At 40.2% G+C, this 134606-nt stretch overlaps 9 protein-coding genes and 1 long non-coding RNA gene across 20 annotated transcripts; 6 read left to right on the top strand and 4 right to left on the bottom strand.

Moving 5' to 3' along the window:
• The first annotated feature begins 7950 nt into the window (after positions 1–7950).
• Positions 7951–16153, top strand: LOC146704407 (muscarinic acetylcholine receptor M2-like). Its single transcript, XM_085461547.1, has 4 exons — positions 7951–8008; positions 12431–12653; positions 12870–13733; positions 15170–16153. The coding sequence occupies exons 2-4, from the start codon at positions 12462–12464 to the stop codon at positions 15491–15493; spliced, it is 1380 nt and encodes a 459-aa protein (XP_085317673.1). The 5' UTR covers positions 7951–8008; positions 12431–12461; the 3' UTR covers positions 15494–16153.
• A 4398-nt stretch (positions 16154–20551) lies between these two features.
• On the top strand, positions 20552–35580 carry LOC146704406 (S-adenosylhomocysteine hydrolase-like protein 1). The gene is made up of 17 exons (XM_085461543.1): positions 20552–20630; positions 27168–27264; positions 27638–27775; positions 27943–28043; positions 28273–28375; positions 28466–28560; positions 30036–30142; positions 30229–30345; positions 30555–30618; positions 30706–30794; positions 30919–30989; positions 31110–31204; positions 31287–31385; positions 31814–31882; positions 31997–32075; positions 32801–32921; positions 33009–35580. Exons 1-17 carry the CDS (start codon positions 20556–20558, stop codon positions 33013–33015), a joined length of 1527 nt encoding a protein of 508 aa, XP_085317669.1. The 5' UTR covers positions 20552–20555; the 3' UTR covers positions 33016–35580.
• An 18738-nt stretch (positions 35581–54318) lies between these two features.
• On the bottom strand, positions 54319–63374 carry LOC146704405 (ubiquitin-conjugating enzyme E2 H-like). The gene is made up of 7 exons (XM_085461535.1): positions 63054–63374; positions 59614–59690; positions 59438–59512; positions 59297–59336; positions 59056–59108; positions 57067–57195; positions 54319–56836 (listed from the first exon to the last, which is right to left on the bottom strand). The coding sequence occupies exons 1-7, from the start codon at positions 63104–63106 to the stop codon at positions 56712–56714; spliced, it is 552 nt and encodes a 183-aa protein (XP_085317661.1). The 5' UTR covers positions 63107–63374; the 3' UTR covers positions 54319–56711.
• A 4128-nt stretch (positions 63375–67502) lies between these two features.
• LOC146704404 (uncharacterized) lies at positions 67503–68392 on the top strand. 2 transcript variants are annotated; one of them, XR_014921657.1, is made up of 3 exons: positions 67503–67868; positions 67955–68072; positions 68204–68392. It is a non-coding gene; the product is annotated as an uncharacterized LOC146704404 (long non-coding RNA). The 2 variants fall into 2 exon arrangements; XR_014921656.1 differs by having other exon boundaries at positions 67503–68072.
• A 2751-nt stretch (positions 68393–71143) lies between these two features.
• LOC146704403 (kelch domain-containing protein 10-like) lies at positions 71144–77881 on the top strand. Its single transcript, XM_085461534.1, has 10 exons — positions 71144–71392; positions 72322–72414; positions 72640–72861; positions 74527–74681; positions 74762–74910; positions 75030–75114; positions 75199–75265; positions 75350–75397; positions 75473–75612; positions 75701–77881. Exons 1-10 carry the CDS (start codon positions 71308–71310, stop codon positions 75908–75910), a joined length of 1254 nt encoding a protein of 417 aa, XP_085317660.1. The 5' UTR covers positions 71144–71307; the 3' UTR covers positions 75911–77881.
• Positions 77882–78030: 149 nt separating this feature from the next.
• cax2 (cation/H+ exchanger protein 2) lies at positions 78031–92841 on the bottom strand. 3 transcript variants are annotated; one of them, XM_085461531.1, is made up of 20 exons: positions 92631–92841; positions 89830–89982; positions 89633–89739; positions 89426–89540; positions 87899–88015; positions 87760–87821; positions 85877–86029; positions 85474–85665; positions 85286–85385; positions 85066–85207; positions 84800–84983; positions 84407–84506; positions 83880–84013; positions 83756–83787; positions 82238–82383; positions 82003–82148; positions 81835–81929; positions 81677–81755; positions 81464–81572; positions 78031–79278 (listed from the first exon to the last, which is right to left on the bottom strand). In XM_085461531.1, exons 1-20 carry the CDS (start codon positions 92698–92700, stop codon positions 79205–79207), a joined length of 2310 nt encoding a protein of 769 aa, XP_085317657.1. In that variant the 5' UTR covers positions 92701–92841; the 3' UTR covers positions 78031–79204. The 3 variants fall into 3 exon arrangements, with proteins under 3 accessions (XP_085317657.1, XP_085317658.1, XP_085317659.1); XM_085461532.1 differs by having other exon boundaries at positions 82271–82383; XM_085461533.1 differs by lacking the exon at positions 89830–89982 and having other exon boundaries at positions 92631–92840.
• Positions 92842–96836: 3995 nt separating this feature from the next.
• LOC146704401 (zona pellucida sperm-binding protein 4-like) lies at positions 96837–99566 on the top strand. The gene is made up of 8 exons (XM_085465228.1): positions 96837–97680; positions 97874–98058; positions 98151–98248; positions 98325–98485; positions 98573–98765; positions 99060–99222; positions 99310–99385; positions 99466–99566. Exons 1-8 carry the CDS (start codon positions 96837–96839, stop codon positions 99564–99566), a joined length of 1821 nt encoding a protein of 606 aa, XP_085321354.1.
• Positions 99567–101317: 1751 nt separating this feature from the next.
• Positions 101318–107828, bottom strand: tmem263 (transmembrane protein 263). Of its 6 annotated transcripts, none has more exons than XM_085461526.1 (3): positions 107780–107828; positions 106248–106318; positions 101318–102679 (listed from the first exon to the last, which is right to left on the bottom strand). In XM_085461526.1, exons 2-3 carry the CDS (start codon positions 106312–106314, stop codon positions 102384–102386), a joined length of 363 nt encoding a protein of 120 aa, XP_085317652.1. In that variant the 5' UTR covers positions 106315–106318; positions 107780–107828; the 3' UTR covers positions 101318–102383. The 6 variants fall into 6 exon arrangements, with proteins under 6 accessions (XP_085317652.1, XP_085317650.1, XP_085317651.1 ...); XM_085461524.1 differs by lacking the exon at positions 107780–107828 and adding an exon at positions 107572–107768; XM_085461525.1 differs by lacking the exon at positions 107780–107828 and adding an exon at positions 107215–107541.
• Positions 107829–117016: 9188 nt separating this feature from the next.
• LOC146704399 (NAD-dependent protein deacetylase sirtuin-3) lies at positions 117017–122821 on the top strand. The gene is made up of 7 exons (XM_085461523.1): positions 117017–117231; positions 119741–119959; positions 120128–120360; positions 121553–121653; positions 121737–121898; positions 121989–122201; positions 122306–122821. Exons 1-7 carry the CDS (start codon positions 117017–117019, stop codon positions 122492–122494), a joined length of 1332 nt encoding a protein of 443 aa, XP_085317649.1. The 3' UTR covers positions 122495–122821.
• On the bottom strand, positions 117074–133300 carry ric8b (RIC8 guanine nucleotide exchange factor B). Of its 3 annotated transcripts, XR_014921168.1 has the most exons (11): positions 132984–133300; positions 132540–132587; positions 131825–132454; positions 129890–129984; positions 127498–127648; positions 127127–127225; positions 126876–127020; positions 126591–126735; positions 126206–126325; positions 124284–124476; positions 117074–117136 (listed from the first exon to the last, which is right to left on the bottom strand). XR_014921168.1 is itself a non-coding variant. In XM_085461521.1 (10 exons), exons 1-10 carry the CDS (start codon positions 133065–133067, stop codon positions 124368–124370), a joined length of 1626 nt encoding a protein of 541 aa, XP_085317647.1. In that variant the 5' UTR covers positions 133068–133300; the 3' UTR covers positions 123220–124367. The 3 variants fall into 3 exon arrangements, 2 of the variants coding, with proteins under 2 accessions (XP_085317647.1, XP_085317648.1); XM_085461521.1 differs by lacking the exon at positions 117074–117136 and having other exon boundaries at positions 123220–124476; XM_085461522.1 differs by lacking the exon at positions 117074–117136 and having other exon boundaries at positions 123220–124476; positions 127127–127222.
• Positions 133301–134606: the final 1306 nt, after the last annotated feature.

Here is a 134606-nt window from a genome sequence, read left to right as displayed (position 1 = left end):
GTCTTTTCTTCCAACATAAAAACAACATTTCAAAAACCTAAAAACACAATATATGAATTCCTCCTACTAGTTTCTATAGGTCTTACAGGTGATAAAGGCGGAGACAGTCGATGACAGTCTGAAGTATTTCTGAATAACCAGCATTTGAATTGTGAATGCGATTTGATTTCGCCATAAATAAGTTAGAAATTATTGGGACAATGGGACAATCATTGGGACACCGTCAGGCCTCTTGTGCAGCTGTCAGGTGGTGAACGGATAAGCTTAGGTCCACAAATGAGGGCTACACCCTGTGGTTGACCTCTCCCAATGACCACATCCAAGAATTCAAATGAGTGTTGTGACCAAAGCACCTGAAATCTGTGCAGCTAAAAAAAAAGGGGGAAAAAGTAGAGTATGAAAACAGGATTTTAGTCGTGTTTAGGAGTTTATTTTATGGGCCATTATTTTGAATTTAATAATTTGAAACACGCATAGACCTGTGAATACGGAGGGCGATGAAATCAAAATCCTGCTCTCCTAATGTCAGCTCGACCTTTCGTGAACCATTGTACGCGTAATCATTTTGTTTATACACAGGATGGGACAGGGTACAGATGTGGTTAGAATTCATATCCTCAATTTACATGTGATTTCCTTGGGAGATGGCTATGTCATGCAAACTAGCACCATAATTTTTTCAGTCTACACTAAGTAATCATGGAAAGATTCCCCTTTTGCATGTACAATGTGCAAAAATCAACAGGAAAACCCCCCGGTTTTAATAATCGTCAGAAAACATATGTCAGGCTCTCAGAGGAGGGTGTGGCATGTTTTTTCTTCCTGTCAGTGTAACTCGCGAGAAACAGGAAGTCTTTGAACTTTTTAAACTGAGTGCAAAGTGAGCGTGTCAGCACGTTCACTTTGCTCCATAGAGATCAGGGACTCTGAGGGAGACTATTATTGTGTTTGCATGCGTATATGTGTTAAATGGGTTTCTGTGTTTTTGCACAAAGAGCCTTAAATATCAAGAATAAATGGCAAAATAATCACTAACTACCTAATGTACTGGTGACAACATCGGATTGCATTGGTATTATGTAAACACCACAAGCTTTTCATTGGCAGTCATAAATCTGCATGTGGTGGTACAACCCCCCCGCACACACACAACCAAAGAAAGACCCTCACCTCTTGCTAACCACATTATTAACCCCATAATTGTGCCACAGAATAGGAGGAAGTCGTGAATTAGTTTTGTGAAAGTTTCAATCACAAACCCAAGACACCATAACAAACTTAAATGTTCAAATATTTCTGGTTTTGCTCTGTGTGTTATGACTTTGCTGACAATTTGGGGCAATCGTGGCTCAAGAGTTGGCAGTTCACCTTATCATCAGAAGGTTGCCAGTTCGAGCCCCGGCTCGGACAGTCTCGGTCGTTGTGTCCTTGGGCAAGACACTTCACCTACCGCGTACTGGTGATGGCCAGCCTCGCTTCTGTCAGTCTGCCCCAGGGCAGCTGTGGCTACAACTGTAGCTTGCCTCCACCAGTGTGTGAGAGTGAATGAATAGTGGAATTGTAAAGTGCTTTAAGGGTCTCAAAAAGCGCTATACAAATGCAATCTATTATTATTATTATTATTATTAAAAGGTGAAGCATGGTTCACCCACTTCTACATGATAGTCATCTGCAGATCAAGAAGGCAGAGGGGGCAGAACCAGGAGTTGCTGGCCCTCCACAATCAGCCCTCCAGGTGGCACCAGAGTCAAGAAACAACTCATCAGCAGGAGCTCAGAACTGGTGAGTGTTTAAATAGAAAGAAAAACTTTCATCTGTGTTTTTATGAAGATTACTCAGGATCACTTAGAAAGTTGTTTGTCACACATACACACACAACAAATGGGAGAACGTTTGATGATGAAGTTGAGCATCCACAACACCAATTGCAAAAACATTAGAACACTGTTTAAAATGGAAATAATACAACGATTTACAAGTCTCATAAACCCATTTTATTCACAGTAGAACAAAGGAAACATCAAATGTTTAAACTGAGATTTTCTTTACGACCCAATGAAAAATATCAGCTCATTTTGATATTTGATGACAGCAACAAAACAAAAGTTGAGGCGTGGCAACAAAAGACTGGACAGGTAGGTGATACAAAAAAGAAACAATTGGAGGAAGATTCTGCAGCTAATTGTGTTATAATGGCAACAGGTCAGTAAGATGACTGGTTATAGAAAGAGTTTCTGTTAGAGAGAAAGAGTTTTTCAGAAGAAAAGATGGGTAGATGTTCACCAACCCTCAAAGAATTTCCAAATAATGCTCCTTAATGAATTATCTCATTATCTGCAGTACATACTAATGTCAAACATTTCAGAAAATGCGTGTGCAAGGGTTAAAACCCCAAATCAATATTGGATGCCTTTGATTGTTCCAGAAATCACTGTATTTGAACAAAGTTCACCGTGCCATCTACAAATACAGTTTAAGCCTCTGTCATATAATGAAGAAGCAATATGTGAACTTGATCCAAAAACACTGCTGTCTTCTTTGGGCCAAAGTTCATTTATAATGGACTGAGGCAATGTGGAAATTGTTCTTTGGTCATATGAATCATAATTTTAAATATGTTTTTAGAAAACGTGGATGCTGTGTCCTCTAAACTAAAGAGTAGAGAGACCATCCGCCTTTTATCAGTGCTTAGCTCAAAGCCTGCATCTCTGATGACATGGGGGTGTATTAGTGGCCATGGAACTGGCAATTTACACACCTGGAAAGGCACCATTGGTGCCTGAAAGGTATATACAGGTTTTGGATCAAATTACAGTCTCATTCAGACAGTGTCTTTTTCAGGCCTTGCATATTTCAGCAAGAAAATGCTAAACTGCCTACTGGAGCTATTAGAACCTGACCTGCCTGGAGTCAAGACCTTTTACCAACTGATAACACTTGGGCCATCCTGAAATAAAAAAACACGACAAAGAAGATCCAGGACTGTTGACAGTTATTATCCTACATCACACAAAAATAGGACCGCATTCCTCTCCCAGAAGTCCAGCAGCTGGTCTCCTCAGTGCCCAGATGTTTACAGGCTAAAAGAAGAGGGGATGCACATACACAGTGGTAAACATGGCCCTGTCAGCAGCTTTGAGTCGTGTTTACACCATCAAATTCACAGGCACCGTATTTTTTTCTTAAAATTGTACATTTTCTCCTTTTAAACATTTGGTATGTTTCGTATTTTCTAATGTGAATAAAATATGGGATTTGTACAGGACCTCTTCTACACGTTGAAGGTAAAAACACTTCTACAAAGGATACACCTATGCATCCTCAATTACAGCTCCTCTGGCAAGCCTCGTCACTCCTCTGTCCTCTTGATGCATTTTAGGAACTGACACATCCTCAAATATGAAAGTTTCCTTTCCAGTTCACAGGCAGGAGGCCAAAGCAGACATGGGAGGCACAAATTTGAGAAATAACAAAGGTTTAAGGAGGCCAGCGGATATGATGAGGGGAGTAAAACAAGAACAAGACACATAAGTTGACAAAGACACAGGAAAATGGAGGACAAAAGCACATGATGACAAGATAGCGGGAAGTAAACCACAGGGAACACAAGAATACAAGAATAAAATCAAAGCAGAAACCAAATCTCAACAACAGGACAGTGACAGACTTTAATGTTGGAATAAGTCAACAGCAGCTGTGAGCATGGAGCCAGAATATTCCCATCATTCATTTGATATATTCTGTGTTTACATGCTGCTGACACGTTGGAAGTTCTGAACTGATATTTATCTGAGAAGTTTCTGCTTCTCTTGCTACAATAACAGTGTCACAGTGCAAAGCCTTCAGAAGATATTTCCAGAATTCTCAAACAAGAAACAAGAAACAATAAAAGGCTTTTGTACAATAAGAGTCACATGCTCCTCCATCGTGACCCCCAAAAAATTCTATAGCCAGAAGAGAAATCTCTGCGGTAAAACCGAATGACACGTGTGATTCTAAATATTACATATTGCTGTTGTTTTGTTTCTTTTCTAGTCTCATACAAAATAATCATGGGCACGTGTTTGAGGGATCTGATCGTACTTTGAGGAGACAGGGAAGAGCTCCTAAATTCATGAAGCATTTATTTGTTTTAGGACATCTTGTGTGTAGCTGTTTGTCTGTCCCATTAGCTGATGGTAAAGAACAAGATATGCAATCCAGCACTAATTTATGTACAGGTCATATCAGTGCCAGCGCTTGACAATAATCCAAGTGGCCCAAATCTCAACTGTGCCCAAACGCACTGATGAATTATAGCCTTTCTTTAATGAATCAGCAGAGGAGATTAGAAAGTCACGATTTGCTCGGGGCTTGGTGAAGACTTACAGTAAATGTCCGCGGATCATGATGAACATTATGCTATTAGCACACGAGGCAGCATGCAATTAACCAGAGATCACGAGTCCGTTCGACTTTTAAAACATACGTTCTGCATCTTTGCTATGAGCGGAATGCAGTAGGAAATGCATGGTATTGTGTGTGACCCTTCTCCATTCAAATAGCTGCTGGGGCTCCAAGTAGATGACCTCGTTTCCCTGCTGTCTCAGAGCTTTTCGTCATATTGTGAGGAGGCGAGGAGAGAGAGGAGCCTCATTGTTTTCTGTTCTTTCACTGCATGCATGAGTGGTTCATAGCAAGGTTCACATTTTTAGAAGTTTGGGAACTGGCAAGAGAAGGGAGAGCGAGAGGACAATGTATGTAGCTTTTATCACACATGCTGTTACGTAATAATATATATCATATACCCTAAAGCAGCAGATCCACTATGGTTTCTTTCTGTCCTCCTTTCATACATGTATACTTCATGAAAGAATATTGGGCTTTTGAATGAAGACACAGACAAACAAGAATACTGGAATATGTACAAATGGTTACTATATACAGTAAAATACACCAATATTTCTATTTATTAATTTATTTTTATTTAATGTGTATGTACAGGCATTGATGTGTTAATTAGTTTCATCTCTGTCTTCTTTCCCACCTGTGTCTGCTTCCCTTGATTACCTCATGCATGTATTTAAGGCTTCAGTACTTATTGTGTCATATTGTTGCTGTTTTCTTTGCTCTGTTTAAACCCCCTTCCCACTTTTTAAAAAAAATATGTATGGAATACGTTTTCAGCTGCCTGTTGGATTTTCTGCTGCACCCAAACAAAGGTTCATTTCCTGTTTATTAAGGTTGAGTTCAAGTCTGTGTTTCAGGTCCAAATTAACCACACGCCAGGATAGTTTTGCCCAGTGTTAGGGGAAAAGATCAATACCTCCCTATTGTCTCCATTTTAATAAAGTGACACAACTGCTCCATGAGTTGACGTCACAATAAATTCACCTCATTGGAACGATGCGCTGTGCATAAACCTCAGTGAACTGAAGTGCTAAGAAGAGTGGACCAAAATTCCTCCACTGTGATTGGAGAGGCTAATAAAGTCATCCAGAAAACCACTAATTCAAGTCATTAGTGCTTAAGGCAGTTCTACCATGTACTTGGGGGTGCTTAGTTTTTCTCAGGACTGAACGTTAGATCCTCTTAGTTAAAAACAGATGAACACGTAGCTAAAGTTAGCCCAGTTCTAGTCCAAGATGCCCCAACAGAACAATGTTCCAAGCGTATGTAAATGTGCCAAGTCTTTACAAACACATTCACATCAACCACTCCATATCAGTATAGAGCATTATTTTTTTCCCTGTTGAGATCTGGTGTGTTCGTTTACGTTTTTGAGCTGCACATGTGTGAAAGTGTTGTCTTCTTATGTATTGTTCTCCAAGTCCAGCTTTTCAATAAATGTCTATCAGCTGTTTTCAACTACATGTAGTTTCTAATCATTAGTTGATATTGTCAAGTTAGCATTTGATGATAGCTCAAATTTTTTTCAATGTAAATTACATTAAATGCCACCTTTTTCACTCACTGTGTTTATACACTGCTCTGCTTTTGATTATTAGTTATTTTTTACTTCTGTCTCTCTTCCACAACATGTCTTTGTCCTGTCTACCTCACCTAACCCCAAACGGTCGCAGCAGATGGCTGTCCTCCCTAAGACTGGTTCTGCTGGAGATTTCTTCCTGTTAAAAGGGAGTTTTTCCTTCTACATGATTCTCTGTTTTCACTGTATTGTTCCAGGGCTTTTACTTACAAAATTAAAGTGCCTTGAGGCAACTGTTCTTGTGATGCTATATAAATAAAATTGAATTGAATGTTTGAGTCTTCATCAGTTTTTTCAAATCAGAAAAATCAATGCACTGTTTAAAAATATGCAGCTATAGTTACAAATAATAATTTCCTGTAAGTATCATTAATATAATGTCTCTGCTTGTATTCAGGTCATACTGAAAAAATAAAAATTTTTTAAAATAAAGATTAAATATTGTCAAAATTAATGACAAAAAAAGTCACTTTTTTTTGTTGAAATTAATAAAAATAATAAAAATGGATAAATGTTTATATTTCATGCTTTTACTTGTGTCTTTTTCTAACTATCCATATGAGCCAAACATTTATCAGAGAGCTCTAAAGGCTTTGTTTCACCATTTTTTTCTATCTTAACTATAATTTATTCATTCAGAGTGAAGATATCCCTAGTATGGTCATCTCAGCCACGCAACTCAGTGAAAACCAAAGTCTCACCTACCTGCTGTTCAAACCTTCTGTTTCTCAGTGGCAGCTAATAAGAAACAAGTTAGCTTAAAGGGAATGAGATGGGAACTCAAATGACTTGTTTCAGGTGCACTAAACTCCACTGTACAAGCAAGAAGGATTATTTTGATCTGTAACTCATGCATAGCTGCTCTAGTTGAGGCCAAGGATAAAATTATGATGCTGAAAATTAGCATTAGCCTACACATCCTCTTTAAGATCTGCTTTTTGAGGAAATTTGTTATTGCTGTAAAAGATGAAAGATGAAATGATCCATACCTACCACCGTATATATATATTTTTTAATATTTAAAATTACTCAAGATAATAAGACATGCCAGAGTTTCTTGGAAACCGGAGAAATTGGCTTATAGGAGACAGGAAACAAACACACCCAACTGCAGACAGACAGACAGACAGACAGACAATGATATTGATTTGTGTTCTTGACAAATGAAGAAATAGTAGAGGTGGCGCTTATGTCCTTACCAATGCAGTTTTCAAAGATATTACTGTAAAAATAACAACAAACAAACAAACAAAAATACATCTGTGATGATACTCAGAATTTCAAATGTTCTGTGGTTGTGCTCAAAGTCTGGATGGGACAACCACAATAAATCATCTGATATTTTCTCATAGCAATTATGTTACATGCAGGACTCTGGTTTATTTGATAGCACGGTCCTTGTTTCATTTACTGTATTGTTTTGTGGAGAGGGACCATTATCCTCAGTGGTAATTCCATCAAAGTAAGGTCATCTACCAACTGGGGCAGTCTGCGTCACCAGTTTGGTTAAAAGGTCAAAACAACAGTCTGAAAGGTTAGCGTCCTGCAGCAACAGAGTAACAGAGCGAACCTCTCTCTTTGTCCTCTTTTTTAATAGTGCTTTACCATTTTATCTCATCCCAGATCCATTCATACTTCTCTCCACTTGATTGCCTACAGCTCTGGAGAATATGATGTGTTTGTGCCACAGAGGCAAGTGCTCTCCATGGTCCTGAAACAAACATCTCTCTTTCTCTCTCCGTCCGTCTCCATCTCCTGCTTACTGAAACTTGCAACCCTAGCTTGAGGGATTCAGCACCACAGTCACTAATAGCTCCCACAAACCCCTCCCTACTCTATCCGTCTATATTTCTAACACACAAACAAACTCTCTCTCTGTCTCTCTCACACAGACACACACACACTGGTTCTTGTCAGAGGAGGAGTGTCATGAATGTCAGGTTACTTTCTGCTTTGCTCTCCGCTCCAGTGTGTCGGGAGAAGAGAGAGTAACATGGACGACTTCAAAACAGTTCACCTGTGTCGTTCTCTGCAGATGAGGTAAGATAAGATTTTTCTGCAGATTTCTACCAAACTCCTGCAGGTAAGCACACTCTGTTAGAAAAATTATGCAGACTTGGAAAAACTTCCATGGAACACATTTAATGTCTGCTCGCTGAGGCAGCGGTAGAGTCAAAAGATGGGAAATGTTTTCCTAAATTTTTATTCCCACGGGAACTTTGTATGTAATGTATGTAAAAAAAAATTATAACCACTTTGATTCAAAGGAAACAAAGTCAGCTAAGGATATTCTTTAAAGAAACAGTCTCACATGAAATGTTAAAGCATTATAATGATACATCAATATATTGATTGACATTTTATCCGTGGCTTGTTGTTCAGTTCAGTTTCCTGATAAAGATTGAATTGAGAGCAAAGTAAACCTGGCGTCTATTGTTCCCCTGAGACCTTTTAGGAGATGTTTAATCTTAATTTCTCTCCTGACACAAAAGGTTTCACTCAGCATCAGATCCAGACTCTGGATTCCCTGGTTTCCCCGCTCCCGAGGAATCCCCTTATTACAAAAAAAAAACAAAAAACAAATTGTTTAAATGGGAAATTTCCTCTAACTCACCAACTTGAAACTTCTCAGTTTTATTTTTATAAACCTTCACTCTCTAGTTGCTGTGGTATTTTTGTGTTTTCTCACTCTCAGTGCTACACTGGGCATTCAGTGGTTTTCTCTTCTCTCAGTTGCACCGCTCTGTGAAGCCAAAGCTCAGGCTGATGTGAAATTTCCCACTTTTCACATTCAAGACACAGTTCTCTGAGATGAAAAAAACAAGTATGAATTAGTGCCATAACATAAGGAACATTTGCTGCGAAATGTGACGGTGGAAAAAAAAAAAAACACTTTTTAAATTCATGAAATGTTAACCTTACAAATTAAACTAACTGAAACTGTTTGTGCTATACGTATTTATTTCATTTAAAATCCTGTTTAAACATTCAGTGTGGTGTTGCATTTTACAGTTAGACGGATGTTTGTCTTCTAAAGAACTGAACAATAAAACTACGGCACAGATCAATATAAAACGGAGCTACCACACTTTGATCCCTATAGCCATTAAATCCCGTAAGCGCTGTGAAACATCTGCAGTTGCAGACGTGTTTCCATACCTGCTCTTTTCTCTGCAAACAAACCTACTGTTCCCACGTCTCATCCGGCAGTAAGTCTGCAGCCGCCCGGTGTATCGTTCATGGTATCAAAGACTTTTTTAAACCGAGCTCGCCCAGTCAGAGGACTGTATCCTAGAACCATATTACCGGTGCAGCTGTTGCAGGCAGCATCTGCTGGATCTAATTACTATGTTTCTGTGCCTGTCAAAGAAATATGGTTTGCCTCTGTGACTCTTTCCAGTAGCCCTGCATACCAATTAGGGAGATCCAGTAATGTAGGTCTTATTAGTGTGAAGAGAGAAGAAGTGAGGATGGCCTTGAGAGGAGGCAACAATCTCCTTAGCGAACTCTACATCACGTTGGAAAATCTCTGGCGAAGCCCACTGAGCAACTTGATAATTAAGATAATTTACTCGGTTAATCAGTAAAGTCACTAGAACAGGTACATAAAGTTAAACACATCTGACTGACACATAAGTGCTGCATTCAAGTACAACTGCAAGAGAATACCTAATGTCAAAACCTACCTACTTAAAATAATGCATCCAGTTATTTTAAGTATTGTGAACCTTTGTACAACCAGTTGCTTGGCATGTCGAGAGAGTTTCTTCTCCAAGAATCGTGTTATTGCTCTTCTATAGATACAGGACATTTGTTGTGGCTACAAGGTGTAGTGGTTGACACAACTGCTTTACAGCAACAGACCCCCAGTTTGACAGGGACGAGGCACAAAGCCAGCCTCGGGGTGTTACAAGCTAGTGTGTCCTAATGCTGGTCCCAAACCCGGACATATAAGAGGATCACATCAGGAAGGGCATGTGCCAAATCAAACATGTGAATTTATTATTCTTAGGAAATGAAGCAGTAGCCAAAAATACCCTTTTATAGAAAGAGATATCTTTATTGTTCATAGAATAAAGCTGACCTATTAAAATTTTTATGGGCTCCTTTATCATGGGGCCCATAAAGAAATGAGTATTGAGTCAGGCTGCTTGCAGCTTCTTTTTAATATAAGCTGTCATTTCTTTTTTCACTTTCAAATATCACATTTCGTGCAGCTTTTTCTGTAAATATAAGAGACTTTATATTTTCTTTAAAAACTCTTTAAAGAAAAAAACACGTGAACTGCTTTTAAAATGCAGTGTGCTGTTATGAATATAACTGACTTAACAACAAAGTAAGAACAGGCTCCCATCAGCATGTCCATAAAGCAAACTGTACTTTTATGATAATATTTATGTACCGTAGTACAAGTATTTTTACTTAAAAGGGCCACTGTCAGTTCATTGCTCTCAATTCATTAATGAGAAGTGATTGATGAATATATGATCATAAATTGGACCTTGAGCCAAAGTCAGTCCTTAACACTCAAATGTAACATCCTACCTTTTGTTGTCCTCCCTTTGATGTGCATCAATTTTACATTTTTCTGACTTTACAAATCATCACCGTTAGGCTCTGAACTCTCTCTCTCTCTCTCTCTCTCTCTCTCACACACACACACACACACACACACACACACACACACACACACACACACACACACACACACACACTCTTTTTGTATCTGTGACTGAAAAGACCCGGAATGGGTCTTTAATGAGTAAGCAATGGAGTTCAACATGCTGTAATAGAGTTTAATCTGGCTGTAAGAGCAGGAAGGAAACATCTTTCAGGTACAGTATGATGTTATCATGTGGCCTAATGGAGTCACTTACAGGGTTTTAGCAGTATGCACCAACCCTCGTGGTCTCAACTAAGTATCTTTTTATTGATTCTCTGATCAGAACAGACTAGTTAATCACGTTGTTTTGCCACTATTTCTGATGTTTCTTCATTTTTAATATAATAGTAACAGTAATGATGCTTAACAATTGAGATACATAATTGGTATGTTTTGCCTGCCCGGGATCATTTTAAATACGCGGCTCGGTAGTAATTTAAAAGAAGCGGTATCCCCATATGCATATCATCTGTTATTTACTGAATGCTTTTATCTAAATCACCTGACAGCACCACGAGCGCCTGAATCTCGAGCGTGGGTGGCCCCAGTGGAAATCTGTTTGTACGCTCACCCAAACAGGCTTTCATAACTCACAGAACAAGCAGTTCCAGTGCCAAAGAAAAGACCCCCATCATCCCTTTTTTCTCACTGCAGACACAAGTCTGCGGATAACACTTCTTTAGCCTCAGAGAATCTGTCCTCTCTTAACATAAAAACCGCAGCTTCTATTAAGACTTACTTGGACATCTGTCTGAAAGAGCCAAACACACAAGCTCATGTGGACACACACATGTTTGAATTTACCCAAATATGCCAGGCAGTCCCTTTTACATATCCAGGAGCAGAAAATGACGCCTGCAGCATGAAGCGACCAACTTGATCTTTTTGAAATGACTCTCCTGCAAAGATTAGACACTCTCTCAGGGCATTTTTGAAAATTGTAAACTGTAGATGTCCTCGTTCAAGCTCCCAGGAAAGAGTGGATTGGTTAAGATTTCTGGGAGCCAGACACACAAAGCTCAAAGCTGGAGATTCATGCACACTTGCATATGCATTCTTTTTGTGGCATTTGAAAGTTGTTTTGTGGGCACACACGCTATTTTTAGATCCTTTGAGATTTACATAGTTTAAACATACAAGAGAAAAAGAGGGAAAATAAATATTAGCAAAGGATAAAATGTAGCAAAGTTTAACCAACATGAAAGATTTGATATTGTTCCGTGGTGCTGCAGTGCTTTACAGCGATCTGTTACAGTGGTCTGTTATCTGGATTCTGGCTTCAAACCTGCTGACAGTGTGTGTTTTCTCAGTGTGGTCCATATTTTTCCTAAAGCCCAAAGACAAGCATGTTTAACTCCAGTATGTAACCAGCTTGTCGCACAGTGAAGGCTGGGAAAGACTGCAGCATATCCATTTTAAAGAGTTCTTAAAAAAGTAAATTAACCCAATAATTCTACTGAAACTGTTCATTTTTCAGAATCAACATGTCAGCATCTCCATTAGCATCAAAGCCGTTTTAACATGTTATTCCTGTTTGTGAGATGTGGCTGTGACTTTGTAAACAAAGCTGCTGTGACCTTTATTTGCACACCTGTCCGTTCTTTTCACCGGGAGCAAGCTGTTAGCACAAAAACACCTGCGAATCATTTACATGCTGCAAGTTCTGCACAATTTTGCATGATTTTGCATCTACACATAGAAAGATACTGAATAATTTGAACACCCCCGGCCCCCCAAAAAAACCAAAAACAAACCTATAGTACTAAAAACTTATGTTTTATAATCTCTCTTCTTTTCAGGTTTTGCACATATGTGAACGACGCTTGAAGCATGCAAAGGATGCTGGACAGCATGGAGATTCTCAATTCATCCCACGCTAGCAACATCAGTGTCAGCAATGGCACTGGCCTCTTCTTTCGAAGCCCGTACACGACTTTGGAGATAGCGCTCATCATTCTCGTTGCAGGATCTCTGAGTCTGATCACTGTCATCGGAAACATCCTGGTCATGCTCTCTATAAAGGTTTGGGGTTTTCCTGTTTTGATCCTTCATGATTAATGAGTGTGATTCAAACATCCATCTCTGGACACCTTGAACAGCACAGCCAGACTTACAGATAAGACTTGAACATGTGCAACCCAGCACAGAGTGGTAATTTAATAGAAACGAGAAAACACACATCACATTGCACAAAAAAGATTAGCATCTGACAGCCTCCTCTATGTTGTTCCTCTAAAGGTAAACAGGAACCTGCAGACCGTCAACAACTACTTCCTGTTCAGCCTGGCTTGCGCAGACCTGATTATTGGTGTCTGCTCCATGAACCTCTACACCGTCTACATTGTGATTGGGTTCTGGCCCCTAGGAGCAGTGGTGTGTGACCTATGGCTGGCTGTCGACTATGTTGTGAGCAACGCCTCAGTCATGAACTTGCTCATCATCAGTTTTGACCGTTACTTTTGTGTCACCAAACCGCTTAGCTACCCAGTGCGGCGCAGCACCAAAATAGCAGGGCTGATGATTGCAGCAGCATGGGTCTTGTCCTTCATCCTGTGGGCTCCTGCAATTTTGTTCTGGCAGTTCATAGTTGGGGGAAGGACTGTGAAACCCAATGAGTGCTACATCCAGTTCTTCTCCAACCCAGCAGTGACCTTCGGGACGGCTATCGCGGCTTTCTACCTACCTGTGGCCATCATGATCTACCTTTACTGGCGCATCTCCAAGGCCAGTCGCAGCCGCATGAGGAAAGACAGCAGGAAGACCTCAGGCACTAGTCTGGGAGAAGCTCCTTCTAACAGCCAGGAGGAAGGAGGTGAGAACACCACTGCAACAAAAAAGGTTCAGGAAGAGGCTGCAGATGGCAAGGAGAAGGAAATGCTCCAGCAGAAACAGCAACAGAACGGAATCGGTCCGTGCAAGGAAGACCGAACCAACCAGGTGGACTCCACATCAGATAGCATTCAGGCTTCGACATCCAAGGATGCTGAGATTCCACCTTCGTCACGGAAAAACTCAAATATTGGGAAAAATGAAGCCCAACCATCTTCTCGGAAAAACTCAGCAGCTGACGCTCAAATGCTAGTCACGAAAACTCTGTTTAAGGTAATCAAAAGATATTCATCCTTAATTGGCCAGATTTATTACAATTTAAAGCAGTCATGGGTTTGGTCATGTCAAGTTTGTTGTTAATTAAAAGTTGTTTTTTTTATCACCATATTTAATAGCTCAGCAGAAGTTGTCTTTATTTTAGAGGCATCATAAGTTTGGTGCCTGTAGTTTAAAGAATACATCTGGAACAGTTTATAATCTGGACCATAAAGAAAATATCTAGAAGTTCACAATCTTTTTTTTTTTTTTGGAATAAGTATTAGGACAAGAGAGTCCAGTGCTGAGTTGTAAGCTAATGCTAGCTAATGTACACACAAAGAGGTGCTAAGGGTGCAGCAAACATAAATTAAACAAAATAACTGAATTTAACTCAAATGAGCAGAAAGTAGTTAGGTGGTGTAATTAACAGCACAACAGGACATATTATTAGTCAGATAATTTTTAGTAAAAATGAATTACTAAACACCACAAACATAGTCGATATGTTCTGTCCGTTGATGTAACTTAGCAGATAGGTAGCAGCTAACCAAATACCACTCTTACTTATTCAAGTAAACTGGTAACCATATAAATGAAGATGGTAACCATGGTGAAGAAAAAAAAGGAATAAAATGATATTAGATTTAATTTAAGTGATCTTTGTGCCTGATGGCAGCCTCACAGAGTTGCTAGCATGACTGCATTCATTCAGCTCTATGAAGCATTTTTGTGTGGTTGAAACTTCCGTGTTGTTGTTTTGGGTCGTTCTTACTTTTCTTTGATCTCAGTGTGAAATTGATACACTTTCAGATTTTCTTTAATTTTCCTTGACAGAGATTCAATACTGAAAGTATTTCTCAGATATTTTGGTCCATATTGCAATGATAGCATCACACACTTGTTTCAGACACTTAACATTTGTCAGTCGCACATCCATGATGATCCACCACATCCAGATGGTGCACTACTGGATTGAGTTTTGGTGACTGTGGAGGAGATTTGAATACAGTGAACTCATTATGTTCGAAAAATGAGTTTGAGATGATTTGAGCCTTAGGTTCCAGTTCTTAGCTGACAAGCGTGTGAGGTCTTCTGTGTTGTTGTTCATTCAGAGATGCTCTTCTGAATACTGTTGCAACAATTGGTTATTTTGTTTACTGATGACTTCCTGTCAGCTAGAAACAGTCTGGCCATTCTTCTCTGACCTCTGGCATTAGCTGGATATTTTCTCTGTTTTGGACCATTCTCTGTAAACCCAAGAGATGGTGTTGTGGGAAAATCCCAGCAGTTTGTGAAATACTCAGAACAGCTCATTTGGTACCAACACAGGTATGGAAGGTTATGTTGGACTTACACAGGAGTGACACACACACACACACACACACACACACACACAAACACACTAAAAAGAAACAATAGAACTCTTTTCTTCTTCTACTGTCATTTTTCAGGTAACAATGCGCGCGATGAGTGAAAACGCTGTGGCAAAGTGGAAAAAGAGGGGAATTTCTTCCAGGGAGAAAAAGGTCACACGCACCATCATGGCCATCCTGGTTGCATTTGTCGTCACTTGGACGCCGTACAACGTGATGGTGCTTATCAACACATTCTGCTCCATCTGCATCCCCAACACGCTGTGGACCATTGGCTACTGGCTGTGCTACATCAACAGCACCATCAACCCAGCCTGCTATGCCCTCTGCAACGCCACCTTCAAGAACACCTTCAAGCAGCTGCTTCTGTGCCAGTACAAGAACATACGCACTTCACGATGAGCAGGGGGTGCAAATGCTTTACTGTGTTTGTGGTGGAATCTGAATAATGTGACAAATCTTTTAAAGAATGATTTCGAAAGTTGGAAACATAGATACATAGATAAAGTGTGGTCTTGTTGTGCAATTACTTCATGTTGCTTTTCGGTGGTAGAATCCCCCCCAGCCCCCTTCTTCCACTGAAAATAAAACTGTGATTTAACTCATAATCATATTATAAAGTCAAACTTTCAAAGACTTAAATGGAACTAATTTCAATGAGCTTTACTGACTGTCTGAAAAATACTTTTGCATAACAGTCACTTGGAGTTTTATTTCTTTTTTTTATTTCCTCTTTTTGCTACTTCTACACAAACTTGTGCAGTTTGTTGTTTAAAATGTGCTTGTTGTGATGGTTTTGTGAAGGTAGTTTAAAAAAGATGTGATTGAAAATTATACTATTATGAGAGCATTAGAGCTAAGCTCTAAAAATGAACCATGTCTTTATACTAAATCCACGGGAGAAAAGAGAATTAGCAGCTGTGAAGTGATGCGTGTCCTGTGTGTCGTGCTAAACTTACATTTCACATTAATGGAACCTGTAATCTGTGATGTTGTGAGACGTGTGCGACTATTAAACGTGCCTGTGTCTTCCCTCTTTTTCTCTGATTTGTGTAAATAAAAAGGATGACAGTTTGGAATCAGAGTTATTTGTCATAACCTGGGTGTCCTCTTTTTTTCCTTCATTTCTGCTAATATTATTTTTTTCCCATTGGCTATCATCCGATATGAAAAAAACTTAACCAAACCGACCAAATTACTGCCACAAGATTACAGGCTGTATACGAAAGAAAGAGGTAGCCATCACCCATGATGATGTCACCCATTTGTTTTTGTTTGTTTGTTTTGTTTTAGATGCTGTAAATAACATAGTCATGTTTTTTATGCTGGGAGTCTTTAGGGACTAATTTGTTTTTAGAGCCAGACTCACTAGAAGAACTGTAGGTTTTGGGTCTGAACACCATTGCAGGAGTCCTAGGCTACGTCTACACTAATCCAGATAAATTGGAAAATGGCGTTTTGGTCTAATAACGCTCCGTGTCCACACTATCTTTTTCAGTTGTTTTCTTCCACACTGAAAACCCTACGTTCCTGTACTGTGCATGTGTGAAAAGTAATACGATTGAGCTGGGTCATTTCTGTCTGCCATTTATTTACTTTCTGGTTCTTTGAAAAGTCAAGGAAAAGTGCTGAGTTTTATCTGGAGCTATCTGGAGCATTTACAAACTGATATTAATCTTTATAAAGGCTGTCAAAATTGAGAGCAAACAAAACAACTGCTGCACAATGCCGTCCGCCATCTTAGTTGAATTGATCACATGACTGCAACGCTAAAACGGTGTCTTCAAATGTATCCACTTTGGAGAGCGTTTACAAAAAGGTCTGTTTTCCTTGACCAAAAATGACGTCTCGGTGTGGACGGAAGGCCAAAACGGAGCGCAAAAGATGCATTTTCAAACAAAAACATATTAGTGTGAACACGGCCTTAGACAGCAAGCTGAGGTTGCTTAAGTCACATACAGATAAGTGTTTGAAAGATTGTAATCCAGTTTACCAGCCAAAAGCAATTTACTTCACATTTTTAACGAGAAGAGTTATTTGCTGTAAGCATTAGGATGTGTGCAGTCCTCTGTCCTGTTACAGACTTATCACTCAAAAAGTGCTCCCACAAAAGAGTTTAGACATAAAAATAAGAAGTAAATAGACTTTCTACTTGAACTATATAGACTATAATCCTACTTAGGTAGAAGCTTAGTAGGTTAATATTGTTCAAATTGTATAATCAAAATGATGACGATCATTTTGGCTAAGAGCCCATGACTGACGGGGGCCCTAGAAAACAGCAGAAAAAACATTATTAACCTGTCTCCATAAAATAATGTTTGCCTCAAGGTCCTTAGAAACATGTTTGTTTCCTGGCATTACTTTTATTTTGGTTTTGGCAACAACGTGGCCTCCGACTGCCTCACCCCTCCTAATTCCCTGATTTGGTTTGGTCCAGATGCACGCGCTCCTAGCTGATGCCGAGCAGCAGCGGTAAGAGGTTTGGGAGACAGGTTTTTATTCTACAGACTTATTTATTGTGTTATAATAATACATTATAATTATAACCTATCCTGTTTATATTGTGTACACTGCCTGGGACTGTTGCATGTGGTGAGAGAGTTTTCAGTGATCCAAAACTGATTAAAACCTATTTGAGTTTCACAGGTTTCAGGACAGACATATTTTATTTGGCAATACTTTGTTTGAAAGTTGATATCCAAATGAGTATTTAGGTTATATTTGACAATACTCAGTATTATAAATAAAAATGTTTAAACAGTACACCATTTTATAGATGAGAATTTAAATGTATTTCCATCTGTATTTAGTGTACAATTAAAAAAAAGATTACAAATCTGATAACATTATCATTCAAAATAGAGAAAGATCCAGGCGCTTCGTCTCCGATCATGGTACTGCAAACACGTCCTGAACATCATCTTAAAGTCTTCTCTCTCAGAGGGTTTTTCTGTCTTAGCTGATGGGAAAACACCTCCCAACACCTGCAGAGCTGTTACACCCTCTAGTGGATAAAAAAAAAACATGTACCTGGAGGTTAAAAGGTAGAAACCTGAAAAGACCAACTCTGTCCAGTTCACTGGATACTGCACAGAAGAACCTTTTATTCTGTTTGTAGGGACCTTCCTACTGCGATCTATTTAACCAGACATAACAAAACTATTGTACAGACTAAAGTTAAAGGACCTTTTTTTTTTTTAAAACAAAGGTTAATAAAATCTGTCTTCAAACACCAGTCAGGTGCCCCTGTATGAACATTAAGACTTGTCTGTCTTGCTATATTTATTCGTCTGGTTCACAGTGGCCATTATGTATTAGCTCGCCGTACACTGGCTATCATCCAAAGTTTCTGCTGTTTTGCTGCAAAGTTTTTTCTTTCTGTAAGTGCAGTTCATCAGGGGAACACTAAGTGCGATTTATAACTGTTTCAAACCCCTTATATATACAAAAATCAGCCTATCTGAGAAACCCAGGCACTTCTGCCCATACCTACATGCAAAATCCCACCTCGTGTCTTTCAGCCTGGCATTGGAGCAGGTGATCAGGAACCACAGGGCCTCTGTTGATGCTGGTGGCATTTAATGTAAACATGACATCATGCCTGGTTGTTTATAATGTAACCCTCTGATCGAGTTACACATGTGCCTTAATGGGATTTGAGTCAGTGTTATCAAAGGCAACACAAAAACAAGAAATGCAAGTCCAGATGACTCAGATCTTGAATGCAAGGGCTTCCTTGTGTCCTTTTAGCATGAAAGACTGTATGACGGCACAAACTGACATCTACTTATTGATGGAGGTGAGTTACACTCCTGCATTTCCAGGTTACGTTTGCCTCGTGTCGAGCAGCAGTGCTCATATCTCTGTTTACACTGTACACACTGCATCCAAAATCAATTATCTGCTTTACATTTAGTCAAAGTAACCAAGAACTGCTACTGTTTAGAGTAAATACACTCTATGGAGGAGGAAATATCAGATATATGTGGGTAGAGAAGAAGAAGAAAGAAGCTAATTCAACACATTACTATCAGAGGAAACATGGAAAAGAACCAGATCCTGGGATTAGCTGATGGGTATCTGAAACCACTAGAGGAGTACAGAGCTGAACTTAATGGGGAGGATATGGAGAGTGCTAATGGTGGAACAAGGGAAAGCAAAGGCAGTCCGAACCTGCTGCAGATGCTAAAAGCGGCAGAGAGGAGGAGGGCGCAGCAAAGTCGGGACAGAGACAGGTTAGAGGTATCCAAGGTTGTGACGAAAGAACCGGTTACTGAAGCGCTGAAGACTACCATGGTGAGCAGAGACAGCGTTTTCACTATCACTATAAAAGTGCTAGGCCCACATAACATCACACATGCACCTGTGACTACACCACGGGGAGCGTGAATGTGCATCTACTCAAGATGTTAATGATATTTAGTCGCCATGAATGTTTGACCAGTACGCTCACGCAAATACTGCACTTGCTTTCCCTTTCTGAAAATGTAAAACGAGAGAGCTAACAAACTGACTCGTGTCATGTCTGATGATTGCAGCATTAAAAGCAGGACCTCTGAATAAATGTTTGTGAAAGAAGGATAAAACATCTTAACGTTTATGGGAACTACTCGTGGGAAGTGTGGGCAAATAAAAATGGCAGATCTTTTTCAATTACTTAGTACATTTGGCCCTTCCCTGCTCTGACATATCCAAATGTCTCTTTTAAAAAGCATATATATATATACATACATATTTCATTCTTGTGTCACCACAAACCTGGGAGCCTATCAGAGATACACCTATGTACAATCAGAAATGGGCAATATATCCTGTTCTTGCTGCCGATCAAGCTCCAAAAATATTGAATCCCAAAGTTCCTATCATGGCCTCAGTTTTGTTTTAGGTCCTGTGACTTTACAGAGCTGCCCTGTAGCCACAGAAAACAATAACCAACTGTTTCTGCAGGCTCTTGTCTTTTCCGTCACAGTTTAAATCAGTCAAATGCCACTCTAAGAGACTTCAGTAACACTGCAGTGCTGCTTGGTCATTCTGTGGACAGAAAACAATGAATTCATGCTCTATTGTCACATGGCCTCTCATGCTTACCTCTGTAACCCTTTTGTTAAGAATAATGTTCTTTCCTCGTGACCAGTTCTTCTGTCGTTTTTCTTTATGTTGCAATAACTGTCATTACGTTGCAAAACTGTCACCTCCCTGCTGTCTGTTTATTTTAAACTATTTTCATCTGTGGCCTCAAAAAGCACTCAACTGAGATTTTCTTTCCTTAAATCTCGCTCTTCATCTTTGTAGTTCCTGCTGTCTGTATTTTCTCAGAATCACACACAGAAAGCCTCACAGAGGTCACATTTCTCACTTCCACCTTCTTTTGTCACCTGTTTGGTGAGGGAGTGGCATCAAGCGTCACTTGAACAACATCGGCTTGCAGCTCTGCAGGGTTCATGAGAGTCACTGTGCTAGCATGAAGAAAGCGTATAATCTAGTGAATATATCTAAGGGCAAGAGGGAGGAGGCGGTGCAGTCCATCTGTATCAAGGTATCACAACTTTTCTTTCTTTTACAGAGGGCAGCGAGTCGAGGACTTGATGTGTAATTACAATTCAAGCTTTTTTAAGATTAGAGGGTTTAAGCAACATTACATTGGTTATGTTGGTCTTTGTCGATTGCACTGGCATAGAGGAAATGTGTGGTTGGACACAAAGAGAGAGATATTTTACACATTAAGATGTAATTCTGAGATTTATTTGAAGAGTATCTGTGCAGTAGCTGCTTTGAATTTGAATGTCCACCTGTACCTCATTAAGTTAACTTTCACACTGCTCCAAGTCAAAGGTTAATAGCTTTTGTGTTAATGATTGGTGGCTTGTGTAAGTGGCAGCTATTTTTGGAAGGCGGTATTTAAGTGATTTTACGAAACACAAGGTTTTCTTATAACCATGTGTTTAAAAAAAAGCCCCCAGACTTTAAAATACAGCTTTATTTATATTTATTGGTGACTTTTTAATATAATTTATTTTTGTTTGTACCTGGTATTACTACACCCCATGTACAAAAGCCCTGGGCCACTTACAGGAAGTGCTTGGTCAGTTTTTATGGTGATGTTAATGCCTGGGGAGGTTTGAACTCTGCAGTTGTTGACACACTATGTGCCTCAGTAGAGCAGTGATCCTGCTCTGTGACTGTCACGGTCTGTGGGATTTGCTGTGGACTTCTGTTATCTGTGTTTCGTCTTAAATTCTAGTTTCCTTTATGCCTTTTACTGCTAGGCTGCTTTTTGATTCCTGTTAGTTTCATGTTTATTTCAGCATGTCATATTTTAGGTCAAGGTTAGGAGTTGTGGAGTTTAGTTACTCGTGTTTTAGACAATTCAGCTCTGATTATGCTTTAATCCCAGTCTGCTATAGAGTTTACTTCCATCTCATCCTCATGTGTCTTTTCTTGTACAGTTTGTTCAAGTTTCTTATCGATGTTCACTGCCTGTTTTATTTTGCTAGTTAATTGTCTCCTATGTCTTGTCTTTAATCAAATGCTGAAATCTCAAGGCAAACTTCAAGAAACAACAAAACCTTTATTTAGGTGAAGGATAAAAATCCAAAGAATTCATAGCAAAGTTCAAAATCTTCCTGAGCTCCAGAGGCACATTTTAAGACAAGTTGAACAGACTGAAAGCCTCGTTATACCCTGCAGTGCCTGGCAAACAGCACCATACAATAATGTTGTCATCAAACTGACATGTGCTGTCATAATCCGCCCTTACTGCCCATCGTCCGCCACAGCTGTCTTGAAGACACAAGTGCACAGTTGTGTTAGTTTTTACTGTGAATTTAATGATATATCAGTGCAAATACACATTCACTTATACTGAGGGAGCTATTGCAACAGCACAATGGTGTGGTGGTTTGCACTGTTGCCTCAAAGCAAGGTCCTGGGTCAGGAGCACTCCAGCTTCTCCCATACTCCAAGACATGTAGTGCCTTGCAGTGCAATTATTATCTTGCAGTTATATACATAGTAGGTAAGTGCGGCAGAGTGGGTAACAAAACACAGCTGAACTAGACCAGGAGCCAAACTGAAAACAGGCCACAAGAGACAAATGACTATCAAAATACAACAGGAGGTAACATGACAGAGAAACTCCTAACACCTAACTCTCATGTTTTTTAACTTGCTTTTGGTTGATTTTTATCTTTATGTTTTAGCTCCTGTGAAGCACTTTGTGATTTTTATCTTGAAAGGTGCTATATAGATAAGATTTTACTTGACTTTTTTACTTTACAAATACTTAACAAGATACGAGAGACTATAGGAGAATTACAAAGTAAAACACAAAGTAACACATATCACTCTAAACACAAGACTAGAAACCATAAAATAAAACAGAGGCCAAGGCAAAAGAAAATATGAACATCACAAGAAATTCATCACAGAAATGAAAACTTGAACCACCCACTAAAAATTCTAAACAAAAAAAAAACCCTGAACTAAATTTAACTTTAATAGTGTTACTAAAACTGTAACCAAACAGAAAATATTTAATATCAAACCCTTTAGCGTTCTGCTCAACCAATTGGTAGAGCACATTTTCAGGCCCTATCTAACTGAGGCTTTTGCTGAAATTGACCTACCATGTTGAGTCTTTTCTACCAATTGGTTTACATCTGTAATGCCAAAAAAGTCCACCAGAAGGCACTGTGAATGGAAACTGTTGGCTCTTCTTATACCCCTCCCAACCAGGAAGTCAGAAACAAAAAAGCATCCAACATATTTTGAGTGTTTTTGATGAAACTAAGATAGGAAGATATAATTTTTTCTTATATGACAGTGTTAGAGGACTTACTAAACAGATGTATTTCACTTGACAGCATTAAAAAAGTGAAATTAAATGTTTAATAAATTTTTTTAAATTTACCACTAGACCCATTTTCTTTATCCATTGCTATTGATAAATCACATTAAGTGTTAGCACAGCAAGAATATGCTGAAATAATTTCCTCAGTAAGTCATTTTTGTAACTTTCTGAGTTAATATTATTAAATATTGTAAAAATCAAGACTAACATGTGGAAATCACAAATATCACAACTGATTACCTTTTAACCAAATTACAGTATCTGGTAAATTAATATTACTAAGTTCTCAAAATTATAATTTCATGTTTAACAAGTACTATATGGACGTTAAACAATTATATGGCTAAAAATCACATAGTCCTGTGGCATGATACTCATGTATACTCAGTTTTGGTCATGTATGACCAAACTGCACCGGTGGAGCTCCCCTGATGGCAGACAAAGACCTGTTGAAGAAGGGCCATGGAACCTGTTATTACAGGTCTGATGAAGGTCTGATTGTGGTGGTGGTGGTCAGAGGGCCCGGTGGCGCCAGTGTCCGGCAGCCTCGCCTCTGTCAGTGCGCCCCAGGGCGGCTGTGGCTACAATGTAGCTTGCCATCACCAGTGTGTGAATGTGTGTGTGAATGGGTGGATGACTGGTTGTGTAAAGCGCTTTGGGGTCCTTAGGGACTAGTAAAGCACTATTCAAATACAGGACATTTACCATTTTACCATGATTGCAATAAAATGGTTTGACAAGAAATGTGTTGACCTTCTAAACAATGCCTGTGGGTTCATGCCTCTTTCATTGGTCAAACGGTGGAGCAAAGAGCCCAATGCAAAGACCAATGCCCATCACTCATCCCTGTATATAATTAGCATATGGGAAGAATTAAGCTTTCTGATATGATATTACACCTGTATAAGACAAGTTATAAGTTACAAGTTAAGGAGATGGCATATTCCACTGTTCGGATACATCCTTGACTTGAATACCTGGTCTACAAGAGGGACTGTGCCCTACTGGACCAGAAACCGATGGCTCTCAAAAGGTTTCCACCTGGCTGTGTCTGAACCAAGTTAACAAGCCAGCATCTAGAGTTGGAGGACCATGATTCAGCTCTCCAAGACCACAGAATCAATGCTACACCCTAAGACCCCGACGACCAAAACCATGAGCAGGTGTGCTTGATTTGCACTGTTTTTATTTGATTTTGATTTTGCACAGTAGCATTCAATCAGAAATGGCCTGAATGGGAGTATTTTGTGCTGCAGCACATTTTTCACATTTGCAGACTAAAAAAACGATGTATTTTGTTGTTTGATATAATACTTTCCTTTGATGGAATGAAAACAGCAATGTTCACTGGCATGCTACTAGAAATAAACTGTATCCAATGCCCTGGATAGTTTTTGTTATCAATTTAATTATAATTTGGCCTTTTTTTATAATTGTATTATCTAATGTATTTGTATGACATTTCATACTTTTACCATTACGTGACATCTCAACCGTTAGAGATCAATATTTTAAAAACTACAGGGTCTATTGAAAAAAAATATATATTGATTGTGGTTATTACTCACCCAAATCAATAAGAAATGCAAACAAAAAAAAATCCATTGTTTTTTCTTGGTGTTGACCTCAAAGGGTTAATTCAAAGTTAAAAACCACAAAACCCACAGTTCTGAATCAGTGTTTTAGCATCTGCATACTCGTCCTGTGTCCTACTTGTGTTCCCTGGGTGGATCTCTGGTTGCCACTTGGTTGGGCTTGCTGCCCCTTATGTAACAAAGCTCGTCCTTTGTTTTTCTTTTGTTGTCCGCTTCAGAGACCTGTGTTTGGTTTCTCTTTCACACCATTCATTAGAGTGTCTTTACTTGGTCTGGCACTTCATGGCACTTCATGGCTCAGTTGCTGTGGTCTCTAAACACTTCCACTTTCCAATAATACCACTTGTGGGATATCTCAGCGGGAGGAAATTTCACAAACTGACTTGTTGCAATGGTGGCATCCTGTTACAGTACCACACCCTAATTTAGCAAGCTCTTAAGAACAATTCATGCTTTTATAAATGTTTGCACAGGCAGAGCGCACGGCTAGGTGCTGGATTTTATATACCTAATTTCAGAGATTATGAGGCGTGACCCAGTACTGTTGCCCATAAAGTGTATATTTAAACCAGATCAGCAAAGTTTACTAATGTTGTTAATGTTGACAAGAGACCTTTGCCAAACAAAGTATTTAAATGAGGCATGCTTGTCACAGTCTGGCGGAGGCAGACTGTATGGAGTGAACAAACTAAAACAAACAACAAAAAAAAAACCTGGACATGAAACTTGGAAACATGGTGTGGAGAACGTGACGTGAACAACAGACGACCTGACAAAGAATGAACAGAAACACGCCGACTAAATACACACATGGGGAAACAGCTGACACTAGTCTGACATAATGAGACAAAGGAAGCAAATCTGACTACACTGACATAGGACACAGACCTTCAAAATAAAACAGGAGACATGAGACGCAGACATGACAATATAAACTTGACAACATAAGACACGCAGCATGAAACACATAAAGGGAGAGGGAAACTTAAATACAGGGGTAGAAAACACAAAGGGAATCTAATAAACAAATGAACTTAGCTACACTAAAGAACTTAAACATAACATCCAAATAAACTAAAACTCAAAACGCTGGGTCAACAGACCAGGAACTTGACAATGCTGGGCTGTTTTAAATCAGCAGGTTTATGAAATAAATGTTCATGTATGTGGACTGTATTTCATTCATTGAAGAATTTGATGTGTAGAGGAGTGGCATCGTGAGAGTGGACAGTCTGTCACAGCAGCTCCTGTAGTTTCCTCAGTAATTTCCCTTGTGAGATCGATAATCTGCCTGTCTGTCTGTCTCTCTTACTTTAGTTTAATGGACCTCAGGGTGTCCAGTCTCTTTCCATGACTGCCTGCCCTGACTTAGTATTTTATGCCATTATAAAATTTATTTGGATTCTAGATTTCTTCTTGCACCCTCGGTCTAGTTTAAATGTGTGGTTAAGTTGGGGGATTTAAAAAATATTACCCTGCCTGGACTTAAAGATACCTGGAATTAAACTGTATCACATGTAATGAAAAGAAAGATTTTTTCAGGAACGTAAACCCAGACCAATGCTTTTTTAAATGTGCAATATAAAAACCATAGGCTACCATCATTAAATACATGGCAAACCAAATCAATTCTGCATAACACTGTAGGTGTTCTGAGATGAGATTAGAAACCTGAACTCGTGCTTCACTAAGCTTTCCTGAAGGCAGACACCTTTTCCATGCATAATATCTTTTTCATTGCTTTGCTTTGTGTCATAAAAAAGCCTCAAACATATGTGTTAATCGCTTCTGTCTTGTTGTTTTTAGTTGCATGACTGCTGTGTTTCAGCCATGAGTGCAGTTTCTTGCTTTTTTCTTCTTTTTTGCTCACAGTTGTTGTTTTCTCCTTCTGTGGGGTTTGAAAGCAGCTGACGAGTTATGACAGCTAATAACAGAATTGAAACAAGTTAGTCAAACCCCCATTACTTTAGGAGCTATATGTTACTGTATTTTTTACATTACAAAAAATAAGCACCCTCTCCTTTCCTGTAATGCATCTCACAAGGTGCTAATGTTCCCATTTGAGGCTTATTAAGGATCAAGTTTGCAAAAAACAGAAATATGTTACATTTTCCAGAATGCAATCAAATGATATCTTAAATGCAAAGCTTCAAACACTTGAGGTCAGCGTGTGGGCGTGTTGGTCTTGGTGGGTGTGCACATATGTAAGAGAAAGAACAAAAGCAGAAAAAAAAATCTGCCATCCACAGAAAAGCTGAAGACAGGTGGTGAGCCTTCAGTAAGGCTGAGCTGTAGGTTTAAGTCTACGCGTGCAGCCAGGGAGCAGACATGGCCAAGTGGGATTCCTGTGGCAGCAGCCCAGCCTTCAAACAGCCACACTGGATGGTGAGATTGCAACAGATACAGAGATAAAAGAGAGAAATAGAAAGATTAATGACACAGATAGGCTGTGAGAAGAGAGTTAAAAGAAAGTTGGTGTTTTATGAGCAAATGTATCTGCTTTGACTGCCGCATCTATCTGCTTCAAACAGAGAGGAAAAAACTTTTTTGACCTGCTGAGAGGTAAAACTGAAATATTTGGTATCTGTCTTTTTGAGCCTGTCTGTGATTTCCTTTTATGATTCTTCAGCAAATACCGTTCACTGGCCAGAAGCAAGAATTCAACAGACCTCCCACAAGGACTGTTCGGTCCATGTCTCAGTCATCTACGGATAGCTTCGCTTCAGGTATGGAAACATGAAAACAGACTCGCTGTGAAGTCTAATCACATGTCTCTGATATATAAACTGAGCTGTTTTTTTGATCCCAGCATCGCAAACTGAGGATTAACCTGTAGGCCAAACCTTAATTAAAGTGAAAAGTCTTCTGCAGAATTAGGTCTCATTAATTTGGTCCTAATCTGCTCCATGAGCCTTTCTCAAAAATGTCAGTCACTGCCAGAGTATGTGCAGACTTCAAAGAGATCAGAGAAAAGAATCACCTAGTTATCAACAAGATAAAGGCTGGAAAACCTGAGCCAAAGAATCATGTGTTTCTGTAATACTCCTTCATGTGTCAGCCAGATGATTTGTCTCACATAGTCTAAATTATGTGTTGCAGTGCACAGTGACACCTCTGATGATGAGTCTTCTCCTCGAGACAAGCTTCAGAAATCCACCAAAGGCCCGTCTGACTTCTGCATCAAAAACATCAGTCAGGCTGATTTTGGACGCAAAGAAATAGAAATGGCAGAGCAAGGTACGCCAGTACCAACGGCCTTCAAACCACAGTTTATGCAGAAGTTACAATATAACAGTAAAATGAATGTTACTGCCCATCTAAAGAGGCTCTGTAGAGAAATGCACAAGAGGAGGATCTAAGACTGTCCTGGTTTTTGTGTCTTGATTCTCATCTGTGATATTTAGAAATGCCAGCTCTGATGAACCTGAGGAAAAGGGCAGGTGGGGAGAAACCGCTGGCTGGAGCCAAAGTAGTGGGCTGCACACACATCACTGCACAGACAGCGGTCAGTTCAACACACACACTGCTGTCAAATAAAGAAACAAGCACTGACAGAGATTTACAAAGTGCCAAATACAGATCTGGTTTGTTTCTTTAAATAAAGAGAAGAATATCACTATTTAGATTTTATTTTATTTCTATATTGCATATTATCCACAGTGCATCATATAATTCTGCATTAGCACTACTTCAGTGTCTAGAACCGGCCTCTGTGTGTTTATGGTGTCCTGCAGGTGCTGATTGAGACTCTGGCTGCGTTGGGGGCGCAGTGTCGCTGGGCGGCTTGTAACATTTTCTCGACTCAGAATGCTGTGGCAGCTGCTCTGGTTAAAGCAGGTACAGCTTCTGCACAAGCTCCTGGTTTTACTCTTCCTCCCTCTTACTTTTTTGACCATCACACATTTTTCATGCCACTTCCCTTCTCAGGCATCTCAGTGTTTGCGTGGAGAGGAGAATCGGAGGATGAGTTCTGGTGGTGTATTGACCATTGTGTCGGCACTGAGACCTGGCAGCCCAACATGGTATGATGATCGACTCTGCTTACACGTCACATAGCTTCCCCTAGAAGTACACAGTTCTTATGGTAGTTTCATTTTGATGGAGAGAGACAGGCTAGCAACCAAAAATGAACCAGAAAAAACACAATACATACAAGTTATAAACTGATTTGCATGTCATTGAGTGAAATAAGTATTTCATAACCAAGATGAGATTTGGTACTTGGTGGAGAACCCTTTGTTGGCAAACACAGTGGTAAAGTGTTTCTTGTAGCTGGTTACCAGCTGTGTACACCACAGCACGTTTCTGTATCGTTTAAAAAGACAGGCCTGCACATGTGGCTTCTTGAACACGAGGACCATTGCAGGCACTGCAAGATTTTAGTCCATTACCCCATAGTGTGTTACCAATGGTGTTTTTGGTGAGTGTGGTTCCTACTAACTTCAGATCACTAACAAGTTCCTCCGATATAATTTTGTGATGATTCACCACCTTTTTCAATTATCTCACCTCATGAGGCAAGATCTCACGTGGAGCTCCAAACCGAGAGCAACTAGTGATCATTTTATATTTCTTCCACTTTCGAATAATCAAGCCAGCAGTTGTTGTCTTCGAACCGCGCTTCTTGCTGATGGACTTGTAGGCCATTCCAGACTTGTGCAGATACTTCTTAAGATCAGAATTATCTGTAATTGATTGATTATAATCTGTGTGCTATATGGACTCACAACCAGCATGAATTACAGCAGGGTTGTAGGGGATCATTTCACTCAGTGTGGGGTTTTTTGTTATTTTTTCTTGCTCTTTTATTGATATTCGGTCTCTCTCCAGTAAAATGAAATTACCATGAAAATTAAACACTGTTCATTTATTTCTAAGTGAGCAAACTTACAAATTCAACAAGAGGTTGAATAATTATTTTCACTCACTGTATGCATAATGTGTCCTGTTTTTTTCAAAGCAGGTCTATTATGCACATTTCCAGCTCTATATCCTTAGCTATGTTTTCCTGCAGCCTCATCTGGAGTCTTAAAATAAACTTCTTTGAGCTAACTTTCTCCTAAATGTTGGCTTTCACCTGATAGCTTCATGTGCAGATTCTCTTAAGAGAGATTAATGTAATATTTAAGCATACATTTCAGGAGGAGTGTATTTGTACTCACATCCTCCGTGGTATTTCAGAAGATACTGTTCGTGTTTGAAGACTTTTTGTAGCCTCAGATCTTAAACACCGTTAGTATTTCAAATATAATTAATACTTGGTAAACTGTTCCTTTACACTCAAATTTTCAACGCAATTTATTGGAATTTATTGGAATCTTAATGAATAATTATTTGAGTACATGAACCTTTGATTTTATATATTTCAGATGCATTTTATTGAAAATTATTGCTTCATGTTTATGTGGGCCAAGAACCATTTGACCTACAATTCAGTGTGTTATCTACAAAGGCTTCCATGAAGGTGCCTCGAGCTTGTTTTTCTTATTATTCCCAGGTCCTCGATGACGGTGGTGACTTGACTGACTGGATCTATAAGAAGTATCCGGAACTGTTTAAGAATCTCAAAGGTGTTGTGGAGGAAAGCATCACAGGGATCTATCGGTGAGTGTAAACACGAAGCTCGAATGACTTTAAGGTTACAAAGTCAATCTGCAGCTCACGTGGGTGTTTCCGTGCCTCTGATTCAGGTTGTACCAGCTGTCAAAGGCAGGCAGACTGTCTGTTCCTGCTATGAATGTCAACGATTCGGTGACCAAACAGAAGTTTGACAACCTGTACTTCTGCAAGGAGTCTGTACTGGAAGGGTAATTAATCCTGTTGCGACTATTGGAGATTATGTATCGGAATTTCAGGAGCAGGACCACGCCTCCAAACACGCTCCTTCCGGTTGTCATCTATATAGGTTGACAAACTGTCTGTCAAACCTAAAATGAGGTCATGGGCCCAGCCAGTGAATAAACAGATAAAAACACCAGCATAGCAGCAAACTGACCATGATCAACTCTGCTTCCAGGCTGAAGCGGACCACTGACATCATGTTTGGAGGAAAGCAGGTGGTGGTGTGTGGATATGGCGAGGTTAGTGGGATATAAAGTGTTTGCCCCGTGAAATAACCCACATTTAAGCCACTCGGCCAGACTGTGTTGAATTTCTTTTTCTCGTAGGTTGGAAAAGGCTGCTGCGCTGCCCTAAAAGCACTGGGTGCTATAGTGTATGTCACAGAAGTGGATCCTATCTGTGCCCTTCAGGCCTGGTATGAATAGAAGAAGCTTTTATCAACCAAGATGTGAAGTGTTCCCTCCTCTTACGCCACACCATGAAAAAAACATGATGAAATACTGTTTTAACCCTGTCCTCTTATCCCCCACTCCACTCAGCATGGATGGCTTCAGAGTAATTAAACTGAGTGAAATAGTCAGACATATAGACATGGTCATCACCTGCACAGGTGACTGCTGTCATCCTATGATTAATACTTTTTTTTTAAACAAAACAATCAAAATATTATTTTTAATTAATTTTTTTTCACCTGTTTTTTGTTTTTTTTTTACTCACTGCTTCTCTGCAGGGATTAAAAATGTTGTGATGAGAGAACATCTGGACAAAATGAAGAATGGCTGCATAGTCTGCAACATGGGACACTCCAGCAGTGAGATAGATTTGGTAAAGACACATGTTGTGTGTGCGTGTATAGGCCTCTATATGTGAATGATTTGGCGTTAAACTATAGATTCCTATGTCTCAGGCTGGTCTGCGGTCTTTAGATCTGAAGTGGGTGCATGTGAGACCTCGGGTGGATCACGTCATCTGGCCTGATGGCAAGAGAATTGTCTTGCTGGCAGAGGTGAGGATACTCTGTTCTTCTAATGAGGCCCAAATCATGTAAGGACTTTAAATGTGTGACCTTAAAGTACACTGCTTATTTAGCAAGAGAAATATGCGCTCTTCTTAATGTATTATAAGGAACAGATGGATGAATCTGAGAGATTCTGAGATAAAAATAGAGAGAAATTCAGAAAAGAAAAGCAGCAATAATGATATAAAGACCAGGTGTGTATCCTCCAAAAGTAAATAATAACATCAGACAGCACAGGAAGAGCATTTGTGTACGCTGTGCTTTAAACTGGGGGCTCATACTACACTAATCATAACGTTATCCTGTTTAGTACATACAAACCACAGTTCAATTGGGATGAAATATTATTTCAAATGGTTGTAATCATAGCCGCTCTTACGTGATTTGTTTTCATTTAGTATTGACTTTCCTCTCAGGGTCGTTTGCTGAATCTGAGCTGCTCTACCGTGCCCTCATTTGTCCTCTCCATCACTGCCGCTACCCAGGTAAGAAAACAGATTTACAAAGTGGTTATTCTTTTCTAAATGCATCACAGCAGCTCTGTCAGTCATTAGGCTGCTCGCAGTCACTTTTAGTTAACGTTCGCTGTTATGTTTCAGGCCATGGCTCTCATAGAGCTGTACAATGCCCCAGAAGGAAGATACAACAAGGATGTCTACCTGCTGCCAAAGAAGATGGGCAAGTTACAATGCATTCTTCATTTTAAAAAGGACTTTTTCCCTCCCACTGTTGCCAAGTGCTTGCACATGTTGGTTGTAGGGTTTTTACCTTTTAATATAAAGTGTCTTGAGGACTGTTGTTGTATCTGGTGCTATACAATTAAAACTGAATTTAATTTAATTACTTTCTCTTTCTATCCCACAGCTGTTAATGTATCTTGTACTCGATACTAAGCTTTAGTTACTTACCATTTTGTATTGGAAATCTACATTATATAAGTGAATACCTGTAATACAGTCATTAAAAAGTTACAAAATTAAAATGCATATAAATGAATTAATAATTATGATCTAATAATATAAAGTATTGATTGTGGAAAAGTGCCATTCTACATAATGACTACATTTACTTTAGTGTTACTAGATACTTTAAATATGTTTTTTATATTATATAGCATGATAATTATTAAGCTACTTAAAGGGGATTTTATTTAATTTAAGTTAAAAAAAAAGTCTAAATACTTTTTTGCACTTTGCACTATCCAACACAAAATCAAGCTTGAAAACATTCACATAATACATTTGTAATGGGTCTCAGGGCTGCACATAAGCCTGAAAATCATATTAAATGTTTTATAGACCATTATAATTTTATTTTGTCATTAATTATTCTTTTTCCTGTTTTATCAGTATAGCCAAGAAGAAAATTAAGGTGTGATAATCTTTGTGTCTCCATATTTTCAGATGAATACGTGGCCAGCCTTCACCTGCCGATATTTGACGCACACCTCACAGAGTTGTCAGATGATCAGGCCAAGTACATGGGCATCAGCAAACACGGACCCTTCAAACCAAACTATTACAGGCATAAACTTCTCTCTCACATAGACAAACACTAACACACATTTTAACGTTTAATGTTTCTGATCTTTTTCTGTTTTTGTTGTAACAGGTATTGATGTTTTGCTCACAAAATTGACGGACAGACGATCTTCAGAAAAGCTGCTGTGAAAACAGGAGCGCTGACGCCCTCTACAGTCTGAAGCTTTACAGAGTGTATCTGAAGCAACAGCATATTACAGTTTTTTACAGATGCTAGGACACATTTCTCAATACTTAGGTCACTTTTGCAAAACTCTTCACACAATCCTCCTAACTGACCGTCAGCTTGGCAAAGCAGTTCATTTCACATTCAAAATGCACTACAACTACCAAAACACTTCATTCAGGTCTCAAATAAACTCATTCTTCCAGAACACTAGCAAAGGTTGACAGCCGACAAACACACTTTGTCACCCACAAAACAATGACCTAAAAAACACTAACAACATGTAGCATTACACAGTGTTTTCTTGTGTAAAACAAGGACACATCTCTGTTTATAATTTCAATATATGTTACTGGAATGAATCAGACATCATGCAGAATTCGTTAATATTTGTTTCTGTATTTATTTATTTTTTTGCACTAAGTAATCCCAAAATACAAGAATTTGTATACACACCATCCACTGATACACATACAATAGTAATGCTATTCTACTCGGTCTTCTCCATTTGGCCACAGGTTCTCATCCACATCACATCTCATGTCATCTTGGGCAACACACCTAGGAAAGAATCTTCTGGCTGCCAGAATTGAAGGAGTTGAAAAATTGAAGGAGTAACACCTGTGTAGATGTTCATCTACAATGAGAATCAGCTGTGGCTGGTTAAACTGCATTTTTAGATTTACAGTTTTTCTCAGTCGCTTTGGTGCGTTTCTCAGATCAGAATTGAAATTCTCATAACTATTAGTTCAACCTCCACAACACTCAGTCATTTGTGCACATCATAGTAGCAATTTCTCCTCTCTCTGAACAAACTGCAAATGATTTTGGACATGAATCAGTTGCTTCCATACATTTCCCTGCTGCTTTCTGACATTTCCATTTGCTTATGTCATGTCAGTCAAAAGTAATCATACCTATGGATGCTGAATAGTCGTTCCCAATAAAACTAATAGTCATACATCCATTGCTTAAGTCATCACACACAAAATTGTTGAATTAGTTATCACATGCCAAATATTGGCCATCTGTCAAGCAAATCCTATACCTTTCTGTATCATTTTTCCTGGAAATGTCTCCGAAATTGAACAATTGATCTCAGGTGAATTACAGCTGTCACTCATGAGGAGGCTCTACCAAATTGGTGATTTTATGTTTACATGTATTCTACAGTGAACAAGTGACTGTAGCATATTTTTCTTTTGCACAATTCTGTAGGATTACAAACACTTCTACACAATGGAAATGTGAAACGTACGTATTCAGTGTCTCAGTTACTCCCAAGACTCCCATAACATCTACAGTGACTTTACTGCACATTTCAGATGGCTGTACAGGTAGGCCATAGTGCTGTCGTCAGCATTTTCAGGTGTCACCAATTGTTTTTGCAATGGGAAACACTGAAATTATAAACTGTCATAGTGGAAACATGACAATGCCATTTGACTATCTTGTTCATAAAGATGGTGTCAAGACTTTTCATTTTGATGGCACTGACAGTTTCATTGACATGGATACTTGCTTTTGAGGTATGGATAATCAATTCTGTGCATGTGACGTGCTTTTGCAGGCTATCCACTAGGTTTTGCAGTTTGCACTAATTGTTTTGGGAAATGCACTAACTGCTGTGCAAATGTTAATGGTGTTCTGAGAAACGCGCCAAAGCGACTGAGAAAAACTGTAAAATATGTTTCAATAAAATATTGCTGTTGCATTTTGCTGTCTTTTCAAGTTTTGCATTGTGTTATTGTTTTGGCCATGAGTTTAACAGTTTTGAAAACAGTATGTAAGCACATGCAAAATGTCCTGTACGTACAAAGATTTTTGGCAGTTGTTGTGTCTGAGTGAGAAAATAATTCATGAAATTTGAGAGATGTAGTCATTGAATGCATTTTGTGCCAAAACAATGATAACTGGTCCTCAGTTTAGCCCACATAGACTTCTGTTGTGCTCACTGTGTGAGGAGTTTTGCAAACGTGACCTAAGTATTGAGAAATGTGTCCTAGCGTCTGTAAAAAACTGTAAGACTGACTTTTCTGTATTCCTATGTATTGTACACTGTTCCAGATTTTCACATTGTCCACAGTAACCAGAATTTAATCAGTATGATGTCTTAATTCAAGAGGGAGGAAATGAAAAACTGTTCTGAATGGGACGGAGTTGCTTTTCTATCAGCTGAATGGAGTACCTGAAAACGTACTCTTGTCACATCACCTAAAACCCCCATCCTTTTCTAACATTTAGATAAATTAATTTTAACTAACAGGCAAGTTGTTAGACTTTTGTACATATAAATATAAAATAATTATTATAATAAAAAATACATTTTACTCTTTCTGCATTTCTGCTTTATAACTTGAAAACACCAAAACCACCAATGAACTTTCTAACTTATAAACCATAGAACAACTTAATGAACACTATTTGACTTATTTGTATTGATAGATACGGTTGCAGTTGTGTACAACCTTGTATATTCAGGTCTACTTCTGGTTTCCAAGAATTAAAATATATAGTAAATGGGCTGGTTCTGCCTCATTCACAAAAGCCATGTTTCCCCTTCACGCTAGTGCTTTCTGTTTAACATTCACACACCAAAAAAATGCATCTGAGAGCAACTTGGGGTTCACACTTTAGTTGCCAGGGATTGCACTACCAGCTTAACAATTTAGCCAGAGCTTGACAAAGACTGTGCACTGTGAGTTTCACCCACTAGGAGGAGGAATAGTAACATTATCGTTTGGTAAGCTGTGGTCCTAACTGCTTGTATGTGTGTTGTGTGGTGTTAGTTCAGCAAGCATTACACACACACGTAGGTAGGAACAGAGGATTACCGGAGTTGACTCCTTTCTTTATTTTTCTTTTTTCTTCTTCAAAACCACAACCAGAACAACATACTCACTAGCGCCCTCTAGCGCTTCTGGTAAATGCATCTACAGAACAAATGCAATAGTATGTGTGGACACAACAATGTGTCACTGTCAGAGCCTTCAGTGCTGCTATCCTTGTATGGAGTATCTGAAACCTGTGTGTGTGTGTGTGTGTGTGTGTGTGTGTGTGTGTGTGTGTGTGTGTGTGTGTGTGTGTGTGTGTGTTAATACTGTGCTTTGGGGACATGAAGCCACACAGTCACAATATGTATCTGAAACCTGTGTGTGTGTGTGTGTGTGTGTGTGTGTGTGTGTGTGTGTGTGTGTGTGTGTGTGTGTGTGTGTGTGTGTGTGTGTGTGTGTGTGTTAATACTGTGCTTTGGGGACATGAAGCCACACAGTCACAATATGTGGGCTACCTCCATTGTGAGGTCAATAAGTCCCCATAACATATATCACCAAATTTTAAGGTGAAGGCTTTGCTAAAGGTTAGGGTAAAAGTGCAGTACTGTAACTTGATGGAATGTATTACTAAATTCAGTAATTACCTTAAAGTTGCATTTATGTTGTTACTTGTGCCACAAAGATTCTTCAGATATCTGCACGCCAGGTCGATAGAAAAAAAATCATAAAGCAAACATGCATTTTTTTTTCCTGCACGGTTGCACTGCACTCAGATGCTTTCATTTCGTATGCTGGAGGAGGAAAATTGTGGCGCAGTACAGAGACACAGCTTTTCAGGAGCAGAAATATAGACAGCACTTTTATTTTTATTCCAGAAAAGGGACAAAAGTGTGATGGTAACGGGCAAACTGTTGCCAGGACAGAAACAATCACAATAAGTTCAAACAAAAGTAAAGATTTTTTTAATCTTTACTTTTGTTGTCACACCTTCACGTTCATATGTAAATACTAAAAGAAAGATTGTACGTGTGTCTTCATTAGGATAGGGATTCATGTTGGTATTAGTGTGTGGGACTGTAGCCTAAAGTTTTATATTGTTACGTGATAGTTATGAGACATTGCATTTGAGGTCATTTTATGGAGTAATGAGAAAGTACTGTAGTGAGTAGTGTAACAATTTACTTAGTACTTGGGAAACATGGGAAACATAGAAACCCCAACAATTAGACCCCATATGAGCACTTTGGCTTGCTAATATAAAGCCCCCAGCAGCCCTGACTTATTGCAACATAACTAAGGGAGGATTCAGTGTCACCCTAACTATATGCTTTATTTAAAAGGAAAGTTTTAAGATTAATCTTAAAAGTAGAGAGGGTGTATTTCTCCAAAATCCAAATTGGAAGCTGGTTTTCATAGAAAAGGGGCCTGAAAGTTGAAGGCTCTGCCTCCCATTCCCACAGGTGTAGACCTAGAGGAAATAACGAATGGGAGATGTAAACATTTGCACTGCCATTTACAAAAGCCTTTGTTGGAAGATAAAACGCAAATATTTACTGTAGACTGTCTTAAAGTTGGGTTATGTTGCTTTCCAGCAAAATTAGAAGCATTGCTGGAAAGGTTAATGGTAAATGGACTTGTTCTTATATAGCATATTTAACTATAAATAAACTATATGTAGTTTGTTGCTCAATCTGTCCTGTAATTATAACACATAAAAATTTTGTTGCTTTGCAGATTTTTTTTAATGTGGATTCATTGTAAAAAATACAAATTTCTTTAATAGATTGTGTAAAAACAAAACCTTTTCTGTCATTTTATTGTTTATCTATTAGTTAATAAATTTTGTGTGGTATGAATAGCCACGGGGGAGGCCTTTTTCAGTATGAAAATAACATTTATAAAAGCACCGGTAAAATATTTGACACCCCTGTGTTAGGCGTAAACTAATACAATATGAGGTTGCATGAATTTAAATTTAAATTAATCGGCTGAATCAGAAAACCAATAAATACACTATTTGGTTCTGTTATTAAAGTTCTGGGGAGTTAGATGGGTTAACAACCTCTTTCCCTGAGATAATTTGAGGCAGTCAAAATAATTTTGTACTGACATCATTCGCTCTACATGTGTTCCTCGCAGACACTACGTAATTAACTGTATATCCAGAAAATCCAGCTGGTCATATGACAGTGATTATCTGTTTTCCTCAAGTGTCTGCCTCTGGTCATGTAGTCCTAAAAATACCCCCAGTCCCTGGATTATTGTAATCCAGTCTTCCTCTTTGTACGCGTGTGTGTTTATAGTGCATAGCCTCTATACTTCTTTAACTATATAATACGATTCTTTATGGCAGCAGACTAAAGCTCACAATGCTGCATCTAATACTCTGATAACGTAACAATAAAATTTACCCGAAAAACAAGTTTTGCTTCCAAATCCCAGCCTTTCTTTGACTTCCTCAAGCATTTTTTGGTCGTTTGTATTGTGAGATAATCTCAAATGAATCAACACTTACCATCCTGTTGAGATTAAAACACTTTTATTGTAACAGAGGAGCTGCACAGTGATGTACAACGGAAAGAAGCAGTTGAGACAACAGCTATTAAACTGCCATTAGCGCGTGTGATTAATGAGGAGATCCTTCCATAACTTCCACACCCAATCTAATCTAATGATACCACTCATTCTGTTGTATTACCAGACTCTCGAAATCAGAGGGGGGTTAGTATGTGTGTGAAAGAGGGGTGTGTGTCCTAGGGCAGAGCTGCTGATAATCCATTGGTTGGTGATGCATCTGCAGAAGACAGATGGTCAGTGCAGCCTATGCTGTTGGATGTGGTAAGCTGAGTTTGTAAGCAGTTTTAGCAACCAGGAAGTTGTGTATCAGGATTTCATTCCTCTGTGTGTGTGTGTGTGTGTGTGTGTGTGTGTGTGTGTGTGTGTGTGTGTGTGTGTGTGTGTGTGTGTGTGTGTGTATCATTGTGTCCTCCCACTAAGGGATTCTCCCTAAAGAGCTTTGATGCCTTCCCTGCATCACTGCACGGTCTAATCACTCGTACCAGCTGTCAGCATGTCGGCCTCCCTCTTTCCTCTCTCTTCTGGCACCACTTAACCTCAGGTCCTCTGCAGTCGGCCATAATGGACTCTCACGGCATTCGGACTGAAACATGATGAACATACATCAGCCGCTCATTGCTCCGGCGGTGCTGCACAGATGAAGCCCTGCCAGCTATATGTTTTGTCCTTTTATGAATGCGCTGTACTTCAGTATAACCTTAAGCTACTTTATGGACGTGTTAAATTAAGAACACAGATTTTTCACTTTTCTCCACATCACTCTTAAACCATGTGTTCTTCCTAGTTTTGACTTCATTTTTATTCAAATTCAGGTGTTTAGCTAAATCATTTTTGTACATCTGCATACTTACGTTATAGAAACACTGAAATCTACATAATACGTTTAATGATGGAAACATTTAAAGACAAATTTCATTTCGTAACAGATTTTAGATACATTTTATTGGAATTTTCCAAGCTGTAAAACACCTGTTTTATGTTTTGGACGTTTATTTAACTGTTTAAACATACTATCTCTACATAAAGGTTCGATTATTACTTGGAAGTCTCCCAAAAAATCATAATTTCAGAAATATAAACTCTTTATTTTAACATGTAGAGGTCTCAAAAAGTGTACATATCAAACGTCACTATCACTATGTGCACTGTATGTTAAACTGCAGATTGTAAGCATCACCTTTTGTCTCTTTAACTTCCCGAAAGTAGAACTGAGGATTTTATTGCAAGCCCTCAAAGATAGTTACAACCCTGTGAATGTAACAAATGCATCTAGCCTCAGTTTAACATCATTTTGCACCGCTTCACTTCAGTTCTTTCCTGACTGAGAAAGATCTGGTTGCACCATCAGCACAGCTTCTGTATCTGCTGCTGCTGTTAGCAGATTTGCATCTACAGCTATTTACAGCTGCTCCTTTCAGACAAACGAGCACTACTGATTTCTCAATCAGGGCAAATGATTGTCAGTTCAAAGCTTAATGGTCTGCACATGGATTATTGTCTCATGGCCTGATAATCAAAGTGTCCTTTGGTTCGTACTTTGAGTGTTTAAGGCCTGAGATTACAGAAGAGTTAGATATTGTGATCGACAAACCGCGTTCAAGAAAACTCTGAGAAGCATCGCAGCTTCAGGAGGTTTAGAGACAGACTGGGTGGACTTCAGAAGTGTTTGTCCTTGTGTCTTGTTCCTTCCAAATATTGGAAATTTTCTCCATCCTTGCAGATTTCTAAAGTGTTCTGAGACTGCAAGAACGCTCAGGGGGGGATCATCAGTTTTAACCCCATGCTGCTCCGCCTGCAGTCACTCACACAAGCGACACCTGAACCTGCTGACCTTTTTTGACACCAGGATTTAAAAAAAAAAAAGGTTATGGCCCTTTTCCAAGCACCTTGTCCTGCAGTGAGTCCCCTTGTGGAGGGTGAATGGGCAAAAGCTCTCAGTCAGTTGTTGGCAAGTCTAGAACCACCGGATCCTTCCAACTCACCAGAGTGAGTTCTACCATTGCCAAACACTGTGGGAGAGTGCACCGGTAACCACCACCAGATCTGTTACATGGAGCAGCATCTCAGAGATAAAGCCTCCATGGCAACCAGCGACATCTGAGATAGACGACCCAATCGATGAGATCCACAGTTCAACCTCCCCATCCCTCCCTCTCCTCTCTCTGTGGTTCTCACTGTTGCACAAAGATAGTACACAGGAGGCATTAGAAAAAAGTTTGGATTCCTTTAATCTGAAAAGCTGCACGTCTGTCTCATCCTATATTGGCACCACACATGATTGCTCAAAAGAGGAGAAACAAAGCAAAAATGTGCTAGTGCCAAAATGGGCAAAGAAGACTTGGCGTGAGGTCGAGAGTAGATCCATCAATCACAAACTTCAGAATCAGAATGAGGACACCAACGTAGGCTGTGTGGTTCTGTCTCTACTCTGTTTATGGCCCTATGGTAATTCACTGATAGTGTGCTGTGACAGTGAATTCTACCAGTGCCATACACAGAACAGGAGGAGAAGGAAGTGAAGTCTGACTATTCTGCAATAGAGCAACAGCACAATTGTGAATCCTGACTGGACCTCCGTGTCTTTTCTGCGAAGCTACCACTAACCTTTTGAAGTTTTGTGTTTTGGTGCCAGTGGTTTTGCAGTCACATGCAGAGTCTGTATCAGAATCAGTAGTGTCCTTCCCTCATCTCTGTTTTGTTTATAGCTCACAGGATAGTGAGTAAATCCAGCTATGCCATCTGCTGCTGGGCTACTGGATCGGACTGTTTATCCCAGTTCACCCACTGTCTTTGAGCTCTAAATGTTAGCACTGGGTAGCTGGGGTGGGGGGGAGGTCTTGGCACTGCATTTATGGCCTCCATGAGAGCCTTCCTGAACACGGTCTGAAGGTCTGCTGTTCGAATTGATTCTGGCTGTAGGGAATGATGTGCTAAGTGATTTTTGAGATGCTTTCAATGGGTCCCAAAGCAGGGCTCATATTCCCGTTTCCGGGAGAGATCGATACTGTAAAAAGCTTGAGTGTGAGAGAGAGAGAGACAGAGAGAGACAGAGAGAGAGAGAGAGAGAGAGAGAGATCAAAACATCCGAAGTTACTCTGTTTAGCTGGTTGTTTTTAGTTTGTATCTCACAACTGAACAATAATAATTATTAGGTCACACATTTCCAAAAAACCTGATTTTCTATAAATGGAATAAAATGCATTCATGTTTTTATAATCAGACCACAGTGAAAGCTAAGTCCACTGAGCCTTGTGTTATAACTGTGTCTTTATGCAAAATTCTCACATCTTTACATCATGAAATTTGCAGTAATCTGGAGGGAAAAATCATTAAGTTGTCATTTTCAACTTGACTACAGACCATAGTTCCCCGTTTTGTTTTGTTTTTAAATTTCACTCTGCCTATTAAAGTCCTGCGCCGGACATTGCTCCTTACCTTGATCATGTAGTATCCTTATACCGCTCAAAACCCCATCAGTTAGAAAAACTGAAGAAGCTTCTTCGCTGAACCCACCCTTCAAACAATCCAGGAGTAAAATATTTTCAAAATATTTTTAAACTGTAATGAAGGTGACAAAATTTCCCGACTGGGCAGCATGTGATGGACTTTTTTTGTACTTCTTCAGCCTTCAGAGTCCAAACAGGATCAGATTATTCTCCTGGGCTCCACGTCTCCCTCCCTCGCGGATACTTGCTGGTTTGGGGCAGCAGAGGATTTTCTAGTGGACAGGTAATTAGTTGGTAAGCATCTTAACTCAGTGGCAGTATAGTAATCCATTATGCCCTCCTCCCTTTCCTTCTGCCGCCTTCACACGCAGGTCTACGGAAAATTTCCCCTGCGCCCTTTACGCACTGGACGCGCACTGCAGTGGGAATGATGAGGTCAAGCAGGACTAGTAATCCAACACTGCCCATATTTACTTTAACAAAATATGTGTTGTGGTTAAAAAAAACAAACCACAGAGGAACAAAAGCTTCGTTGTGTAATTAATATATAAAGCAAACAAGAAAAACGAGTATTTTTTTGGCTCTTATTTACCTTCTAGTGTCCGATAAAACTCCAACCGTCGTAATATCTGCAATCAGACCTACCAGCATCCAGCGGGTGTGGCTCACCGCCGCAGCCAGGCCTCAAGTTCCGCGCTCTCATCCCTGCACAGGTCCGAAAGTGTCTCCTAACCTAGGCCTCCTCTACTCCTTGTTTTATACCAGCACGCAGATGTCCCTCCAGAGCTCATTTACCTGCTGTCGGTGATTATTAGACAGATTGCAAGTGGAAAAAGTGTCATCATCCTTTCAGCTGACGCGAGTCCACTGGAGTGGGATAAGACAGGTTTGGGTTACGGCTCTGTCAAAGTTGAGGCTGAAATCCACCCGTGCGCCCTTTGTCCTCTCCATACATTATGAAGGATGCCCAGCCGGTCAGCAGCATCTCCTCCTTCTCCTTCTCCCCCTGCTGCTCAGATTACCCTGAACTAACTAACCAAACTTTACTACTTTACTGTTATAATTACCTGCTCCCCCCGCCCCTTTTAGCAACATTTGCAAACCGGGATTACGAACAGAAGGATCAGTTTAGTCAAATTTGCGAAATTCATCCCCCAGAATCGAGGACCAGAATTGAATAGTTCATCAAACTATTCATTTTTGTTTATTGTTGGTTTGTTCATTTGTTTATGTAACACATTTCAATAGAAAATAAATTCATAACAAAATAACCTGCGTAATACTGCGTGTGGTAAAGCGCCCAAACTAAACCGATGTAGGAACTGGAAACCAGAATGAGCTCAGAAGCGAGCTACTTGTCCGAAAACCGATGAATATTTCATAGGATCCTTATACGTTCGGCCTTAGTCTTCAGAGCATCTCCTCAACACACACACGGACCATCTTCGGGTATTTGTTTTCGTCTTTAATTTGAAAATCTTAAAATGATCGGATTAAAAAGAATACCTCCAAGTTTGTAGTTTTTCAGGCTCAATGTGTATATATGATGAGGTATTTTAGCCGAATTCCCGGGATAATGGTTAAGATCAAAACTGTTTATCTGCCAAAAAAACAAAAAAAACAACAACAAACAAACACTTTCTCAAGCTTCACCTTATACAAGCAGTAGACACAGGAGTTAATAACTCCCTGAACCTGAAGCATCGAAAAGGAAATCAACCATCAATGACATAGAACAGGAATAAAATATAAAAACGGAACATATATTTATATATATACATGCAGAGGCATTTTAATAGCTTTCGTCATACTTACCCGTTTAACGAATAAACCTCCAAAGTTACGATAAAAAGAATAAAAAAGAATTCTTTTTGTGCTCTTTTGTGAAGACACGTCAACGTTTACTGCCATCCAGTGGACACAGGAGGGACACACGCTATAATGGTTATTCTGTGTGAGACGTTTCCTCCAAAATAAGACCATTTTTATTAAACCTCAAGACTTTACAGAACATCAAGAATTAAAATTTATATAATAGGGATAACACAGGAGTGACAGAGTGCATATTGGGTCAGCTCATGTTTCTAATAACAGCACAGGTGTGAATGATCACCTCTCTTTTAGAAAACAGTGTCAATCCCAGGATTGGAATAAACTGGAATAAACTTCTGACGCTGAGCTTCATTCATGACAGCCAGCATTTTTAGTATTGTGATGAGTTCGCTGATGCAACTCCATCATCTCCTCCCTGTTTCACTGCAGAGGCTGTACTGAATTTCTCTCTTGCTGATTTTCACTGATAATCCTTGTGCCAAGTCTGAAATACTCACCTGTTATTCCAAGCCAGACTGTGGCTCTTTTTATCAACACCTAGTGATTATTTTTACAACTGAACTTCACTGTAAAACAGATAACTTCATATTCAAAATCTTTTACAGATGGATATAACTACCAAAAATGGCACATGCAACTTTTACTCTTTTTTTGATGAAGTCCCTTCGCAATTGAAAAATGAAGATGAGGAAAATATAACTGTTTTAGCTGGTGAGTCAACAGGACAGTACTAACAGGGATGCAGGGTTGTAATTACAGATAGCACTTTTCAGCCCAGATCCTAGGTCACCAATAGGTGGAGTGCGGTCCGGATTAGGACACAGATCTACAACTACATTTTCGAAGGACAGTTTCTATTTTACTCTGCGCAACTTTTCTCGTACTTATGGTAGGGCTATTATCCGTGCAACCTTTTTCTTTGTATTTATAAAGAAATTAATACGATATTAACAGGCTAACTCGGCTAACTAATATAATAATTGGCTAATAATAACTTTCATATCGTCTGTGTTCTTAAAATGTCTTTTAAGTTCACAGGCTGTTATAATTTGGTGGACGTTCATTTCAGCAACGTGTCTAATAACTGACTGGGTCCTAAAATATCTTTCTTGGTAGGACTGCTATTCTTGTTGTCCCCTTTTTCACCCTTATCTAATCACTTCTGTTATTTACTGCCTCTACCAGAGTGCATTGAGGAGTAAGACTATGTGGTCTACAGATCAGCATTAAATGACTTTTTATGAGATAAACTGTGTGGTCTGCCACTAACCAGCTCCTGTTACCCACTCATTTCCCTCGTGTCTGGCTCTCCTATGTTTCAGAAATAATGTGGAAAAGTTTCAATAAATATTTTCCTTCATTTTCGCCCAAATAATTGATGCATGTTCTCCATTTGGGTTATGTTGGTGTAACTTGTGAGCATTTTAATAGTCACAAGTGGGCGTTTTTCTTCAAAGTTGCAATAATCAGGTAATATGTGTACAGTGGGGCAAAAAAGTATTTAGTCAGCCACCGATTGTGCAAGTTCCCCCACCTAAAATGATGACAGAGGTCAGTAATTTGCACCAGAGGTACACTTCAACTGTGAGAGACAGAATGTGAAAAAAAAATCCATGAATCCACATGGTAGGATTTGTAAAGAATTTATTCGTAAATTAGGGTGGAAAATAAGTATTTGGTCACCTCAAACAAGGAAAATCTCTGGCTCTCACAGACCTGTAACGTCTTCTGTAAGAAGCTTTTCTGTCCCCCACTCGTTACCTGTATGAATGGCACCTGTTTGAACTCATCATCTGTATAAAAGACACCTGTCCACAGCCTCAAACAGTCAGACTCCAAACTCCGCCATGGCCAAGACCAAAGAGCTTTCGAAGGACACCAGGAAAAGTATTGTAGACCTGCACCAGACTGGGAAGAGTGAATCTACAATAGGCAAGCAGCTTGGTGTGAAAAAATCAACTGTGGGAGCAATCATCAGAAAATGGAAGACATACAAGACCACTGATAATCTCCCTCGATCTGGGGCTCCACGCAAGATCTCATCCCGTGGGGTCAAAATGATCATGAGAACGGTGAGCAAAGATCCCAGAACCACACGGGGGGACCTGGTGAATGACCTGCAGAGAGCTGGGACCAAAGTAACAAAGGTCACCATCAGTAACACACTACAACGGCAGGGAATCAAATCCCGCAGTGCCAGACGTGTTCCGCTGCTGAAGCCAGTGCATGTCCAGGCCCGTCTGAAGTTTGCCAGAGAGCGCATGGATGATACAGCAGAGGATTGGGAGAATGTCATGTGGTCAGATGAAACCAAAGTAGAACTTTTTGGTATAAACTCAACACGTCGTGTTTGTAGGAAGAAGAATACTGAGTTGCATCCCAAGAACACCATACCTACTGTGAAGCATGGGGGTGGAAACATCATGCTATGGGGCTGTTTTTCTGCCAAGGGGACAGAACGACTGATCCGTGTTAAGGACAGAATGAATGGGGCCATGTATCGTGAGATTTTGAGCCAAAACCTCCTTCCATCAGTGAGAACTTTGAAGATGAAACGAGGCTGGGTCTTCCAACATGACAATGATCCAAAACACACCGCCCGGGCAACAAAGGAGTGGCTCCGTAAGAAGCATTTGAAAGTCCTGGAGTGGCCTAGCCAGTCTCCAGACCTCAACCCCATAGAAAATCTGTGGCGGGAGTTGAAAGTCCGTGTTGCTCGGCGACAGCCCCAAAACATCACTGCTCTCGAGAAGATCTGCATGGAGGAATGGGCCAAAATACCAGCTACTGTGTGTGCAAACCTGGTAAAGACCTATAGTAAACGTTTGACCTCTGTTATTGCCAACAAAGGTTATGTTACAAAGTATTGAGTTGTATTTTTGTTATTGACCAAATACTTATTTTCCACCCTGATTTATGAATAAATTCTTTACAAATCCTACCATGTGGATTCATGGATTTTTTTTTCATATTCTGTCTCTCACAGTTGAAGTGTACCTCTGGTGCAAATTACTGACCTCTGTCATCATTTTAGGTGGGGAACTTGCACAATCGGTGGCTGACTAAATAATTTTTGTGTCCAACTCCAGGCCTCAACGGCCAGTGTGCTGCAGGTTTCAGATATCACCCACGACACTATAACTTTGCTGCATTTTAAAGAGTGGATGTCTAGGATCAGAACAGAAAAGGTTGTCTTATTTCAGAGACAAATTTGGTGTTGTAGACCCAGTTGAATATATTTAGAACTGTTTATGTCCCAGTTCTAAAAATTCTGCAAGGATTGTTAAATAAGGATGATGTTATTGACAAGAGGCAATAACAGAAGATTGTAAACCCACTTCTGGGAAACCTACAACTGGGAACCAGTGTTATGGTTACAGTGTTGTATGTGTTATCTGATCATTTAGGAGCACATTCCTTTGTCGGTTTTCAGGAGTCATTTAATGTTGATAAATTTTGTCGGATCTGTTTGTCCCCTGCAAAGTGGGTCATTTTCACTGAGAACCAAAGAGTTGTATAATGTCAGTGTTTCAAAGCTCAGACAAAATGTGAAAATGCAAACTGCTGACGGGGTGAAAAATAAATGTGTATTCAGCAGGTTGTCTTGCTTTCATTGTACAGGGAATGCAGAATTATTAGGCAAGTTGCATTTTTGAGGAATAATTTTATTATTGAACAACAGTTTGCTGACGACACTGCTGTTGTGGGCCTGATCTCCGACAACATCGAGACGGCCTACCTGGAGGAGATTAGGAACCTGGAGACCTGGTGCCAGGAGAATAACCTCCTCCTAAACGTCAGCAAGACTAAGGAGCTGATCGTGGACTTCACTACAAAGCAGGCGAGAAATTACAAACCCCTCATCATCAGTGGCACGCCAGTGGAGAGAGTGGACAGTTTCCGATACCTGGGTGTCCACATCACTCAGGTCCTGTCACATCAACACCCTGGTTAAGAAAGCCCGTCAACATCTCTTCTTCCTCAGAAGATTTAGAGACTTCCATCTGCCACTGAAGGTGCTCAAGAACTTCTACTCCTGCACCATCGAGAGCATCCTGACGGCAAACATCTGCACCTGGTTTGGGAACAGCACCAAGCAGGACAGACGAGACCTGCAAAGGGTGGTGCGCTCGGCCGAACGCATCATTCAATCAGAGCTCCCTGACCTGCTGTCCATCTACACCAAGCGGTGCAAGTCCAAAGCTAGGAAGATTATGATGGACCTCTCCCATCCCAACAACGGACTCTTCTCACTGTTGAGGTCTGGGAAGCGCTTCCGCTCCCTTAAGGCCAAAACAAAGAGAATGAGGAGGAGCTTCTTCCCCCAGGCTATTCGGGGCCTGAACCAGGTGTTGGGCTGGACTCTCCCAAACACGTCACTATAAGACTGGACTCTCACACACGTCACCACACGCACCACCACACATTTCCTATAATCCTATAATTTATAATCCTTATCTTTATAATCTCTTCTGCTATTTGCACATTCTTTACTGTAAATTCCTAAGTTAATTTGTAAATTTTTGTAGTAAACTGTAAATTGTAAATATTGTAAAACTTTTCTTCTGTCATTTAATGGTCGGGCATTGTACAGCTACAAGCATTTCACCCCCATGTCATACTGTGTATGGTTGTGTGTGTGTGACAAATAAAATTTGAATTTGAATTTGAATTTGAACAACCATGTTCTCAATGAACCCAAAAAACTCATTAATATCCAAGCTGAATGTTTGTGGAAGTAGTTTTTAGTTTTAGCTATTTTAGGGGGATATCTGTGTGTGCAGGTGACTATTACTGTGCATAATTATTAGGCAACTTAACAAAAAACAAATATATACCCATTTCAATTATTTATTTTTACCAGTGAAACCAATATAACATCTCCACATTCACAAATATACATTTCTGACATTCAAAAACAAAACAAAAACAAATCAGCGACCAATATAGCCACCTTTCTTTGCAAGGACACTCAAAAGCCTGCCATCCATGGATTCTGTCAGTGTTTTGATCTGTTCACCATCAACATTGCGTGCAGCAGCAACCACAGCCTCCCAGACACTGTTCAGAGAGGTGTACTGTTTTCCCTCCTTGTAAATCTCACATTTGATGATGGACCACAGGTTCTCAATGGGGTTCAGATCAGGTGAACAAGGTGGCCATGTCATTAGTTTTTCTTCTTTTATACCCTTTCTTGCAGCCACGCTGTGGAGTACTTGGACGCGTGTGATGGAGCATTGTCCTGCATGGAAATCATGTTTTTCTTGAAGGATGCAGACTTCTTCCTGTACCACTGCTTGAAGAAGGTGTCTTCCAGAAACTGGCAGTAGGACTGGGAGTTGAGCTTGACTCCATCCTCAACCCGAAAAGGTCCCACAAGCTCATCTTTGATGATACCAGCCCAAACCAGTACTCCACCTCCACCTTGCTGGCGTCTGAGTCGGACTGGAGCTCTCTGCCCTTTACCAATCCAGCCACGGGCCCATCCATCTGGCCAATCAAGACTCACTCTCATTTCATCAGTCCATAAAACCTTAGAAAAACCAGTCTTGAGATATTTCTTGGCTCAGTCTTGATGTTTCAGCTTGTGTGTCTTGTTCAGTAGTGGTCGTCTTTCAGCCTTTCTTACCTTGGCCATGTCTCTGAGTACTGCACACCTTGTGCTTTTGGGCACTCCAGTGATGTTGCAGCTCTGAAATATGGCCAAACTGGTGGCAAGTGGCATCTTGGCAGCTGCACGCTTGACTTTTCTCAGTTCATGGGCAGTTATTTTGCGCCTTGGTTTTTCCACACGCTTCTTGCGACCCTGTTGACTATTTTGAATGAAACGCTTGATTGTTCGATGATCACGCTTCAGAAGCTTTGCAATTTTGAGACTGCTGCATCCCTCTGCAAGATATCTCACTATTTTTGACTTTTCTGAGCCTGTCAAGTCCTTCTTTTGACCCATTTTGCCAAAGGAAAGGACGTTGCCTAATAATTATGCACACCTGATATAGGGTGTTGATGTCATTAGACCACACCCCTTCTCATTACAGAGATGCACATCACCTAATATGCTTAATTGGTAGTAGGCTTTCGAGCCTATACAGCTTGGAGTAAGACAACATGCATGAAGAGGATGATGTGGACAAAATACTCATTTGCCTAATAATTCTGCACTCCCTGTATAAGGTACTTTTGACACGATGTTTTAGAAAGTATTGTACCTTTGGAGCTCTGATTGTGTTTGAAAAATGTTATTAGAAAGAAATACTTTACATTTACATACTTTACTTAATAAAATGCTTCCCCTATAAATTTTCTGACAAAACTAACTGTACACGGAAAATTTCATTTTCAAATACTTGTATGTGAAACTGTTGGGGGCAATGGGCATGAAAATTGGGCTCTTAAACTTAACATCACTGCTTTAGCCCACTTATTGACTTTTGGTCAGTACATTCCAAAGCTAAAACAAACAATTTATGTTAGTCAGCCTTTTACAGCTGAGGGCTAATAAAAAATAAAATAATGTCAAGAGACATTTTAAATCAACCAGAATAATTTGAATTAACATGCAAGAAAGATTTGTTAAAGGTTTACACTTTAATCTCAGATGAAACCCCAGACTTTTTTCCCTTTAGGCTCACCTAAAGATGCAACCATTTAAGCACAAGGATGGTAAGTGCTAAAGGCTTAGTTTTTCTGTCCTCGAAATCTTCTACAGCCCACAGACAATGAAGACACATTGAATCAAGGGGATGGAATTCTGCACTGTGATGGTAAAAGAAGAAGGCATCATTGATGTGTTGGTTGTCTCGAGGATGCAGTAATCCTGTGTGATCTGAGTGATGTCCCGTGTGCCGTTGCCATGCTGATGGATCTTATTTTTGCCCTCAACATAGACTATCCAGAGGAGCTTAGGTACACATTTGAAGTCATTCAGAAGATTCTTATCAACACTGATTGTTGTAATTCTTAAATTCCAATTTTACTGTTTGCCTTTCCACAGCAAATGCCTTTACGTATTTGTTCATGGTTTAAGAAACGTACTTCTGTGAAAAACAGTATAATGGTGGACTCTGCAAGTGCTCATCTCATGCAAGTTCATAGGGTTTTGTTTGCATATGAGCACACTGAAAGCTATGCTTCAGAAGCATGCACTCATTTTCAAAGCAATTGGTTCTCTGGAATTTATTGAGGTTGTAAATGAAGTCCCCTTGTCCTCAAGGCCTGTGCCCCCCAGCTGTGTGGAGTCTTTCATAAACTGTTTATGCTGAGTCTGAGTCTGCAGAGGGTCCCGGTGATGTGGAAGACATCATGCCTCGTCCCTGTACCAAAGACGCCTCGTCCCAGTGGCCCCCAGGATTACAGGCCCGTGGCACTGACCTCCCACATCATGAAGACCCTGGAAAGGCTCATCCTGGACCAGCTGCGACCCATAGTAAGACCACATCTGGATCCCCTTCAGTTCGCTTATCAGCCTCGTCTCGGAACAGAGGACGCCATCATCTACCTGCTCAATCGTGTCTACACCCATCTGGACCAGCCGGCGAGCACTGTGAGGATCATGTTTTTTGACTTTTCCAGTGCTTTCAACACCATCAGGCCGACCCTCCTGGGTGATAAGTTAGCAGCGATGCAGGTGGATGCTTCTCTGGTGTCCTGGATTGTTGATTACCTGACAGGAAGACCACAATATGTACGTCTCCCACAGTGTTTGTCTGACAAGGTGATTAGCAACACAGGGGCACCACAGGGGACTGTCCTCTCCCCCTTCCTCTTCACCCTCTACACCACAGACTTCAGCCACTGCACAGAGACCTGCCATCTTCAGAAGTTTTCTGATGACAATGCGGTGGTTGGATGCATCAGCAGGGATGATGAGACAGAGTACCGGGCTGTGGTCGACTCCTTTGTCACGTGGTGTGAGCAGAATCATCTGCAGCTCAACGTGGCAAAGACCAAGGAACTGATCGTGGACTTCAGGAAGACCAGGAAACACTTGACCCCTGTTTCAATCCAGGGGGTCAGTGTTGACATTGTGGAGGACTATAAATACATTGGAGTACACATTGACAATAAACTGGACTGGGCTAAAAACACCACAGCACTTTACAGGAAGGGCCAGAGTCGTCTCTATTTTTTGAGGCGACTGAGGTCCTTCAACATCTGCCAGAAAATGCTGAGGATTTTCTATGAGTCTGTTGTGGCCAGTGCGATCCTCTATGCTGTTGCATGCTGGGGGAGCAGGCTGAGGGTCGCAGATGCCAACAGACTTAATAAACTGATCCGTAAGGCCAGCAATGTTGTGGGGATGGAGCTGAACTCCCTCAAGGTGGTGTCGGAGAGGCGGATGCTGTCCAAGATAAAGACAATGTTGGATAACACCTCCCACCCACTCCATGACATGCTGGTCAGTCACAGGAGCTCGTTCAGTGAGAGACTGAGATTACCGAAAAGCACCACTGAACGACACAGGAAATCTTTCCTGCCTGTGGCCATCTCCCTGTACAACGCATCCACTTAACACACTGTTTGCTGCTACAACTACACATGTTTCTTTTCCAAATATTTATTTATAAGTGACTTATGTATGTATGTATGTATATATATGTATATATTGTACTATTCTTAGTTAGCGTATTGTCTGTCTTGTCTTAATGTTGGTTTAAAATGGAGCACTGTAACAAAAAATAATTTCCCCCAGGGATCAATAAAGTATTCTGATTCTGATTCTGATACCAGAGTTTGAGGTGTTTTATGGTTTATATTCACACACTGATCTGCAGTACAGTGTTTATGCTGTGAACTTTAATGCAGCAGTTTTTTAGCTCATGCCATGGTAAAGGTTCTGTTGTCCAGCTGTCCACAGTTCACAAGAATCGTTATTCCTCCCGGAGTATTGGTCAGAATTTAATTAAACATGCACAAAGCCATTACCTAATGAGTAAATAAATGGATGGATTGTGAACCCAAAAAGGAACATTAATGATTTTTCTGATATCTGTTTCTAACATGAGTAAGATGGAGCAATAAATGAAATAATTGTTGAGTCCTTGTAACAAACTTGATGCGTGAAATAATGAGATAAACTTGAATCTGTTTTATTTATTCATTTTTTATAATGTATGAATAACTAAAAATCAATTTAAACACAAATTTAAATGTAAGATTTGCGGTAAACCTAACAGGTTTGCTGAAGTTGATGTTGAAGGCTTAAAGATCTTAAGTTCATACACAAAAAAAACATCTTGGTCCAGTAACCTTTATAGATCAAATAAAACTGATTTACAAGTTCACACTAGACGTTTGGGTAATTAACAGACCTTAATCAACTAAACTAAGTTAAGAGTTTAATCAACAGATTGTTCTAATTAACCTGAAACTGATTCTCAAAGTTAAAAACTGTAAAAGCATTTGAATTAACTAATAAATCTAAGTTAATTAAACTGAGATAAGCGTAAGTGTAAGAGTTATTTTACAGTGTGGAAAAGAGGAGCCAAGAAAAACCATTTCAGGTGACTCCTTCATGAAGCTCATCACGTGAGTTCCAAGAGTGTGTAAAGCCATATTCAAAGTAAAGGCTGGTTATTTGGAAGAATCTAAAATATAAAACAGGTTTTGAGTTATTCAACACTTTTGTTTACTACATAATCCCCATGTGTGTTCATTCATAGTTTTGATGCCTTTGGTGAGAAACTACAATGTAAACAGTCATGAAAATAAAGAAAAAACATTAAATGAGAAGGTGTGTCCAAACATTTGACGGGTAGTGTAAGCACCAGTCCAGCTACTAGTTTCACTTTAATATAGTCAAAAACACAGATTTTTTTTTAACTCAGAGATGCTGCAGTAAAATACTTTTTCCCTAAACTTTAAGTGTTTGCCACATTGGATCATTTCCAAAAAAAGTGTGCCACAGGAACAAACACACAAATTCTGGTGCTTGTTTCCACTTTTGAAACACTGTTTCATTGTTGACTTGATCTTCCCTGTTCCTTTAACAGTCCGGATAAAGTCTCAGCAAGTTTTTCCACACACAGCGGTCACAACTGTACTCTCATTTGTTGCACTGAGTTTCATAGTTTGAGGCTCATGTTTTGTTTGTATTTGAATGCTCATAAAAGGTGTTGACAAACGTTTTGTTTGTCAACACAGAAATATTGAACTTTATGAGGTTAAGATGACATAACACACTCACTTCACTTCCATGATCGCTCCCCAAATGCTCAAGAAATCAAAATAGAACTACCATCTCCAAAGGTTGATTCTGTTCATCTGGACGCAGCGTTTTCAGTGGGAGAAACGTTTTGTCATTCATCCAAGTGACTTCTTCAGTCTCAGCTTACTGCAGGTTTCCCCAATCTTATAAACGCCACATTTGCATAATGACTGAAACCAGCCCACTGAAGGAACAATGGGCTGGGAGGTCACCTGCAGTCAGCTGAGACTGAAGAAGTCACTTGGATGAGTGACGAAACGTTTCTCCCACTGAAAACGCTACATGCATCCAGACGTTAAAACTACCATCCACAGAAGCATTTAAAAAAAAAAAAAAAAAAAAGAGTTTTGTTTTTTTTTAAATAAATCACACTAAACAATAATTTTTTTGTTTATTTCTTTCAAGTTACAAGGGAAGCACATATATTCATTTTTTGCCTTTTAAAATTTTGGGATATCTTGAACTGTATCATGGAAACAGGGCATAGGAAACTAAAAAAAAAAAGTATTTTAAAAACCAAACAAAAAAAACAAAAAACAAAAAATAAAAATACACATTCAAACAAATTTAGGCATCAAATATATGCGTTCCAGTAAAATACATAACACAACAAGGAATCCAGAGGCTGACAAACAACAAGTGGTTTGTTTTCTGTTGCAAATGAAAACCAACTGTGACATCATGTCATCTTAAGACCAACACCCTCATATATTTGGTTATCGAGCCGAATTAGAGCAATTCTCACCTTTCTTTTTAAAATCACCATATCAAGAAGAAGTCTGACATGCAGTTTTTACCACCTTAATTAAGGTATCACCCTCTTGCAAGACACCACGAAAGAGAAACTGATCTTTTTTCTTTCTTTCTTTTTGTTTTTAAATTCATTGAATTTTTGACTCAAAAAACGAGAAATGGCTCCTTTTGATGGTGATATGACTCTAATTATGTTTTCTTTCACAGGGAAAAAACAAAACAGCAAACTGATCTGTAATGCAATGAGCACAGGTTGCAAACAAGATCAGGGTGCCATCACAGCTCTGGTAACACCTCCGCCACACGAATGCTAGCAGGCACATAAAGCTTTTCATAAAGCAGGAAAAACGCTGAAAGTGTCCTCTCAAGAAGAAGAAGAAGATTCTGAAGAGTGTTGTGTCCAAATTGAAGTTTAAACTAATCTGAGATTCACCACTTGAGAGTTTGACCATTTGAGGAACTTTTATCTACTCAGCTTCACTCTTTATCCATAACCCAGTTTAAGCTGGGGGGGGCATGACACTACAGCCTGTAAGATTCATTAGATTTTGGTCCCACCATTTTTCGGAAAAACAGGCCACCAAGAGCATAAAAAAGTGAATTGGAAACAGAGCGCTTCTGTCTGGCAGCAGAAATCGCTTTTGATTGAGATGTTTATGTAAGAGGGAAAAAAAAAAAAGGAGGGGGGGGGGTGCAGAGGAGCAGGGCTGCAACACGCCTCTAAAGACTTGCAATTCTCCCCGTCTTCATCAGGACAAGAAGTCTTTTTAAACTAGTGTGTAAGTATTAAACCATACATTATGATAGGATTCACCAACCGCGAAAAACTAACTATCCCTACGCAAGTCAAACACCTATTATAGTTCAACACAAGCAATAGGCAAAGTTAAGAAGTCCGACGATTCACCGAGAAAACCCGGATAACGCGTGACTCACAGAGGCGTCCCCTTCGTGTCTATAGCGATACAGCTCCACAAAGCCCTACACAAACTTTAACTGTGTCATGCCACAATATACAAAGATACTCAGAGAATGACAAACGCTTTCCTAAAACGGAGAGGAAGAGGAGGAGGAAGAGGAGAAGGAGACGGGTGCTGAACAAAAGAAGTGTCGGGATTATTGAACCTCCTCTTCTGGTTTCTCCTGAGCATCGGAGGGGGAGCCGGGGCGCCAAAACAACACAGATTATCAATGGATTACATTCATGCATGCACACACACGCATACACACATCTAGACACACGCACATGCTGTGGTGTTTTGTGTGGCTCATGGTTGATGTGCCGCTTGCTTGTTAAGTGTGTGACGTGCCTGCAGGTTGCACAGAGGGCACGGGTCTGTACACATGACCGCACGCTTGTGGCCTTCTGCTCCTTCAAAGTGATGCTTTTAATGGCAACTCCTCATCGTGGCAGTGTCAAAAAGATGAAGATGGGGCACAGGTAACTTAGGGGGAAAAAAAGGAAAAAACAAAAAACAAAAACAGGATTCCTCTCTCCTTAGAAGCAGAGACTGCTCTGAATCATGGATGTCCTCCTGGCAGTCTTCTGTCAGCGTGGAAAAAATGCCTCATGAAAAGAAAAAAAAAAGAAAAACTTGAGCGTTTTAGAACGAAAGGTGGCGAGGTGAGGCCTGTGGTACACAGTCTAGTTTTGTGCTGATGGCTCTCCTCCTCTGCCGGCCTCACAGCTCAGTTTCGGTGGTCGGAGCAATGTATAAACGTCGGCTCGAGCCACAAAAGATCAACCCGGTCTAAACTGGGGCTTGGGACGAAGGAGGAGGAGGAGGAGAAGAAGAAGAGGAGGAGGAAGATGAAGGAGGAAGGAAGGGCAGGTGGCAATGACTTCCTAAGTAAGAGTGAATATTCTGCAATATCATACTGCAAATCCTCGTGTAGCGATAAAAATCCTTGTGTTGCTGTAAAAAAATTGTCTTGTTTAAATATGAATATAGTACTGAGTTTCTGCTCTTTTTAGGAAATGACAGTCTGCTGTGAGGTGAAGGCGGCTCCACCTTCACTACAACTCCATATCCTGAGCCTCGTCCTCCGAAAAGTCTGACATGGAGCTCTCAGAAGATGAGTCGCCTCCTCCTTCCTCCTGCTCCTTTAGCGCCTCCTCCGTGGCGTACTTCTGGATGTACTCTGAAAGAGACGCACAAGTTGAGCAGACTTGATGATGACAAACGTGGCACAAACCCATTCCGTGCACATTTTCAAGCTAAGCATTGATAAAATATGATTTTAAATACAAAATTTTGGAAAATCTGGTGCAGGTTGACGTACAAATCTGACATTTTGGGTATAAAATTCGTAGTTTGATGTTACAGCGCTGTATGAACATTTGTGTTTTCAATCATGTGTGCGCAAACTACCTTTGATTTTGTGTTTATAATCCTCTGGCCGGTGCAGGTACATGGCGGCTGCATCCCCATTCAGAGGATCGATGGGGTTGGGGTAGGCGAGCAGCTGAGGGAGGAACGACTCAAAGATGTTGGTGAGGTCTGGTGGATGTGAGGTGAAAAATTACAGTCAGTCCAGAAAATAACAAAGCTGCAGAGAAACGCCAACAACATGCACGAGCACTCCTCACTAGTGCTCGTCTATGCTTCTGTGTTTAACCTCCCTGGAAATGCAACTACACGTCACATCAGTGCAGTGCAACTATTCTGATTGGCCTGTTCAAGACCACTGACTCCCAGGAGCAAAAGATAACATAAAAAATGCTTTGGACCAAGTATAAAACAAGAGGAAATTACTACAAGGTAATTAGCACATGTAGAGTCTTAAATGCTGATAATTACATCAGCTACTTACATAAGTTGGGCTGTACGTGCTACAAAGAATCACAGGAAATCTAAAGCAGACTTTATTTGAAGCAGTCCGTCCATTATGTGTGCACCTATAAAAACGCCCACTAGGGGTCTCCCTTGCAAAGAAAAGTTCACTTCACAGAGCTGTTTTGTTTCCTCTCTGGTTATAAGCAACCTTCACTTCAAAGTGTGAGTGGATGATGACGAAGGAACTGCTCAGCCTTTAATGACCTTTATAGCAGCATTCAGCTCACTGTACATACAGCACTGCACAGGGTGAGGCGTTTTTCTCATTTACTAATCTACTAAACCAACCACATATAAGTTATATGGATATTAAATTACAGTGTTTCCTACAAAAAAGTCTTTACCTAGAATATTTTGCAATTTATTTTTTCATTTGTCCAAAGTGGCCACTACTGGACAATACACTGGCTCTTATTTTGAAAGTTCAGTTGCTGTTAACCAGGTAGTTCTGGAGCTTCCCGTGTAACATTTCCCTGCAGGCAGACTGGTCAGGTTGTTGTTACAGCACTGAATGTAAACCAGCTCTTTCTCCGTTTCCACTTGATCGGACAAACTCCAACTGCAGGCAGTGACGGCAGCCTCTGTTCTGCTCTGTAGAAGTGCTGTGAGTTCTCCAACCAGAACCTGCCACAGGTGGAGAACCTCAGGCTTTTTACTCCAAGGATTCAGAGCAGAACAGGAGCTACTGTCACCAGCTTGTGCAATTTAAAGAAAAAAGGTCAAAAGGTCACATCACAGCACCCTATATTACAACTCTATCATCATCATCATCAGGAAGTATTTTTAGAGCAGCCAAGGAAACTTTAGGACAGACTGAAGATGTAACACCAATTATTGGCTAATTTAATATCTTATTATGTCATTGTGATAGCCTCTTTCACGCCGTCAGGCTAAAACTACACTCAGATACATAATTAAGCAAGCACTGTTCTCAGTGAGAACATCCATTAAATATACATGCTGAAAGCCAGTATAATCAGTATTAAGGAGGCACAAAGACGTCACTGTAATGCTACAATGATAATGCTTCAACTGGGGCTACTGACTGTAACCTTCCATTTGTGTAGATGTTGAGTCAGTTACAGCTTAAGATTATTATCTATGTGGAGTTGTCGTCACAGTGGTGTTACAGCACCCACGGAAAACACTCAAACGCATATAGAGGTGTTTTCACACATACAGCACTTCTAGAAAACAAACACAGCTGTGGATCACAAGCAGACTGAAAAACAGAAATGTACCTTGTGTCCATGAATGAAACAGTTGACCTAAACTTTGAGTTTATTTACACTCTCACATAAAAGACAACTCCACTCCAGCTGAGTGTGTGTAAAGACCTCTTAGTCTCGAGACCTGACCCATCTACCGGTGCTCAATGCATGACCTCAATACCAGCAGTGGTTATCACTGAAGTGTAAGCAGATTAAACCGAGACGCTCTGCCTGAAACCGCGCTGCAGAGGTGCAGCACAGGCCGCTCGGTCATTGTTTTTATTGGCACCAGTCAGAGTATGTGTGTACCTACCATAGAGAGCTGTCCACGTCTGGTTAATGACATCTAAACATACAGTTCCTGACCTAAAAATAAAAAAAAGACAAAACAGTGAATAAACTACACACAAATCGTTAGATAGAACCAATGATTTTATGTAGGAGTGTTTGTGTGCTGAAACAATTTCCTATCACATAACCGTCAGGCCGTGCATTTAATCTTCCCCATATTCACCGGATAAATGATCATTGACGTTTGAATCTGTCCTACTTACGCTTCATCAATGTTGGGATGAAAGATTTTGTTCATGAATCCTGAAAGAAAAAGAAAAAAAAATGCAGATTTTTTCCCCACGTTTTTAAGTTGTCTACTGTTTTTTTTTTTACAGTGTAAGGTGAGTTCAAATGTTTTATACCTATTGAAGGTGATTTGAAGGGGTACTTATCAGGCAGGTCCACCCGGACCTTCCACACGCCTCCTTCATACGGCGCTAAAATAAAAACATATTAATTATCCACATGTCACATGAAGCTTTTAATATATGTTTAATATAAGTGAAATGACAAAAAGCTGGTTAACGCTGGGTCTTACTTCCAGGTGGTCCGTGAAACTTGACCACAAACTCATTGAGTCCACTAAGGATGGTAACCTCGTGCTTGCTCTCGATGCTGACGCCGGGTTAAGGAAAATGCTACAAACAAAAACAAACAAACAAAAAACAACAGCGAACAAGCTGGAAAAGTCACACATGATCACATATGGTTGTTTTCTGTTTATTTTTCCCAGCTGGGCTGCTGTGTCTGCCTCTTTCCATGTGAATTTGTCTGGGCAGAGGTCACGCGTGGGTTCAATAACATTAGCCGTAATAATGAGATCAATAATGCAGCGGCCTCTGTCAGACAAGCAGCCTGCTTCTAAAGTGAAAACAGGCTCACGGTGAGACAGGATGGAAAGATACTAGCAAGGGCAGAAAGTTTTTTACTGCACACATCCTTTCAGCGCAGAGAAAGGCACAAACACGAACCTGTGACACGTTCTGCTTAGTTAATAATCACAGCATGTGGTGAGAGCGAGAGACTGAGTCAGCTGTCTTGACAGCGGTGCAGAAAGGTGGAGTGGGTTTAATCTCAGTGACTGTGTGAATGTGACACAATGACGGAAAAACAGAAAGGAAGAAACCACAAAAGTAACAGTTGCGCCCTGTTTCATCACCTCATCGTAAATCCTCCTGTCCTCACCATTCCAACAATCTGAACAAGGCAATGTTCACATGCTAATTTAGTTACATTTCTCAAGCACAAATAGAGCTACACGGCCTGAATGCATAATAGCCAGAAGCAAAGAGACTAAACATCCAGCAGAGCAGACGGTGGTTTAGAAAAAAAAAACAGAAAAAAAAAAAAACCACTGACCAAGACAGGGAAGCTCTAAATGTGATCCGAGGGAACAGCTCCTATAAATAAAACCTGTTGTAGATGTACGCTTGTGCAGCAAAGCAGAGCAACTCTTGTGCTTTTTTAGCCCCTACAGGGTTATCCATAGAAACCTCACCAAGATTTATTACACAAGGCAATTCCTATATTTGGACAGAAGCTTGCAGAGCACCTTATCAGCTCCTTTTGACACAAAGATATGAAGGATTTATTTATTCTTTTAATTGTTTTCTTCATCACACCAAGCACATCTTTCCCATCTTCACTGGCACAATTAAACCTGACACCAGCCATACAGAATCGCCTCACCTACAGCACATGTGGAAGTACATTTCGAATGATATAATCTGTCACAGTGATTCAGTCTTACATATTCGATTTAAAGACACAGCGTGAAACTATGAAAGGCATCTACTGTTACACGCTGCTGCGGCGCTCTCTGTTTGGGAACTGGTGAAACGAGATCCACAGCAGCAACACCTGATGGGTCCCAACATGTTTTTCCTCAGTGACTCCTATTATCCAATACTGAATTTCTCATCTCACTCAGCTAATAAAACACAGGAATCTTATTTTGTACCAACCCCCCCGCCCCCGCCGCCTCTTTTTATAGATGTGACTCTTTGGCACAATTCAGTGTCTGTGGTTAAAATTTACCAGGCTGCAATCCACATACAAAATACCTCATTCTTACTTCTTAATACCAGGTTACATTGGTGTTATGAAACATTAAACCCACTGTACACCTTATATGTGGCTCCTGCTAAGTTAAAAAAAACTTCACTGTTATCAGGAAAATATTAAAATAACGATAGTATGAATGTGGCAAAGCTTCAAGGAACGAAAGGAAGTGCTGACTTAATTAAAATTAATCAAGGCATTGACATTAATAAGAACTTATTAGATCCTCTAAATATGTACGTTGAAAACTTTTTGGACCACAAGGAAAAAATGAAGCATATAAAATGGTTTTGTTTATCCATTAGACAAAAACCACATGTAATACACACTTCTGCTAAATAAAGTAACAAAGACTTATTGCCTTAACTATCTGTGGATCAGTTGAGCTTACATGCACAGGTCATCCCTCAAAAGGCATTGTTGACCCATAAAACAAAAAACAAAAAAACCTTGTTAAATTTCAACTTTATGGCGACCTCATTTCTTTAAATGGAAAAGTAGATGTTTTCGGTTTGTTTGGTTTTTTAATGAACGCTGTTCAATACTGAGTCATGTACTTCCCGAGGTGTGTGTCTGTGGAGGTGATAGATGAGTGCGAGTGAGTGCAGCCCTGTCCCTGCTCCCAGCCCCCACCCCCCTTTGCCCCCCCAACACACACAGAGCATGCTTGTTGATCCTCGATCAGCTGTGTGAAAGAAGCCCCGCCCTCTACCATGTTCCGGATGGTAACAAGGTGGCCAATGAGAGCGCAGCATGTAGCTGCAGGACAAAAACAAAACAATTGAGCCTCACGCTGTCAGAAAAACCTTTCAAGCAGAAACTTCAGCAGGTCACTGCAAACAATTACTAAACCACACAAGCATTTATACGAATATAAGAAACGCAGGTATAAGTCGATAAATGAAAACTGCGGAGGGGGGAGAGGGGGAGTAATTATGTAAAAATAAAGATCACGATCACTTTGGTTTGTATTCCTTTTTTTCCCCCTCATTCAGACTGAAATTAAACTAGTTTTGCTTCACATCCTGCTGGAGAATCTGTGCCAAATACGCCATCCGTGACTACTGTGTGTACCATTTGTGATTTGTTTGTCTTCAGTTAGAAGGATTGTTTTCATTTGGACAACAAATTAAATAAATAAATAATAAATAAGCAAAAATTATTAAAGTATTGTTTTATGTTCTCTGATGTTAAAGAGCGAAAGGTCGTTAGCTGTCGGCTCTGCATTTTTCAAAGATCGTCTCCACATCGACCTTAATTGTTCTTTCTTTGGTGATAGCATGCTACACAGCTAGCTTCCTCGGCGTCAACGCTACCAAATCACAAATAAAGGAACGTGTCCTTCCACATATTTGTTTCCAAAACGTACAAAACCCTTCGCCATGACTTCCCAGTGTGCTGTCAGTCCTGTGGGAATCACATTTTAGAAGCCAGTGGGCTAACTATAGACGCTATCAGGCTAACGCTAACAGTGTCCAAAGCTAACACAAGAGTTAGCAGCCAGCGTTGTATTGCGACAGTTTCCGCTGCTAATTCTCTATCGATACAAACAGGACGATAATGCTAACGTAGCAGCGAGCTAACGCTTCACAACAGGCGGTGGAGTTCACTCAAAAAACGTTAAATAAGCGTCCTGTTCGCCATTCTGCTAACCGAGCTAACGTCCAGACTCGGTGGAGACACAGAGCTGTCTGTTAACGTTAAAGTCTTCATACTTTTTTTCAGAATCTCTCAATCTCACACAGCTGCCAGCCACCTCATATATATTATATATATACACACACACACACATACACACTTACAGAGCACCCATCGAGAGCAAATTATGTAATTAAGCACTACCACAAAGCTAACAGCTGATCATTAAGATAAAAGAAAAAAAACCACCAGCTTGTGTTTATATACTGTAAAGGATACAGTTTCACCACGTCGGTATCCATTCGCCTCTTTCCCGGACTTGGAGACGACATTTTTGTATTCCTTTCAGAAGTGAGCTAAAAATACTGCGGCTACTCAGCTACCTCAACCTCTCAGCTTGAAAATACCAAGAGAAGCTCCCCGGTCTCTATCAGCAGCCTTTCCACAATGTCCATACACGATATCCCAGCTGCAACATCGCCCACTTTTTTCCTCTCCCTCTATCAGCGGCTCCTTGCCTGACCAGCTTGTGTCCTGTCCTGAAGACTCTCTGCCAGTGACATCAACCTCCAGCGACTAGAGCGAGCAGAGGAGGGGCTGAGCTATAGAAATACAGCCGAAGGACAGGGCCATACTGTCAGCATTCCGCCTCTCAACCACTTTAACTTACTGCGGTGGAGCATTTCTGCAAAGACAGGAGATCAGGAGGAGATAAGGTTTAAGGAGAGACATTAACTTCTGGGTCATTTTAACGAGTCTGCTCGCATAAAACTCAAAAAGAAAGTGCGTGCTGTTCTATCGTGTGTAGATCTATGTTAAAATCTCATTATTGAGGGGCTGCAATAAGTACATTAGGCCGAAGTTGTTTGTTTCTTGAAGCGCTGAATGAATCATTTAAAGGAGTAGATATAGGTTAATTCAAGGTGCTTATTGCACACACATTGCTATGACATCCAGCAGGTTTTAAACAGTTAGTAAGAAGTCAGCTAATGACTGACGCAATCCAACACAGCCGTCCTGTAATGCACCTTGGTGTTTAATGGATTTTCTATTTGTTTTGAAATCAATATTCCTTTATTGATATGTACAGTTAAATGGATTGCAGACTTCTAACAAGAAGACAAATACACAAACTACAAAAGAGGCTCAAGAACACGAAACACTAATGATTTATTAATAAGAAAAAGACTTACAATATAACAGGTAAAGAAGCCAAATCCGATTTGTAATGCAGTCTTCCTCAGAGCCGTGCTTGTGTTAGTATTGTTCTTCCTTTGCTCAGGTTTTTACCCTTTTCCAGCATTCTCTTCACTAAAATCCATCCAGCGTTTCCAGGGAAGTGAAGTAAGGCAAGAGGTAGACTTGTTTTAGGCTTGACGGTTGTCCTAAAAGCTATGAAAAAGTATTTTCTCCATTCTAGATTTCTTAGTTTTTTTTGTTGCATTGTTGTATTGTATTTTTTGTTGTATTTCATCAAACAAAATCTAACATCAGACACAGATAACCCCCATAAATACAAAATTTAGTTTTTCAAATGATGATTTTATTTATTAAGGGGGGAAAAGTGATCAAACCTACCTGGCTTCTGAAAAAAAAATTGCTCTCCCTCTGTTCAATCATGGCTTAACTGTGATTAAAACTTTTATTCAGAAAAGCTGATTTTACTTTCTGACTTCACATGATCTAAAGAAAAATTTGAAAAACAAATTGACTATCTATGAGTCTGGAAAGAGTTACAAACACATTTCTAAGGCTTTGGGACTCCAGTGAACCACAGAAAGAGTCATTATCCACGTATGGAGTGACTGGCTTACCAAAATTACTCCAGGAGCCATCGACGACTCATCCAACAGATCAAAAAAATAACCCAGAACAACATCTAAGGTTGGTAAAGATAAATGTCCATGATTCAACAATAAGAAAGAGACTGGGCATGCATGAGAGAGCACAGAGGCAAAAACCACTGCTGACCAAAAAAAGAACACAAAGGCTCATCACACATCCTGAAAATATCCCCAAGACTTTTGGGAAAATAATCTGCGGACTGTGACAAAAGTTGAACTTTTTGGAGGGTTTAAGTCCCGTTATATTTGGTGTAAAACTAACACAGCATTTCATAAAAAGGTCATCACATCATTAGTCAAAAATGTTGGTGGTAATGTGATGTTCCGGGGCTGCTTTGCTGCTTCGGGATGACTAGCTGTTGGAATCATGATTTCTGCTCTCCACCAGAAAAGTTTATGCCCTGAAGGTCAAGGACATTTGGGTTATGTAGCAGGACAACCACCAGAAACACACCACCAACTGCACCTCTGAATGGCTGCAAAAACACAAAAACAAACAAACAAACAAAAAGGTTTTGGAGTAGTTTCAGCAAAGTCTGGTTTTAAGTCTGATTGAGATGCCTTAGCATGACCTTAAACAGGATGTTTATGCTGAAAAACCTAATGTACCCGGATTAAAACAATTAGGCAAAGAAGATTGGGACAAAATCCCTCCACGATCATGTGAAAGACCCATTGGCAGTTATCACAAAAACTCCTCTCTGCCAAGGATGGTACAAACAGTTATTAGGTTTAGGTGGCACTTTTCTTGCATTAAACTGTCTGCTCTTGGACTAAACTTGCACAGTTGACTGTCTGCAAATTCAGCCCATCTTTAGATTTATTCAGTCTCTTACTAGACTCATAAGCACCCACAACTACTTTTGCCATATTTCACCTCACAAAATATGGCAGCACCATTTGTTTTTGTTTCAGAATCTGACTTTATTCTGTTGCACTCTCACGAACGTTCATTGCACATGAAACCTTTCAAGCAGTGCTAAACAAAGATCAGCTTGTCCATAATTTCTTGTTTTAAAGATTGGCATGTACGACATTTTGTGCGAAGGCCAGCACACTCGCTGTAAACACAGATGGTCAAAGGTGAGGTTTAAAAAGGTGCAGACATCTAGCGCAGACATAAAAGAGATAAAAATGTGTCTTTATGCACCAGTGAGACGTATTTGCACAGCGACATCTGCACTCAGAAATCTATCCATAGATGCCTTTGAATATCAAGTTGATCACTGATTCATTCTGGTTTTGTATTAACTCATTGTTTCCATTATTGGTAACACCTCACCACAAATGTGTTGTGCCAGCTGTGCTTTAATATAGTGATGTGAGAAAGGTTGCTAAGGTTTAATATATTTTTTAAAAAGTAATCTCCTCCATACCAGGTTATAAGGTTATTTAAATGCAACCTCAACTGAACAACAGCACATCCTCCTAAAATCATTTATTTCCTCTGTAGTGGACTTTTGGTTTTGGTTTATATGTTTTGACTTATTTCAGCTACCCTACCAAAGGTTAAACTGAAAGATAATTTTATCCCTCTCTAGGATCTCCAGGATATGACACATTATTTGTTTAACAAAACTTTATTTAGGCTTGTTTTCCAGCAAGAAAACCAGAGGTTGCTGTCGTTGAGCTGACCACGAACTCCTCTGGATACCACAGCAGCAGCAAATCTGCAACAGAATGACTGAAAAAGAAAAGGCAGGCTTTGGCAGGAGCTTCAGGGAGCTGTGCACAAATGAAAGAAGCTGTAAAGAAGAGTGGGCGAAAATTCTTCCACAACGATGCAAGGGTCTGATAAAGACACGCAGACGTCATGTTTTCTGATGTGCTTATAAATCTTTCATCTAAGTTAGACTATACTTTCATTGTTACTATATTTTTATATTTCTTAGCATCTGCATACAGAACTACAGATCATTGAAGTCTGTTGTATATCATGTGAAACAGAGAAGTAAGCCATTGAAATCATGCTCTGATAGAAGCTTATTAAACTTCATCTATGATTGATACATATGACATATTCATGTGTAACACAATAAAGCAGCACTTTGTCTAGCCTGACTTATTCAGAAGACTAGCAGACACTCTGACAACATCATCCAGTTGGATAGTTCAGTTATCTTTAATCTTTACATGGAGGAACATAGAAATGTCATCAATGTGGTGCATCTTCCAGTAAGTCTAATCAGTTTTCAAGCTGGTTGATCTCACGTCCTGACCTCTGTAAGTCAATAAGTAGATCACAGCAAGCAACAAAAAGCTGCCGACTCATCTCCTGTTTGATCTCATTAACACAGCAGTGGCTCATTGTTCAGGAATTTCTTACTGTCTGTGACATTTCATAGACTCCCTTCATTGTCTACCTGCCGCCAGTCTGTTCAAGGGTTATTTGGACAGTCTGTGTTACATTATGAGACCAACAGTGGCTGAGAATCTTTCTGCCTCTAGGTGAGCTCTGAATGTACTCTTTGGGATAATATTTTAGCTTCAGATGAGAAAAAACGTGTCGGTAAACGAGTGAACATTGTAAAACACCAGCAGAAGGATTGTTTGATTAATTGTTGCATTGGGAGTAGCTGTCCCATAAAAAGAGATCAGGTGTAAAAACCTTTGTCTCAAAAGGTTCTTGCATTTTAACAGGGTTTGGGCACGCCTGCTGTATTTGCGCTTGTACCTTAAACAAAAGAGGGTGTTGATCTTTTCCAGATCATTACTCACTGTGAGAATTAGCAATTATTACAATTCTAAGTCTGTTTATTTACACATGGTCCATGTAAACAAGCTACAGTTGTTATGTGACGGCTGTGTGCAGGCAGGAAAAGGACCCAAAGTGTAGACTCCGGAGACAGAAAGTAACTCAAAACTAGTGATGGGACGTTCTGTATCGAGGCTTCGGAGCGTGTGTCGAGTAATGGAGGGGGCGTTTCCGCGAAGCGCGTATCGAGGCTTGCTTCATTTATGGGAGGAGCTGAAAATGATGACGTCCGAAGCCTCGCTGCCCGGCTGTACCACGTGACTGGTTCATGAAGTGGTTCGAACTTTGCCGCGAGATATGACAGCGATATAAACCCCTCAGACTTCATTCAAAAATGTGGGTGTTTGATGGAGAGTTGCGGTTAGTGAGAGTTTGGAGACCGTTTGGAGGTTTATGAGAGTGAGGAGAGAAAGTCAGGAGAGAATAGAGCCAGCTAAGAAGAGGAGGATGTCCTCCCCTGTGTGGGAACATTTTGATCTTATTCCTCCCAACAAGGTATGTAAATTTCTACAGAAGATGTATTTTCATGATACTGATGGTGCAATACAATTTATGTTGAGCTGTCTTGACTTTTGTACAAGGTGAAGTGTTTGCTATGTGCCAGGGAGCTGGGATATAACAGCAACACCTCATCCATGCTTAGGCACTACAGAGCTTTGCATGAGAATAAGGGGGACACCGATTGTGGAGCAAGACCAGGTGAGCCATCAAATGCAATGATAATATAGGATGCAGTAATGTTACTAAATGATATAACAATATTATACAACTGTTATAAGTTACGTGTGTGATATTTATATTTGTGCTTTATCTTTATTGTCTTTCCTCAGGAGAACAATCTCAAATAGATGAAGACCTGGTCAGCATGGTGATTGAGGACTCCCAGCTATTTAGCATTGTGGAGGACAAAGGATTCAAAAGATTTGTTAAATCATTAAATCCTAGCTATGTTCTCCCCACTAAAAAGGTCATAAAAGCAGTGAAAATTTAGTTTTTACAGAATAAAATGTGAACAGGCAGGATTGAGGCTCAAAGCCTCAGTGTGTAGCTGTCCATACCTCAACGTTACAAAAGCACAACTACTGTCCACACCCCAACCACACCTCACCTCACAGTAAATGATCATTTCCATTTCAAGCATTTCCAAATAATCATTTCCCATACTGCCACTATAAATATACACAGTATACTGCCATCACTACAATATAGATGTTTTACACACTCCTTTTGTTGTTGACATTTACAGGCTGTGTGCAAAATGCCACACTCTTCAAATTCATGCCAGCTATTATTTTTACGTCCAGTAGGTGTCCTGCTAGAGCAAATGAAGCTTCATGAAGCTTCGCGTTGGGGTGAACCAATTGGATGAAAAGCTTCAGTGCTTCATGGGGCTTCATCTGCCCATCACTACTCAAAACAGCTTTAATGCTGAACTCAAAAGGGTAACAAAACTAAGAATACAGAATACACCTACACAGCCAGCACACACAGCAAGATAAGAGTAGATAAGCATAGATCACAACAAATGAAAAACTGAAACACAGGGCTTAAATACATAGAGGGAGCAATCAGGGAATGGACAACAGGAGGGAAACACAGCTGGGGCAAATCAGAACTGACGAGACAAGGAAGCGTAAACTGAACACACTGAGATAAGACAGAGACCTTCAAAGTAAAACAGGAAACACATAATACAGACTGAACAAAAGACACAGACTCACATGCAGATACTACAACAGAGGGAACAGAGACGTGGGACCAGGGCAGACACAGACACTGACTGGACACGGGGATATAGCGGACAGGGGAGACAGCAACTAAGGATTACACAGAGACAAACCATAAGACATGACTCTAACAAAAACCCAAAGACTAGAAATGATAAATAATATAATAAACTCAAAAACCCTGGGTCAACGACCCAGGCATCCTAACAACAGTGGCTAGTCATGCGTTTGTTTTGCTCCTTCTGCAACTCCCAGTGAGCTTCAAATCCAGATTATAACATGTCTGCATTGCAGCTCCCAAAGATGTGGGCGAAAGGTTGACTCATGGTACAGCTGATCAAAAGGAGTTACTCCAACCACGTGTTTGGCTCAAATATCCCTTATTTAAGTTGTGTGTTAATTATCCTTTGTAGCTTGGAAGACATAAACAAAGTTTGTCACTTTTTAATTTCTTAATACACTTAGATCCATGTGTTGACAAACAAATAATGCAATCAATATATGATTGACATGCAGAATTTCAGCTTTTATTCAAGGCCTTTAACAAAAGCATTGAAGTAACTGTTTAGGTGTTGCATCTGTTTTAGCTCCTTATATTGATACATTATTTTTTAAATTCATGAATAGAAACACAGTGGGTTTACAGGAAAGTGAAAACTGATTCAAATTGTTGGACTGATAAAACTAAAATTGACTTGATGGAAAGAGAAAAGTATGGAGAAGGAGGGAAATAGCTCATGATCTGAAACAACCACAGAATCTGTTAGTGATGGAGACAGTAAGACAGTGTTTATTGATAACATGACTGCTGATAAATGTAGCAGGATTGTGAAGTGTACAGGGCTACGCTTTCTGCTCAGATTCAGCCAAATGCTGCAAAACCGATCAGACCAAGCTTCACGGTGCAAATGGATAATGACCTAGAGTATGCTGCAAAAGCAAAGCAAGAGTTTCTTCGAGATATAAACGTTCTTCAATCTCAAAGTCAGTCACATGATCTCAACTCAATGGAGCGTGCTTTTCAGTTACTGAAAGACCCACAGACAACAGGATTTGAAGGTGGCTGCTGTAAAGGCCTATCAGAGCATCCCAAAGGACGACTTTTTGCGATGTCCAAAAATGATTTCCGACACAGGAGTTTCATCTAACTAAAAACTGTATTTCTAAAATCCAAAATATGTTAGTTTCTCCAATGACGTATGAACCTCTGAATATCTGGGGATTTACATAAAAAAATTACACTACTGTGAAAAAAAGTCTGTATTTCACTTGATAGCCGTTTATTAATCCCTCAAGTTTAAAATCACAGTTGTTTTTAATGGCTAGTATGTGCATTAAGTATATAATATAAGGTAAACATGCAAATCTACAAACATCAAATCAAATCACTTTTATTGTCACATCACATGTGCAGGTACATTGGTACAGCACATGTGAGTGAAATTCTTGTGTGCGAGCTTCACAAGCAACAGAGTTGTGCAAATACAATAATGTAAACAAGCAAAATACAAGAATGGCTACATCTGAAACTAATAAATATATGTACAATATATAATAGTATATGCATTTCTGGATGTGTATACTAAATATTTTTCTACGTGTGTGTGTGTGTGTGTGTGTACACATATTTTACAAATTAAATAGAGTAAACAATAAATAAAATATATAAAAATATACAGAGTTGAGACATGTGCAAAACAGTGGCATTACTGTACAGTATGGAGTGCATAATGTTAAAGTTCCAGTAGTGAAGCTGAGGTGTCTATGACGTGTTCAGCAGTCTGATGGCCTGGTGGAAGAAGCTGTATCTCTGACATATACATGTCATTATCCATATATCTCTGATAAGCCATATTCATTCAAAACAAAGGGTATTGACGTTCACGTCAGTTGTTACCGACTCTTTTATTTATTTGTTATTGCTAGATTATTGCGGCGAGGCCCTTTAACAAAACTATAAACATTTCCATGTGACTCTTGAACGCCACTTGAGCGTCCTATTCTCCTCTGATTGGTTAGTTCAGACCACGTGGCTATGACGTCTCGGACAGCAGCAGCTGTGGACAGTTGGAGGAGTTAGCATATTTCTTTATTTTGCTCTGAAGCCAGAGCTGGTGGTTTCATGTCGCGCCGTTTGTTTGTACTGAGGCGGATTCCTGTCCGGGTCTGGGTGTGAGCCTCTTCGGTCGGCGTGTCCCAGGTTAATCATGTCTTCGCCTGAGCACGGTGAAACTTTCAGTCAGCTCAATAAGTTTGAGAAACTGTCGTGGAGGCCCTCCATCCGCGACTCAGGTTTGTAAACACAGGCGACTGCTCTGCAGCTGGATCCAATCAGCAAGCCTTCCTGAGAAGTTAATGTAAATACTTGGTAATGCTGCTCAGAGCTCGCTGCCTCTTTGGGCAGAGCTGGCTGCTCATTTGCATTAGCTGGGCTTTGTCTGTGAGCTAGCCATACTAGCTTTGTGTGCATTCTGCATCGCTACAGCAGCTACACAGGCCAAATGTTGCTAACGTTGCTACGGAAGCCAGCAGAAATCAGCCACTGAATATTTCAGTGTTATTGTTGCTTATGTTCCCATTTAAATGGAAATGAAAGACAAAGGCACAGCAATGGTTTTCATATTCTGTAAGCTCTCCCATACATGAAGTGGATTCTCGGTTACACAAAGCATACTTAAGAATAGAAAATGAGAGCGGTTACACCTGTAATCCTGATTTCTCTGAGTGTAGCAGTGCACAGAGTATCTTGATTCACCGAGGAAGTACAATAGCTGTGGCTTAAAAACAAAATAAAAAAAACTATGGGAGTATACGATGACTGTATTCATATACTTCTACGGTTTTTACTGGGATCGTCCCAGAAACATCAGCCTCGGTTTGCTGGAAGTGTGACGCTTGGCTGAATATACGTGACTGTGGTTGTTCAACATTTGTAAAGCCTGCAGTGTGGTTGAAGTAAAATAAACAGGTGTGACGGCGGTGGAGCTATCAAATGATCGTCCAGGAGCTCCAGAAAATCTTTTCCATGACAGAAGGATCGTGGACAACACCAGCTGCTCACAGCAATCTGTGAGATCCTGTAATTGGTCTGTAGTGAAAAGGGGAAAGAAATGTCCCTTTGGAAGTTAAAATGAAACGGTAGATGCTAATTAGTTCAACCCCTGACAAGAACATGAGAGAATTGGTTTATGAATCTGTCTTTTTCTCTGTATATCTTGCAGCCACTAAGAAGCGAGCACGGTGGTTTCAGGCCCGGCGCATCTTCTCCCCTTCCTGCCCAAACCTGCGGATCCCCAACAGGTTTCTGAGAGAAGGTACTAAACCTGCACAGACACCACACTGGACGGTCTAAACTCATAAACAGTAGAATTCAAAGTGCAGGAGCTGCAGTTAATGTCCTGTAAAGCAAAGCTAGAAGTGTTATATTGCTCCTAATAGAACTATTCAGAGGGGAGAAAGAAGTCTGCGTGATGATTTACATGGTGGTGTGTGGCGATGAGACTGATGGTGTCTGTCTACAACTCCTCCTCCCCCCACAGGACACTGCATTCCTCCTGCCCGCAGTGGACACCGCTGTGTAGCAGACAGCACCAACCTGTATGTGTTTGGAGGCTACAACCCAGACTTTGATGAGGCAGGCGGCTCAGAGAACGAAGACTACCCTCTGTTCAGGGAGCTCTGGCGGTATCATTTTGCCACAGCATCCTGGCAGCAGGTCCGCACAGAGGGGTACATGCCCACGGAGCTGGCTTCTATGTCAGGTAAGGACTGATGCTGCTTTTATTTTTATTCCCTTGGTATAAGGGACAAGCTGGAGGTGGCGGCTGGGGAGAGGGAGGTCTGGGCCTCTTTGCTTAGGCTGCTGCCCCCGCGACCCGGATGAAGCGGATGAAGATGGATGGATGGTATTCAAATGATGTGATGTGGTTCTGCTGGATTGATGAAAATATTTTTTGACTTATTCCAGTATTTTTATCAGCATATTCTAAAGGCTGTATGCACACCCCTGCCTTCATTTATGCAATACACACTGAGCACATGTGGTTAGTCTAGCTGTTATTGAAAAGCAGCTCTAAATTCACCCCTGCACACTTTTTTTTTTTTTTTTTTTTTTTTCTTGAACTCACACAAATAAATTAGGACGCATCACATTTGAGGCTAGAAGCTGGCCTGCATTTCTCAGCAAGTTGTGAGACTTTTGGTTGCAATTTACAGCTCAGTTAATTTAGGTGTGAATTCTAGCATTTTATAGCAATGTCTTTTTTTTAGCAATAAAAATAAAATATTCTGCTCTAAATGATATTTCTCAAGTTCATACTTTTATCTGATAACTAAAGTTTTATCGTTGTTTAGTCAACAAACAGATGCAAAGTCCTGCAAAAACTCAACTCTTTGGTTTGTAATTCATTATTTGTGTAGTCACAGTTGACTGTTGTGTAGACTTTAGGGGGACCTTTTGGCATAAATGTATTCAGATTTATTTTTAGAATTAGTCCATATAAGAGGGAGGTCCACCTCCACACTACATTGTGTTGTCATGTTTCCACAGCATAGGCAGAAGTGTGCAGTGAAGGCCATTTAGTTGGTTGAAATCTGTAGCCTCACCACTAGGTGGCACTAGCAGAGAAAGCAAAGCTAGCAGAGGTGTCTCTTCTGGGATAAACAAAAAACTACAGTATTCAGAGGACAGAAGTCTGCATGATGATTCACTGTGTTGCATCAAGATGAGACTGCCTGAGAACCACTGAGCCTGGTTTGTGTGCGCCAGTGTGTCTCACTAACGGACGTGAGCCAAAAATGACCTGACGGCGGCTGCCGTGCCCTGCACTTTAATGTCTTTCTGGTTTTGTGTCAAAGTGATTTCCAATGTTTATGCATTTTCTCTCTCGGTGTGTTGGTGTGTGTGTTGGTGTGTGTGTGTTGCTTCTATTGGTAAATAAACTATAGTGTAGTCTCAGGATTTATGAAGGTTATGTATTAAATAAGGAAATGACCCGTTTTGCAAGTATCTTTGTGACTTGGCTTTTTTGTACCTACATTATAATCAGTCCTTTGTATCGACTTTAATGTTTTTATACAACTGCTATGTTATTTGTCTCTTGCCCTCCTGGCAAGATCACTCTTAAAAAATATACATTTTTAATATCATAGAAACGTTTTGGCTGGATACATAAAAGATATATAAAAGTCACTTTGCCAAAAACTGATTGCAGCTTCTTCGTGACAGGAATATTCTTTTCTGGCTCAACATGACTTTACATCATTCATGCGAGATGAGATCTAGAAAACACTTTGCCTCAGATTTCCTATAGGTTTTATAACAGAAGACTCCTGTACAAAACATTCAGGGTTTTGTTGTTTCTTTTTATTCCCAAACTTCACTCCTAATCAACAAAACTGAGTTTGATGCTGTTATCTTTCCCCAGCTGTCCTACATGGGAACAACCTGCTTGTGTTCGGTGGCACCGGGATTCCATTCGGTGAAAACAACGGCAACGACGTCCACGTTTGCAACGTTCAGTACAAACGATGGAACCTGCTCAGCTGCAGAGGGAAGAAGCCCAACAAGATCTATGGACAGGTAACTGTTTTTGTGTATGAGGTCCTTTTGAATGTTCTGTCCCATCCCATCTGTTACAACCATTTATCCTCCTTTTCCAGGCCATGGTCATCATAAATGGCTACCTTTATGTGTTTGGAGGGACGACGGGCTACCTTTACAGCACCGACCTGCACAGGCTGGACCTGACCACCAGGGAGTGGACCCACATCAAACCCAATAACGCGCCCTCAGACCTACCTGAGGAGAGGTCAGTCACCTTAGGTCATTCATACACAGCTAAAAGCAGCAGGCACACTTTGTTAAACACACAGTGAATTCTCTACATGTGGCTCCAGATTTTCTGAAAATGAATCAATAATTTTGCAGATATAGACATGAGCTAGCTCATGACGGGCAGAGAATATATATTTTTGGAGGCGGGACTTCCTGGACATCATATCCACTAGACAAGGTGAGAGTAACTGGCACTTAAACACCATTGCATGCAAACTTGTTGTCGTCCTGTCTTTAAATTAAGGTTATTTGTGTTCATCAGATTCATGCTTATAATTTGGAGACAAACTACTGGGAGGATATCATGACAAAACCCCAAGAAAAAATAGGTTTGACTCATGTTCAACTTTTATTTACAGCGGTAAAGTGTTTTGACTGCCACAAGTCAAATTCATTTCATTTTCTTCTCACAGGATATCCTGCCGCCCGTCGATGTCACAGCTGTGTACAGGTCAAAGAGGGTGAGTGTTTCACACGACATCATCAAACGGGCTTTCTCTGAAATGTTTCTGCTTCATGCCTCTTTTTATGTGCAGAGGTTTTTATATGTGGGGGTTATAACGGAGAGCGCATCCTGTCAGACCTCTGGAAGCTCAACCTGCAGACTTTTCAGTGGACAAAGCTTCCTGCGATCATGCCGGAGCCGGCTTACTTTCACTGTGCTGCGGTCACTCCGGTCAGTACCATCGCACACTGAGAGAACAAAAACTAAATCGTCATAGAGTAGACTCAGATTTCATCCTCTGGTGTTCCTTTTCCTTTAGGCCGGCTGCATGTACGTCCACGGCGGAGTCGTCAACATGTCTGGGAATCGAAGGACTGGCTCTCTGTATAAAGTGTGGCTGGTGGTTCCCAGCCTGCTGGAAATGACCTGGGAGAAACTGCTGAAAACTTTCCCTCACTTATCCCAGCTGTCCACCCTCCAGCTGCTCAGCCTGGGACTGACGCACACGTTAATCCAGCGGCTCAAATAAAGACTGAATGCAGCGGTATGTGATGGCGTAGCACGGACTCTAAGATGTCTGACGATTTAGGGTGAAAGGACAAAGTAAGCCTGATGATGTCAGATAGTTATGAAAATACTTTGATTGCCTTTTTACATTAGTCTGATGTAAATGTGTGGGTTGTTTTAAAAAAGTGCAATTTTTTTTTTTTTTTAAGTTTCCCAGTGTGTCATATGTGCACGCATCCATCAGAAACTGTGTAGAAAATAGAAATTACTGTATGCTGTTTGTTTTTCACTTCTGCCTTCTTCAGGTTTTTCTTCGTTTTTTGGTCGTGGAAACTTGTGGAGCCTGAGAGATATTTTATAAACTCCAAAGACCACTTGTTAAAAGGCCAAATGAATGTTGGTACAGTAGTGAAGTTTTAGCTTTTATTTAGAGGCAAAGACTTTTTTGTCTGTTCTTTCTTTTCCCAATCCTGAAGTGGAACAGGTTGTGCAGCACTACCCTCAATCAGTCCTGCTGTTCCCTCTTCAAACCCAGCAGAGGCACCAGTTTGTAGGCCCTGACATTTAAATAGAAAGTTTCGAGATTCTCAGTAAAAAGCAGACTTGTATTTCTGATTGCTTTTCACAGTTTAAGTAACACATTTCAGCCTCAAAGACTCACTGATTAGGGTGCTGATTTGGAGCTGCGATTAAAACTCGACCGTTCAAATTGAAAAATGTTCCTCTTGCCGGTCACAATTAGGCCTTCTGATCAGATGAAAACATGTGACACGGCATCACTGTGAAATATCTTATGCCTCTTCAATTTTTATTCCTCTTTTTTGGGGGGGGAGGGGAAAAAATGAAAAACCTGCTTTGAACGCCCGTAGCTCCAGAGTATCTATTTATTTAGTGCCTTTTGAATTTCAAAAAGTGGGGTGTACAAATTGGTCTGCAAGAGTCAAGTTTATTTCACTCAGTGTGTAGCCCTTTTTTTTTTGTTATTCGCCCACTAGGTTTTAGTCGGTGCTCTTCACAAGCTATGTATGCTTAACTAGTCTGTTATTTTAAACCCACGAAGCCATTTTTACTATTTAAATCACTGTGCTGCTGTTTTTATTCTATTAGAAATCTTTGAACTGCACCCTACTTGTAGCTGTACTTCCCCAGAAACCCCAACCCAACATTTCTGTCACGTTCAGTTTTTTCCACTTTAAAGCCAAGAATCCATTTCAACTTTTTGTACTGCAACATGCATTGTTGATATTATTATTATTATTATTATTATTATTACTACTACTACTACAACATTGTTGTTTTTTTAGAGATGCTGTGCTTTGGTACTTGGCAAGGAACATTAACAAACTAGTAACAAGGTGTGGAAGGTGTACTCAGGATGTGAAATACTGTGATCAGTCTGATGAGCCGTGCAGACACTCATCATTGAAACATCAGCAGGTTCAGTGTGAAACCAGATCTAGGCACACCAGCAGCTTTGTTTTTTGTTTTAGTTACTGTGGACTGTAAATCTTTGATACTGTTGTGGTTCTCCTAGTTGCTTTCATGCAATTTATTATTATTATTTTATTTTTTAAAAACACATTTTGCCTTGCATTGAGCATTTGAATTCACGTTAACTGTGCTGGTTCAATTTCGAGCTGCGTTAATCTGACGGCTATTCTACTACGATCCCTTTTGTACACTGCGCCACACCTCAGTTCCTTTAATCATGTCATGGCCTTATTCATTTCTATTTTGAAGCATTCTGCTTCACTGCGTGCTCAAACTTAGTAACGACGTTGCTTCAGATTGACATGTTCAATATTTGCATCATTTTTTTGATGTTAATGAAAGCTCAATGATCTGTTGCATGTCGGTATGGTGTGCATGTCACTTTAAACTCTTGGGAGAAAAGTTGAATGTCTTTATAAAAGGCAAATATGGCTGCAATATGTTTTGTAATTTCTGTGTACAAACAATTAAAAACGCAGGCAGCTGGTTTTTCAAAACATTGTATTGACTCACTTTTTTTTTTTTTTTTTTTCCCCCCCCCCCATAGCCTGTTCATAGAGAACAAATCTTTGCTGGCACAGCCTGCCATGCCTGGTTTCCAGTTAGTCTTTTGAAAAATTCAGTACACGAGCGTTCAGGTCTAAGGTGTGTACCTTAAAACATCATCTGAAACATTACAATTGGGTAATACAACCTAAAATGAACAAACGGCAGAATAATACAGTCATTTATTTAACAAAAACAAATAAAAAAAAAAAAAAAAAAAATGTAGAAGCAGTTTGTTGAAAAGCTAGGTACCATCTTACTGCCTCTATAAGAGGCTAAGTACAAGCCAGATGCTGCTAATCAAATGTACTTGATGGTGGGAAGGAAGAACTCCTTTTGGTAAGTCTGTTTTATTTATAAGCATATTTTAAAAACAACACAGGTTGACTAAAGTGCTGTACAATAGAACTCAGTCACAATTAAATGCTAGGGATTAATGTGTGGTAAGACCCCCTAGGGGTCTCCAAGGGATGGTGGTTTGACAGCCACGGGACTTGGGACACGTGCAGTCATTGAGTCGACCATGAACTCTGAATATTAAAGTATTTTAGAGTCGAATACAAGGCCATCTAACTGATGAGTCGTGGCCAAATTGGGTAATGCAACAAAATGATCTGAAGCACAGCAGCAAATTGAAGTGTAGCAATGACATTTCAAACTCCAGACTTGCATCCAACTGAAATCCTGTCCCGGGACTGAGCTGTGCATGAACAAACGGGGTGTGTGGTAGTTGTTCACACACTGCTTCTGTTTTGGCGTAGCTTTGGTTAAATAATGACACTGTGTAATATCTCATGCTGTTGTCGTTCATCTGAGGCTGTGTTTGAATCATAAAATCTGTTAAGCACTGTGTGATGTAAAAGAGGGTAAACTTTCTAACATAATTCACACGACTCATTTAAAAATGTCACATCACACACACAAAATTTTACTGCAGTTAAAATATACAGACTTCATCACAATTGTTGCTTTAAAGTATGATCAGTGCAGAAACTCCTGTTGTACAGTAAAAATAGTTGATCTCTCATTGCTGTTAATTATGTCAGTTTATAAAATATACTTTTTTTTTTTAACAGCACTAGTCACAAAAGTACCATCCTGAGCTTACAATTTTTAGTTTTGTCTCAAGTATGATTACAATAAAAGAAATAAAATAGATTAAAAAAATTAAAGGTTCCATTTGGGATTTCCCCCATCGACATTTATGCATAATTTGACGAGATAAGAACCTGCCAAAAAAAAAAATCGGCAATTTGTGCAAAAAATCCCCATCCAACGTTCAACAGCCGGCTGGAGATGGAGCAAAGTAGTACTGAGCCAGGAGGATGAGGTAGACGACCACCAGAGCTGTACCTGGGAGAAAAAAAACACCAAACCACACTGGATCAAAACACCCTAAAATAAGATTCAGGTCTTTCAGCTGCCATTAGTATCAGATCCCAGATATGCCTAAGGAGTAAACAAGAGCAACTAGAGAGCAAAACTCCTTCCAAAGGGCAAGGGCTATATCCATGATGTTTTTATTACAATATGCTAATGTCAGCCTGTTGTTCCGTTATTGTAGGGATGTTGTAGGGAGTCGTATCGAATTTCATATGACTTGATGTGGTTACTTTAAATTTTTTTGGCAATGATCAACTTTCAAGGTCAAAAGCTTAGCCAACTAGGGTACTCCTGTCCCCCAAGGCCTAGTATATTGTTTTGAAGTTTTAAGACCATCCATAAAAAAACTGGGCAGTATAAAGTTTTTATTTTTACATTTTACACATTTTTACATGCTCCCGCCCTTCAGGGGAAAAACAGCTCACTCTGGTTTTTTTGTTTTTGGTTAAAGTTTTAGATTTCAAAACACCCATTAGTAATGCAAAAATACAGTGCATGGACCCCTTTTATAGTCTTATGTGATGTATTTCACAAAGGGGGAGCACATTGTAAAAATTCTGTTTCTTAAATGCACATACAGTGGGATGCAAAAGTTTGGGCAACCTCATTAACAGTCTTTATTTTCCTGTATAAATCGTTGGTTGTTACAATAAAAAATGTCAGTTAAATATATCATGTAGGAGAGACACACAGTGATATTTGAGAAGTGAAATGAAGTTTATTGGATTTGCAGAAAGTGTGCAATAATTGTTTAAACAAAATCCGGCAGGTGCATAAATTTGGCCACTGTTGTCATTTTATTGATTCCAAAACCTTTAGAACTAATTATTGGAACTCAAATTGGCTTGGTAAGCTCAGTGTCCCCTGACCTACATACAAAGGTGAATCTAATAATGAGAAACAGTATTTAAGGGGGTCAATTGTAAGTTTCCCTCCTCTTTTAATTTTCTCTGAAGAGTAGCAACATGGGGTCTCAAAACAACTCTGAAATGACCTGAAGACAAAGATTGTTCACCATCATGGTTTAGGGGAAGGATACAGAAAGATGTCTCAGAGATTTAAGCCGTCTGTTTCACAGTTAGGAACATATTGAGAAAATGGAAGACCACAGGCTCAGTTGAAGTTAAGGCTCGAAGTGGCAGACCAAGAAAAATCTCGGATAGACCGAAGCGACGAATGGTGAGAACAGTCAGAGTCAACCCACAGACCAGCACCAAAGAGCTACAACATCATCTTGCAGCAGATGGAGTCACTGTGCATCGTTCAACTATTCGGCGCACTTTACACAAGGAGATACTGTATGCGAGAGTGATGCAGAAGAAGCCGTTTCTCTGCCCACAGCACAAACAGAGCCGCTTGAGGTATGCTAAAGCACATTTGGACAAGCCAGCTTCATTCTGGAATAAGGTGCTGTGGACTGATGAAACTAAAATTGAGTTATTTGTGCATAACAAGGGGCGTTATGCATGGAGGAACATGGATTCCACTCAGTATCAGCAGATTCTGGAGAGCAATGTCCAGGAATCAGTGACAAAGCTGAAGCTGCGCCGGGGCTGGATCTTTCAACAAGACAACGACCTGAAACACTCCTCAAAATCCACTAAGGCATTCATGCAGAGGAACAAGTACAACGTTCTGTAGTAGCCATCTCAGTCCCCAGACCTGAATATTATTGAAAATCTGTGGTGTGAGTTAAAGAGAGCTGTCCATGCTCGGAAACCATCAAACCTGAATGAACTAGAGATGTTTTGTAAAGAGGAATGGTCCGAAATACCTTCAACCACAATCCAGACTCTCATTGGAATCTACAGGAAGCGTTTAGAGGCTGTAATTTCTCCAAAAGGAGGATCTACTAAATATTGATTTCATTTCTTTTTTTGTGGTGCTCAAATTTATGCGCCTGCCTGATTTTGTTTGAACAATTATTGCACACAATCCAATAAACCTCATTTCACTTCTGAAATATCACTGTGTGTGTCTCCTATATGTTATATTTAACTGACATTTTTTATTGTAACAACCAAAGATTTATACAGGAAAATAATGACTATTAACAAGGTTGCCTAAACTTTTGCATCCCACTGTATATGATACAAGAGCCAGCTATCCACAATTTCAGCTCCAAAATCTTTTAAACTTACTAACTTTAACTTACCCTGAAAATAATCACACTTGCCATCCATGAAGATGTAGTTGACCAAGATCACACTGAAGATGCTGGCCCACAGGTGCTGGTCACTGAAAATCAACACAAATCCCACATCCTGGGAAAGGCAGAGATAGATTGTGTCTATTATAAAACACTGTAAAGCAGCAGAATGACTTGTATTTATATATGAATAAATGAAGGATTAAAATGAAGGCTTACATAGAAAGCATTAAATAGGACCAGTATTGGTATTTGTAGCATGCAGACCTGCACAGCGATACAGCTTCCCACCTCGAGGCTGGAATAAAAAAAGAAAAGTAGATACAAATGATGCTCTTCAAACTGTTCCTGTAGCTTATTGATGAGACGGGATGTACCTGAGACTGATGTTGTTCTGGAGTGCAAACTGGATCCCGTTAACAATCTCGGGGATCTCAGGAACCATAGCCAGAACGGTCACCCCGATGAAATACTGCCGGGAGAGAAGAAAACATTAAAGCTATAACATACAAACAGCCTGAGCGTGCTCAGATCCGTGTACTTACCTGAGAGATGTTTGGTTGGCTTAGTATGGGCTGAATGTGCTCGGTGGCAAGATCGGCACAAGCAGACGTGAGCACCGTAGCCAAGATGAGGATGACCAGAGACCTCCAGCGTGACCAGTGGACCACCGTCCCGTGGTGGCCACTCACTGGTGAGATTATAGTATTGTAAGTAAGCATCAAACACAGCTCACTTTTCTCTAAAATAGCAAAATGTAACATGAAATTTTTGGCTGACCTGTTAAGTGTGACTCGTTAGAGTGATTCATACCCTGTACTTCTCCTACGTGGATGTTGTAAATGTGGGAGTGCGTCTTCAGAGTGAAGAGCAGACCGATGATGTAGGCAACGGGCAGGAGGGCACACACGGTGTACACCAAAGGCCTAAAAACAAACATTGCACAATTAATGAGCAGCAAGTGCAGCAAAATGATGATGAATGAGGCCTTAATGTGTGGTTTTTAGACACAGTTTCTACAGCTTCAGATTGAATTACTCCTCTCCAGGAAGATTTGTTTCATTAGACTGGTGCAGCAGTTAGCTTTGCTACCTCACAGTGGAAGGGTCCATGGTTTGAATCTCCTGGTGGGGTCAGGACTGTCTGTGTGGAGATTGCGTGTTCTCCTCGCGTCCTGCAGAGGTGAACTGTTTATTCTAATTTGACTTTAGGTTTAGATGGGAGCCTGAACGGTTTTGCGGTTTAGGTCCCTTGACAGAGTGGGCACCTATCCATGGTGAACCCTGCCTCTAATCTTGGATCTGCTGGGATAGAGGTCAAGAAAATGGATGGCTAGGAAAAGAGAAAAGCCCTAAAAGTAATTTAGGGAATATTTAGATTTAGCAACATCAGATAGTCACTTTCAAATTACAATGTCAAAGTAATTCCCAATTATATCCATCTATACTTTTAACTGCTGGAGCCAATCCCAGTAACATTGGGAAAGAGAGACAGACACCGTCCACACCTTTGCCAATTCAGAATAACCACTCGGACTAACATGCATGTCTTTGAACTGTGAGACACAGACACAGGGATGATGCTCAGAAGCCCCGCAGCTGGCCAGCAGGTCCGAACCAGGAGCTTTCTTGTTGTGATGTAACGGTGCTCACCACTGCACCACCCAACAATGATCACTTTAATAAAAAGTTAAGTTGGTACGTTAAATTGGAGAATCCGCTTAGAATGCCTCACCGGCCACTTTGATAGGTACACCCGTTTAATTGCTTATTAATTCAAATATGTAATTAGCAACACTATGGTTGTTCCCATGGTCCAATGAGTCTCAATTTCTGCAACAACATTCGGGTGTTTCAGCTGCTAACCTTTCTTTACATCGCTTCCATTTTCCCTGCGCTCAAAGCAGACGTCATTGCTTTAGTCCAATCATTTTGCTGCTCGCCTTCTCCAGCCTGCATCCTTTTTTGTCATTCTGTTTTTTTGGGTCTCATTCCTACAGGCCACTTCCTCACCATATCCAGCTCAATATCTAAGCCTTCATCTTCATCTTCACCTATCCTCCAGGTGTCCTCTCATAATTCCTCACTGCTGGGCTTTGTTCTGCTATGATGGGACATCGGAGTCTAATTGCCAAATGGCTTAAATTAATTCTGTATCTCAAAAATCTTTTTCAGTTCTTACAAATGATTTCTCCCTATTGAACTGAAGGAAAAAGGGGGTCCAAGCAAGTTCTTGAAAATTAACTGTGCAGTTCTAAAACAAATTTTTATTAGTAGATAAATTTGAAAAATAACTTACTGGACATGGTTGTGAAACAGTGTACCATTGCTCTGTTGAAAACAACAACAACAACAATAAAAACATTGTACATGTGCAGTACAGTGCATACGGACAGGGTGTCCTCCTGGCTAATGATACCTACCAGGTCATAGTGGCAGTTGTGGCAGACAAACGACCCGCTGCTGTTGCTTGTGCTGTTTGCCCCGGTAGAGTTGGTACAGGAGTCACACACCAAGTTCCCATAAGCCTTAGAGAAGAGCGTGGGTGCGAACACACCTGCCAATAACATTCAGAGGAGGGAAGTGAGTGTTTAACACTGTTTGTAATGTTTTTAAACTATAAGATGTTTCTGGGGAGAATAAAAACAAACTTCGTGCTGCTTTCAGCTGACTTGATTCATGAAGACAATCCTCTTAGACTTAGCTTGTATTCGGTGTTTTAAGGGCACCAGTTCGATGGTATTTGCATTTGATTATTTAATATCCAGAGATTATAATGGCCGACATCTGCTGCGGGTGTTACTTACTAACAAAAACAATGAAATAAAACTATCGCAGGCATAAACATTTGTTTTCTGATTGTGGCACATACATGCTATTCACATATTTTCATGTGGCAGTCTGAACTGCTTCTGCAGCCTTCTGCGTGTGCTGATTTTCAAATACGTGCCTCCTATAGAGATGAAAAGCAGCGCGCAGCTCACTCCGGCAGAACGGCTGTTGAACCTTTGCTCACTGTGACGGAGACCTCCAATTATCATGCAAATGCCCTGAAAAGCAAACAAAACATGACGTCTCACTCATACATGCTTATTTAACACATTTCTCAAACCTACGCCTTGAAAATATATATAAAGTATACTGGTGCTGGCACTAACTGTGTTACTTAAAAACTGACGTACTAGCATTTTTTCTTTTTTTGTACAGGTAGACTTTCCAACATATTAGCCATTCATGTTGTTGTGCACAGCAGTGCAGTGCCAAAAGGCTGTAGGTAAGTCTTACCTACTAACTAACCAACTAACAAACCTAAGCAAGCTAAACAAGATGAAGCTTGACTCACAGGAATAAAGAGGATACATCCAAGCAGTGTCCCAGTCAGCGCAGCCTTAACAACCTCCTCCAGACAGGTGTTAGCTTTCTGGTGACCTCTGAGCAGGGCTGTGATGTAAAAGGTCAGTTCTGTGATGGAACCAAAGGTGGCGTTGACCACAGCGCCCACAGCAAAGTTACTCTGAGCTGAAATGCTGCAAATGCAAAAACGAAATATAAAAATCAGAGACTCTGTTCTGCTTCTCGAGGTGTTAATGGTTAATGAAAAATACTTACCTGGCAATTCCCATGCCAATGTAATATGACAGAGGTATGATGGAGCCAATTGCTATGGTGAATTTGACATCGGAGCTGGCGTACTTGTTTTCTCTGTCAATATATCCAGTTACCAGGGCAACTATCACTAGAGGGAGGAGGTCTGAGACAGGAGTCAAGGATAATAACAGGTCTTTATATCACAGAAGGAAACACACACATTTTATGTGTAAAAGGATACTGGCAGCAAACACATTAATCCCATCAATCGTGTACTTGTAGTAGTACCAGTTGGCAGCGTGGTAGCAACACAGTAGCGCTCTGGTCTCATAGCCCTGATGCTAAAAGTGAAGAAAACCAAAGAAAATGGTGCATTAGGAACTCCCCAGGACTATGCAGTGACCAATAAACACTACGTGTCACCTGTACCTTCCTCTGTGAGCCAGCAGAGATAGACACATCCTCAGGAGGCAGCAGGAGGATGACGCCCAGAGTTCGTGCGTTCATCTTGAAAACTGGAATGGTGAAGACCAGGATCCAGGAGATGAAGCACGCCAGAGAGTGAACGACCACCAGAGGAGGATATCCCAGCAGCAGCCACACATAGGTGGCAAAACGACGCTGTACAACAAGAAGGGCACATTGTATAACGATATGTTACACTTGCAGCAAAAAATCTGCTAAACATGCAATGTATTCAGTGCTAGGTCAGTTTTACTTCTATAACCCAGTACTGCAAATTACAGCAAGCAACACCCTCTGCACTAAATGCCAAAGTCTTACTTGTGAATTTCCGGTATCTATATATATGTTTTTAAGTGTGAACATTTACCCAGTAAGGAGTGCGCAGAGGTCGGTCTGGCATCTCTGGGACTGGCACCTCTGTGGGTGATGGCAGCAGAAATGGTGAGTTATCTTCTTCCGCCTCCATACTGCATTCACAGTCTGGTGCGCGCTCACAGCATCGCCTCAGTGTATTTCCCATCTGGAGGAACACAACCAAAAAGATGTCTTTTACAATCATGCTTCATGCTTCAGGTCTATTCAGTGGTTTTATTAAGGTACAACTTAACAACATGCACACATTTAAGGTATTCCTGCAGCAAAGATTCTACAATGTACTTAAAACAGTGGTGTCCAAACCCAGGCCTCAAGGGCCGGTGTCCTGCAGGTTTTAGATGTGTCCTTGATCCATCACTGCTGATTTCAATGGCTATTATCTCCTCAACATGTCTTGAAGTTCTCCAGAGGCCTGGTAATGAACTAATCATTTGATTCAGGTGTGTTGACCCAGGGTAAGATCTAAAACCTGCAGGACACTGGCCCTCGAGGCCTGGAGTTGGCCAAGCCTGACTTAAAACATGCTGTAAATGAAAGAGTCAGTGGAAACATGGCATAAAATTACTGCCTACTGACCAATTAACTGCAATTAAAAAGCTTATTTTTCCATGCTGTGCATTAAATCACCAGATTAACAATTAAGCATCATCTCTTGTTCTTTTTTTTCAGTTTTACTATTAGATATTCTACGTTGTTCATAGTTTTTTAGTCACCATTTGATAATATTTCAAAATAGATGTCATAGGGATCATTTTCTGTGGAGGAGAGAAGAGTCAAATGACCCTTAAAACACCCTCTTTTTGATTGGTCAGATGCTGCCAACACCCTTTTATGTGAATGCGCAGGAGAAAGCCTGGGTTAACGTAACAAACTGATGACCAGCTTCATGTGACTGTTTATCCTGATTTCCAATTTTAGGGTAAGTAAATCCAGATAACAGAAAGATACCCTGGGAATGCTGAATGAATTCGTAGTATAGGGCCCAGGTTATGTGTTCGGCATACGCTACCATGCTGATTTAAGCAGGTAATATATAAAGACAGTTTCATGACACAGAAAACTTTGACTTTAAGCTCGTTGAGCCATTAATCTCACTTCACAGTACACCTCTCTGTGTATGGGGAACAAATACAGATGCTGTGACACAGACTAAGAGAAGGAGAGAGAGGGGGGATTAAGGAATAACGAACAGGAGGATAACAAGCACAATCCCATACAAGTGAAGATTATCAGGAAAATTAAGGGGACTGTCGAGAAAAGTGGGACAGAGAGAGATTGAAGTTTCCTGGTTTACCTCTCATTACATCTGAGAGAGGGTGAAAAGGGTTAAAATCCAGTCTTTTCACAATCTTCACTTTCATTTTTGGAGTGATAATTGAAACTCTTATTTTGCTAATAGTAACTTTATTCTTAATCAAAGGGATAAATCAAAGTATAAGTCTGAGAGATATGTAGTTTGAGCTGTGAAAACGTCTAGACCAGGAGTAAAACTAATCCATAAACAACAGAAAACAAACCTTCAAACAGGAAGTACCAAAACAAAAACTAAACACGGAGACAAAGATACAAAGAAGCAATGGAGGACAGGGACATAAAACAGAATAACAAGTCAGAGGAAGGAGGCGTTAGGGACACACTGAGGGAACTCACTGAGGGTGTTCAAAGTCGCCCTTGCACCCTGAACGTGTCGCCATAACAAGTTGTTGCAAATGCACTGTTGCAGACTTGTGACATCATTCAGAAAAACACGACTTCTGCTTTAATGACCACGAGTCAATGAAGAAACTAACGGATTTACTGTGAATCAGTCTGATGCCGGCTAAATGAAAAGAACCACAGACAACAGCAGGAATATTAACTCAACCCAAACAGCACCTCGTGGATTGGGTTGCCAAACGGCCACAGGAAGTAGCAGCACAGCTTCCAGCACAGTTTACCTGAAGACAGAAACAGAGTGAAGAACAAAGGGAATTGCAGATGATCAATTATTATCATTATCTATTACCTCACCTACCATACGGTACCCCAGTAACAGTGATGAACATCAGTGTGCCAACCAGGAAATATGCCAGAGAAACCCACCAACCAAACAGGAGCACGTAGGCTAGGTTTCCACATGTGATGAAATGACCTGACAGCAGAAGGACACAGAGAATGAAAGAAGTGTTTCAGCAGAAATATCTTTACGCTTTTAGGATTTATGAATATAATTTAACTTAAATTTCATTAATTAATGCAAAAAAGAACAGAATAAATAGACAGATTTCACTTCCAGATTATTATTATCAGACACTTTTTTATTAACAATGTTACTAAAGCCTCAAAATATAATAACAAAAAATTCTATTGTCATCAGATTTAGTTCAGGTAAGGATTTGTAAGTCTTATCAGTTTCTTCATTGTTGTTACATGTAATGTGTTCAAAAGAACTTGACAGCCAGTTTTATCTTCTACAACTAATTCATATCAAAGATGGTTTCAAAGGTTTTTTTAAAGTAACATTCATAAAAGATTTTCTCAACTAAAAACTAAAACGAGGCACAAAAAATGTGTGTAAATTGGTTAAATGGTAACAACTGTCTTACTCCCTCTGACTCACTCCTCACTTTTTCCAAGGAGAATGATGCTATTTTACAATATTAAATCTGACTTGAATCTTTGATCAAATGTCATGATCCTGGGTCATTTGACCCAGCATTTTGAGGTTTCTTGTGTTTTTCTCATTTTGTATTATGTTTAAGTCCACTTTGTTAAGGGTTTATTCTATAGTACCTTGGTTATTCTGTTTAGCTTTCGTTTATTAGATTCCCACCTGTGCTTTTGCCCTCTGTGTCTCCCTCTGTGTCTTTGTGTGGTTGCTTGTGCCTTGTTTCCCCTCCTTGTGTTTTATTCCATCATGTTTATTCTATGTTTCCCCAGCTCGTTATGTCTCCTCTCTCTACCTCATGTTTCTTCGCTCCCTCTCCTCCACTCTTGCGTCATGTTCCTTCGATTCGTATTTTATTGTGAAGGTCCCATGTTTTCTTGTCTAGTTGTGTTCCCCGTGCGTTCTCACTTCCCTCGTTTTCCTTCTGTGTATTTATGTCAGCGTCTCCCTCAGTTCTGTGTCGTGATCTCCCTCATAGTTGCGTGTGTTTCACTGTGTTCCTAGTTATGTTCCCAGTATAGTTTTCTATCACTTTTTTAAATTCTCTGCAATAAAGCTGCATTTTGAGTTCACGTTTCGCCTCAATTGAGTCTGCGTTTGGGTCCTCTCCTGCCTGCACACAGCCGATTTATGACATCAAACTTTCAAATCTATCACTATTATTATTTCTCTTATTCTAAACCGAGACGTAGGGACAAGAAAACATTTTAGTTTTTAAATACATTTTTTAAATACATTTACCCTTTCATTACAGTAATTTAGCTGTAGTGTTTCTCAGCAATTATCTTTGTGCTCAACTTCAATGAACATGACAAATAATGCACGAGATTTAACAGACTGATATCATGCATCAACACAAACTTTACATAAAACAAAAACATTAACAAAACATACCTGGACCTGAATGCGGTTTTATGACATTCAGCTCAGAGTATAGTTCTTTCACAACATCTGACCGGCCTTCAAACGGCCGCTCCGTCACGTGGCTCTTCCACTTTCTAAACCCAAACTGATAAAAACGCACACACAGACAGCAATTACTCCAGTGTCCTCAACTCGGCTCACTTTCTTTTCCTGTGCAAAACTCTTCCAGTTTCTTACTCTGTAATTGTTGACCAGTTTGTTGGCTTCCACTTCATTCTCGGCTCTGATGGTTTTCTTATTTTGGCTTTCCTCCCAGCTGTCTTCGCATGCATGATGGCTCGGACCTACAATGAGAAAATAACCAAGAAATGGCTGCAAATATCTCTTAACAGGAGAGCTGAATATGGATATAAAGACTGGTAAACTACACTCACATGCACATGCACATGCAGCAGTGCATTTTGTTGCAGAATATAAGGAGTGTTGTGAAGATGAAGTGGAGGAGTCTGCGTGCTGAGCGCCACACAGTCGATCATGGGCCTGTTCATTACTGTAACCTAACAGAGGATCATGCTCGCTTGAAGAATCTGTAACACCAAAGAAACAAAAACTGAAAGATGTCAAAGACAGCATTCATACACCAAGTGCCATCCTTAAAAAGACCCAGACTGGAACTTAGCATGAGCTGTTTTTGCCAGGTGTCCATGGGCCTGAAAAGGACATCCCATAATATATGGTAATAGGCAGCATTTTGTGTTCAATCAGGTTTTAATCAAATATATTGTTGTGGCACAGCAGTGAATTTACAATGACTTTTAGAATAATCAGACAATTTAATTTCAATTGTATTTTTATAGCACGGAATCACAACAATTTGGAATTTGGAAGTGAGCAATCTGGGAAAAAAGCAATTTCAGCAACTCATGGTATTTCAGATTTTCACCCACAACCATCTCCAGATTTATAGAGAATGGTCTGAAAAAAACATCCACTGCCCAGAGATCACAGGAGAATGCAGAAAGGCAACATTATCTCAAAGAACCACTCGTTACATCTGAGCTAAGCAGAATTACAATTTGTAATTCTTGCGAACATTCAGGTACAGTTAGAATTTGGAGTAAATAACATGAAAACTATGGATCCATCCTGCTGTGTATTAATGGTTCAGTACAAACTCAGGACCCCTCAGCACCCATCACTGATGGCTGTTTCAAGCAGAATAACGCAGCATGTCACGAACAGTTAAGCTGTGCCAAACTATTCCAACACTCGCTCCTATGAACTGATAAGACAAATAAAGACATCACATGGAAACTGTTTCAAAAATCACTAATCACCGTAACCCCAACTCTGTAAAAGACTTCAGCAAGAAAATCATCACATGAAGAAAAATCAAAATAGCATGACTCTCAATCGATTCTCCAAAGTAAATGGCCTGTATTTATATAGCGCTTTACTAGTCCCTAAGGACCCCAAAGCGCTTTACATATCCAGTCATCCACCCATTCACACACACATTCACACACTGGTTAAAACAGTAATCAGAGAAGGCCAGTTTTTAAGTATCTTGCTCCCCACTTGCACATATTGCATCTGGGTCAAAAAGTATGATGTGCATATAGAATCAGATACACTGTGTCACAGTGGACGCCAGGTTTTGAGGTTTTTGTGGTTTCATGATTTCTTTTTGCTTTTTAAAAGGGATTTATGTTTGAGCTCTTTAGTCTTTTAATGATTAGACTTTATGTGCCCCTTGTTCTTATGAGCTGTTGGTTATTCTACACCTTGAGTCCTTTGCTTAGCTTTTGTTGGCAATAGGTTACTTGCCTTTTGTGTTCCCCATTCTGTTCTTTCACTCCTGTCTCCATGTGTTTGTCTTTTTTCTCAGTGTTAGTTACTTCTTGTTTTATTTTGATGGTCTCTTGCCTCATATGCTTTGTATTTAGTTCTACTTCCCTTGTCTCGTCCTCCAGGACCACAGAGTACAGGAGGATTGGAAGACAATTCTTTGCAAGATATCCCCTCATCTGTTGCTTTAAATATTGGCCTTGGTGATTCTGGTGAATTCAAATGAAATATCATGTGACTGTCATCATTTTCCTACTAACTGAACCATTAAGTGACCCCCTCATGCCATACAAACAGGGGCTTTGTAAACCTGTCAGTGTAGATGAGGAGATTCTGATTTGCCTTCCCTCTATGTCCCTTCAAAAGCTGCACACAAAACACCTCATCTCTTAAATTTTTCATTATTATTATTATTCAATGACATGATGAGACGTGTACATAGATCTCCTGAGGGGCATAAAAGGCTTTCTATCTATCTTAACTTGACCTGATTAAAGTAGCTAGATTTGTTACAGTGAAACCAGACTTGTGACAGCAATTAAAGCAAGGAAAGCGCCTGCAGCCATTCAGAAAGATACAGAAGATTGATGAATTAATGGATACATAACAAACCAGATGCATCAAAGGCAATGTGGGCACATCGGTCCTGACTTCCCTTTTTCAACAGCTCAAATTGGCTCACACACTTTTAGGTAGTCTTGTTTTGTTATCCTGGTTCTGCTTTTTTGTTGGCTTCCTTAAGTGTGTCTGCAAATACAGCAGCTGCAGTGTTATATGATGGTGTTAGTGACTGTGCACACACACAGCATCACCTCGATACACTATCGTGATTTTGTTCTTTAGTGTGCATGAGTATTTGAGAACACTGAGAATGCCTTTTAAGAAAGAAATCACCCTTGTTCCTGTGAAATCAAATACAAGTAACTAAAAATGCTGTTATCTTTAAGTGACAGAGAAGCTTGAGTAAGAATGGAAGAATTGTTTAAATATGCAGTAATGAATTAATATCTTTTCTATTTCTTTGTGTAAGCCTCTATGGCGTGAAAACTGGACATTGGCTGTTGTAATATTTGGCTTTCAGGAACGTTTGTCAGGTACATATAAAGACACTGGACAGGAGGGCACTATTTATGACATTTATAGGTCTATATTAATCTAAAAATTAACTGAAATATATGTTAATTAGTTGAGCGCTATCATTGATTAGTTGAGAGCACAACCGTGCAATAACTCCATAATGAGCTCCTGTAAATATCAGTGTAAACAAAGCCTACGCAGACAGAAATAAAGCGGAGACAGTTAAAATGGGGAGTGTAATAACGGTGCTGTTAGCGACACATAACAAATAAAGTTATAAGACGCTAAATAATGAGCTCGTGCCGCTCACCTTGCGCGTGTTCAGCCGGCCTCCTCCTCCGGCTGGTCGTGTCCGGGCTCCCCGTGGACGACAGAGACATCTCCGCCGGTAAAAACACTTCACCGTTTGCTGAGTGTGTTACCGGAGCCTGACCGGATCATCTCCTGGGATGCTGCTGTCGCTGTCGCGTGGACTCACTTGATTTAATGAGTGTTATGGAGCGTGGAATTATGGGAAATGTAGGCCTCTGGCGTCTTAAAGGGAAAAGCCACAATAAAATGCAACAACTGTTCACTTCAGCTCAGCCGAGCCTTTGTTAACTGAAAAATAAAAATACAAAGTCGTCTGACTAAATAAATAAATATTTTTTTAATATACGTATATTTGTTTTTATTTCAGCTATTTAACTTTACAATAATTACATTTTGTTATTAAAAAGGCTAAGTGTGAGTGGTATGGAGTCTTTTACCCTTCTTGAACTGTTGCTGGTACTGAAGGTGTTGCCAGTTTAGTTAATTCATTTGAAAGGACTCCCGGTGTCCGGTGCAAGTCGTGAAACAAACACTTCTTATTAATTATATAATGATGCTGGCATATTAGTGAATTAAACATTGTATTTCATAAATATCGCATGGTTTGTGTGGTATACAACGAGACTATTTTAGGTTTGTGAATCTTGGTAAAATACAGAATTCGGTGTAAATAGAAAACGAGATAAATGACAGCACTGAACTTACTAAATGTTATGAAATGCATCAGAACCCAGGTCGTTAATACCAAGGACCAACAAACAGCTGTTTCTCTTTCTGTTTTTATCGCTCTTTTTCACTAAAAAGGTCACATCCTTCAGCTTAGTTTCACTCAATATATTTCTCTTGGTTATTCATGCTCCACATCCAGTGGGCATACAAACGACCGCGGTTGCTATATCTGAAAAACAAAATAATAATAAACTGGGCCAATTTAGTTGTATATATGTGTTAAAGAGTGTAGATTTTCTAAACAACAAAACTGCACAGTTATGTGGTGCGTTTGACTTGAAAATGACTGTAGGCCAGCAGAAACACAGCAAATAGCTCCACGATATGGTCACATGTAGCTATGACATGAAGCGGTTTGTCCTGTTTTTAGGTTTTAGCAGAGGTTTCGTACTATAAGCACCAAACACACTTTTAAAATGGTTACATTCTAAATCCAGACAGGAGGTTCTTTGCAAAGTCAGTGCCTTATTATCAGCTTCTTTCTTGCTACCATAAATATATCTAAATAAATTTTAAATAAATTAATTTAGAACTGTAGCACAGAAACTCCCTCACTATACTGCACACTGTCCCAGAATAGTTTAAGGATCAGACAGCTCCAGAAACCATCTGAGCTGTCCAGACTTTAGTTTTTTGGAGTTAGGAAAAAAAAAACCTACACAATTTTTCAATGAAAATCACTCCACATATATGGCTGTTGTAGTTGTTTTGATATTTATTATAGATGTCCATTATAGAGGTGACTGCAATTGCCAATTCACATTTAGTCTTCATATAATTTATTGAACGGCCCCTCAAATTAATAATGATCCTCTATAATTATCCACTTGTGCTTTTATACATTTCAGAAATAAATGCTTAAATGAATGTCTCAGTATTATCTGATATATTTAATATGCGTCCTTTAACATTCTTGTCAAAGTGATGTTTAAGTTGGAGGTCCTGAAATAGAAATCCTGACGAGCTAGTTTGTATCTATCAGGCAATTTTTTAAATGTGTCCCCAACAGACACAGTGCTGTCAGTCCTCGTCTCCTCCACTGGATAAACCTGTTATCATTTGCAGCAGGTTTAACTAGTGTTATAACTTAATCAGAGGAATCATGAATTTGAATTTTGGCCACATGGCCGCAACTGATAAACAAGCTTTACATTGTAGTGTAAAGTTAGAGACCTTTGCATTTCAGAAGGAAATGGTCGCACTCAGGCAGACTCAGAGTAAAGCAGTGCACACTGATTTGACTGGTGAATGAGAGACGGTGCAATCAAAAAGATCCCACAGAAAATTTGCTTAAACTCACCAGCGTGTAAAACTAGAGACTGATGATTGAAAACTCTTGCACATTTTATGTGAGCTAGGCTTAATCTGGGTCAACATTATCTCCTTTTTCTCCTCTAATGGAGGCTGGTCCAGTATGGTGAAGAAGATAAGAAAGAAAGTACTGGGAAATACTGCTCCTTTACATTTAAAAACTGGCTCTCATTTCATCTACCACTTCTAGGTCATTTCACTGTTACTAAGTATGAAAACAAACTATTCAACCTCAGCTGCTGTGTTCAAGTCAAACATAGTTTTCATCTGTAAAGATTGCTTACTGTGAAAAAAATATTTAGCATCTTAAGAAATTTTTTTTTTTTGGGGGGGGGGGAATAGTTTTTAACTAATCTTTTGCATTCAAAATAAGAATCTATTATTTGACTAATCTTATGTGTAGTTTGGCATTACATTTGGCTTAGCTTAAGATTCTGTGCATATATCCACTGTGTTGGCCTGTCTTCACATGTCGATGTTGTGTAAATGTTCAACTGTTAGAGGAGTAAGATAAACAGCTGACAAGGTCAAATGTGAGATGTCCAGATTATTGCGTTCTGGCAAAATGAACATTTGCTGGCAAATAAAACTTGAGGCCACGCAGACCCTAAAAAGGTCTCTGTGACCCAGAGTTGGACCTGTAAATAAACTCTTTAATCTCAAACTGTGACCAGCACACTGATCTTTTATTGTAGTTTCATCTCCTTTCCCACCAATACAACTTCTTATCAAGTTTCTCAAAATTATATTACACATAACCAAAAAAAAATGAAGAGTAGGAGGCTGATACAACATAGGAAGGGGCTTTTGAGATCTCATGCCTACATGTAAATGTAGCAGCAAATATAAATCATTCACTTTAGAGCTCTTTGGGTAAAACTGGGATCAAACCATGGCAAAGTCCTTGTTTTCTATAGATAAGAACCTTGTTTAACAAACACACTCCAGTGGATGTACTGGGGGCAACTCAGGGTTCAGTATCTTGTCCAAGGATGCTTCAACATGCAGAATGAGGAAGTTTGGGGCACAAACCACAGACTTTCCGATTGGTAGACGACCCAGTCTGTCTTATGAGCCACATTCACCCAGTTAAGAAGTACATATGGAGAAGGTGTGAAACAGCTAATGATCCAAAGCATACCACATAACCTGTAAAACATACTGGAGTCAGTGTGATGGCACTGGGACACTAGTGTTTGTTGATGATATGGCAAAGGGCAGAAGCAGCCAAATGAATTCTAAAGTTTTCAAAGATAGTGTCTGCCCAAATCCAGCTAAACACAGTCAAACTGATTGGGGCTTTTCATAATACAGATGGACAATGACCCAAAACATACAGCCAAAGCAACCCAGGAGTTTATTAAAGCAATGAAGTGAAATATTCTTGAATGACACACTCAGTCACCTGATCTCAACCCAAGTGATCACGCATTTCACGTGTTGAAGATGAAACTTCAGACAGGAAGGCCTGCAAACAAACAGCAACTGAAAGCTGCTGCAGTAAAGGCCTGGCAGAGCATTAAAAAGATGGAAAACCAGCATCTGGTGATGTCCATGAGTTCAAGAATTCAGGTTGTCATTGCCTGAAACCAGAAATAAACATTTTATTTTCAGTTATTTCATTTGTCCAAATAGTTTTGAGTCCCAGAAATGATGGGATTGTGTTAAAAATGCTTTAGTTCCTCAAATTTTTATGCAGTCTTTTTTGTTCAACCCAGCGAATTAAAGCTGAAAGTCTACCATTTGACTGCATCTGAGTTGTTAAATTTAAAATTCATTGCGTTAATGTACAGAACCAAAATTAGAAAAAAAGTAGCCTCTCTCCAAATATTTATGGACTTAACTGTCACTGCGAAATCAGGCTGCACTGACATGCTATCAGTTTGGATCCATGCAGTGTTAGTTTTAAAAACATTTGGTGACAGATACAATTTGAGGCTATGAAGACCTTTAAAAGGTTTGTGTGACCCAGATTTTGGATTTGTCAACAGATATTTAAATGTTTCTGACTGTCGAAAGTTGCTAAGCTCTGATTGGTGGTTTTTTTGCCCGAGGAGGTGGGTTTATAAGAAAAAAAAAAACTTTAGGGTTGGTAGCAAATAAATGGTACAGCTGACTGAAACTGTGCACTTTGGAAGTGTCCAGATCAGACAGCTGAGAAACCATGGCAAAGTTCTGGAGTGCCAAATTTTTCATGGCACTAGCTTGGCTAGGCTCTTTAGCTGGGACAGAGGTGGAGGCTCAATACGTTCCACCATTCGTGCCTCCTCCGTGGCAGAAACCCCAGGACCCTCAAGTTCCACTGTACCGTCCTCCTCCGTGGCAGAAACCCCAGGACCCCCAAGTTCCACCATTTCCGCCTCCTCCTCTTCCAAAGCCCCAGAACCCTCAGATCCCTCCACCATACCGCCCTCCTCCACCAAAAGATCCTCAACAGCCTCGACCTCCTCCTCCACCTCCGCCATACAATCCTCCTCCATGGCAGAAACCCCAGGACCCCCAAGTTCCACCATTCCAGCCTCCTCCTCTTCCAAAGCCCCAGAACCCTCAAGTTCCACCATTCCAGCCTCCTCCTCTTCCAAAGCCCCAGAACCCTCAGATCCCTCCACCATACCGACCTCCTCCACCGCAAGATCCTCAACAGCCTCGACCTCCTCCTCCACCGCCATATCAGCCTCCTCCGTGGCAGATTCCCAAGAAACAACCTCCGCCTCCACCTCCACCGCACATCCCTCCTATACCACAAAATCCCCAGCAACCTCGACCACCTCCCCGGCCATTCCCTCAAGGGCAAGTCCCACCTTTTCCTCAAGTATCCGATGATTACTTTCCCCAAAAACCAAAAGTCCCACAGAATCAAAAGGTGCCTCCGACGCTGCCACCTGCTCAGAGCTGTGATGTGGAAAGAAGTGTGAGAGTCCCATGCGGAACTACTGGTATTTCAGGTGCTCAGTGTGAATCCATAAAATGCTGTTTTGATGGCAATCAGTGCTACTTTGGAAAGGCAGGTGAGGTTTCTTTGGTTTGTTTTATCTAATAAATGGCTTATATTAATTGATCCAAAGCTGTTGTCAACAAAACCTTGAAGTCTGATTACACTAAAAATATTCAAGTAAAAGTGGTGTTCTTAATCTTTATGTTGTTTACAGTTTGTCAGCAACATCAAATCCTTTATCTGCCAACTTTTTTTTTTATCACCAGTGACTGTCCAGTGCACTCGGGATGCCCAATTCATTGTTGTTGTCGCCAAAGATGTTACTCTACCCCACCTTGACCTCCAGACAACCTCGCTGGCAACAGGTGGTCCTGGCTGTTCATATGTTGACTCCAATTCAGCCTTTGCCATATATCAGTTTCCTGTTACTACCTGTGGCACTACCTTTATGGTAAAACAGTGTATTCTCCTACTTTTCCACCAGTCAGGCAGGGTATATTTGTAAATATTGTTATCTTACCAACCACGTTTAACCTTTTGCAGGAGGAGCCTGGTGTAATAATCTATGAGAACAGAATGACTTCCTCATATCAGGTGGGGGTTGGGCCTCGTGGATCTATTACCCGAGACAGTCACTTTCAGTAAGTAAACATTTTAGAGTGTCCTGACATTAAATTAAAGTTTTGGACTGTAGCATGATATCACTTTCTTTTTCAGCTTCATCTTCCAGTGTAGGTACATCGGCACCGATGTTGAAACTGTGATTGTAGAAATCCTACCGTTACAAAATCCCCCTCTGCCAGTTTCTGCTATGGGACCCATTAATGTAGTCTTGAGGTTGGCCAATGGACGATGCCTTACAAAGGGTTGTAATGAATGTAAGTGTATTCCAACTTAAAAGAGTCCATTCGTTTGCAAGATAATGTAAAATCTTGTAATAATAATTGACGTGTCTGCTCTCACAGTGGATGTGGCCTATACTTCGTTCTATACGGAAGCAGACTACCCTGTGACCAAAGTCCTGAGGGACCCTGTGTACGTGGAGGTTCAGCTTCTCAAAAAGACAGATCCGATGCTTGTCTTGACTCTTGGTCGCTGTTGGGTAACCACAAGCCCTTTCCCTCACTCCTTCCCCCAGTGGGACATTCTGATAGACGGGTAAATAAGATACCAGTGTGCTCAGTCCTGTTTGTGACAACATGTAGAATTTTAATCAAAATGTATTTAATGCTAGATTTTTGAAGAAAATAATTTTATTAATATTTGGGAATGAAATAAAGACATGGTTTTGATAAATCATCCAATAATCTAATAAGCTGAAAGGTTCGTCTGTAGTGGACACACAGTATATTATTTATAATCGATCTTACCCGTAGCTGGTATTGCTGAAGACAAAAAAACTGTTGGCTAGTGTTCTCTTAAATAAAATTGTTCTCCATGCACTCCATCCAGATGTCCATACCGGGATGATAATTACTTGTCCTCACTGGTACCAGTGAGTGCTAACTCTGGCCTGGACTTCCCCAGTCATTACCGGCGTTTCGTTTTCAAAATGTTCACCTTTGTGGGTTCCTCAGTAAAGGACCAGAAGGGAATGGACCCACTGCATGAAAAGGTAATTAGTACACCAGTTTGAGCAGTGTTTCTGCACTAACTAAATATTTTTCCCTTTTAACCAACACGCTTATCCTTATTCCTTCAGCTGTACATTCACTGTAGCACAGCCGTGTGTGTTAGCGGACAGTTTGTCAGCTGTGAGCCAGCATGCCACAGGACAAGTAAGATATAAATTCATAGTCTCTAAGATTCAAATGCAAAATGACCTTCAATCTGATCATGTTTCTATTTCCATGTGTAGGGAGAGATGTCGAGGCTGAAGACCAAAAGACGAATGAACCAAAGACTGTGGTTTCCTCTGGGCCACTGATCATGACTTCTCCCGAGCAGTTGACAGCTTGACCTCAAGAACTTTGCTGAGAACAACAAGTTAAAAAAAAATCTGCAACATGAAACGGTTATTAGTAGTATGAAGTGGAAATTAGATTATAATGTAGGAGAAAAGAATTCAAGTGTGCTGTAGGAAGAAATATGTCTAATGATGTCATTGAGATTTATATTAAAGAAGTATTGGCTCCAACATGATGCAAATTAGTTTGTTTTTTGCTTGTACTATACCTTTTTTACCAGTGACATTCCTAAAAAGGAGAACCAATTTCTGTAGTACCCAAGTCATGCCTTTATAATGAATCCTACATAAAATACAAAAAGTCATCTTTCCCCAACCACATCCCTTTATTTTAAGAAAATTTTTAGAAAAGATTAACAGATAACAGACACCTTCCCAAAATGATTTTGGGAAGGTGTCTGTTATCAAACAAACAAAAACAAAAAAACAAGATATTAGATATTGGTTCACAGCAAATCTGTAAGCAGGTATATGGACTCAGAATGCAGAACTAAACTCACAATCACAGCATTATAACTGGTAAACAGGTGACAAAAACCCAAAGCTAAACAACAGATCCTGAGACATGACAGATTGGGGAGACACAGGGACGATGAGATGAACGTGGCAACATGGAGGCAGAACACATAGAGACCAGACGGACAGGACTGGGGAGATCAAAAGTAAACAGAAATTAAATAAATTTGCAACATAATTTATGTTCCAAATTATAAACTAAGGTGAAAATTGTGCAGAAAGTTTAAAATCTTCAGAAAGATTAGCGTAATACACACTCACCAGTCACTTTGTGAGGTATACCTGTTTAACTACTCGCTAATGAAAAAATCGAATCAGCCAATGGCATGACAGCCACTCAATGCATTTAGGCAGGTGCAAGTGGTCAAGGTGGTCTGCTCAAGTTCAAACTGATCATCACAATGGAGAAGACAGATTATTTAAGAAACTTCGAATGTGGCATAGTTGATGGTTCTAAACACGCTCGTCAGAGTATTTCAGAAACTGCTGACTTACTTGGACACAAATATCTCTCAGGTTTACAGAAAATGGTTGGAAAAATCCAGTGACTACATGGAAAAATTATGAAGAGAGAGATTTGATGTCGGCTGTAACATTCAGATGCCAGTAGGATAAGATAATAAGGTGAGAGATTCTAAGGTGCTCAATCCAGTAAAGCACCTTTTGGATGTGGTTGAATGGGAGACTGTCACACATGTATGTGCAGCTGACAAATCAGCAGTAACTCCGTCATGTTATCATGTTAATACGGACCAAAATCCCGGAGTAATTTTCAGCACCTCATTGAATTTACCTTATGAAACAGCAGTTCTGATGACAACAGTGGGTCCAACCCAATACTAGCAAAGTATAGTTACTGAAGTGTATGTTATAAACTGAAAAATAAATAATAAAAATTGTGCCTTTTCAGTGTGCTTAAAAAACAAACAAACAAACAAACAAACAAAAAAAAAAACACACGAACAAATACTGGTAGAAGAAAAATAAAATAAATGTTAAAGCCCTCTATTTAAAGTAACATTAGTAGACTACAACAAAAACATGAAGGAATAAGGCTGCTTTAAACTGTGACATGAATTTTACAAAATATATTGATGAATGTTCAGAGATGCTGGTGCAGTTCTGAATTTAAATCACAAATGTATTAATAGTGTAACGCTAGTAAATGCAATAATTTGGTCTTACATATATTAAATCTTATTTAGTAACAGAGGAAACAGAAAACAAATGACTTTCAGATATTTTATTACAAAAACAAATTCTAAGTATATATTTGCCATGTTTGAAAAGGCTTCTAACAATCTGTAACACTGATCATACAAAAGCTGTGGAACCTCAGTTCTCCATGATACAAAGCCTGAAAGCTACTTAACTGGAGCTCAAAGGTATGCACTTTCACAGGTTTTCAGCTTAAAATGTACACTTGAAACTGAGAATGTAATTCCAAGAAATCCAGCTGTCAGAGTTTTACCACACAGCAGTAAACAAAGTAACAAACAAAAAACAAACAAAGCACTGATGAAAACTTTACTGGACTGCAGACAGTGTGTGGAAAAATGTTTAAATAACAGAAGTAGTGAATGTATGAAACAGGAAAAGGTTTCATTGCAATTAACAAGCTCTGAATTTTAGACTGTAATGCTGTATTTATTATAATAAATCAGGATCGGTATGACAGCACAAAACATTTCACTAAGCTGAAAAATACAGAAAAAAAAGACAGTCAAAAACCCACCAATGAAATATCAACAACCAGCAATGACTTTTACAGGTCTGATATATCTTTGATTAGACATACCTTCTGATTTGTGAACAACTGAGTAAATGAAAGGACATGAAGGAAACCTAAGAATTTCCACATAAAGTAACAGTGTTTGCCAGTTAACAGTAAAATATGAATAAACACATCATCACAGATCGCTGATTGTCTTGCAAGTAAATTTGACTTCATAAGTGCTGGTTTTCCTCCCGTACAAAAGTTACTAATGGAAGCAGTGTAGCGGACCATCACTGAACATCATACGAACATTTTATTGGCACAGCCGAAAGGTCTGGTGTTTGCATTTAACAGCAGCAGTGGAGTGTTTATTATGCCGCTCTATACAAAAAAAGCCATTTAATTTTATGGATGTAGGTTTTACCAACAAACACACACATGAAACTAAACAAAACAAAACCAACAGCAAAACGTGCACACTGAACTTCTGAGTCCCACGTTGCTCTTTTCCTGCTCAACAGTGCTGAATCAGGTGAAACGCCGTGCCAGCGTTACCACTCAGCTGAGCGTCTCTGCATCAGTCAGACTTGTCCTTCTTTTTGCCTCCCCCTATAGGAACTTTGCTGGCTACTGCGGAGCCGACAGCAGTTACTCCTCCAGCAACAGCACACACTCCCCCTTTAACCAGTCCTACTCCCATCACAGGCACGGCGACTACGGAGGTGACAGCAGTTTTGGTGAGGTCCAGACCCTTTCCTCCTATCCAGGTCACACCGCCTACTGTTGCTCCCAAAGCTCCCTTGGTGGCACCGTATAAGCCCCCCGCCAATCTGCCGAACATGCCCGGCTGAGCCACTGGATGGTCCTTGTTGTCTGATTAGAAACATCAAAAATATCATCTTACATTTTTTTTTTTTTTTAAATCCTCTGAGCCATCCTGAACTATATTATACAAAATAACACTTCACCCACAGCAACAATTCTTGCTTCACATATAAATCTAAATTATTTGTGACATAATTGCACTAGGGCTGCCACAAACGATTATTTTGATAGTCGACTAGTCACTGATTAGTCGACTAATCAGATCATGCATCCATTGGACGTAAAACGTACAGCTTATTGCACCAGCATGCATTTGCTCTTATATAACTATCATTAGTTTACAGCTTTAAGTGTTTAAGATATGTGCTAACTAAAAATAAAGACAAGATGATAGTTTATTAAATTTTAATTAAATTTGCAGATTATTCGGTGAAGTTTAATAAACTCAGCAGTCTGCTCCTTGCTATCTAAAGTATAACAGGACACCGGAGTATATTCTCGAGCATCTCACACTTCTGATAATCAGCTGTCTGCTTGACGTTTATTCAGCTGTGTAAAAACTATAACTTTAATCTCAGCCAAACCAATTTACTCAGGAACAAATAAAATACTGATAAAAGCCAAACAATAAGATTTTTAACTTATCTAAGTGACTTCCATATATTTAACCTGAGTAGCGAAAGACTGCTAACTAAAAATAAAGACAAGATAGTTTATTAAATTTTTATGAAATTTGCAGATTGTTTCGGTGAAGTTTAATAAACTCCTTGCTATCTAAAATATAACAGGACACCGGAGTATATTCTCGAGTGTCTCACACTTCTGATAACCAGCTGTCTGCTTGACGTTTATTCAGCTGTGTAAAAACTATAACTTTAATCTCAGGAACAAATAAAATACTAAAAAAGCCAAACAATAACATTTTTAAGTTATCTAAGTGACTTATGTATGTTTAACCTGAGTAGTGAGCCTGTAACCCCGGCTAGCTATCGAGCTAGTGGGTAACAGATGTCTCCGAAAACGTCGGAGCGCTTTTGAAAATATGTGGTGTCTTGATGAACTGAGCAGATATTTGAGGTTTACACAGCTACATCCTCGCTTGAAAATATGTTAAACGTTTATTTTGTGACCCAGAAAGAATAATAAGAGTAATATTAAAACTAAGTAGCTGCCGCCATTGTTGGAAACTGAGCTGGGCTGCGCTATGAATTCTGGGACACAGCTTCTTCTTCTTCGGGGTTTAACGGCAGCTGGCATCCTTGTACATGCAGTGCTTCTGTTTCAGTCCGTTATTACACTCTTAAATCCTACTACTTATTCCTGCGTCTTTTGTGATCTTACAAAGCTTCAAATGACATCAGTCGTTGACGATTTTGATAGTCGACGTAATCGTGACTAGTCGACTAATCGTGGCAGCCCTAAATTGCACCAGATGGCTGAGGAAGGAGTTTCGTCCTCTTAAAAGGGAGTTTTTCCTTCCCACTGTTGTCAAGTGTCTGCTCAGAGGAGGTCATTTGATTGCTGGGTTTTTTTCCTGTATTACTGTAGATTCCTCTGCCTAAAAATATAAAGTGCCTTGAGGTGACTGCTCGTGATTTGGTGATATATATATATATATATATATATATATATATATATATATATATATATATATATATATATATATATATATATATATATATATATATATATATATATATATATATATATATATATATATATATATAAAATTAAAACTATCATGTTTATTAATGATTAATTTTTGTATTTTTGTTTATTTAAATATATAATCATTTAATCAAGATGTCCCAGAGCTCAGGCTGAAACCTTCAAATTACAATCTAATCAACAGCCATAATGATATTGTAACTGGTGGTTGGGCCTCAGGAGATAAAGCAGGTTATCCAGTTCCTCCAGTCCATATGCTGATGTGGCCCTGGGCAAGAAACTGAGCCCCAAATTGCCCCAATGCATCTGCTGGAGTCTCTGTGCGTGTGCTTGTGCATGTCTTTGCGTGCGTGCGTGCGCTTGCACGTGTGTGACTGTTACAAAAGCTCTTGAAGGCATGTGACAAAAAATGCAGTATAAGTGTGTGTGTGTGTCTTTCAGTGAAAAGTGCCTTGAGTGCTCAGTTAAGAGTATAACAGTTCCATTCTACCCCAAGTACCAGTCCTACTTGGGGTAAAAATTGCAATAAAATTTCTGATGAAATTTTAAAAAAGAAAAGAAAAAGAAAGGTGAACATTTTACTGACGCTTACATCCAGCAGAATTTATAAGTATAAGTAAATAAAAGGCATTTTCCATTCTTCTTTTCCAACGAGCTATTATAGTTAATGACACACTTCCTAATTTAAAATGTAAATCTACTGAAACAAGTTGGCACAAGCAGCAGCAGCAGCACTATAGCAGTGACACGACATTGTATTCAGTGACAGAGCAGAAGACAAATTTTAGCCCAAAATTAGCCTAGGTTGTGCTTTTCACTGGAAATTCAAAGCAAATAGCTAATAATAACAAACAAATACTAAAGTAATGTAACCTTATAACTCTTTAGGACCTGCACAAATATGTCACATGATAAAAAAATAAATGAAAACTGAAGTATTTTCTATACGTGGGATGAACCAGCTGTTTCAAAACCTGCTATTTCACCATGTAACAACATCAGTAATTTCCATCTACTGATTTCTTTTCCTGTCATATGAAGTGCAACTAGCAAGGCTCAGTGGAGTCATATGTTGACATTTGGGTCACACATCCACAGGTGTTAGCATCTCCTCTTTCATAATCTGGCTGAACTCAACGGTGTGTTTTTGCCTCAAGTGGTGAAAGAAGTTTGTTGTTGCCAGCTTTAGCAGAAACTGGTTTCTTGCATATTTTGCAAAGTACTGTGATATTTTAGAGGCGGTTGGAGTAACTCCCTTCCTAGGTACTAAATTGTCACTGGAGGCTAAAAGGAAGCTCTTGCTCTCACGCATCCCTGGCTAGTCTCTTTGCGAGTACCAAGAAACATAGAAAATATATCGTAACATGATATTTTTATCTATTTTAAAAATTTGTACCACTGTTATTGCCGACAATATCAATGATATCGCACAGCCCTACCTGTGTTTCTGTAAAAGTAACCGCTGTTCAAGATTTATTAGATAAAAGTCCAATACAAAGAGTTGGACTTTGGCAGAGTAATGGTGACGCACCAACAAGAGTATAAATGTAGACAACACTGTTGCCCAGTACAGCAATGCTATTATAGAAAACATGTTGGCGGTGTGGAACAGCCATTACGACTTTCCCCCTTCATACGGGATATTTAATTATAACATTTCCCAGTTTTGACAAACTGTAGCAAAAGGACATGAGGATTTCAAACAGAGCAGTTAAAATCTCTTTGTTGTATACAGGCTACCCTGTGAACACCCGCTAATCAAATTTTAATAAAATTACAGTGCCCTTAATAGCTGATTCCTGGAGAAACAGCTAATCACTGTGGTAAAAACGGTCCTAATTACATATAATTTCCCCCACGTGTACATCTTTAACCAAACAGTGTGCTACTATGCTAAGCTTAAAAGACGTGTTAGCATACGTCAAAGGAGGTGTCCCGCTATACTTACCTGCAGCTGCTGGCTCATCTTCATGGCATGCAGGCATGTCCGAAGGCGCCTGCTCTGCCTGACTCATCTCTCTGGGAAAATAAGTGACACAATTACCAACATGTCACACAGCAACGCAGATATGAAGTGTACTGAACTACAGCTAAACAGAGACTGCCTTAACTTGAAAATCCCACTGAAACTATTGAAAGTTATCTTGTTACTGACTGAAGTGTTTCCGTGCATGTTGAAGCACATTTAGCTGTAATGCTGAATGTGATAAGTTGCTGTATTTTCAGTTTATGTCCTTAACATTATGAACAACAAAGTACATAGTGCAAAACTGCTCCACCACAAACACGTTGGTGTAAGTTTTGACGTCTGTGACAATGTTTTGAGCTTACTGAAAGCCTTTCTTCCAAATAAAATATGTATGTATGTAAGACAGCCTACAAAGACAGCTTTAACTTACAACGTCAGTGTAAATAACTGGCTGCTGGATGCACAATGTGTACAGAAAATAAAGGAGCTTGCTTTGGGCGTGCTCCGTATCCTTAAAACAAGGCGGACCTGTTCAGGTGTTTCTCACAGAGCAGGTTAAAAAAAAAAGCACAAAGAGATAAAATATGAACTGTGTACACCTTCACTCCAAATCACTCCAATTCTATTGTTGAATTCGTTAGTTAATTTGTGCACAACTATTTAAAGCATTTTCATGTCTGCACAAGCCTATTTCAGAACAGACGTTGGCCAAAACAACAAACATAATAAATAAAGGGCCATTTCAAAAACAGACCATTAAGAACTTATAAAAACCTGCTCAAAAGACATCTTCTTTAAATGGGTTGTAAACATAACGACGGATAACGGTTGAAAGCTGTCGTGGAAACAACTCTGTATAGGGTTCAAACAGATCGAGCTCTACGTGCAAAATGCGACAGTAACTTCCAGTCAGTACTCGAAGAGTACGCTAACTTGTATTACTAACCTTTATAACCGTCATAGTTGTGTGACTTATACGCGGAGCCTGAACGTCACGCGCTGATTAATGTTATTTTGTAGAATCTTCTAGCTCAAACGTCACATCTCTCCCCAGGGAAACGCCACTTTCAGCAGCTTTCTCCCGCTAATAGTCGACAGTGCGTCGTCATTTCTAAACTAGCCGTCCCGTATAAAGTAAGGGTCTGCGGTGTTTTCGCTCGGGAGTTGTTTTAAGGAAATATGGCTGAGGTGTTTTCCTTTTCCTTTTTTTCTTTTCAAAAGTGACGCTCGTGCTTCTGCTGAAGTTTTCATGGCTGACTGTCATCAAACAAACTGAATCCCAAACAGCTAACCCAACACTTACCTTGCGCGAGCGTACAGCTAGCAAAGAGAGCGACCCACTTTTGGGGAAGGCTGTGTTCTTTAAAAAAAAATGACCACAATTATTTCTAAAAGGACCAAAATCCTCAACAATGAAGCTGCTGATGGCGAAGCGAGCTTGTGTTGTCTGTCTGACTCTTTTTTTTGGAGGAGGAGGACCTCAGTCTCCACCCATAAAAAAACAGACTTACGCACTGTTTGCAGATGGATCCCCAGCTGCTTCTCCGTGTGAGAAAAACACACGGCTCACAAATACTGGATCTAAAATTAGACTGTTCCTGTTTGTAATTTTAGTCCACTTTTTGACATGTTTCCGAAATTAATTAGCATAATTTCATAATGCAGTGAGGCCCTTACGTTTAAGAACCTAAACAGTGTTTTCCGATTATATCTAAACGGTTAAGAAGTGTACAGGGGGTTGTTTTCACATTTAAAAAATGTTTTTATTTTGGATATGATTGGGAACACCGTATTTCGAAATATACATTTATATGTAGTAGAAACAATGGGTTTAAATAATACGCAGCCTCAAAACACAACCAGACTTTGGTGGGATGGGACACGGACATAAATACCTCGAGACCGCCTCCTCCCTTCGAGGCGGAAGTGACGTACATGTTTAGGTTTACCAGAGATCGTCTGTCTTAAATAGATGGTCACGTCTCACCTGAAAACAAATGCAACCTCTGTGCGTAAAGGCATAAGATAAGATAACCTTTATTAGTCCCACACGTGGGAAATTTGTTAAAGGTGAAAGGTGGTATGAAATATGATAATAAGCTATTAATTTTAGAAATATACACATTAAAAACTTAGTATCAACCGAACTGAAGTGAATAAGGGTATAGGTCCTGTATTTTAAATCTTGTCACAGAGTTTGTGAAAGTTATCCAAACATTTATCACAACATTAAGATAAGAGTAGTCCAGGGGTAGGCAACTCCAGGCCTCGTGTGCCCTGCAGATTTTAGACATCACCCCGTTTCAACACACCTGAATCAAATGGTCATTCCCAGGCCTCTGGAGAATGTCAAGACATTTTGGGGAGGTAATTTAGCCATTTAAATCAGCTGTGTTGGATCAAGGACACATCTAAAACCTGCAGGACTCGAGGCCTGGAGTTGCGTACCCCTGGAGTAGTCTAATCCACACTTGGTCAAAAGTACACATACAGGCTTGCATATTCATAGACCTTCACTAATACTTGGTTAAATCTCCTTTAGCAAGTTGCACCTTGACCAGATGCTTTTGGTAGCCATCAAAAAGCTTTGGTTACAGCTTCCGTTGGATATTTGTTCACTCTTCATTTCACGCTTGGTAGTTAATTGAAATTTGTTGGTTTGATACATGGACCTAACTTTCAGGTGTAGTCTGCACATTTTCAATAGAGTTATGGTTTGGAAAGGTTTGGAAAGATGTTTATAGCAGCTTAATGTTTGCCTGCATTTTCCACTCCAAAACCAGTTTTGATGTGTCTTTGTGATCATTGTCCATTTGAAACACCCAATTTTGTCCAAGTTTCAACTATCAAGCTGTTGATTTGAGGTAAACTTGAAGAATTTAAAGGGAGTTCTCCTTTATTATTCTGTCCATTTTCTGTAATGTACCAGTACCCCTGGTAGCAAAATAGCTGCAAACAACATGCTACCACCACTATGCTTGACAGCTGGTACAGACTTTGCAGATTTAAAAGCCTCACCTTTACTCCACTAAACATTCCTCTTGTCATTGTGGCCAAAGAGCTCAGATTTTTCCTTGTCTGACCATAAAACTTTTCTTCAGAGGACAGCTGGACAGCATGGACAGCTGTAAATTTCAGTCAAGCTTGAAGATGTTGATTCTAGAGCAGGGGATTGTTTCTTGACTGACACAATCTTGTTCCATAGTGATGCAAAAATTCACTTAATTGTGGGCAGAGGACATTGATGTTTCAGCAGTTTCCAGGTCATGGCAGGTTTGAGCCTCGGTGGCTGCTGGGTTGTTCCTAAACTTTTCCTGTCGTCTGAGGGTAACAGTTTGGCTCTTTTCCAGACATTACAAACAGATGACAGATCTGAATATCTTGTCCTGGCCTTGTCTTGCCAGAACAAGATGTTTAAATTGTTGATCTTGAATTAATGATCTTGTAATCTGTTTAGAAATGGCTCCAAGAGACTTTCCCAACTTGTATAAATCTATAATTCTCCTTCTTAGATCTTAATTGAGTTCCTTGGACTTTCCCATTTTTCTGCGTATCGATCAATCCAATGAGTGCTGTCAAACACAGCCTTTCTATGTTGGCAAAGAGAAACTACCGTTGTAGTCAATCATGATAGTTTTTATATTTACAAAATGTTTAGTTTTGGTTCATTTTTTAAATTAATTTCTTTTTTTTTAATTTCTTTTAACTATTACAGTACTATAATATGGGGGTTTAATCAGGGCCAATTTTTTTTTTTTGCTTGTGTCTTTACTGGTCTTGTCACATGTTTGTGAGCACAGGCTAAATAAAGGAAACATCTCTCTGTATGATATCAACAAATCAAGCTACAGCCTCCAAAAAGATTACAAACACCTCTTTGAACATCCAAAATGTATCGCTGGGTGACTTTTAGACCTACTATTAATTTGAATAGGACTTTACCGGAAACGTGGTGTCACGTGACTCCTGTTTAGTTTCCCGCCTGTATTCGTACACAGTAATTTAGTACCCGGAAACGGCAGCAGAGTGACATCTCGCTCTGTAAAAACTTCCCGTTCAGGCTGCGTGCAACCTCACTGTATGGCTTTGAGAAGAAGGAGACACCCTTAATACAGTTTAAACAGCTGTTTGTTTGGCTGCCGCAGCTGGAGGGCTACGCTTTAACATTTTACGGGAAGCTCGAAAGTTTTTGTTTATTTTTTTGGATGTAAAACATCACGAGTGGCTCAACAAAAGTCTGCAGTGTGTCGTCGTCGTCTGCTCGTCATTCAGAACCTCTGCCGTCTGGAAAGACACAGGTAGCTAATGACATGCAAATGAAATGAAAGCCCTCTTATAACCTTTCAGTGGCATTACTGTTAGTGCTACCACTGCACTTCCATCTTTTAATATCAATTCCCATGGTTTCCTGCAGAATGAAGCGAAATGACGTCAAATTGATTTTAGGGAAAGCTTTTTTTTTTTTTTTTTTTTTTTTTTTTACTAAATGGATCCACATACAGTTTCATGAAACGAGTCCATGGGCCCTTCAAGTGAATTAAAACCCCACATTTTCAGTGTGATCTGACGTAGTTTGCACTTATGCTAAGTCGAAGAAAGGGCTGATTTTCCTCTCTGAGAAAGTGGTAGGCCTATCTAGATGTCTGCTTCCAAAATGTGGAAAGTTTCACGCTAACATGTCTCCCCCATCATTTTAGTGACAGTGTAAAGATTTTCTGAGCTACAAGCATTCAAAATACATCGGGGTTTGTCCAGAAAAAGCAAATCAACACCTGTGACAGAGAAACCGAAATAAGCATTGGCACCCTGGATGTTATATGTGCTTTTATTACAGCTCAACTGTTGTTCGTGTAAATCAGGCCTCCCTTTCACACCTTTAGTTGGTCCAAAATGCTGCTGTTCACCTTCTTAACAGAAAGCATAAGATGCAACTTATTCCTCTGATCTGGCCTCTCTTCAGTAGCTTCCCCTGCATCTTAGGATTGATTTTAAGATTTATTTTTTGCGTTGAACCCACCATATATTGCTTATCTCTTAACACCTTATGTGCCTCCAATCAGAATCAGAATCAGAAAGGGTTTTATTGCCAAATGTTGAGCAGGTTTACAACATTAGGAAATTGCTGCGGTGCTTCAGTGCAAACATACTGTCATAAATTACGCTAAAATAGACATGAAAATGAAAATAAGAATAAGAATTAAAAGTGCTACGTAGATAGATATATACATGAGTGCAGGTGGTGATCAGTGCCAAACATGGAATGATGCAGTGAACACAGCGTAGGGTCATGTGTTAGTGGTGGGAACAGTCATACGGTTATTGTTCATGAGTCCAACAGCAGAGGGGAAGAAACTGTTCTTGTGGCGAGAGGTTCTGGTGCGACTGGACCCTCCTGCCTGAGGGGAGCAGGTCAAACAGACTGTCCAGGGTGTGAAGGGTCAGCTGTGATCAGAGTGCACGCCCCAGTGTCCTGGAGGTGTACAGGTCCTGCAGAGATGGGAGTTTGCAGCCAATCACCTTCTCAGCAGAGCGCACAACACGCTGCAGTCTCTGTTTGTCCCTGATAGTGGCTCCAGCGTACCACACGGTGATGGAGGAGGTGAGGATGGACTCGATGATTGCAGTGTAGAATTGCATCATCGTCCGTGTTGGCGGGTTGAATTTCTTCAGCTGCCTCAGGAAGTACATCCTCTGCTGGGCTTTCTTGATGACGGAGGTGATGGTGGGCTCCCACTTCAGGTCCTGGGTGATGGTGGTACCCAGGAAGCGGAATGAGTCCACAGAGGTGATGGGGGTGTCAGTCAGGATGATGGGGGGGGGGGGGGGCTGTGTGCTTCCTGAAGTCCACAATATTCTCCACTGTCTTCTGGGCATTCAGCACCAGGTTGTTGTGGCTGCACCAGGACACCAGACGTTCAACCTCCCTCCTGTAGGCAGACTCATCCCCGTCCGAGATGAGTCCAATAACGGTGGTGTCATCTGCAAACTTGATTTGCAAGGGCCCTAAGATCTGCTAACCAGCTATAAACACTAGCCTTAAGAACAGGGAGGGGAAGTCTAACTTTCTCAGCTATAGTCCCTAAATTGTTGAATAAGTTGCCCTCCACCTCATGTTAAACTGGCTCCCACCTTTAGTATGCCTTCAAACTCATGTTTATTCTTTGACTTTAAAGTCTGCGTGAAAGCTTAGATATTTAAGCTGATGTATTGTCTCTTGCATTTTTGTGTTAATTACTGATAAGTGTGGGCATGTGTGCGTGGTGCATCTTTCTTTATTGTGTAACTATCTGCTTCATGTGCAACACTGGTCAACTTTGTTATTTTAAATATGTTTCATAAACAAATTTGGACTAGAATTTTTCTGTTAAACGTTTAAAAACATATTTCTGGGTCAATTTTCAAGGATCATATCATTTTTGACACCAGGCTCATCTTATACATCCATTTCCTGTGTTTCAAAAGTAAATATCTAATATAGTCATTTTAACACTTACAAGTATTTGGGCTTTGAAATAAAAAAATAAAAAAAACACAGAAGGGTGTCTGGATCAGTGGATCCTTTGCATTCATGGACTAGGACAGGCTTCAGCTGTGTTGGATTAACGACCCATCTAAAACCTACAGGGACACCGGCCCTCGAGGCCTGGAGTTGCCCACCCCTGGACTAGGAGAACTTCCTCAGAATCTGAAGTTGTTGGATCATTGTGATATCACCAAACTATTCTATAAAACACACAAACATCAGTGTTTTCATAGCCATGAGTTAAAAATGTGACTGCCAGAAATGATTTTGACACAGAACAGATTCATGTATATCTAAATGTAGGGGAAAGTGATGCTCATATGACCCTTGACTGTTTACCCAAAGTGCTTTGTTTTTTTTGTTTGTTTTCTCCAGTGAAATATTTAAAAAAAAAAAAAAAAAAAAAACCCCCAGTAATGTTTGCACTTGGTGCAGGTGTTAGTCTGCACCCTAAAATTGTTTAAATGTATAAAACCACAGCAGATCCAAACTAGCCCACTGGTACAAACTATATCAGTTTGTACTGATGTAGCTTGGAGAATACAGAGGTTTGTAGTCAATACAATGCACTTACCACAGTGTAGCTGAAATTATCCCTATGTTGTTGGTGCCATATGTGTCCGCCTTTACTTGGGGGTCTAACATTTATCCACAATCACGGTTTCTTCATTCATTTTTATGGTTGGGCTTCTCTGTTATGGCAAGAATCTTGGTAATTTTTGTCACTGTTTTTGCATTGTTTTGTTTTTAATAATTAACTGAAGCCAAATTTCTAACTGAGATAGAAATTTGGTGCTTGCACAGTCCTAGTTTGTGGTTAGTTTGTTGTTTACTAAAATGTTATGTGTAATGCTTGAGAAGTGCCAGCAGGTGACAGTGTCCCCTCACTGTGTGTAACACAGCACTAACAGAGCCTCCACCATGTTTTACAGATGACTGTAGACACACAGTTGTACCTCTCTCTTTAGGTTCTTCAAACATATTGACGACAATTTTAATCAGAAATTTCAAATTTACATTAATTAAGACCTGTTGCCACTGATTTTCAGTGCAGTTCTTGTGTAATTTGGCTACCTCAGCGTTTTCTCCCTGTTTCCCTTCCTTAAGAATAGATTCTAGACAGCTATCCTTTCTGAGAATATTTCTGTGAGACTTCAGTGAACAGTAGATGAATCAACTAAGGTGAGAGGTGTACATCTCAGGTCCTGTGTAAAGTCTGCTGGATTTTTCTTTTTCCCTATTTCTTAAAGACACAGCTTTCAGATGCTGTGTAACTGTTGTAGATCATGTTTATTCTAGCCACTTCTTCTCTGGTTCTTCACTTATCCGGTTTCCTGTTGTGACTCACCTTGTTGGAAAAAAATAAATAAATAAAATTATGTCTGTCAAATTGTGTTGTCTTTGGCATTTTCATAGATTCACCTTCAAGTGACCACACGTTGTTTTTCAAACATTTTTGGACATATTTCAAATTATTGAAATTATTATTTTTTCTCATATGGAGTGAAAATAATGTAGAATTAAACTGTTTAATTAGAAAGTGTTTCTTATTACTAAGCTTCACTATTGTGAAAATAATGTCATTTGAATTTTAAAGTGATGCAGTGACTTTAAAGAGAATGTAGGTTGTTCGGTACACGCTATAAGCTTGTATTGATAGCTCATTGGTTCTTAATTTAAGGCGAGTGCGTCTTCAGAGGAGCAGCAAGGCAAGAGTCATTATTCAGCCATCGACCTGCTGGGCAAATTTAGCTCTCCACCGCCCACCTTCCTCTCTACATGCAAACAATATAGCAGCACAAATTAGGACTTGCTGCTTTGTGTCAATTGAGAGTCCAACAAAGATGCTACATAGAGTGATATGTCATTAGTGAGCAGGTGGGGTGGGAGGACATATAGCTGCTGCCTCTCCAATTAAGTAATGAAGTGGTTTCTATGGAGACCAGGCTGCTGTGTCTGCTTGGGGAGGGGGCAGAGTTCAGAGTCGGCAGTTGTCAACTCTGCTGCAAGTGGAGGGTTAAATGCCGGGGCTGCAGGGGGAAGCCCCTCATTAAACATACCTAAATTTAATCAAAGGGACACCTGAGCCTTTCTTTGAAGTTTCAGTTGCACCGCTCACAGAAAATGGATAAACTGCAGCACCATTACGATGATGTAATCATAAAAACATACCTAAGCAGCTTTAACATTATTGCACTGTGAATGTCAAAACTAAACACGAAACTAACACTCTTAATCCTGTTCCTTATGGAAATGTTTGCTGTTTTTTATTTTTAAAATATAAATTACTCTACTATTCCTTTGATTTATCTCTATTTGTGTTCCTTTTTAACACAGTATTTAGGTAGAACTTGTTTACCTACTGATCAGTAAATATCGTGGGGATGCTGTTGCCTTTGTTCCCTTTATACAAACTTCTTGGTTGGCATTTGGCCTTTGCTCTCAGTCTCTTATATGTTAAAAGGATTATCAATCAGCCTAACTTTCTTTTAGGGGGGTTTCGTGGTGATCAGCGAGGTGTCCTCAAACCTAATTAGATGACTGTAACCCTCATATGAGCAGCTACAGGCCTGGTGGTCTGGTAGTGGGACTCTCTGGGCTCAGATTTTCAACTAGGGAGAGTGAGAACAAGCAGAGTGAAAGGCCAAGCAAAGAGAAGGGGGCACTCAAATCCGTTTTAAGCCTTTTGTCATTTATTCAGGGATTTATTTGTCATTAAAGAGTGATAACGGCATCTGTGGAACGTTTAGACTTTTTGCTAGATTTGGGGGGGGGGGAATTAAAATCAACATTTAAGTCAAAGTCAGCGTGATGGTGGTGGTGGTGATGTCATAAAAAATGACTTTGTGGACCTTTTGTGGCAGAGTTGTTTCTGAAGTTTAGAGGTCAGAGTCATTTGCTCAACTTAAGATTCACTACAGCAGTTTGTGCAGCATCTCCAGATGTGATTCTGCTACAAGAGTTAATATCATGTTGTTGAGTTGAGTGCTGCAACACAACACGGTCTGTGCGAGATCTTAATAATTGGGCTGGTGATATATTGCCTGTACTCAGCAGTGTCTTTTTGAGAGGGGGCCAGACAAAGCCAAGACCCTCGGCCTCCTGCTGTTTTTAATAGTTCTTTAGGTAATGTGGGAGCTTCAGTCTTTTATGGAGGGAAAGAATGTGTCTAAAATATAAAGCAGGTTGATGAATGTGAACTTTAACATGTTCTTTATCACTAATGCATTATTTTAAGAGGGGGAAAAAGTTGCTTTTTTTTTTCTCAATTTTTATTGTTTATTTTTTGCTTCAAGCCTTTAAATGTTAAAGTAGTTTTAGCAAAGTAGTGTCCTGCAGAGGTGTCTCTTCTCCTCTCACCTCTGGAGGGTGATAAAGAGCTTCTGGAGGAGGGTGCATCGTATCTCCCTGCTGCTCCCATTGCTTTCTGAAATGGACTTGTTTTATGGGTTGTACATCTTTTGTTTTCTTGTTCACAACCTCTCTGTGGTCATTCCTCGTGGAAGTTCTTTGAAGGCCTAGAATAGCTTTGAGGAGAAGCCCCCTCCTCCCTTCTGTCCTCTTCTTCTCCTCTGCTACCTTTTATTGAATCCTGCTTCTGTATCATTTATCTCTGAACACCCCCTCACCCCTGTCTGCCCATTTGTGGGGGCTGTTAGGGGGCATCCTCTTTTCTCTCCCAGCTGGGTTTGTTGACACACAGTCAACCTACGCTTCTCTTTCACCTCTGCTCCCCCTCTTTTTAACTCTCACCCCCCACCTCGCAGCTCCTCTCTCTGCTTCGACTGAACAGTAAAGCTGCCACAGCTGTGGGTTGTATTGGCATAGCTGCTGGGGGGGTAAATATATTGCAGTCATTACCTTTTGTTCAAGAGTTGACAGTTTTAAAACATTTCAGCTTCTCAGTGTGTAGAGGAACTGAAGAGAAAAGGATGCCCCGATGATTTGAGTGTAACAGCTTTTTAAATATGGGAGGAGAAGGAAGGAAAATCAGAGAATACACATTCATAACTAATTAGCAGAAAAAGATGTGAATTGAAAGGAAAACGTGCATTGGAAAAAAAAAACAAGCTTATGAATTGCCTCTTTAAAAAAAATGTCCATTGTGCTATCAGTACACAGACAAATCTCATACAAATAAGACAGAGGGAAGAAATTTGAATTACAGCTCATGAACAGTCACTGAAGTTTAATTTGTGTATTGTTTTCGCCAACAGGTGTTGGAATGAACAGGTCCAGGTCCAGCTGGGATAAAAAGACCTCCCAAGCTTCAGTCACCAGGATAACCCGCAGCTCTCAGGCCAGGCACACCAACCACATAGAGCCCCCGGACTCCGGGCCGAGCCTGTATGGAAAACAAAGGAGGAAGCAAACTGATTCGGCATTGGCTCAGAACCTCAGTCAGATGAGTGTGAGTGGACAGGATGCTTTGTTTACAGGGTAAGGACATGTAACAGTGATCCTGTATAAAGAAAACCACTTAACATCACACAAGTCCAGTACAGCAGTGTATTAATTAATAGGAAAATGTTCAGTGTCTTGGAGAACTTTTGGCTCTCTCAAGCCATTTTTCCACAGGAACATCAGGAAACATCAAGACAATGGCCCTCATTTACTAATATATACATAGAAATGTCACTATGCTATGAGCACTAAATAAAAATAATCAGGTTTTAAAAACATAATATGATCAAGAAATTGGAGTGCAAGTGTTGCAGCAGTGTGGCCTTAATATGCTTTAAAACTGAGGCATGATCATCATCATTATGTACAGAAGTGTTCATATCAAGTATTTTTGTCTAGCAGTGAAATGGTTGCCTATGAACTAATTATTATTTTTAAAAGTATGCTTCAGCCCACGCCCACCAAAATGTCTTGAGTCTTGGTTTCTTTACACTCAGTTTTAAATCCTTTTGTTTGATTCTGTGGGTTTTACTTTTGGTTAACATTTGGGAAACGTGACAGAGATGAAATTATGAATATTTTGTCATTTAAAGATGTGTTAACTAGAGCAGGGCAATATGGCCAAAAATATTTATCATGATATATATTTGAAAATTTGCGATAACGATATAACCGACGATATAATTGATGCGAGACAAAATACAACTCCACAACATTACTAGCGCAAAAAGACAACCTTCCATTTATTTTCACTTAAACAAGAAGCTGGTTTTTATGTACATTAAAGCTTTATAAAAATGTAACAGTGCAAATGCAAATTCCTTGCTGAAAGTTTAACCAAAAGGCATTTCCAGTAGAAATGGGCTGACATATACTGAGCATAACCATGTATAATATTCACTGAAGTTAAAAAGAGGTGCTTTGCAACATTAAACTGCAGTGTGCAGTACGTATTTTTCGGACCATGAGGTGCACAGGATTATAAGGCACATTACGCGAAACAAAGCAGTCAGATAAATCAAACTTTATTAAACTCATTCTTCTTGCTTCCTCCACTTCTGTACCATTGATTCATTAATGTTGAATTCTCTGGCAGCTGCTCTATTCCCATGTTGTTGCAGTATATTAATGACTAACCTCGTATTGTGGATGGATTATCTCAGTTGTTCTCGTGACTGAAGTTTGGGGCATTTACAGCATCCTGCCATGCGATTGCATTTGTCTCTAACCATGAGGAACCTTCACATTAACTTTTATAAGTGGAAAAGTGTTAGTGTTCGTCCTCCAGCTTCACTGTTTATGTTATGCTAACATAGCTGTGTCGCTAGCGATAACGTAGCACATCATTATATACCAGCTAGCCCAACTTCAGTAACCCTACAAACCTCACTGCTGTGTAGTTTGTCTTCATTTATGTTGGAAGTGATAGCAGAGCTGTACCTTTGAATTTTTCCAGAAATCTCTCAGTCAGAACATGCTATATCATGCTTAGGTAACTAGCAAAACTAGCGAGCTTACTTCCGCTAGCTTCCTGCTAACTTCTAACTCCGTTAGTTTTGTTTTCATGGATGCCTGGAAGTTAAACTTCATAGTTACACCTGGTAAAGCAGCAATGCTGATCGTTTTATTAAAGATGAAAGAATTTAGACAGTTTAACTCTCAGTGATGCTGCAGTGTTTGCTTGACCTGAAAGTACGGAGTTTAGGACCCAGATTACTCCCAGATTTAAGAGCATCTTAGTCCGACAAATACGACAATAACGACGGCCGCTTGCATGTTCTGCAAAAAATGTGCTTTGTTGTGTATCTGACGGACAAACACCAAACCAGTTCCACATCACGGAAGTTGCACCATTTTTACAAACCAATTCTGGTTCATCTGTTTCACTCAACAATCGGCCATGTGCGTATGAAAACAAAGGCACTGCGCGTGCGCGTTTTACTCATATTCTATCGCGATATTTCATTTTCCTATCGTCGCCTAACATTATACCGGTATTACCGTGAACGTTATAATATGACCCAGCCCTAGTGTTAACATTCTGAGGCGTGCTGGCCTTCTCAGACAGGTATAATTGTAATAAAATATTGATGGATGCTGGATTTGTGCTGAAGATCACAGATCTGTTTGAGATTCCTTTTGGTTGAGGTGCCTGTGGTCTTTGAGTAGAACATGCAGGATGTAGGACCATTCACTAGCTGTGAAGTCACTGCATTACTATTACATACTGCTCTATTATTTGAGCCACCAGGTGAAAGATTTAACAGCCAGTGTTTGCATCACATGCACTTACTGAAGTTCAGCACTGTTTTATGAAACAAAAATGACACACGGACTTCATGAGGAGTTTAGGACTCACAGTGCTGAAGAGAGTCCTGCAACAATGAGCGGAAACATAATGAATTTGGGGCAGATTACACCTCCTTGGCGGTATGGCCTGACTGATAACTGTCTAAAGTAATGTTGGTGTGGTCCATGTGACACGAGACTATAAAAAGAAATAATGAAAGCTGCAAAGTAAAGCACACACTGTCTTTTTCTCCAGTAAAGGAAAGGTTCCCAAAGCCAGCAGTGATTCTGTGCCGGCACCTCAGCCCTCTGCACCAAGATCTGATCAGACTGCTCCATCTTCGCCCGCTGTTAAGTCATCATCCCAGGGAGGCCTGGCATCTGTGGCTCGGCTGGTGAAGCTCGGCCGCTGTAAGAACGTAGTGGTGGTGGCTGGAGCAGGAATCAGCACAGCAAGTGGGATCCCAGACTTTAGGTTGGTGTCTAAAACCTCACCAATCTGCAGATTTTCACTGTGAAAGCTGTGTAGCAGCTCAACCTTCTTGTCCATAAGAAGAAATCCACCACTGGCTCACTTTTATCTGCATTACTTGAACCTCAGAAAATCAGTGTTTCAGAATGTACCAATGTACCAATTTTTCAGGACTCCAGGAACAGGTCTTTACGCAAACTTGGAAAAGTATAACATCCCATACCCAGAAGCCATTTTCAACATCGACTACTTCTCCAATGACCCGCAGCCGTTCTTCTCCTTGGCTAAGGCTCTGTATCCTGGCAGCCATCGTCCAAACTACATACACTACTTCATCCGCATGCTTCATCACAAAGGCCTCCTGCTCCGATTGTACACCCAGAACATCGACGGACTGGAGAAATGTGAGTGAGAAACAGTTGGGCTACAGCATCAGTGTTGTTTTGAAGCTGCCCAGTGGTTTGTGCATTGACTTAAGCTCGAGATGCCTCATTACCATTAATGTGACTTTTTGAAAAACCCAGCTACAGGATTGGAAGATTTGGCTGCCTTTTTTTATTGAAGCATCTGCCAGCAGGGATGAATTGTAAAGGGTTGTTGTTTGACGATTTAACAATAAGGTGTCTTTGAAGGGGCTCCCTGTCCACTGCTGTTTGGTAGCTTTCATTTTTCAGTGTACTTCGCTATCTGTGAGTTCTTCAGTGCATTAGTCAGAGAAGATGTGTAATTTAATTTACCTTTTTGGTGGGGGATTTGTCAATGTAGCGGCTATCTCGGGTTTTACAAAGTGGCTGCAGCTAAAAAAAAAAATTGAGTTTAGCTAAATCTACTTTTTCAAGGCCAAGGAATCCAGTGCAGGAAAAACAGGTTTCCCCCGTACAGCAAGTGATGTTATCTGTGCTCTGTGGATGATTTTATATAAGCGATCGAAGAAACGCCATCAACACTGGCTTTCTCTTTACAAGCAGCGTATCAACATTAAGACAACCCTCAACTGCAATGGCATCTTTTCTGTAGCTGAATGCAGAAGAAGGTGAGAACTCAGTCCGTCACTGCTCTAAAGCAGCACATTTTGAGAGTTCATATTCAAACAAAGGTACTGGTGACAGCTGCTCTGCAGGACCCAAAGCTGGCTGCCTGTTCTCCGTTCTCCTGTGTCATAGTCGGTTCAAGCTAATTTGTTGCTGTTATTGAATTCCTTGGCCTAAAAGTATATTTAGCAGTTAAAATCAATGTTATAATTAGTTTCTTTTTTTGTTTTTTAAAGAAGTTTAGAAGCAGAAATCCACAGAGACATCTGGGCAAAATGCAACACTGTGCTTAAAAAAACAGCTTTTAGATATCCCCCTAAAAACCCACCAAAAATACAATTAATTAACAATAATTATAAACCCTCACTATGTGGAATATCTTGTTATGTAAAAGATTTCAGTCAGCACGCCTGATGTTAAGATTTGTCTTGAGGGAGCTAGAGTAAGATTTTTATTCCCCCTCATTATTGTCTGACTTTAATAAAAGTCAAATAGGACAAACTCAGATTGTTTGCATTAATGCTCCTGTTTCGCTCCTAATGTGATCATATTTGAAAACCTTCAGTGTGTGGCATCCCTGATGAAAAACTCGTAGAAGCTCATGGAAGTTTTGCCACTGCTTCGTGTCACCTGTGCTACACTCCTTACCCCGCTGAGGAGGCCAAGGTTCGTATGCCTCTTTATATTATATATGAATCCCATGCGCTTGATGCCACGTTAATCTTTCCTGCGTGTTTTTTGTCTAACAGCGGGCGATAATGAATGACAACGTCCCCATATGCACATTTTGTGCCGCAACGGTCAAACCGGATGTTGTGTTTTTCGGAGAGGACCTTCCTCAGAAGTATTTCCTGCACACTAAAGATTTCCCAAAAGCTGACCTGCTCATCATTATGGGCACGTCTTTGCAGGTAAACATTAAAATTTAATATGATATCATAGTAAAAACAGGTTGTTTGTGTAAAGGCACATTCCATTAAATGTTAAATAAAATGTTTCAGATTGAGCCATTTGCCAGCTTGGTGAACACGGTGCGCTCCACTGTGCCACGTCTCCTCCTGAACCGACATGCTGTGGGTCCCTTTGAGAAGGTCCCGCTCCGGCGAGGGGACCACATGGAGCTAGGAAACCTGGAGGATACTGTGCGGAAGTTTGCCGAAATGCTCGGCTGGAACAACGAGATCGAAGAGCTGATGAGGAACCAGGAAACACTAGTGGGTTCTAAAAGCTCTCACAGGTCATACATGTCTCAGTTAAAAAGGAAAAAAGCTGCAGAATGATTGTTACACAGTCCTGTGGTTTTCATTTCTTTCTGCAGACCATCCCAGCGTTGGTAAGCAGTCCGCCATCACAGACATGTCCGATCAGAGCAACAGCAGAGCCTCAAGGCAGGACGGAGACATCCAGGTCCATACCAGGAGCTCAGAGAGCAGCAGGCAGCGGTGGCGAGGAGACAGATTCTGAGACAGACAGCAAGAGCTCTGCATCGTCCACCCTAAGCAACTAAATATTACGACACTTGAAGGATTTTGAAGTTTCCACTATCCATAGTTCACATGGCAGACTGTTCTGTTAACTGTAACCTCTAATCAGATTAGAGTCTTACCTCTTCATCTAAGAGCCAGTAATGTGATGTTTGTATCATGGTTATATGAACGCGTCAAAAGGTTAATCAAGTTCAAACAGCATCCATCAAGAACACTAGTAGACATTCGAGCCTTGTATCAAAAATATTAATTTTAAGGTGTTTTAAGTCAGTGTAATGTGTTAATGTTTTATAATCAGTATAACACTGTCTTTGAGCGTATTTAATAAAAGTATTGTGTAATTTGCACTTTGTCCAAAAAAAGACATTTATTCTTCAGTCTATTAACTTTTGTGGAAATGATATGATGCCAGTTCATAAATGCTTTCCACTTAGAAAAACACGAACAGAAAACTTGAATGTGGTGGAATAATTGTTTACAGCTGAGCACAAAACAAATCTACAGCAATGCGGGGAAAAATACAGACATGAGAAACCCAGCAAATGATAACCAACTTTGGCAAATCGAAAAGAGTAAAGTCAACTTGCACAAATTTGATTAACAATGAGAAACGCTGATGTAACAAGCAGTTAAATTATGGGTATAACCGGCCAAGCATGTGAGATCTGCATAGAATTAAATTATACCAAGACACAGAAAATATATTACTTTGTTTATATAAAGTCACACATTTAGTGTCAAACAACATTTTCATAGGTTTCTTTTTTTTGATTCAACATCATGCAGATGACAAAAGGAACAGAGATTAGAAAACAATCATCGTAGTTCACACATTTCATTGTCAAGAGCCCGAACAGGCAAAAACCACCATCGACCTGTGGAGAATGCTGCATTGCCTCAAGTCTTAAATTTAATGAAACTTGTTTTCTTTTCTCCATAACGTCATCGAGTACCAGAGAGAAAAAAGTGAACTACCACTAACATTTGTCTTTTGTCCATGGTAAAAACTGATTACACAAAGTGAGCTGCAGGTTTAAACCGTCCACAAACACATCAGTCCTGTGCTCCAGCAGTACCAGCAGCTTTACCGCTAACAGTGTTTACTATGATTCGTGTTAAAATTGTGCACCTTCTAGTCATATATTTTTTATATGTATATATTTTTAAAAAAGAGAAGTGAAGGAATGTTTATTCACACCCAAAACTACACTTTAAACAAAACAGTGTTTCCAGCAAGAAGCAAAACTCAGCAGAAAGTATATTCTTTCCCCACAGGGAGCACTAAAGCAAAAGATGCAGCAGTAACTGTGAACTCCTCCTCGGCAGTCTTCCTGCCACGCACGACTCCGCTTCAGCGCGAGACAGCCTCTGGAGCCTGCTGTGAAATGTTTAGCTGCGTTCTACTTCAGGACTGGTTTGATTTCATTTATTACAGCAAGTGCCTGTCCTATTTGAAAAAAAAAAAGAGGCTAAGATTTTGCTAAGAGTCCAGTCCATGATTGCAAAATAACACTTTATTTGCATTTAAGTGGCCGTCAGTCAATATCACTAAGAAAAACCAAAGAGGAGCTGATTGCCCTGCAAAGCGCAATAAAAGCCTGATATAAACTTACACATAAATATTTTATTTTTCACCATCACCATTTGTTCAGCTTTCTGTTAATCACTACCACTTGTCCCAGTTACAGCCCCTGAGGTGATAAATGGGACTTTCCCATCCAGCACCTGAAGTTTTTGGACACAGCTCTACACTCAGCAGCAGCTCATTCAGGATGGAGGCACAAATTCAAGCCCAGCTACAGAACCCACCTTCAATAATCACAGCTCGAGATTTGTTGGGGGTGGGGCCCATCGGGCTTAGTCTGGAAAACGTGGCTGAGATATTCAGCAGCACTAGTCCGAGTCTGAGTCCGAGTTTTCCTCAGGTGGACTGCAGAGAGTTTCTTCCAAAGGTGCCAACGTCCCGTCGGGTTTGACGCCCATCGGTCGAATCACGTGCTGCCTGCGGACACAAAGAAGTAGATATCAGATATGACGTGCTGGATGGATGCTAAAGGAAAGCTGGAAGAACATTTTTCTTTTTAAAAAGGGCTTTTCAATTGCATGCGTCTGCACGTTCTGCATACACAACTCAAGGACCCTCACTCAACAACTCCCTCCCCTCCTTTCATGGACACTCGCCCCTGTCTGGCCATCCTCCCTCCCCTCCTTTGCAGTGGCAGTTTAATTACAGGATCAGTACTCAGCCTAATCTCCTCAAAGCCACGGCTGCCCCTTCACCCTAATCCAATTATACCTGCACCGTGTGTCACCACTCCCTCCGAGATGATTTATCAGAGAATTATCGGTCAAAAGATTTGACAGACTCAAACACAAATGGCCATGTAATTCCTTCTGATTCCTAGAATTAAATATCATTTAATTCTTAAAGGTTAAAGTTCTTTAAAGAGAACCAGAATCTCGTGACCCGGTATCACTGGCTCATTTACAATACAGACCAGCGTGACAAAACAAACAAAAACATGTGCCATCATCTCTTCCAATTAGAGAGGGCGAAAAATGTCTTCCTTCCTCCTCGGGAGTGACAGAGGGCTGGGCGGGGGGAGTCTGGCAGGTGTAAGGGGTGGGGTGGGGGTGCAGAGTATGTGCTAATTGGAGCACCAGTTAAACAGTTAGAGGGGCACATTCTTGCAAGGACCTGACCGATCTCCTTAGAGTCGGCATCAAGGGACCACCTCTCCTTCATTGCAGAGGAAGAGAAGAAAGGGGATGCGGCCTCGGAAAGGAATCTTCCTCTTCTGGGTGCACGTGCCTCATTACAGCTCAACGCCCTCTTTTGGCTCAACAAAGGCGAGGACGGCTTTCTTATGCCTGCGCATTTATCCACCTACGTCTCTTGATCCACGTTCCACCCGAATAGCTTTGTCTAGCTGTGCCTCTGTCTCAGTCCACTCCTTGTCTGACCACCGCCTTGCTTGTCAAATAAAAAGAAGAATAAAGTCAGGACGTGTGTTATTAAAAACCAGAATAAAGGAACAGGGAAACGACAAGTCGACTGTGTGAGCCAATTAGGTGATAATTAAGGAGCGGAGGTAATGATGCCGCTGGTGCGTTGTGGCAGCAGCTCCTCCATTTACACCGGCTGAATGACGCGGCGTGCACAAAGTCCAGTCCTAATTGAAGCTACACCTAAAAGGCAAGAGATTCTTCCAACGATGACTCGGTTGGCAGGGAGCGGGCTCAGTGTTACTTTTGTGCAGGCGCTGTGCAAACTAACGTTGGCCTCTGCGCTCGCTGAGGAAAGGTCAACACAAACACAGCACGACCCTTTGCTCGGGAAACTGTGTATTTATATTTTGAGCAGGCGTGGTAAAAGAAAAAAAATATTTCAACAAGACTTCTGAGGCATCTATCATACTGAATTTTCCATTTTACACAGACTTTTTTTTAAACACATTCATGCATCCAAAGCTAATCTAAAATATGAAAAAGCAAATTCCCAGACAGCAGATTGCTTTATATATTTGCGCTTTGAGGCAGAGCATGAAATGACCTCTAAACCTTTTTCAGTCCATCAGAAACTGCGGTGAAGTCAGAACACACACAGCTGTTTTCGGTCCAAAAACTTTGCAACTGAAAATCCTCTGGTACTTTTCTAAGTGTTGTAAACAGCACATTGTAGATTTTGAAGCATGCCTCACTACTAGTTAGCGAGCTCTCTAGTTTATTACCTTGACAACTTGTCGAACATGTTGGCCAGCTTCTCGGCTTCGTACTCCTTCTGCTCCTCGGTCATCTCTTCGACGGGGTTCGGCATCGGCTCCTCGACGTGACCGGTGATGGGGTTGATGCTGAAAAAAAGAAATAGATGAGAACGCTGAATGTATAGCTGCAAAGTGAATTCAACTAATGGCAGCTATTTGTTATATCTGGGATTAAATTACTGGAGTTTGTTCTACGAGAATAAAAGGAAATAATTTTTTTTTTTTTAAAGAGAGAGGGAGGATCAACATCAGCTACTAGACCAGCAGTTTTTGAATCGGTGCAGCACAAATGTAGTACACACAACAGTTAAATATGTGACACCTTATTGTAATCCCAGTGTGGAGGACTCACAAAGGTTTGGCAGATTTGTATTCTTCTGTGTCTGAGTCCTCATCATCAGAGTACTGAGTCTCTCCTCTCCCTCCTCCAAGAAGTCCTCGAGCCGCAAGAAGTCCTGCTGCGTTTCCGTACCCCGTGTACTTCAACAGGTTGTCCACTGCGAGACAACACATTTACTAAAAGGTGGTATTGCTACACATAAATCCTGATGTGTTAAGGTAATTATTCTCATAAACTGCACTCAACCGAAAAGGCCACATTTTTCGTCCCCTTCTTCTCCATTTTAAAATCACTCACCGCTTTCTTTGCAGAGGACGAACAGGAACTCTGCAGCTGTCTGCTTCACGCCCATGTCCACATGTGTCATGAGGCGAACCAGCTTGTTTCTGATGGTGGTGCCAATCTCTGGCCTGCTCTTCACATCTTTCAGTGGGGGAAGTACCTTAAAAAAAAACAAAAAAACAAAAAAAAAGGATATAAGGCTTAATAGTGCATCAATATTTCTATTTTAACACGCCTCTAAAGCTGAGCCCACAAACCGTGATTACCTGAGCTTTGATATATCTGCGGATCTCCCTGTGGTGTCTGGATCCTTCAGTCAAAAGGCTGAGTACTGGAGTCAAACCCTCTTTGTAATTGGACCCCTGCTTGGAGTGACAGACCACAAAAACTTCACTGTCTCCACAAACTCAGGGGCTGGATAGATATCCTTAACACACAAGCACGCAGCTAATAGAAATAAGATGACGGAGACACTGAATAACAGAGGAGAACCTGAGGGACATGACCTTTATTCAGGCTTTCTTCTCCTTCTAATCATAAATAAAAACAAAAACATCCAGGTGGAGTTAGAACACCTTTATGGATGCTAAACCGTTATTCTCGCGTCATCGTCATCGTGACAGAAGTTGAATTTTACCTTGTCGATTCTTTTCTCCATGAAGTCCAGCAACACCTCGATCGCGTCCATGTTTTTTCCGGCATATTTCTCCTGCCCTCCCTGCACGGGGACGTCAATTAAAACATCCAGATAGGACACGGGCAGGTTGTTCAGCAGGTTCACGGCATGGCTGCAAACAGTTAAAAACATTATATTTTTTTAATTATCCAGAGGTTTTAGGGTATTTGGAGAATAAAATCGAAATACAAAAAGGTTAAAACACTTTTGAAAAGACATACCAGGTTTTGCTCAGGATTCACCACAATTCACAGGTGCAAAGCACAGAAAGAAAGTGACATGTTTTCTTCTCACTCATTGGCTGTATTAAATAACAACATCTGGGACAGGTCACTGTAGTTCACTACCAAATGAATGTGTCAGAGTTCGGGAGAATTAAGACGACATGCTCAGCAGAAACCATGAAAATATGTGAGTGCACCCGCATGTCATGGCACTGTTAACCCACAGGACCCCTTCCGTCCTAATCCCCACCAATGAAATCATCACAGTCTAATGATATATAAGTGAAATGCATAGCAATGCAATAGTTCAACCTTTCCTATCATTTGGTACTTTCTAAAGTTCTTTCTTCTTAAACGTGTGAATCTTATGTCACGACTTTCAGATTGGGCTTAAACATTTCCTTTTTGACAAAGCTTCTAGTGAGGGCTGGTCCAGATGAGTATGAACCCTCCGCTAGTTAAATGGGAATAGACCTAGGCAGCCGGAAGCTTCCCATGATGCATTTCATCTTCTCACACCTCTTTGCACTCTGTTTATACACCACTCTGCATTTAATCGTTAGTTATTATATCTCGCTCTCTTCCACAGTCTGTTTTTTGTCCTCTCTTCGTCCCTTCACACCCAACCGGTCACAGCAGATGCCTGCACCTCCCTGAGCCTGGTTCTGCCAACGGTTTCTTCCTGTTAAAAGGAAGTTTTTTCTTCCCACTGTCGCCAAGTGATTGGGGTATTCTCTCTACTATTGTGGCGTCTTTACCTTACAATATAGAGCAGCTGTTGTGATTTGGCACGATATAAATAAAGTTGATTTGAATTGAATTGGAGTAAACTGTCTTTGCCAATTTGTTGAAACTGAATATTGTTCAGTGTATCAGGAGCAAGCGATTGGCGAGATTGTAAGTCGTCTCCAGAAAGGTTATGCTGGTAAAATGGAACAGCAAAAATGATAATTTGGTTGAAGCATCGTTTAGTGATCTTTGTAATCAAGTTTCACTCAAATCTGACCTATACCCAGGAGGAACAGCAATAGACAGATAAAGGAGTTTTTTCCTGTTTGTTTTCTGATACGTTTCTGCTTTCTTCGCATTTGTTGTTATTAATGCTTTCCAGTTTGAGACCAGAAGGAGAGAAAAATCACTAGGAGCTCAAAAAGAGCACATGGAATAAAAATATGACAAATCGTGTCTCTGTCATGTGGTAAGTTTGCATTTTAACATCTATACCTCCTAAACTAGAGATTCACCAGAGATCATCTAAAATACTTTATTTTTCTCAAGTTAGCAATACTTACAATTACTGGTACCCAAAGAGATAAAAGTAGGAATAAAAGAAAAAAAAATAGTAAGAGTAGTTCTGGAAATGAGGTGATCCTTGAGCCGGTTAGTTTAAAAAGACAACAGTTTTATGGCGTAACCAGGGAGCACAGATGTAGGAATTACTGAGTCTGATACCAGAAGTCCGTCAGTCATAAACGCGTAGCACCAAAACACTCTACATTTGAAAATATTTATGTGTTAGTCTGACGATCATCCGACTAACAAACTTTAAAACGCCTGCCAGCTTGGCTTAAAACTAACTCTCTCCTTCGTGCTACCCTTTTCTATTCAAATTAGCTCTGTGTTACACTGCATTCAAATTACAGCTGGGTCGGTCAATGGGTCAACCTCCCACGACTGATTCAGCCACCAATCTGACAGGTCAAGAGGATCATCACTCACTTTTACATGACACTGTTTAAATTTCAGGCTAAGACCACACATTCTTGGCATTCTTGTGTGAAATTACCATGAGAAACACTGCTGTCGCACAATGACAGAAAAAAGCTCATAGATAATATAAAATACAACTACACAGCACTTTGCTATCGACACACGCAAATCTCACAAGGTGATTTTCCTACACAGACACGGCGATGCAGTCTGCTTTTCTATGTAAATCACTTTCAAGTCATGTCTGAGGCTATAACTCATTCACACATGAAAGCTACAGGACACGGATACACAAAGGGACTGAGCCTCTTTGTGTTTAAGAGGTCCAAACAAGTATATTGGTTTAAATCAAATACGAAGGTGCAGTCCGCTACAATAAATTATTAACATATGAAGATCAGCGAGGAACAGATTCCCACCTGTGTGCTTCCTCCGTTTTCTCCTCGGTCTCGGTCTTCAGCATCAGGAGATGACGCAGGATGGCAGCAATGAGCCGGAGCTGGTGATCGTCTTCCTGTCGAGCCGAGCACACAAAAACACCGAGTCCAACCAGGGGTTTTGTTTATGCACAGCAAAGCAGTACGGTAAAAATACCTACGCTACAAGGGCATGAGGCTGGAAGCAAAGGCTAAAACCTTCAGTTAATCAATCATCCGTGCAAGTACGCATCAGTGGTACGGAATAAAGTGGCTATTTTTATTCTAATATTAAAGTAGCTACTGCTATAACTACCGGGATATGCTGCCATTGTGTAACTGAGTAGGAATAAAATAAAAAGGCATGAAGGGGTCACTATGTGTGTCATTTTCATTTGTTTCTCCCTCCTATCAGCACCATCTACCATTTAGCTCCCGCAAGTTTCTTCTTTATTTCCTTAATTAACTTTTATTCACGTCACTAAGTGAATAAGTGAAAGTAAAAAACTAGTTTAACAACAAAAAGTAACCTGAGAACTCAGGAGTACGCGAGGAGGAGTTACTGGTCTAATAGTGACAGGAGCAGAGAGGCTGTGGTGAGACTGAGGAAGAGGAAGTTTGGATTTCTAAGAGGAGAGCAGGGCCAAATGGGAATCTTAAAACTAAACGTAGCGTCAGCAGGACTTACACTGCCTCAGGTGCTGCCTTTGCAGTCGCGTTTCTCCTTTGAAATGCCTCCTCAGACAAGACGATCAAGTTTGACAGTGAATCAGATGCAAAAATTATCATACAATAAGTACATCATGAATGAAAAGCATGTGTACCAAGTATCATCCTTTTTTCAAGTCATGTTCATACTGAGTGGCCTGTGTGTGTGTGGGGGTGGAAGGACTTACTGATTTTGTAATAAAGGAGCAATGAGCCTAACTTCAGACTGGTCTAAACACAGCAGGACAAATTTTCCTTAATGATGGTCAAAGTGGCAGCCTCAAACTTTTTCTGATAGGCTTCACTTTTAAAGCCAATAAGATTTTTATCAGGCGTTAACATCTTTAATATATAATATTATTCCAGCTCAAATTTATTTGAAGGTCAGGGCAAAATCATCAGAAAACATATTGACTTAACATTGCTGTGCAATTTTAGAACTATGGTCTTTAAGGGCCGTTTTAGACTGTGATCATGTAACAATGTTTCATAGCTGTGATCAGTTTTTGGGGAGATTTTTTTACAGAGGCAAACATATTTATCCTTCAGGTTTTTCCACTTCTTCGCATATTCCCTCACATCCATTTTTATAGTTTCGTAGTCTCCTTACAGGAATCTGCTAAACTTTGTGAGTAATTATATTTATGCTATGATTATTATTGCTTATACCGAGTTGATGACCATTATTCTCTCATTGATAATGTCAAAAACTGTGGCAAAAATAAGCTGGGAATGCACAGGAGGATTCGACGGGGCTTAACTGGCCAATAGCACTGGGTTAAAAGGGGTTTCCAGTTACTTCTTAAGTTATGGTATAGATTTCCTGCAAAGGTCTAAATCAGGCATAACGGATGGGCAGCTTGTTTCACACAGTGAATGAACACATTCTCTGTTGTAGTGCTGCACCTGAGATAAATAAGGATTATTCTGACTGAGAATCATGCAAAGCTACCAGAGGAGCTTTGCATAAAAGCCATTCTTACTGATTTTTTTTTTTTTTTTTTTACTCAGGCTGAGTTAATGTGGTTACACACTCACAGTAAATCACTGAGAGGAAGAGCGACTTCCTGAGAACCAGCAGTTCATGACAGATGCAATTTGGCTGCTCTTGGGAACAGCATATATGATCTTTGTAGTTCAGATTAAGACTGTAGTGCAATTAGTCACAAACGATTAGCACCGAGTGAGCCTTTACTGTAACATTGTTTTGTATAACCACCGCATACTCACCTCACCACCAGTTTCAGACAGTGTGAGGTTGAACATGGCTTTGAGTGCTTCCATCGCTCGCTCATTATTCTCTGCAGGCATGGACACAGCTTGCGGATCTGGACGGGCAGCTTCATACGGACCAACCCAGCGCACATCCAGCGTGTGCTCCAACACCTCTGTCAGCAGTCTAACAGCATGCCACTCTCTCCTCAAAAGCCCCCTCACGGCAGGTTGGAGGGCAGACAGCAGGAAGAGAAGGCGCAGTGTGAACAGGCCCACCTCATGGGACCACGTACGGGCCGTGGCCAGGCTGGCACACAGACCACGAACCAGCTGCACATCCACGCAGACCTGCTGAGCCGCAGGGCTGTTATATACAACGTTGCAAAGGCACTTTAGGGCCTCCACCACCACCCTCTTGTTCTCCTCTGACAGTGTCTGTTCCTGAGAGCTTTTCTTGTCAGCATCCTGTTCCTCTCCAGCCCGCAGCCTCGCCATCCCTGCCAGGGTCAACATGCCTTCCTTGGTGGCTACAGGAGCCAGGACACGCTTATCTCTGGACATGATGCGGAGGGTCTCCAAGCATGTCTTCTGACAGCTGGGCTGCACCTGTCTCCCGAGGACTGTGAGCACACCGTGGCACAGCTTCTGCAAGGACGCACAGAGACACACACACACCGTCACTATCACACATTTCATGTAATAAGAAGCTGCTGGGCTAGATGGTACTCACACTCCGCAGGGTTTCCTCCTTTGGGTCAAAAGTGAAGGTTTGGGTGTTCTGCAACAGAAAGGATGCTCAGTGTCGACAGCAAACAAGATCGACTCGTGTCAAGCGTGCACTATCACATATTAGAAGCTATGAAACGGATTTAAAGTTGGAAACCTCAGAGAAACATGCAAAGTTTTCACGGATGATGCATGATTAGCATTTTTAGCTCTACTCTTTGCGCTGTAAATAAGGCCATATTGCATACTTTTGCTTCGCTCAATGTGTGTGTTCTTTTTTCTCTGCTAATGCGAAACCAAGTTTCATTTGACGGAGCCAAACATTTCGGCTCAGCAGCCCAGAAAGATGTTCATGTCACCCAGAGCTAGCTGTCTGGCTAGGTGGCTAGCTAACGTTAGCACGGGCGTTTGTTTTGGTTGAAGAAAAACGAGCAAACGCGCGACTCACCTCTACATTATACTGCTGCAAGAGCTTCTCGATGTCCTCTTCGCTGGCAGTTTCAAGCTGAGATAAAATATTATTCAGATCCATGGGGGCTACCTGAAAAGCTCGGAGAGTTACCGGTGAGTGATGTGCAGCCACAGCTAGCTGGATGACAGGCTAACTTGTTTCAGGGCTGCTACTGTCAACAGGGAAACTCCCCTGACTGCCTCCATCAGCTGCAGCAGAGACCTGCTCCCACTTTATCTATTCACATATTCCAGTAAACAGTCCGATGATGGCAAAATGTGTCATAGGGAGAGCCGCAGTTTATCTGGCAGGATACATGACGTGTATTTTGCGTATAAACAAAGACGTGTAGAATGAATGAATCCAAGTAACTTTAATAAACATTTAGAAAACTGGAAAAACTAAAAAAAAAACCTAAAAAAAACCCCCGTGAAATTCTTAAATTCATTTGGAATTTGTGAAAACAAATTTTGATCAATCAAAGTGTGTCGGATCTGGAAAAATATCAGTTTACTGACCAATAAACCCCCATAAAACCGGACTCTGTCTCTGACATTTTATTTTCAAGTCATGTTTTCTCCCATCGAAATAATAACGAGGAAAAATTCGTTCTCATTTTGGTCATTTTCGGGTTTTGATATTATTAATTTTATTTAATTTTAGTTTCCAAAGTAGTTTTTCTTGTTTTAGATTAATTTTATTGGTTTTACTGCTCATCAGTGAAACATGTTCATCAGTACCTCATCAGGGTTGCAATCAATTAATTTTTAAAATATTTTTTCAGTTCACAAAGTCATCTCAGTTATTTTATTTTAATTTTAGGTCTAACTGTAACATCAATAGATAGACTGTGGTCATAACGGATAAGTGACAATACCCACATATGATAGCTGGCACTAAAGGGTCTAAAGTGTGCCTTACACCATTACATCGCCAGCTACCCGAAACACTGATCCAAGGCAGGATAGATCCATGCTTTCATGTTGAATACACCAAAGTCTGATGCTACCATCCATATTTTGCTGCAGAAATCAAGACTCATCAGATGAGCCAACATTTTTTTTCAGTCCTCTATCATCCAAATTTTGTGAGCCCATGTCATCTGTAGTCTCAGTTTCCTGTTTGTAGCTTACAGGAGTGGCATCAGTGGTCTTCTGCTGATGTCGCCCCTCGTATGCAGAAGATGCTTTTCTGCATACCCTGATTTAAAAGAGTGTTTATTTGAGTTACTGTTGCTTTCATGTAACTTGAAGCAGTCTGACCTCTGATGCAATCAAAACATTTTCACTCAGAGAACTGCTGATCGTTATTTTCAAACTTTTGGACCATTTTCTCCACACCTAAGAGATGGTTGTGTGGTTTTCCCAGCAGATAATCTGTTTCTGAAATACTCTTACCAGCGCTTTCTGGCACCAACAACCAGGCATTTAACAAGCAGTTGAACAGGCGTACTCAGTAAAGTGCCTGGCAACTGTGTTTGTTTCACTTTTTAAAATTATATTTCATTATTATTATGTGTAGTCTGTGTTGCTTTGAGACTGTGCACCTCAGTTTAAAGCATGCCTTGTCTCCAGCATCGGCTCCATAGACTCAATGTTTTCTCTCCTCATTAGCTGTTTT

The sequence above is a fragment of the Copadichromis virginalis genome, linkage group LG7 (assembly GCF_057382275.1).
Source record: "Copadichromis virginalis isolate Kocher_CV1m ecotype Utaka linkage group LG7, C_Virginalis_male_GT1.1, whole genome shotgun sequence".
Taxonomy (NCBI): Eukaryota; Metazoa; Chordata; class Actinopteri; order Cichliformes; family Cichlidae; genus Copadichromis; species Copadichromis virginalis.
The sequence above is the reverse complement of the archived record's forward strand: the minus strand, read 5'-3'. Positions and strand labels throughout refer to the sequence as shown.

What these genes read in the sequence shown, in the direction of transcription:
- LOC146704407 (XM_085461547.1), top strand. Translation starts at nt 12,462, where the DNA reads ATGCAAAGGATGCTGGACAGCATGGAGATTCTCAATTCATCCCACGCT. An exon ending in TGGTCATGCTCTCTATAAAG is followed by an intron (nt 12,654 to 12,869) that starts GTTTGGGGTTTT and finishes GTTCCTCTAAAG; the next exon opens with GTAAACAGGAACCTGCAGAC. An exon ending in TCACGAAAACTCTGTTTAAG is followed by an intron (nt 13,734 to 15,169) that starts GTAATCAAAAGA and finishes GTCATTTTTCAG; the next exon opens with GTAACAATGCGCGCGATGAG.
- LOC146704406 (XM_085461543.1), top strand. Translation starts at nt 20,556, where the DNA reads ATGAAGAAAGCGTATAATCTAGTGAATATATCTAAGGGCAAGAGGGAG. An exon ending in AGCATCACAGGGATCTATCG is followed by an intron (nt 30,143 to 30,228) that starts GTGAGTGTAAAC and finishes CCTCTGATTCAG; the next exon opens with GTTGTACCAGCTGTCAAAGG. An exon ending in CCAGCAGTGAGATAGATTTG is followed by an intron (nt 31,205 to 31,286) that starts GTAAAGACACAT and finishes CCTATGTCTCAG; the next exon opens with GCTGGTCTGCGGTCTTTAGA.
- LOC146704405 (XM_085461535.1), bottom strand. Translation starts at nt 63,106, where the DNA reads ATGTCGTCTCCAAGTCCGGGAAAGAGGCGAATGGATACCGACGTGGTG. An exon ending in GTTTCACGGACCACCTGGAA is followed by an intron (nt 59,513 to 59,613) that starts GTAAGACCCAGC and finishes TTTTTATTTTAG; the next exon opens with CGCCGTATGAAGGAGGCGTG. An exon ending in CTTCAAATCACCTTCAATAG is followed by an intron (nt 59,337 to 59,437) that starts GTATAAAACATT and finishes TTTTTCTTTCAG; the next exon opens with GATTCATGAACAAAATCTTT.
- LOC146704403 (XM_085461534.1), top strand. Translation starts at nt 71,308, where the DNA reads ATGTCTTCGCCTGAGCACGGTGAAACTTTCAGTCAGCTCAATAAGTTT. An exon ending in AAAACCCCAAGAAAAAATAG is followed by an intron (nt 75,266 to 75,349) that starts GTTTGACTCATG and finishes TTCTTCTCACAG; the next exon opens with GATATCCTGCCGCCCGTCGA. An exon ending in ACTGTGCTGCGGTCACTCCG is followed by an intron (nt 75,613 to 75,700) that starts GTCAGTACCATC and finishes CTTTTCCTTTAG; the next exon opens with GCCGGCTGCATGTACGTCCA.
- cax2 (XM_085461531.1), bottom strand. Translation starts at nt 92,700, where the DNA reads ATGTCTCTGTCGTCCACGGGGAGCCCGGACACGACCAGCCGGAGGAGG. An exon ending in TTGGCAACCCAATCCACGAG is followed by an intron (nt 86,030 to 87,759) that starts GTGCTGTTTGGG and finishes GTGTTCCTCCAG; the next exon opens with ATGGGAAATACACTGAGGCG. An exon ending in TAACGAGTCACACTTAACAG is followed by an intron (nt 82,149 to 82,237) that starts GTCAGCCAAAAA and finishes TAATCTCACCAG; the next exon opens with TGAGTGGCCACCACGGGACG.
- LOC146704401 (XM_085465228.1), top strand. Translation starts at nt 96,837, where the DNA reads ATGGCAAAGTTCTGGAGTGCCAAATTTTTCATGGCACTAGCTTGGCTA. An exon ending in ACCCGAGACAGTCACTTTCA is followed by an intron (nt 98,249 to 98,324) that starts GTAAGTAAACAT and finishes TTTCTTTTTCAG; the next exon opens with CTTCATCTTCCAGTGTAGGT. An exon ending in TACAAAGGGTTGTAATGAAT is followed by an intron (nt 98,486 to 98,572) that starts GTAAGTGTATTC and finishes CTGCTCTCACAG; the next exon opens with TGGATGTGGCCTATACTTCG.
- tmem263 (XM_085461526.1), bottom strand. Translation starts at nt 106,314, where the DNA reads ATGAGTCAGGCAGAGCAGGCGCCTTCGGACATGCCTGCATGCCATGAA. An exon ending in AGATGAGCCAGCAGCTGCAG is followed by an intron (nt 102,680 to 106,247) that starts GTAAGTATAGCG and finishes GTTTCTAATCAG; the next exon opens with ACAACAAGGACCATCCAGTG.
- LOC146704399 (XM_085461523.1), top strand. Translation starts at nt 117,017, where the DNA reads ATGAACAGGTCCAGGTCCAGCTGGGATAAAAAGACCTCCCAAGCTTCA. An exon ending in ACCCCGCTGAGGAGGCCAAG is followed by an intron (nt 121,654 to 121,736) that starts GTTCGTATGCCT and finishes TTTGTCTAACAG; the next exon opens with CGGGCGATAATGAATGACAA. An exon ending in TTATGGGCACGTCTTTGCAG is followed by an intron (nt 121,899 to 121,988) that starts GTAAACATTAAA and finishes AAAATGTTTCAG; the next exon opens with ATTGAGCCATTTGCCAGCTT.
- ric8b (XM_085461521.1), bottom strand. Translation starts at nt 133,067, where the DNA reads ATGGATCTGAATAATATTTTATCTCAGCTTGAAACTGCCAGCGAAGAG. An exon ending in TGCAGCAGTATAATGTAGAG is followed by an intron (nt 132,588 to 132,983) that starts GTGAGTCGCGCG and finishes TTTCTGTTGCAG; the next exon opens with AACACCCAAACCTTCACTTT. An exon ending in GCAGATATATCAAAGCTCAG is followed by an intron (nt 127,021 to 127,126) that starts GTAATCACGGTT and finishes TTTTTTTTTAAG; the next exon opens with GTACTTCCCCCACTGAAAGA.